The sequence below is a fragment of the Martes martes genome (assembly GCF_963455335.1).
Source record: "Martes martes genome assembly, chromosome: 16".
NCBI lineage: Eukaryota > Metazoa > Chordata > Mammalia > Carnivora > Mustelidae > Martes > Martes martes.
In genome coordinates this window covers 47,559,160-47,668,164 of record NC_137904.1, presented here as the reverse complement: position 1 = coordinate 47,668,164, position 109,005 = coordinate 47,559,160, and the positions used below count along the sequence as shown (strand labels likewise).

General features: G+C 53.7%; 4 protein-coding genes across 4 annotated transcripts; 3 read left to right on the top strand and 1 right to left on the bottom strand.

Annotated features, from left to right (window-relative positions):
* Window positions 1–4,802: 4,802 nt before the first annotated feature.
* MAP3K14 (mitogen-activated protein kinase kinase kinase 14) lies at window positions 4,803–47,821 on the top strand. Its single transcript, XM_080826544.1, has 16 exons — window positions 4,803–4,869; window positions 27,346–27,621; window positions 28,733–28,802; window positions 30,613–30,823; window positions 30,930–31,544; window positions 32,723–32,860; window positions 39,005–39,134; window positions 39,360–39,491; window positions 39,957–40,061; window positions 41,495–41,658; window positions 42,055–42,205; window positions 43,693–44,076; window positions 44,244–44,350; window positions 44,767–44,911; window positions 45,756–45,856; window positions 46,172–47,821. The coding sequence occupies exons 2-16, from the start codon at window positions 27,366–27,368 to the stop codon at window positions 46,334–46,336; spliced, it is 2,874 nt and encodes a 957-aa protein (XP_080682670.1). The 5' UTR covers window positions 4,803–4,869; window positions 27,346–27,365; the 3' UTR covers window positions 46,337–47,821.
* A 294-nt stretch (window positions 47,822–48,115) lies between these two features.
* Window positions 48,116–59,726, top strand: SPATA32 (spermatogenesis associated 32; the record flags this gene model as incomplete). Its single annotated transcript, XM_080826665.1, is given in 9 exon segments — window positions 48,116–48,133; window positions 48,709–48,741; window positions 48,743–48,775; window positions 48,777–48,862; window positions 56,813–56,899; window positions 57,743–57,797; window positions 58,081–58,208; window positions 58,353–59,021; window positions 59,642–59,726. Coding segments are annotated over 9 exon segments (1,194 nt in total).
* Window positions 59,727–60,990: 1,264 nt separating this feature from the next.
* On the top strand, window positions 60,991–64,734 carry LOC308357196 (EF-hand calcium-binding domain-containing protein 3-like; the record flags this gene model as incomplete). Its single annotated transcript, XM_080826664.1, has 9 exons — window positions 60,991–61,067; window positions 61,753–61,971; window positions 62,095–62,141; window positions 62,873–63,016; window positions 63,390–63,461; window positions 63,552–63,672; window positions 63,875–64,053; window positions 64,162–64,320; window positions 64,607–64,734. The coding sequence occupies 9 exons, from the start codon at window positions 60,991–60,993 to the stop codon at window positions 64,732–64,734; spliced, it is 1,146 nt and encodes a 381-aa protein (XP_080682790.1).
* A 63-nt stretch (window positions 64,735–64,797) lies between these two features.
* Window positions 64,798–89,785, bottom strand: FMNL1 (formin like 1). Its single transcript, XM_080826943.1, has 26 exons — window positions 89,320–89,785; window positions 81,021–81,104; window positions 79,445–79,528; window positions 78,686–78,759; window positions 78,432–78,515; window positions 77,910–78,047; window positions 75,935–76,043; window positions 75,255–75,331; window positions 74,946–75,039; window positions 73,957–74,031; window positions 73,580–73,690; window positions 72,348–72,497; window positions 71,756–71,857; window positions 71,325–71,580; window positions 70,745–71,053; window positions 70,434–70,558; window positions 69,180–69,382; window positions 68,434–68,668; window positions 68,086–68,154; window positions 67,178–67,258; window positions 66,959–67,088; window positions 66,638–66,801; window positions 66,347–66,448; window positions 66,112–66,207; window positions 65,765–65,873; window positions 64,798–65,253 (listed from the first exon to the last, which is right to left on the bottom strand). Exons 1-26 carry the CDS (start codon window positions 89,446–89,448, stop codon window positions 65,150–65,152), a joined length of 3,294 nt encoding a protein of 1,097 aa, XP_080683069.1. The 5' UTR covers window positions 89,449–89,785; the 3' UTR covers window positions 64,798–65,149.
* Between the last annotated feature and the right edge of the window lie 19,220 nt (window positions 89,786–109,005).

Genomic DNA, 109,005 nt, shown 5'->3' with positions numbered 1-109,005 from the left:
GAGACAAGGGGTGGTGGGCCAGAAACCAGATAGCAAGGGGTACAGGCAAGGGGGAGCTGAAGCAGACACCCAGAGTGCCAAGAAGTTTGGGAGTTAGGAGGGGGAAGAAGACCGGGCCAACAGTGTAGGGGAAAGCCAGGACAGAAGGGTTTTTCAGTTATAATTTGTCTGGTTTTTGGCTGGGGAGACTTGATCGCATTTGGAGTTTGAGAGGAAGAAGCTAAAGCAGGGAGATCAAGGGCAGGAGAAGCTGGGACGCAGTGGGGTGGAACACATGACCACAGTGGTCTCCTAGGAGGATTAAAGCCACCAGAAGGGTTGAGGGTGGTACAGAGGGGAGACTAGAGGCAGGGACGGGAGTTAAGAGGGGATAACCAATTAGGAAGTAAGAAGAATTTGTGTCAAGCCTTAACCCAGGGCTCCCTAAGAGGGCTCCCAAGTTGAGAGGGATATCAGAAAGGATGTCTGGGACCTACTCTTGGTAAGGTCATTTTTGTCCAGTGCCCCACAGAGAGCCCCCTAACCTTCCTTCCATCCTTTGTGGAGATGGGCACCTCTTCTTACCCACATCATCATGGCTCCTCCTCTTCCCCAATAACTCCATGGTCCGCCATGCCCTCTTCTAGCTCCCATGTGTGGCAGAATTGGTGGGAGGCAGCCAGGGTCCAGGATTTGCATGCAATGGTGTGCGGATAAGTATTTAACAACAGGCTTGGGGGTGGGTAACACTGGCTTAAACCGTTTGCCAATTCCCACAGGGTAAATACTCTTCTCATCCAGTGTTCAGCTACCAACATGAGGTCACTGAAGGCAGAGTAGGAACAGAGCTCTAGCACACCACTGTCTGCATCCATTCCCTCTCCTGCTTCCCTAGCCCCACACACACCTCTAGACCGGGTGGCCGCAATGGTATGTCCAAGCAAGGGAGGGCTGCGACAGCACCACGCTTGTGGCCCTGGGCAGGCTCTGATCAGGAAGATACAACTGCCCCTCCTCCAGGAACATCCATCCCTGGCCCCCAATCATCTCTGATCTCAGCCTCACATCTGAGTTCTTCTCAAGTATAGCTCCAGGATCTCACAGGAATTTGGGGCCTGACACCCACAGATACTCAGATGATTCACTAGCCACTTTCTCACCGGACATGGCTGGACACCACGAACCGTGCTGACTAAGACAATAAAACCCATAATATAATTTCCTTTTTTCCAAAGCAAACAGAAGAGTAGAAATGATCAAAGGAATTCCAAGCATTGTCTCTTTGAGGCACGAAAGGCAGTCTTCATGGACAAATGGCTGCTTGAAGCCCAAAGGCTCCTTGCAGAGACCTACACACAGAAGGGCAGGGCTCTGGGGCTGCACAGGTTTGAATCCCAGCTCTCTCTCTCTCTCTTTTTTTTTTTTTTTTAAGATTTTATTTATTTGACAGATAGAGATCACAAGTAGGCAGAGAGAGGCAGAGAGAGGAAGGGGAGCAGGCTCCCTGCCTAGCAGAGAGCCCGATGTGGGGCTCGATCCCAGGACCCTGGGATCATGACCTGAGCCGAAGGAAGAGGCTTTAACCCACTGAGCCACCCAGGTGCTCCTCTCTCTCTTTTTTTAAAAAGATGTATTTATTTATTTTAGGGAGAGAGAGAGCATGCACACGAGCAGGGAGGAGGGGGGAGGAGCAGAGGGAAAAAAAATCTCAAGCAGACTCCCTGCTGAGCACAGAGCCCCCAAACAGGGCTCCATCTCCCAACCCCAAGATCACAAACTGAGCTGAAAACCAAGAGTCAGGTGCTTAACCAACTGAGGCACCCAGGCGCCCCCCAGCTCATCTGTTACAGCAAAGTGACCTTGTGAAAGTCACAACTTTCTGAGCCTCAATTTGCTCATCTATGAAATGGGGGTGCTAATAGTACGTACTCTATGGGGTTTGACTGTAAGTGTTCTCAACTCGGAAGGGGGCAATTTTGCTTCCTTGGTGACACTTGGCAATGTCTGGAGACATCTTTTGTTGTCCCAACTGGGTGTAGGGGGTGGTGTTACTGGCAGCTAGTGAGCAGAGGTGTTCTTTAACATCCTACAACGCGGATGACAGCCCTCCACAACAAACAATTACCCAGCCCCAAACATCCACAGTGCCAGGCTGAGGAGGCCCATACTAGAGTGAATATTCAGGGAGGTCACACACACATAAAGCACTCAGAAGGGTCTGCTAACACTTATGCAAGGTCTCAAAAGACAGACGCTGCAGTTTACCCCTTTTCTAAACCTGAACCATTGGGGCGGGATGTGGAAATCCTTGAACGCTGAGAACCTGGCTCACTGCTCCAGGTGTGAGTCACTCCGCAAATGTCAATTTCTTTTATTTAAAACAGAGCCGGGGCTGTGCAAGTGACTCAAGGCTAGAAGCCTTTCCAGGTTATCGTGACTTAACTAGCTAGACTGGGAGGAAGTAATTTTGCCCCGGAGCTCTCCTTCCAGGAGTGCAGCCATCTCAAGGCTCAGAAATTCCGCAGTGCTCACCGGGGAGTGGGAATCGTATTTTACTTCACCCCACACACATCGGGGCTTGGAAAGGCCTGAGAAAGGTAGCTGAAACCACGAAGCACCCCCTTGTCCCAAATGCCTTCCTCACCCGTCAGGATTTGTCCCTTTGCTGCAACCTGATTCGAAATTCCTTCTTGGGAGTTGCAGCTCTGGGCCAACAAGTAATTCTCTCCCACTAATACACATGAGTGTATTTAAAGATTTAACGTCAGATCATCTACCTGTACCCTTGGGGCTAATAATACATTATATGTTAATTTTAAAAATTTTAAAATTTTTTAAAAAATAAGTTCAGATCATCTGGATGGGGTGCTGGATGCATGCAGGGAACCCGGACCCAAAGAAGTGTCAGGGGAATCTGGGTAAAGTACATGGGCGTTGAGTGTCTTAAAGGAATGATGGCAAGCCAGGGAGCGTCTGCAGACTCTGGCTTGTGCCCACGTCTTTCCTGAGAAGTGTTGTGCCCAGAGGCGAACAGGTGGTGGGAGAGGCGAGCAGAGGATCCAGGCTTACTGATACCGACCTGTAAATCACCATCTGCCCAAGCTCCGCCTCTCCCGGAGTGACTGATATCGACAACCCTGGGGCTGGAAGGAGTTTTAGGGACCCCCCAGCTTCCTTCTTGCCCACCCCCTCCAGGTCAGAGACAGAGCCGGTCAGGCACCAGACACTATCCAGCTCCAAAGCCCAGGCATTTTGAGGACCACAACCTCAAATGCTTCAGGGGCCAGAAGGATGACATAAGCTAAGTGGTTGGGTATAAGATAACACAGGCAGAGGCTGGAACTGCAGGCTGTGCTCTAAGGCATTCAAATTAAACACACACACACAGATACAGAAAAAACACAAAAACCAACATTCAGCCAGCCAAACAAAACATATCTGTGGCCTGAGTGTGTGGGTGAGGCCCTTAGGCTGTGAGTTTTCCACCCCTGATTAAATAAATGGTCTTCCCTACCCCCCAATAACTTAGTTCTCCAAAAATAAGCTTTGAGCTACTACCGACTGTCTGAAAATGAGAACTCCTAAGCAGGTCTTCGCTCTAAAACTTCCAGGAATGGGATGATCCTTACTTCCCAAGACCACCTGGGAATGGGCCCTGCCTACCCCTACCCCTAGAGCCAGTTACCAGACCTGCCTGCCATGGACCGCTGAAGGGGACGGGGTGCCCAGGTCCCTACAAACTGTTTTTTAAAAGTTTGTAATTGTTTATTACAAATAAAACAGAAGCTCACCGTGGTACAGAGACGCAAAAGTTAGAAAAGAAAAACTACCCACAGCTCCCTAACCACTCCCCCACACTACCCCCCTCCCCCGCCCCCGTCAGAAGGAACCCCAGGTGACACCCTGGAGCATACTCGAAGTCCAAGCCCCTTTTCTCGCATAGATTAAGTTCCAGTCTACTCTCTGGCCCTGTGACAAGTAAACCCAGCTGGCAGATGCTTCGTGCAGCGCTCCCACCACGTTGCTCCTCCAGCTGTAGGAAGAGGTTGCACCAAGCCATCCGCAAGCTCTCTCATCAGACCTGGGTTTCAACATACAGGTCTGACCCATCAGGCCCTAGGCTCCCCAGGCTTTTCAAGGAAAGGCACTTGAACCTGTCTTACTCGTCCTCGGGAATTCTACAGAGCCAGGCACACAGTAAGTGCTCAATAAAAGTGTTTCTAACCTTCTAACCACCCCCCACCCCAGTACCCACCCCCCGCCTCTGCAACGCCACACCTTCCTCAGCAGCCCAGGCTAAGTGCAGAGAGGAAGCAGAACCAGACCCAGGAGAGAGCGCCTCGCCGTCTCCAAGGTAACCTGAGTCCCTAGCTTGGGGTGCCCACGCATGCGCACACTCGCCCTTCCTTCCCGTAACCTCCAGAAGCACGCAACCCGTAAGACTGCCAGAAGCCCAATGCGCATGTGTGGTTCCACCAACACCCCGGCCGCCTCCGCCTCTGTCAATCCGTCCGCCTAGCAATCTCTGCTCTATAAACACTGTCCGGAAATAATGCCCATTTCTGGAAACGAGGCCTTCCTAGCCAATCTTTGCTAGGGGCCGTACGACGGGACAAGCCGGGACGCGCCGGCTCATTGGTCAGACTGGAGGAGTGGGCGGGGCCAAGGGTCGAGGTGCGGCCAGAGCAAGGAGGCGCGAAGAGAGGCAAATCTGCAGCCGCCGGGGGAGGCGTGGCCCCGAGGGCGGCCGGGAAGGCGGTGAGGGGGCGGGGCTCGAGGCCGGGGCGGGGCGACCGTAGTCCCGGAGCCCAGCGGTCGGCGGCCGGCGGCGGGAGAAGGCGCGAGGGGAGCGCGAGACACTCGCTGGTTGGGGAGATCGGCGCTCAGCCGGTAGGTGACTGGGTGGGACCCCGGGGTCCGGAGCGGGGCGTCGAGGGAGCGGCTGGGATGAGTCGCCCCTTAGCTTGGGGCCAGGCCGCGGCCTGGCCCGCCGCCCGGAGTGGTGGGGGTCGGCGGCGCGGCCGGTCAGATCCACTGGCTCGGGGGGCCCTCGGCGGCGGGCCGCGAGCGCTCGCTTGACACCACGCTGCCAGGGCCAAGGTCGCACGCCGTGCTCGCCTCGCACCCCCGCAGGCCGCACACGCGCCCAGAGCGCGCCAAGGGGCGCCCTGCTTCCCCTTCCCCAGAACCCCCTTTCCCCCTGCGCTCTTCTGCCCCGTCGCGAAGCCCGCCCCTCCTGCTCCTCTCCCTCGATGCCTCCAGGGTGGGAACTCGCCTCGGCCGGGGACGGAAGGTGGCCGATGCACAAGCGCTCCGGTCCTGCGCCCTCCCACCTGCCCTGGCAGTGAAACCCTCGGCCTTCCCTTGGGAAGTTCTCTGTCACACCCCGAGGCGGGGAGAAGGAGCAGAGCCTGCGCTTGGCACCAGCGGGCCGGTGCTGGCCACTCTCAGCATCCTCTTTCTTACCGTGACCCTCTGTAATCCTTGTCTCCGCTCCACTCAGGACTTCATCCGTGGGCTCCCGTATAATATTCCAATCTTGGAAGCCCGTGGGGCACCAGGCAGAAAGAGGCCTCTTAGCCAGTGCAGAGTCCCACCTGCCCAGAAGCCTCCCTGGTACTGGGTAACTTGGAAAAAAGCGCTTCCTTCCTAATTGGAGTTTTAAATGTTGCGTCCGATCTTAAAAGGTGGATGGGGGAAGTACTGTGGAGAGAAGAGGATGAATGGAGAAAATGTGCAGAAATCCATGGTGTAAATGGCAGAATTATTTTTGTCCACTGGAGACAGTGAACACCAGTGACTTGATTAAGGAATCTAAAAGCAAGTGAAATTAAATGATGAGAAGTGGGGCCCAGTACAAAATAGCAGTCTGAAGTTCATTCCAGGAAAAATGTTGAAAACCCCTTGACTAGAAACATGGTCTGTCTGAACGATTAGAGGGAGATAATATCTTAACATTAGTGATGTGTTAGTGATGTGTTTTTTTTTTTACTCTGTATCTTCCTACCTGTAACCTCCTTTTTCCTTGAGACGTCTGGGTGAAAACATAGACAGTATTGTCCTGTTTTATAGGTGAGGTACCTGAGGCAGGTTGGGGGGGGGGTGCTTGGTATACATCATAGCTAGGACTCAGGGTGAAGAGCCTGGGCCACTGGAGTCTTACCCAGATTCCTCTCCCTGGACCAGGACCACGTGATGGGACTTAGTTGCAAGAAGAGGGGAGACGTTTGGTGTGGTGTTTTTGCCCTCACCATGAGAGGACAGCTGCTTGTCATGTCACAATGTGTTTGGATTTACTCTTGGTGTTTTTTAAGTGATGTCAAAATCGGTTCCTGGGGTGCAGTGATGCCAGACCTCTGACACCTTGAGGACATCCTCATTTATTTTGAAGGGTGTGGTGAACTTCTCAGAAGGTCTCAAAATAAAAGTTAGAGTCTCTGACTTTAATTTTAGAGATACGTACCCAGGTGTGTGTTCCAGCACTTTTGTAAAATCAGGCAGCAATCCGCTGCTAAGCTTTAGGTCACCTTCTGCCTGTTTCCAGATTATAAGGAGCAGTTCTGAAGGGGGTTTTTTTTGGCCCCTGGTATTGTCTGTTAGGGTTTGTGGGAGCGGCACCACAGACGGAGACCCTGCCAAATGAGCCTTTATCTATTAAACAAAAATGTCTGGTTGGCTGTTTCGCCTCAACAGATGGAGGTTTGGTTCCTCATTTTGGTTCTCCTGTTGAACACTGACTCCTTTGTGATCTGCTTGGAGTGTTTGTATATCATTTAATGTTGAGAAGCAGGCTTGCCCTGATTGGTTGCCCAACTCCAGGCAACTGTTGTGATTTTTTTTTTTTTTTTTTTTTTTTTTTTTTTGGTTTATGGTAACAGTTCATCGCAGCCAAGGCCTGGTGAGAGATCTGTAGAGATGGGAAAGGCAAAGCCTCATCCAGGGCTGTTTTCTTCGTTGTTGGCACCCTCTTAAGAGCCCTCTATCACTTTGGCCCATGAAATCACTTTGAATTTCCTATTTTTTTTCCTGTCTCAGTGGACAGTACATGAGCTTTCCTAGCAGGTCTGCCTGCCTTGATGAAGAGCTGACAGATTCATATTGGTTGGCCTGACAGATGCTCTTTCTGGGAGAATAGTTAAGAAAATGATAGAGCCAAACTCAGTCCTAAATTAAAGTATAAGTCAGCCTGATACTCGTCTAGGCAGCGTATTTGTACCGATGGCTTCCATCACCTCAAAGCTGTTTTTTTTTTTTCCTGGCAAAAGGTTAAAATGCAACTAAAATTCTGCTTTCGTGATTAATAAGTCACTACCGCAGTTGTGTCTGATGCTTCCTGTTTGCCCCATTTTAGTATTTCAGTTAAACTGGAAACATCTGAGCCTTATGGGCACTTTTGATGGCACCGGTGTGAAATTGGCGGGAAGGGAGACCATTCCATGTCAGTGGATTTGGGGAACTGTACGGATAAGCCAGGCCCTCTGGCCTCTGTGCACGACGACGGGAGGAAGGGAAAGGAGTGGGGGACTGAGCATCTGAAGTGAGCCTTTGAAGTGTTGCACGTGTGAAGGCTTTGCATGCACTTGGTGATGCTGACTGAAATGTTGAAAGCAGTAGATTAGAAATAGAAGGCTAAACTTAGGGCAATTTGGTTAGTAGAGCATTTCAGTTAAGCTGAGTGAGACGTTCCAGTAGGTTGGGTATGGAGCCTTTAGTTCTGGGCTTGTCTTATTTACCTGAGTGACACTACAGAGAAAAGACATTTTTCCTCAGTGGCCTGTGTGCCCTTCTTAGTCTTAAAAGATCCTCTTCCTGGCTTGCTGGTTTATGTCCTTTAACCCCTTATCATCCTGATAGAAATCCCTTAAGATTACATGGCATCAAGAGTCATGGTACTCTGTAGCCATTTTTGGGGGGTACTTTCTTATAGCATTAGTGTAAAGGAAGGCAGGACCAAAGATCAGGAGAGGGAACCCTCATTAGGAGGAATAAAGTGGATGAGATTATTCAGGACATCACTATCATGCCCAGAATCTAAGCCCACATTTCTGGACCTCTAGTTTACTGCTTTGTCTACTAACCCACTCATGAAAGGATAAATTGTTTTGTTTTGTTTTGTTTTTCCTGCAAAACATGTCAATTGTGAATGTAACTAAACCAGGGTGGCCGCCTTATTTATCTATTTATGCTAACAAGTATTAATATTCATAAGTATTGCTGACGATTATTATTGGCCTTTGGTTATTCATAATTACTTATGAATAAAAGGCTGAAAGGTGAAGAACACATCCCCTGGACAAGTCTGCTTCTCTTCATTTGACAGATGCAGAAATTAACACGGAGGGGTCAGGTGATCGGACCAAATTGATAGAGCAAGTCCGCAGTGTCTCCAATTTCAGATGCGGGGGTTTCGGCTGTCAAGTCAGACAGACCTGGGTCAGGTCCAGGTCTGCCACTGTCTGCCTGTGTGACTCAGGCAAATCACTTCACTTCCCTTGGCACCGGGTGCCGCATCTGTAAATGGGATCAGAAATTTTTCATGGGATTGTTTTGAGTAGAAAATGAGAGAACAGATGTCAAGTGCTGAGCTCAGTGCCTGGCACCTAATAAGCCCCAGAACATGACGCCTACAAATGGTGGTGGTGGTCGTGGTGGTAATAGCAGTGGTCCTCGTTGCCTTTCCTCTGTAAGATGATGTCAGGAAGGGTCAGACCGCCTGACAGGGGAGAGTCATTCTCTCAGGAGGACCTCCGGAGGACGTTTCTTCTGGGCCGGGGTTTCGCTGTCTCGTTCTCCCTGTCGTGTACTAAACACTGCCCTCACCACCCTCCAAAGGAGCCAACATAGGCCCGGGCTGTGCCCAATCAGAGCTGGTGAACCTACACCCAGGGCACCCTAAGTGTTCCCAGGACTCTGAGCCAGAAGCTGGGCTGGGCCTTCCTAGGACTCCCTTCCGCCCACCTCCCACCCTCATGCAGGGAAGCAGGTCCCAGAGCTAAAGCTCTGGAGATGAAAAAAATGGGAAAATACTGTATAGAATATAAGTCAGCAAGGACTTGTTCTTTGTTTGAGGGACTTGGGAAGATTTTGGTTCCGTGGGGCGAGGTTCTCACCACTGCGTGGCACCCCCAGCTCACCGCCCTTTCCCCCTTATAAATACAGCTTTGTCAGCTTGTTTCTACTCCCGTATCTGGGGGTCCTGGATCTGTAGTCAGGGGCTTGCAGATCTTCCTTTAAATCACCCAAGGAATTGGTGACTTTTTTTTTCCCAAGGGGAAAAAAAAAGTCTCACACTACATTTTAAATTCCTTTTTCCTCTTCTTAATACAAAACAAAAATACCGGCTCCCACCAGGCTGACGTTCCCTTTAAATAACATTTTGTTTTCTCTTGGGGAAGCTGTCTTCATGGCCAGAGAGTCATTTCTAAAGTGAACCTAGTTTTTAGAAAAAATAGATCACCGGATGTCAAGCCTCATGTGGAGCTCGGTTCAGATGAAAATGAAACCAGCAGGCCTGGAGTGGCAGCCCCACACTTGACTTCAGGCTGGAGGTGAGAGGCAGAGCGTCTGGGCCCGGCTCACTAACTGCTTGGCCTCACGGAGTGCATTTGATAGGTGCCTTAGTCATTTTCCAGGCAGCTTTGCTTAGGTGAGCAGAGCACTTTCTCTAGAAGGTGAGTCACCCATGCAGGGGTGTAGGTGACAGGCGGCTTATTCCCCAGCACAACTGCAGAGGAAGTCTTAAGCAGACCTTGTCAAGAAGCCCTCTGCCACGGGGCGCCTGGCTGACTCAGTTGGAAGAGCATGCAACTCTCGAGCTGGGGGGCATGAGTTCGAGCCCCGTGGTAGGGTTAGAAATTACTGACAAAATAATAATAAATAAACTTTAAAAAAAAAAAAAAAGGCCTCTACCAAAGATCACTTTCATTTCAGCGGAAGGGCTTTGGAGGCAGGGATAAGGAAACAAATGGGAGGCTCCCAAGGCTTGCCAACCAACAGAGAGATGGATCCCCTGGCTGGGGGAGGGGGTCATGTGGACGAGGCACAGAGCCCAGGTCAGCAGTGTCACTGCGCTCCTGAGTCCAGCCACCTTGAGGGTGGAAAATGGCCCCATTCCAGTGACAGTCAGCAAAGAAGCAGGAGGGGAGCTTTGGCTCCGGGGAGCTGGGAAACCCCTTGGCAAAGAGCAGAGAGAGCAAACCATGCTTTGGTGTGAAAGACCTTTTGGGGAGCCCTTTTCTATCTGCTGCCTTTCTTTTTGCCACCTGAGTTGGAAGGCTCTGAAGAGCTCCAAAGATTGAAAACGCTAGATGAAACCCTGGACTTCAAGAAACTGTCATTTTACTGTCATTCCAAGCCTGCCACCACTTCAGTTGTCTATGCATCCAGTGCTGGTGTTTGGACTCAGAAAGAAGCAACAGAGGAAAGTCCTGAGCCATTCCTGCCCCCCTAGTTTCTGGTTGCTATGGCTTCTGCTCACCCTCTTCCCACTAAGGCCATGACCAGGCATCCACCAAGACAAAGAGTCTGTTCAAAACTCTCTGTTCTGGACCCATGGAATTGGTGTTGAATTTGACAGCTAATGGTCAGGGACATCTGTAGGCAATGTCCAGGGTTACCCACAAAGTGGGCTTGACTTTATTGAAGCCTCAGGGGAAGAATTAGTATTACTAGACCCTCTGCTCAGCCCCAGAGCCACAGCCCGTCAATCTGAGCTAGCCAGCCATCATTTCCAGGCAAGCATGGCTAAGCGACCTTTAGGCCCTAACCACTCTGTCAAGAAAAAGCTGTTAGAATTACAGCCTGGAAATGACCATTACCATTCACATTCTCCACTACTTTACAGAAGAGAAAATGATGGCCCAAGAAGCTGAGTGGGTTGCCCAAGGTCACATGGCTAGTTCGTGGCAGAATCTGAACTAAAGTCCAGGCTCTTTTCACCGTGCTGTGCTGCCACTGAACAAAGGAACTACTCGCGGAGTAGGAATTGGATTTTTTAACTAGTTCCTCCTTTATTCCCCTCCCTTGACCCCATCACTGTCAGTCTTGCTGCAAGCTCTGCCAGACCTGGGAAGGGTGGAGCCAGAGCAGCTGCTCTAAGCCTAAGAAAAAGTCGACAGAAAGCTATTCACTTGACACTCTCTTGTACCATGAGTTTGTGTAACCAAAAGGAGGTCAAGGTTGATAAGAAAAAACAATTCTGGGCAGGGTTACCCGGAAGTCTCAAAGGTTGCCTGCACCTTTAGGGCACCATCCTACCTCCCCAAGCAGTGTCTTACCCAGAGTGGGCATTCAGATCCTATTAATGATTGACCGTGATGGTGCAAACCCACTGGGCACCAAGAAGCTCTTCTGCATCTTTCCACTGTGAAGAAGGGACATGTTGCCCATGGGATGCAGCTGACCAGAAAAGCCAGAGTAGTCAGGGGTCATTCCAACTGGATTCAGCCAGCAACTCTCAGTGAAGAAGCTCTTCCCTGTAGGCAAAGCATGATGTCCCATCTGGATGATGGCCCCTGTACATGCAAAGAGCTGTTGTATCTGAGATTCACCACCCACTGTCTGCCTTCATTGACAGTTCCTTTCACTGGGCCAGAATTAGTCAATACTGGTCTCCTGGTCAATACTAGGGATGACTGGGAGGTTTAGGAGGAAAGGGGGCCTTAGCCAAACTCAGATGAAGATGCTCTTACAAGTTAAGATTAGAAATACTTTGGCCCAAGAAGTTAGTTGGATGAACCGGGCTCCTTGAGCCTGTGCCTGGTAGTCCCAGCCTACTGTTGGGACTGTACTGTTGGCAGATGTACTTTGAGAGGCAGGAATAGCTTTCTAGAGATAAATAGATAAATGTAAAAGCTGGAGATTCGTGTACCACCTCCTGTCAAGGATATATGTGCACATTGGAGCCCAGATGGATGTTGTCTGGCACAGGATGGTCATCTTCTCAAAGAATTGGAAGTAATTGGGTCTCAAGGTCAGCATTTAAGAAAGGGGACAAGGGCAGCTCAGTAGCCAGCTTGAGTGACACCTTCTTGCTGGGGTGCAGTCAGAATACAGCCACCCCTGGTCACCAGGCTCTGCCTATTTCTGCTCACCAGGTGTATGGGACTGTCTGGACACTCGGATGCCAGACCAGACAGGCTCTTAGAGCTGGGACACTAGTGTGTTCTTTAGGAGTATATCAGTCATCCTTTCAGTGAGCCTTTGCCAGGAATGTCACATATGGCAGGCTCTGACAGGTGCTAGAATATGAAAACAAGGAGAACGGAGATGCTACCCTCAGGGAGCTTGCTGGGGCAGCGGGACGGGAGGAGGGGATAGACATTGAAGGTGCTAAATCGTGAACCACGACTCTGGGGGCTGGAGAGGAGCCAGGAAGGCATCGCGGCCCGGTGGTCCTCCTTGTCCAGCTTGACCCAACTCTGTTACGCACAGAGTTCCTTAGAGGGCAGGAGCCCCACCTCCCATTCTGTGGGGACCTGGGTGGGATCTGTCAGCTTGGAAAAGGACCTTGAGAACAATCAGGAAACTTCGGCAGTCTGGGAGGAAGGGAACGTATTTGCAGAGGTGAAGCCCCTGTCAGGAGAAATATGTGCTCACACATAGTTCAGAGCAGAAGCAGACAACAGGTTGGCAGCTGTTGAAGATAGGGCTGACTTAGCCCACCCTTCCCGGCTGCAGTAGAGAAGGCGGTGACAGGATCCCGTGTGCTTGGCGCCGCTCTGACACAGGTTCACAGGCAAATGATTCAAAGCCTGACCCATGACTGTGCTTCTTCGTAACTAAGTTCAGCGTTCCAAAAAAGCCTTTCCAGGGTTATGATGGTGACAGCCTCGTGAGGGCAAGGTCTTGTCTGTCCCGGTCACCATGGCATCTGGCATCTGTCGGCCAGCACGGCACCTGGAGCGTGGGATCCACCAGCCAAGGATTTGTGGTCCAGGGAAAGTACAAGACTAACATCCACATTCCTCCTGCTGGGCCCTCCTGGCCCAAAAGAGGCTGAAGGAGCCACAGTCTGTTCATGGTTTCCCCTCCTTGACCAAGGAATACTCTGAGAGCCTCTGAATGCTCCCTGTTATACCACAGGCCCCAGGCCTTTCTTCCCTTCCTAAAGGAGGACAAGAGTGTGACCCTGTATTATAAAGGGACATGTCAAAGTCACCTTTGTTGCTCACGTCCTCAAGTTGTCACTCAGGCCAATTCTGTCAAAGGTTGTGTAGGGCAGCGTCTGAAATGAGGCCACGGTCAGGGTTCCACTGCCAAAAAGCAGAGCTGGACCGTGTGCTTCCTTCCATTTACCCCTGTGCGTTGGAAGTCTTCTGTGGAAAACCGAGTTGTTTGGGTTTCTTGTTTATTCTGAAGTTCCTCAAACTAGTTCCTCAATTTCAAAACCAGTCACCAGTGACTACAATGAACTTGAAGTCTCCTCCCTCACAGGGAGGCTGAACCTGTCTTTCTCCATCTGCTCTGAGTACAGGTAGACCCTGCTTGAAGTTCCACCTGGGAAAACAGAGTTCCTTACCAAGCGAGAGAGGAGGGCAGTGGTTGTATTTCAGTGAGATTAACCTTAGCCCAGGGAACTGCTCCCTTGCTCAGAATCCAGTTCAGAAGGTTAAATAAGAACTGTTTTTCACAACCAAATGATACTTGTAATAACCTCAAGGCTTGACAAGATCGAGAAGTACATTTTGACTCATCAAAAGAAAGCTGATTGTGTTTGGCATGATTTTAGTGTCTGGGGCAGTTTATGGCGCTGTAATCTTTGGAAATTGATCATTACCAAATGGTAATTACTGCAGCCCCGCTTAATCAAGATGCGTAATGACACAAAATACCCCACAGAACACACTTGCAATTTTTTTTTTACTTAACATACATTAAAAATTCCCTGCTGCTTATTGTGTAAAATGAGACACACATATGATTGTTTGGGTTTTTTGTTTTGTTTTCTTTTCCTCACTACCCCCCCCACCCACCATTCTCCTGCGTACCAATTCCATAATCGCCTGCGTGGATCAGTGACACCCCAGTGGCATGTTCTGTACGCTGTTGGATTCAAAAGTTAAATTGCAAAGGATTCAAATTGAAATTGAATTGAATTGAAAATGCTTTTGTAACACTTTTCTTTTAGAGCTTACGCCATGCCCTTTATCAGGGCTCTGGAGACAAAGTACCGACCCTATTTGAGAAGATACTAGCTGACTGACGCTCAAGGCTTTGCTATTAAACAAACAAACAGCAACAAAAATCACAGAAGGCCTGGAGCCAGACCTTCTAAAATGCAGGGCACATTTGAACTTTGTCGTAGAATTGGTCCTTGCAATGGGCCTGAGCGTGCCCGACCTGATGCCCACGCCGGGCATGGGGAGACTAAGGAACATGGGGCTGCCCCGTGTCCAGCTTGAAGTCTTTGCTTCCCATTGCCATTTTAAAGTTGCTTTGCTGCAGAACATAGGCTGGCTGCGTTTATACTCCCTAATGGAGATGCTCCCTCCTGGGTCAGTCCCTGGGTTTCTCACTAACAAACCTTTGACTTGTGGCAGCTTCTGCGTTTGGGTCTCAATTTTTTAAAGCTTTAGATCATGTGAAAACAGAGTGTTAACCTTAAGAATCTGTACTTTGACAAAAGAGCCCCTGGGCATAAATCTGGCTTCTGCCACTTCCTTGTAGAGTACCGTCAGACTTATTTATTTATTTATTTATTAGCATCAGACTAATTTACTTGAGCTCCTGAGCCTCAGTTTCTTCCTCTGTATAAAGGGAACAATATTAGTGCCCCGCTCACGGAGTTCTTAAGAGGGTCCAAGAGACAATGCATGCATAACCTAATATGTAGCAAACAGTAAAGCTACCGTTATTTCTATTATTATTGACACTGGCATGTAATTAGCATGTATACACATAGTAGCAGACTGTTGCTGTCCACAGGCCAAAGATGTCCACGGAACAGCTAATTTCAACTTGAGCTCTCAAGGAATTCTGGGTCCTGGTTCCTCATGCACCAGCAGCTCGTTCCTCAGTCCATTGGGAGCTGGGCACTGCCAACAGAGGGAGAGGCTGGACGGCACGCGCAGAATGCACCTCAAAGAACATCCCCCTCGTAGGCTGACCTTGCCTTGCTGACTGCTTCTACCCTTCTGATTTTGGGACTCCCCTCCTCCTTTGACGGCATCTATTCCAGACCTTCCTCCTGACGCTAGGGCTGCTGGCTAGAGGCTTTGCAAGGCAGATTTCAGCTCTGTAGAAGCAAAGACTTTCAAACAATTGGTACTTCCAGTCCCGGAAAGGACCGCTCGTCTTGTATCAGCTTCCTTCTCGTTGGAGGTTTTGCTAACGTTTACCAAAGCACCCACTATATTCCAGGCACAGTACGCGGCGTTTAAAGACTGCTTCTTGCATTCAGCTGTCCTGTAAAATCCTGTTGTTTCCATTCGAGCATCCCTGTTTTACAAATGAGACAGTTGAATCTCCAGAGTAAGTGATCTTTACCTGTCACCCCCCAGAGTGTGAGAGACTGTAGCTCCAGCTCAGACCTTTGGACTCCAAGGCCATCCTGCTATGTAGCTGGGTGGCCATCCGTGGGATTATTAAGTGATATGTTGGAATAGATGACTTCCAAAGGCCCTTCTGATCCCAAGATCATTTTGTGATTCCTTTATTCAGCCAGCCAGCCACTCTCCCCTGCTAGATTATAGGCATCTTGAAGGCAAGGATAGCATCTTTCTAGCAAATGACGTATAATGTTTGGGAACCACCTATCCTGGACTGATCAATGCTCCCCACTTTCCTAACACCTAGAAATGAGAGAAGAGTGACCATGCGAAGGGTCACCCAGAAATTCCGGCTCTAGGTGTTTACCACCTAGAATTTACCTATAAAAGTACACAAAGAAGTGAATAAAGAGCTTTTGGGTTTTGTTTTGTTTTTGCAGTAATACTTGTAAGACTGGAAAATTGGGAACAATTTGCAAGAACATCCATAGGAGAATAGGAGGAGAAATGATTGGACATTTATACCGTGGAATCCTTTTCATTTTTTTTTTAAGATTTATTTATTTATTTGAGAGAGAAAAAAAAGAGAGAAAGAGCAAGTCGGGGGAGGGGTAGAGAAAGACAAGCAGACTCCACATGGAGCACAAAGCCCACATAGGGCTTGATCCCAGGATCCTGAGGTCATGACCCGAGCCAAAGGCAGATGCTTAACTGACTCAGCCACCCAGGCACCCCTCTACCATGGAATCTTACAGAGCCATTAAAAAAAAGTGAAAGAAAAAAAATGAAAGAGCTCTCCATACATTGAAGTAGGACAGCGTCCATAATCTACTGTGGGTTTTTTGTTGTTTTTTAGGGTTTTTTTTATTTTGTTTCTAGAGAGGGAATGGAGGAGTGGGGCAGAAGGAGAGGGAAAGAGAGAATCTTTAGCAGACTCCAGTGCCCAGCATGGAGGCCGAGTCGGGGCTCGATCTCACAACCACGAAATGACCACCTGAACTGAAATCAACAGCTGGATGCTTAACTGACTGAGCCACCCAGATGCTCTCCATAATCTATTGTTAAGTCAAAGATATAATTTGTAGAATATTAGCTATCTGTAAACCAATGTTTCTTTTAAAAATAGTCCCAAATATTTTATTTATATATATATATGTATGTATGTATATATATATATATATATATATATATATATATATATGCGCTAATGAAACTAGAAGGATTTACACCAAATTTACATTGTAGGGAGGAGGGAATGAGGCCAAGTTCTCTTTTTTTTTTTTCCCTTTAAGTACTTTGTATGGTTGAAATTTTTACAGTGAACAAATACTACTTTTGTAGTTGAAAACAAAATACAAATCAAAAAAAGAAACGGGGTTCCAGGGTGGCTCAGTCATTAAGCATCTGCCTTCAACTCAAGTCATGATCCCAGGGTCCTGGGATCGAGCCCCGCATCGGGCTCCCTGCTCAGCGGGAAGCCTGCTTCTCCCTCTCCCACTCCCCCTGCTTGTGTTCCTTCTCTCGCTGTCTCTCTCTCTCTCTGTCAAATAAATAAGCAAAATCTTTTTTTTTTTTTTTAATTCTCTCATTTAAAGGAAAAAAGAAACAGGGTCAGATATTATATAAAGAAGGTAGGAGAGATTCGCCAGCACAGCTTGCCTTCTTCGGGTTTCCCAGATTCAGACCAACCCTCGGGTCCCACCCTCGACATCAGCAGGGAAGGAGGGGCTGGTGGCTTTGTCTCGGGGCCAGTTCTGCTGTGTGTCCCGCTCTTTATGGAGCCTCTTGTGCCCACGGGCGTTTCTTACATTTAGCACTAGCGCAGGCCTTCACCGCTGTACACACTTGGCCTCGGTGACTATACATAAAAGCAAGGAAGCCATGGCCTTCAGAGTTGAGGACGGCTGACAGGGCCACCTTGAGCACCTTCCTACTTCTTGAGTCATAACAGCCCCCAGTGGGAAGCAAGAAAGAGACAGAAATGAAAACCAAAACCAGGAGGGACGGGCTTGCCCATCTCCAGCCCTCTCTTTCGGTAGCGCTGCCGCCCGAACTCGATGACCAGCTGTAGCGATTCTGAGGAGTCCTCCGTGGGGGCTGTGGGTTGGGAATATTTAGTATCACGTGTTTATTAAGCCCCACTCACACTGTGAACCAGATGCCTCTTCAATTCCCATACCACGAGACCCTTTTTTGAGTGATCGCTTGTTTTCATTATAAAAGTAATACTCCCCCGAAGACATCTCTGGGGGGACATACAAGAAACCGGTAACTGAGATCCCCTCAGAGGGATGGGGCAAGGATGAGAAGGCCATACACTTTTCACTGTATAGCCTTTCTGTATTTTTTTAAACACTCGGAAACATTATCTGTTACAAAGTGAAAACTGGGAAAAATAATACATGCTGTCTGGAAAAAACATGGAAAAATTAGAAAAGTATAAAAAAATTAAAACACCAAGAGTGAGCTTGTCTGTGCTAGGTATCTGCATTTTTATTTATTTTTATTTCTTAAAATATTTTGAGATTTTATTTATTTGAGAGAGAGAGAGCGAGAGAGAATGAACAGGGAGAGGGGAGGGACAGAGGAGGAGAGAGACAGACTCCCCACTGAGCAGGGAGCCCAATGTGGGGCTCGATCCCAGAACCCTAAGATCATGACCTGAGCTGAAGGCGGATGCTTAACCAGCTGAGCCATGCTAGCACCCCTTTTAAAATATTTCATTTATTTATTAATTTTGGATAGAGAGCATGCACACAGGGTGGGGGCGGACAGAGGAGAAGGGAGAGGGACAAGCAGACTCGTGCTAATCGCTGAGCCTGATGTGGGCTCGCTCCCAGGACCCTGAGATCATGACTCCACCCAAAACCAAGAGTCAGAAGCTCAACAGACTGAGCCACCCAGGTGCCCTGGGTACATTTTTATAAAGGTTGATGTAGTAAACAGACACAGGCTAGGTGGAATCATACTCTAGATATACTTCTGAATCTTTTCTTTATTAATACTGTGTCCCATCAGCATTTTTCCATATAGTTAAAAATTATTTGTAAGCATCATTAATGGATGTACCATGATTTAATTAATAATTATCCTCCCCCTGTAATCAGACATTTTTATTCCAGCTTTTAGTATTATAAAATATACTAAGCATCTCTGATGATGCATCTTTTCCCATAATTCTGTTTGCTCCATTATCTAGACACAGTTCTCTGAGCTGTGCACACAAGGCTATCTCCTCTTGGTGTAATGCGTCTTGTTTCCAGAGTTCTTTCATCTGCGTTATTTCATTTGAGGAGTAAGGGAGGGTGACAGTGTGGGGGCCACGGTGAGGCTAAGGAGAGTGAGGAGAGCCAGTGCCATAGGCAGTCAGAAAAGGAGGCACCAGTTCGGTGAAGCCATTGGGAGGGACTTCCTGGAGACTTAAGTCCAGCTTGGGGGTGAAGGACAGGCTGGATGTGTAGGGTGGCCCCCACAAGACACGGGACACACAGAGACCTATAGATTTGAGTAGCGAGCGAGTCGGGCGTGGAGAGACCGGAGTGGCCACAGCCAGACCCTGTGTTTTTAGGGAAATAGTGGTCAGACAGATTATGGACCACAGAGTTGATACTGGGCCTATAAATAGTGCAGAGCTACCAGATGTCTTTGAACTTGAAGTTATCTTAAAGACACGATATTTTCAGATTAGCTTGGGATGGGAGGGGGTCAGGGAGAAGCTGGAAGTGGGTGAAGCCTGTGCTAATGGAATAGACAGACGTGATTGCCGGGAACATTTGAAGGGGCCTGTAGACACCAGGGTCTCTGCGCGCGTGTGGGGCTAGCCAGCGTGGACGGGTGTGTGGCGGCAGCCGGAGGACAGTCAGAAATTTTGTTCTGTACATTTCATTTACCTAGCAGTTTGACCTGTGGAATTGGCGAGACTGAGTTTCTGTGGGCGTGACAGGTCTTTATTTTAAAATTGATCGGCAAGATTTTAACGATTGAGGTGCATTCTCGTTTCCTATCCTCAATGATCCTTAATGCGAAACACTAAGCCAGAAATTGCTCTCCTGGGATGCAGGCCTCAAGCTGGCGTGCAAGGCCGGTTTGGAGATGCCTCCAGCCTCACTCGGCCTCTCCACCTGGGGGGAAAAATTCAGCAAGGCTCCCAGAGCTGGGAGTATTGTTAGTGCAGGCAGGAGAGGTGGGGTGAGAGTTCTGTCCCAAGGGCACAGTTTACATGTCAGTACCCATATCCACCATCTGCCCCTACCCTGTAGGTTCCTCCCTCTGGAACTCTGCCTCCGAATTCTACCCCTCTTCCTAAGAATTTAACCCCCGCATGACCTGAGCTTTGCCCACCAGCAACTTGGAGCTGTTTGCGACTCTTCTAGACTCACCTCTGTGCCTTAACTTTTGCCTTTCCGTCCACCTAGAATACCTTCTCCTTTTTCTTGGGTAGTTTTTGCTCACCCCTTGAGACTTATTAGCCTGAGGACTTTAGGAAGCCTTTCCTGACACCCACCAGGCTGAGCTAGGTGTCCCTCCAAGTGTCCCCATTGCGTCTGCTCTGTGTCTGTGTCTGTTGCTGTGTGACCATACTGTATTGTAATTTTCTAACGTGTCTCTCCCTTGGTAGACTATGAGCGCCTTAAGGGACTGGGTCTCCTTCCTCAGTGTACACCCAGTACTCAGCACAGAGCCCAACCTCCCGCAGACCCAACCCATGCTTGAAGAAGGCTGTGTTATTAAGATCCTGCAGCTCTGGGCGCCTGGGTGGCTCAGTTGGTTAAGCGGCTGCCTTCAGCTCAGGTCCCGGGATCAAGTCCCGCATTGGGCTTCCAGCTCCACGGGGAGTCTGCTTCTCCCTCTGACCTTCTCCTCGCTCATGCTCTCTCTCACTGTCTCTCTCTCAAATAAATAAATAAAATTAAAAAAAAAAAAGATCCTGCAGCTCTCTTTGACAGGACACTCAAAGCAGAGACCTCACTCATCCATAAAGCCTCAACTTGCCACCAGCCTTTGGATTTTGAGGCTCTTTATTGGTTGCATATAAGTTATAACCTTTCATCTTAAATATTTTGTCTGATATGAATATTACATGTCTTTGGTGAGTATTGGTCTGGCATATCTCTTTTCATCCTTTATTTTCAGTCTTTCTATATAATTTTATTTTGTTTCTTTTAGTAAGCATCTAGCTGGATCTTTTAAAATCTTATCTGATTGTCTTTTAATAGCTGGGCTTATTAATCTCTTTGTGATTAATCCTGCCTTAATACTTCGACTTTTGCCACCTTCATTTCTGTTCTCATTTTATACTTAGTGTCCTTTTCCTTTGCTACTTTTTTCCTTCTTTCCTTGCCTTTTGTTAGAGTGATCAAGGATTCTGGTTTTCTTTTTTTGCCCTCTGGTTTAGAAACCCTGCATGAGTGCCTTCTATGTGCTGGGGGAGGGGAGGTTTGTTGTTGTTTTAAGAAAATGGAATGACCTGTGAAAACTAATCAAGTCAAACATTCTAACATCTCAGGAACATGTGGTGGTGTAACCCATCTAGAAGTCTGACCAGTTTATCACTGATTCGGCTTTTACGGGAGACCCCTCATTTTCAGTTCTTGTGTTTCCTGCCTACACAGGCCAAGCCATTAAATACGAACAGTGGACAGACCCTGTGGGCAAAATGGGAGCAGTAATAGCCACATGGTAGTAATACTGCTCAGGCTCTTGATGTTCCAGGGGCCTCTGCCAACAAGCTTTTCTTCTAGAATGGAACTGGGAATCCTTGGGTCCCCGAGGAAAGGGCCAGGAAGCTTTAGCTCTAATCCCATGGTAGTTGCTCTAGTTGTATAAATTGGCACTCATTTTTTTCTGCAGGAAGTTCATCTCCTAGAGCCTTAATTTCTTCATCTGTAAAATGGGAATAATATCACCCACCCTGCAAGGTTTCTGTGAGTTATCGAAATGGATAAAGCACATTGCGCATGCCCAACGCACAGATGACATCGAATGAATGATCCCGGTTAGTACAGGCCCTGGCACTTAGGGGACCCTCCCTGAACACTTGTGCAGTGGATGCAAGAGCTTCGTTGAGGGGCTAGGTTATAAAGGATGGATATTAATAAAGGAAGAAGGCATTCTCTACCAGAGCAAGAAGGTGACCAAAGGAAAAGAATTCGAGGCTTACCCATTGCTGCTGTGCTCAGGCAAGTGAGAGGAGCAGACTGGCCAGAACAGAGGCCAGAGGTGGGGGAGTCTGGGGAGAGCAGGCAAGGCAGAAAGGGGAGCCAGCGCTGAGCGTGTACGAGGATCTCTGGGTCTGCCGGGCCGGATGGCTGTGTTTGCCAGGCCAGCTCACTCTGCCTGGCACTTGACCTTGGTTCACCTCCTGCACAGCCCCTCATTCTTGATAGGCAGAAGCCAGCCCAGTGTGGCCTAGTAGCCAGGCAAGCCGACGGCTTAAAAGAGGAAGCATCAGAATAAGATTGGTTTTCAACTAATATCTTATTAAGGAAGTTGAGTCATTCTACTTCTGCTATTTGTCCCCTCTGGGCATTCAGAGGAGGACAAGTTTTTACTTCCAGATGAAATAGTCATGAGAGGGATTTGCCCTGGTCCGCCCTTGTCCCTCGTTGGACATTTCCAAGATGAGCCTATAAAACAGAGATTTTTATTTGCCTTTTATATACAGAGACCTGAGGCTCAGTGTGTTGAATTCTTTAGCTACAGCTGAGCACCTTGACTCTGTCGCACCCACACTGCGAAGCCCCATTGTCTCAATGATGGCATTTATGAGGCAGATGAAGGGCAAGAGAATGAATTTTCATTCAATGTCTTCTGCGGGCCAGGCAGACCGACTGGCATTTCACGGAATCTGCCTCTTCCAGTCCTCAAAACAAGTCGGAAGCAGCTGAGAGAGGAATTCTCAGCGGCCTGCTCAAGGTTGAGTGTGCGGGCTTGGAGACAGCCACATAGGTCCAGCCCCACCTCTGCAAATTGTAACCGTATGGCTGGTCTGGCAGGCCCCTGGCCTTCTCCGAGCCTCAGTCTTCACATCTGAAAATGAGGTCAATAATGGTAGGGGCTTAGTGAATATCAAGAGTGATCGTTCTGAATTGGTCATCCTGCCCTCAAATGATCCTGACAAATCGTTTATATTTGGGGAACTAGAAGAGACCTCAGAAGGTTTCCTAGGCCACCGGTTTTCAAACTCTCTTCCTCGGAAGAGGACCTAGCGTTCCACAGAAATCCTTGGTGGATGAAGGGAAGCTGAGGATGTGAGGCTCCTGCCCACCTTCTCTGGCAGAGCAGCTGGTTCTCATGTGAGTTACATGTCATTTGCGTGCTTCTAGCTCTTTTATATATTGGGCGTTGAGCTATGATTTCATTTGACAGAAATGGTCCCACTGCTTTTTTTTTTTTTTTAAGTTGCCAGGGCTAGAACCCAGATCTTCTGGTTCCTAGTCTGGTGTTTTTGCTGCACTTACTAAAAAAGGGAACTGAAATATGAAGGTTATCATCACTGAAGATCAAAATAAAACATATTTTTGTAGCTTCCAGTTAATCGGCAATTCATTTAGCCTAAATTCCAGTCCTGTCACAGAATCCTAGGAACAGAAATTTCGCTGTCAGAGAAAACATTACTATCATAGTCTTAAACAAGAACTGTCTCATCGAACTTCTTACAGTGATGGAAACGTTCTCTATCTGCACTAATATGGTAACTAGTGTAATGGAGGAACTGATTTTTAAGTTTTATTTAATTTTAATCAACTTTTTAAAAGATTTTATTTATTTATCTGACAGAGATCACAAGTAGGCAGAGAGGCGGGGGCGGGGGGGTGGGGGGTTGGGAAGCAGGCTCCCTGCTGAGCAGACAGCCCAATGCAGGGCTCGATCCCAGGACCCTGAGATCATGACCTGAGCCAAAGGCAGAAGCTTTAACCCACTAAGCCACCCAGGTGCCCCTAATTTTAATCGATTTAAATGTAAATAGTCACATGTGGCTAATGGCTGCCGTATTGGACAGCATGGCCTTACAGTATAGACCAGGGATCAGATGGTAGTCTCTGACCCCTTGGCACAGCATCACCCAGAGAACCTGTCAAAAGTACAGATTCTGGGCCTACTGCCCAGCAACTGTTTCAGGAGGTCTAGGGCAAGTGCATTTTAGAACCATCTGGTTATTTTGACTTGCGGTCAGGTGGGAAACTGCTACATTATTGAGCTCTTCTTTGTCATGGAAGAGCAGTGCCAGAATCATGGCCTTGATCTTCTAAAGAGACTGTAGCAACTTTCCGGGGAATGTCAGACCCTTGGAAAATGTGATGGAAGCTGTGGACCTCTTCCCTGTAAAAATACAAACCGTATATAGTTTCTGCGAGTCACAGACCATCCTGAAGCTGTCCTTGAACCCACACGAAGAACTCCCCAACTTGGTGGTGCCCAGATGGCTCAGTTGGTTAAGCATCTGACTCTGGATCTCGGCTCAGGTCTTGAGCTCAGGGTTGTGAGTTCAAGCCTTACACTGGGCTCCACACTGGGCATGGAGCCTACTTTAAAAAAAAAAAAAAAAAGTCCCAACACAGACAACAGAGCTTTACTAGCTGGTGAGGGAGCCAAGTTTGTCTCAAGGCCCAGGAGCCTTGCCCACAGCAGGCATGTCATACAGATATGCCCAAAGATCACAGATATGCCCAGACTTCTCCAGGGGATCATCGAGGCCCCAGAGAAGACAGACGAGCAGTGTACGTGCCCTAAAAGAATACTGAACCAGTAACACGCCTTGCCTTTCCCCTTTGGTATCCATGGCCTTGTAGGTGAACTCAGTGGGCTTGGCTGTTACCAGTGCCCACATCTGCAGCTCTGACAGTGAGCAAAGGAGCAGGATGCATTTGAGGCCAGAATGGAGCCGGGACGAGCGTCCGGACTGAGTAATGGATTGGGATTTGGACTTACCTTCAAAGGCAGAGACACAACTGGCTCAGTCTTCACACCCCACAGGCTATAGGAGAACGAAGGGGCAGAGCTTCAGGGAAGTGGTCTGGGGCAATAAGCCCCAGAAAACAAGCCAGGGGCAAAGACCAGGCCTAGGAAGTCCGCCTGGCCAGCAGTCCCAGGCTCAGTGCAGAACCCTATTTTTTGTAGGCCAGCACCCTTGTAGAAGTGGGGAAGGAGGGAGGGAGCAAACGTGTGAATGTGTAGGAGAGCTGCTGTCAGGCCAGAGTATCCTTAGAATAGCTTCTTGAACTTGGAGGCTATCAGGGAGGGTCTGAGTCATGGTCATGTGGCACTGGAGAAGCCGTACAGCTCCCAGGCTGTGATTTTGTGCCCCTGGGAGGTGAGGATCAGCCTGTTTTCCCGTGCCCTTCACAGGTTCAGCTGCCAGCTGCTGGGTTAGCCTCTCAGCGGCCTGCCTGTTCCTCTGTCTGCCTGCCAGCCTCTTGGGTGAGTCATCCAGGCACTGCAGAGGGGGCCTGGGGAGCCCGGCATGCTCTTGGAGACAAGGATCAGGGCCCCTGGCCAGCAGCCCAGCTCACTGCCGAAGCAACATGATGGCTCCTATGGGGTGAGGGGCAGCCCCGCAGCCTCTCCGGAGGGCCATAGCTCAGGCTGAGCCCTGTCCACCCGAGACAGGCCGTGTGAACCGCACAACAGCTGGACCTCAGACAGCTGGGGGCCCTCGAAGCAAGCCCTGACGGCTTGGCCTCATTTCTCTCACTCCTCACTTGGGACTTTCTCTTCATCCCTGGTGCTCAGGGTCATCCTGTCCCTGAAGGTCATCCTCGGATACCCCCATCCAGCCAACATTGATCATCTCATCTGTGCCCTGCTATGAGGGCACCACCCCCGCCCTCAGGAGCCTTCTGACCAAACAAGGCCATGAGTTTCCCCCTGGGGTTTGCCTGGAGCCCAGGAGACTCGGGGAGTCTGTTCTACGTCCTGCGCCTGCAGTGCCACACAAGGCTGGCTGACCTTGGGCAAGTTTCTGCCTAATCAGCTTCAGTTTGTTCGAGTGAAAATGAAATCAAAGCACTCTTGAGGTCCTTCTCGGCCCATCTTTAATAGTGTTAGGTTCTGAGGGCTTGGGGTTTTTTCTTAAGACTCATTTTCCCCTGGCAAAGAGGCTGAGACAGGGCACCCGGGTGGCACGATTGGTTATGAGGCCGAGTGTTGATTTCGGTCAGATCCTGATCTCAGTGTTCTGGGATTGAGCCTCATGTCTGGTTCCACACCCAGCCTGGGGTCTGCTTGAAGATTCTCTCTCCCTCTGCCCCACCACCTCTCTCTTTCTCTCTCTTAAATAAATAAATAAATAAATCTTTAAAAAGGAAAAAAATAAGAGGCTTGAGACAGCTGGGCACTCGGAAGCCAGGGCACCCCTTAGACTTCTCAAGGTCATCAGGTGACAATGAGGTCGCCCATGCCCCTCCCCAGCATCCAGCGTTCAGGGCCAAGCCTGGGCATCTGTGCTGAAAGCTGGCGCTGCTCTGAGTTCCGAATCGGCAGACCCTTGAAGGCAGAGCTGGAAGGATCAAATTAGTAGTGACCAACCAGCCCATCCCACCCTCTCCTACCTCCCTACCCACAGCCCCGCAGTCGGGCTGGTTCAGTGCCTCGTGGCTGTTGCAGGGCCGCGGACTCGGTAGGAAGAGGGCTTCAGCCTAGCGATGCCCAGCCCCCCACCGTCCCAGGTCAGCTCCTAGCCTCACAGGGCAAAGGGCCAGCGGCGGAGAGGTTTGCCTTCATGCGGCCTGCCTTTCTGTCCTGAGAGCGACTAGAGCTGTGTTCTGGGCTGAGTGCCCTGCCAGCAGGGGACACTCCATCTGTTAGCCACAGCTTTAGCCCAGCCTGCCAGCAGAGAGCACTTATTAAAAACCTCTCCGAATGTGGTGCCTTCTCAGGCTTGGCGGAAAGCAAGTCCCGACCTGGAGGGACTTGAGCTTCGGGAGCATGCAGGCCCGGCCTTTCAAAAGGTTCCCACGTGGTAGCGATCCCAGATTGGTGCAGATCTCTTTCATGACAGCTCGAGTCTGCGTGCTGTTTGCACAAGGTTGTCTCAGCCCTGGGCTCACTCTCCCCCGGGGCTTCTGGGGAACGCACAGGACTGTTGGAGATAGAACCCAGGGAGACGGGAAGCCCTGTGCTTTGTCTTCAGAGTCCTAGAGGTGTAGGTTGGCATTGGGTGCAGTAATGTAAGCTCCACTACCAATGTGATACTTGGGAGGGGTTTTCAGCAAACAAGTGCGGACATTACAGAAGGAAGCCTGTCAGTTCCTTCTGGAAGGCCACAGACAGAAGTGTCCTGGGAGAGGAGCCGAGTGCCGGCACTGCCATTTGCATGATAATTTGTAGACCTCTTAATATGTCATATATATGAAATGTATAAAATGTATATATCCACACGTAAATCTCTATACACACACATATACGTGTATCTACCTCCTGCTCCACAACAAAAACTTGATTTTCCCCATTTGGAGAAAAGCCACCATGGCCAGTGTAGACATGTCCTCTAGGAAGCCAAGGTCTGTGCAGAGTCTGTGAGGTCACTGGCAGTCTTGGAGTATGGAATCTACCATACTCCAGGGGAACAAAACACAGCATTAAAAAACAACAGAAAGAGATTCGGCTGTTATTTATAAAAACAAGAAAGAACAAACCCAGATGTCCACGCCGTGGCCGTCCTGGAGGAAGTGGGATGGAACCCGCCTCGCTGGGCGGCGCAGAGGAGTCTGCTTGTGGCAGTGTGGCTAGTAGGAAGAGGAGCCGGGGTGCAGGCTCATGCCAAGGGTTGACTCCTTGGCCACCTGGGGTGTTTGGAAGATCAGTATATGAGGCAGAAAGAGGCCAAAAACCTCTCCCCTGCTTTTCTCCTCCAACCCAGTCTGTTCTGGTCCCTCAGGGTGAGCGTGAGCCTGGGAGATGGCAGTGATGGAAATGGCCTGCCCGGGCGCCCCTGGTTCGGCTGCCGGGCAGCAGAAGGAGCTCGCCAAAGCCAAGGAGAAGACACAGGCAATGGGGAAGAAGCAAGGCCCCGTCACCAAGCTCGAGGCTGTGGAGAAGAGCCCCGTGTTCTGCGGGAAGTGGGACATCCTGAACGACGTGATCACCAAAGGCACCGCCAAGGAAGGCTCTGAGGGAGGACTGGCCGCCATCTCCATCATTGCCCAGGCCGAATGTAAGGGCCAGGGCTGGTGACAGAGGGCAGGCAGGCAGGCCTACGGGGGGAGTTGGGGGGATGCGCAGTCCTTGTGCCAAGGTGGCAGGGCACAGGGGCGGGAGGTCAGGGTGACCGCTATCAGAGATTTTCACAAGACACAGCTGGGGCGGGGGGTAAGCTAAGAATGAGTCGAAGTGGGAGCTGTCACCTTACGTTCCCAGAAACCGTGCTGGGGACTGGAACACAGAAGGGAGGTGTGGTGCGTGGAAGCTTTTGTCCATCATGACCATAGCAGGGAAGGAGAGCCGGGAGACTTCACCGGTCCCGGAGCTCTTGGCAGGATCGTCAAGCAGGCCATCGGCCTTGTGCTGTGACCTTGGACAGCCTGAGCATCTCTGGAGAAGCCCCAGACAGGAAAGGCCAGGTCTCCTGGAAAGCCCCTCTGGGGCCTCTAGGCCCTTCACCACCTTCCACGTTGAGGTGGCCCCGCCCCAGAGAATGAACACCTGCTCTTCGGCCTGCAGGGCCCGCATGGGGACATAGGCCGGTGTGGGGTGGGGCCTGTCGGGTCGTCTCTGCTTCCACTCCCAGTACTTCTACATGACTCGGCACTCCCAGGTGCGTGGCTGAGGCCGGAAGTGCTCCTCGCTACCCCTTGCCCTCCAAGGAGCTTTCTTGGGGACAGCCTGGGGAGACAGTGGCATTTTCCCACATATCCACATCCTTCCCCTGTCTCCCACTCCCGTCTGGCTGTCTTTTGGGGAGAGATGAGAGAATACAAGTTAAAACCGTGGGGGACATGATGGTCCTATTACACACATACACATACGTAGATGGACACGACCGCTGATGTTTATTGAGCTGTTACTATGTGCCGGCCACCGCGTTGGGTGTGTTCCATGGATCTCACGTAAGCAGCATGGATAGTGAAGCAAGGAGGGCACCCCTCAGCACCCCCTCTGCTCCTGTTCAGTGGGAAGGTGGGGCGAGAGAAGCTGGCGCTGACAGGGGGCAGGCCGGCAGGCAGGTGGTCCGAGAAGGTATCCGTGAGACGCGTCTCTCCTCAGTGCCTGGTTCCTATTCTTCCTCTCCTTCCTGCTCATCTAACCTCTTGTCCTTCACTCACAAGGTGAGAACAGCCAAGAGTTCAGCCCCACCTTTTCAGAGCGGATCTTCATCGCCGGGTCCAAACAGTACAGGTGAGGAGGCCAGCCCGCGTGGGACCCAGGGAACCGAAACCGCGTCCTCCCTCCCCCGGCTGCTCACCCAGGCCGCTCCCCAGTGACCCCTGGCTCCCTTCTCCAGCACCTGTGGTTCAGCTCTTGGAACCTGCCCAGGTTTTCCTGGCTGAACTGCTCTGTCAGCCAAAGGAGCTTTCCAAAAGCTTTTCACGGCGTGTGGATGACTGCCTCTGGGTCCTATCAGCTTGACATTTTATTTTTATTTTCCTCAGAGTCCTTGCTGCTCCCCCTTGTTTCCCATCAGCAGGGAGGGTGCTGGGAACAGGAGTGACTTTCCCGCTAGTGCGTGACTGCGAATGCAGGCGCCTGGGCGCCGCTCCAGCTGTGGGAGAAACCTGCTGGGGTCTTCTCTCCTGTGAGACACATCCAAGGAGGGATGAGGGTTTGGAAACAGGAGGGGGGACCGACAGATTCGCAGCTGGGTGGCCCCACAGAAAGGAAGCCAGAGTGAGGCTCAGTCTGTTCCCAGGCTCCCCATCCCCAAAGATGATTTTTTTTGGCCAACTGCAGGTTGAACTCAGCAACAGTTCCCGCCTCTACCAACAGGCAGACTTTTTTATCATTGGGATTTGGAAAGTGCTAGTAATGGGAAAAGGGAAGGCTGCTGCCCTTGAACCAAGAATTGCTCAGTGTTTGATGAGAAGCCTTGCACTGTCCCCAATGCCTTTTGGCCCAGGGTCAGGGGTTTCTGAGGGGCCTGAGCCAAAAGACCAGCTGCCTGAGAGCCCCTAGGCCTTTAGCAGCCCCTAAGACTGGTGTGACTCTGCCTCCTTTGTCGGGGGCAGCAGTGAGGCCACGGGAGGGCAGCTGAGGCTGTGGTCTGCTGCATGGCCGTTCAGCAGCGGCTTTTTCAGACACTCATCTGTGGCTGGTGCCTTAATACCAAGAGCCAGCTTGCGTCCATGGTGGTAGGCAGTCTCTAGGCCATCCGAGGAGGGAAGGCTCCCCGGTACCGGACATCAGCCCAGACTTGTTTTTTGAGTTGTTTTTTTTTTTAAGATTTTATTTATTTCAGAGAGAGGGAGAGAGAGGGAGCACAAGCATGAGGGGGGCATGAGGGCAGAGAGAGAAGCAGCCTCCCCACTGAGCAGGGACCCTGGGATCCTGACCTGAGCCGAAGGCAGACGCTTAACCGACTGAGCCACCCAGGTACCCCCATAGTGTCTGTGTTTATGCAACAACACATTCCCAGAAACCGGGTGTCTCCAGGAGCCAATGGGGGTGGAGATGCCCAAACTCCCTGTCCCCCACCCAGAGGCCATGGAAACAAGCCCTTGTCAGAGCTGAGAATGCCCGCTGTGGAGTGCGGCCCTCCAAGTCCTATGTGCGCCCAGCCCCCCGGGACCTCTCCAGGGACAGCCCACCCTGGAGAGCAGTGAGGGAACCTTATATCTATGCATTCCCGCTGAAGAGCGGCGTGCGCCCCATCACGGCCGTGCGCCCCATCTCGGCCATGCGCCCCATTACGGTGGTAATAACTGTTGTGTATTGGAAGCTTGCTTAGGGATTAGGCGCTGAGGTAGGCTTTTTAAATGAGCACTTTCCTTTAAACCCCAGCTTCGTCTGCATGGCAGGAAATCCTATGTCCATTTTACAAATAAGAAAACTGAGGTTCTTTGGGCTTTAGGCACCTTCCCACATTCACACAAGCACTCGCCAAGCAGGGATCTGACCTCTGGGTCTCGAGGACTCTAACCGCAGTTACCTGAGCCGTCCCATCCCCCTGCCTCCTCACGCACTCGACATGCGTACCTGTCCCTTCTGACAGCCAGTCCGAGAGCCTTGATCAGATCCCCAACAATGTGGCCCATGCGACGGAGGGCAAAATGGCCCGTGTGTGTTGGAAGGGGAAGCGCCGCAGCAAAGCCCAGAAGAAACGGAGGAAGAAGAGCTCCAAGTCCCTGGCTCAGGCCGGAGTGGCCTTGGCCAAACCGCTTCCCAGAACCCCGGAGCAAGAGAGCTGCACAGTCCCCGTACAGGTGAGAGCCACCGCCACAGCCCAGATGCCAGGCTCACAGGGCCTTCGGCTTGGCGCCTGGGCCTCGGCTCTGTCCCTGTGTCCTAACACCTGTGTTTTCCCCACAGGAGGATGAATCCCCACTAGGCCCTCTGTATGTTAGAAACGCCCTCCAGTTCACCAAGCCTCTGAAGGAGCCCGGCCTCGGCCAACTATGCTTTAAGAAACTCGAGGAGGGCCTACGGCCAGCCCTGCCTCGCTCAGAACTCCACAAACTCATCAGCCCCTTGCAATGTCTGAATCATGTGTGGAAACTCCACCACCCCCAGGATCTCGGCCCCCTGCCCCAGCCCGCTCACCCCTTCCCCTACAGCAAACTGCCCCATCCCTTCCCATTCCACCCTCTCCAGCCCTGGAAACCTCACCCCTTAGAGTCCTTCCTAGACAAACTGACCTGTGTAGATAACCAGCAGCCCCTGTCTGGCCCTCACCTGGGCAAACTGGCCCGTGCGGACAGTCAGAAGCCAGTGCCCGGCCCCCGCCTGGAGCCCAGCTGCCCAGCCCGCACCCCGCGGGAGAAGTTTTCCGTGGAGGAGTACCTCGTGCACGCTCTGCAGGGCAGCGTGAGCTCCGGCCAGGCCCACAGCCTGGCCAGCCTGGCTAAGACCTGGTCAGCAGGGGGTTCCAAGCCCCAGAAGCCCAGCCCCGAGACGGAAGACAGCGAGGGGGTCCTGCTGACGGAGGTAAGGGAGCCCCCACACACCTGCCCTGGGGACCACCCACTCTGGGGCCGAGAGCAGCGGCTGGCAGTCAGGTGGGATCCGCTTGGAGGAAGGAGCCTCGCTGGAAACCTGCCAGATCCACTCGCCTTGGTGGGGGGAGGGTCTTCACTCTCGATGGAAGTCACTCGTGCGTGTGACAACACGTCCGATAGTAGGAAAGTGCGAGGCTTTGGCAAGAGGCGGTATCCCCTACACCACCTCCAGGTCGCTCTCAGGCCTTCTAGATGTTTCTATCTTGAGTTCTTCCGGTTGGTTAGCTCATTGTTGCTATCGCTCTCGTGTATGTGTCTATGCACACACGTGTGCGTGTGTGTGTTTTATCAGTGATGCGTATTCTGAGAAACAGGAATTAGATCTATCAACCACAGACGTTCGCTCCCCACCCCTGCTATGAAAGACAAGGATTTTGCGCATCCACACTACCCCCGACCTGCCTTCTCCCCCCACCCCAGTTCTCTGCTGGAGAGCTTTGTTAATCTTTTTTGTTTTGTTTTTTAAAAGATTTTATTTATTTATTTGACAGAGAGAAATCACGAGTAGGCAGAGAGGCAGGCAGAGAGAGAGGGAAGCAGACTCCCCGCTGAGCAGAGATCCCGATGCCGGGCTCGATCCCAGGACCCTGAGATCACAACCTGAGCCGAAGGCAGAGGCTTTAACCCACTGAGCCACCCAGGCGCCCTAGAGCTTTGTTAATCTTAAGTCATTTCAGCAGACTTAAATTTGGGGGCCTTCTTCCCTCCGTCTGTGACATGATCATTTGCTCCCCTACCTCTCTTCGCAGTCCTCGTCTTTCCTTTACCTTATAACTCCTGAGCTATATTTTTTCAATGGCAAGGTTGTTGACAGTTCCGTTTCTGTTCCGCAACCACAAAGCCTGGGGAGAAGGATCTTTCATCACAAGGATCAGCTAGACTTGGGCCACCCATGAAGCTCTCCTTTGCCTTCACCTTATGCCTGTGACCCCCTCTGGTCCTGCCCTTCCAGAGCCCTGCCTCAGACCTGGTGATGTTTTTGGTTATGAGGGCCCCACCCCTGCAGCCTAGGAAGGACTGCCGCCCAGAGAGCCTTCCTCACTGTAACCCTTCGTCCCTCTGCTGCCCTGGCCACTGACACGGGCCTGTCTCTCCTGCCAACCCCAGAAACTCAAGCCGGTGGATTATGAGTACCGAGAGGAGGTCCACTGGGCTACGCGCCAGCCCTGCCTGGGCAGAGGCTCCTTCGGAGAAGTGCACAGGATGGAGGACAAGCAGACTGGCTTCCAGTGTGCCGTCAAAAAGGTACGCCAAGAAGCAAAAGCTATGGCCAGGCTCTGGGAGCTGCAGAGCAGCCTTTCTTGCGAGAGCAATCCCGGGGCAGCCATGGTCTGACTTGTTACTGGAGGCTGGCTATCGCCGGGCACCCTGTGGTCAGCTGGTCCCGGAAGGGAGCAGTGTCAGCCACGTGTCCCGGCCTGGGAGCTGCATTTGGTATGCGTGCGTGTCGGAGTCTGCAAGTGCACCCACGTCCTGGGCCGCTCCTCTTGCCAGGGCCTTAAGGGACAAGTCCAAACCTGGAAGGCAGTTGGTATCATGGGATTCATGTTGAGCTGAAACCCCAAAACTGCACAGTGGGGGTGCTCGCACCTGGGCCAGAAGGTAATGACCAGACCAGTAGCCTGTACCTAACAGGTGCCTCTTGCATGAAGCTGAGCACTGCGGAGTCAGATCTGATTTGGGTCCGGGCTCTGCCTCCCATTGGCAAGAATAAGAGGTCTTGGGAGGTGGACATTATGAGGAAATGTGACTTACATCGGGAGACCCAGGCTTGTCTGTCTCCAGAGTTCGGCTATGAACCAGTCTTTAGGAAGGGACTGGGGGAGAAGGCTCGTGGTTCTAGGATTCGAGGCGAGCAGAGGTATGAATCACCTCTCCGGCTCCCTCATTTCCCCAGTGATAGACCTAGAGACCAGAGAGGGTCGTGTGCCTTGCTTCAAGCCACACAGCGAGGCCTAGCACTGAGGCCTCCTTTGGTCAGGGGGCCCTGTCCGGGCCCTGCAACAGATGCAGACCTTGGTGTCGGGCCTACTCTCCTTTAGATGTCCTTTCTCCTACCCTGGCTCTCAGCTCCCTTGACCTTGTTCCCAGCCCAAACTCAGCCTCAGAGCTAGTGCCCAGGGCCGCAGGAGGCAGAAATGAGAAACCTTTCCCTGGGACACGTTCTTGGCTCACAAGAAAGGGACATAAGCTAGTTTAGTGATGGATCTTGTTTTCAAGTGGGTTTTGTCAGGGACACTCTGCTCTCCAAGAGGAAAGAAGACCAAGTAGCCAGACCAGGCTGGGCCCGCCCGCTCAGGCCCCATGCACAGGGGACACCACTGCTGTGGCTCTCGGTGCCAAGGACACACGGGACGTGAATCACCTGCCTTCCTTGGCTTGTGTGTGGGCCAGGATGTTCAAGTCTGGGGGTTTGGGTTGCCGGGTAACAGGCCGGGAGGGGACTATCCGTAGGTATTACCCCAAACTTCAGACATACCCTGTCAAACAAGCAGGCTCCGCCCCGGGCCAGAGCACAGTCTGGCAGTGCACGGGTCAGCCTCCTCCCCTGGAAGCCAGGGCTCCGTGCCTGACCTCCTCAGCCACAGTCCCACCCCACACACAGGCCATCGGAGAAGGCTCAGCTGTCCCTCCTGAGGGGCGGGTGGCGGAGAGTGAGAGTGTGAAGCGTCCTGGAAACCCAGGCCCAATGCTGGGGAGAGCTTAGTCACTGCGCTGCTCAGCTGTTGCCCTGCTGAGGTTCTCGGAGTCCAGGCAACAAGGTAAACAGCCCTGATATAGTAGAAGAGGATAGATACTCCGTTTCTCACCTCCCCAAGGCAGGCGGAAAAGCTCCAGCCACACCAAGTGGGCTCCCAAGGCTGGACTGCCGCCCAGGCCCGCTCGAGCTGGCCGCTCTCAGAATCTGCCCACCGCCCCCTGTCCCCTACCCTGTCCCAAGACCTCAAGTGTGATGGCTCTTTGACGGCCTGCACAGCTGCCAACAAGGCGGTCAGCGGGGGCTTTGGGGGAGCAGTGGGGCAGGCACAGGCGTCCTTTAGCATTTTCAGCTGGAAGATCTGAAAAACAGTTCCCGGCAAAGAGGGTAGGGTTGGGGGAGGGGGCAGGGATCGGAGGTCGAGGGGCACATCGGGTCAGAACAAGTCTGCGCACCCTCCTCCGGTGTTCCCTGAGGAGGACCCAGCACGTGGTACAACAGCACTTCCTTGGTCCTCCTTCTAGAACATTGGTGGCCTTGGGTCGGATGCCAGTTGGCCCTGAGTCCAGGGTTGAATGTAGGGGGTTTTGTTTTTTAAGGTTTTGTTTGATCTTTTAATCGCAAATAAACATAGGCCCATTATAAAATAATCCAGAGGATACCCCAAAACACAAGTCTCCCTGTTCCCCAATCCATTTGCAGAGGTACCTGCCCTTTGACTTTTTAGACTTGATTTTATATATGTGTATATATTTATATTTATATGAACATATAATTTATTTTTAAAAGATTTTATTTGAGAGAGAGCAGGGGGAGGGGGAGACACAGATGGAGAGAGAGAAGCGGACTTCCCACTGAGCAGGGAGCCCAATGCAGGGCTCGATCCCAGGACCCTGAGACCGTGACCTCAGCTGAAGGCAGACGCCCAACCGACTGAGCCACCCAGGCACCCCATAAACATGTAGTTTCTTTTATTAAAATGAGATTGTACTCTGGAGGCCATGCCATGTTTTTCATGTAATAGTAGATCATGGTCACATTTCCTTTTTTGGTACATAGACAGCTCTCTAATGCTTTTCCTCAGCCAGTGCAGAAGTCAGTGGGTGAAGTTACAGAACGCGTGAGCTTCTGGAACTCTATTCTGTAGTGTACTTGTATGTGGTGTGTGTGTACACATACATTTTGGGTGGGGAGGTCTGTATCATGTATCAGATTTTCAGAGGGTTCCGTGGCCCAGAGAGGGGTAAGAACCATTCATTGAAGAACATCTGGCTCGAGCGTGGAGTTCTGGGAGCTTCCCTTTGGCTCTGCCACTGATCTGGGTTAGTGTGGCCTTGGCCAAATCCAGCCAGCTGTTACCAAGCCCACCATGCCAGGGGCTGGACACAGAAGGGCAGAATCCACGCACCTGCCCCAAAGGAGCTGGGGGTGTAATGGGGGATGGACATTTCCATGGCCTAAAGGTGGTAGAAGCCACCATCAGCAGAGTATATGAGTGAGGGCAGCCTGGACACATGTTGAGGAAGCAGACCCAGGACTAAGGGGAGAATAACTCCATGGTAAAGAGGAATAAGGAGGGAGCCCTCTGTTCATTGGACTCCTATGGGCCCAGTACTGTGTTTTCACCTATTTTATGTTCCTGAGATCTTTAAAAAGAATATACAGAATCGTGATTATCCCTTTTTTTATGGATGCAATAAAATGGATACAAATACTAAACAGGGGAGAGTCTCAAGAAGGAGAAATCAGGTGCCTGGGTGGCTCAGTGGGTTGAGCCTCTGCCTTCAGCTCGGGTCATGATCTCAGGGTCCTGGGATCGAGTCCCGCATCGGGCTCTCTGCTAGGCGGGGAGCCTGCTTCCTCCCCTCTCTCTCTCTCTGCCTGCCTCTCTGCCTACTTGTGTTCTCTGTCAAATAAATAAATAAAATCTTTAAAAAAAAAAAAAAAGGAGAAATCAGTGCCCAGGGTCAGCAGCATGCAGGCCGCTAAGCCGAGAGAGGTGGCTTGTGGATTTGGCAGCTAGGTAATGGCTGACCACACTTCCCCCCCCCCACCCCCCGCCGGAGTATGCTTGCTCCTGAATGGATGTGGGGGAGGGGAAAAAAAAAAACCAGTCTGGATATAAAAGCTCAGACTCCTGGAAAGGGCTTCAGTGAAGCAGGGTAGCTGGCAGGTCTGGAGTCAGGCTTCCCTAACCAAAAATCCCACCTCTGAGACTGCCAGTGACCTTGGGCAAGTCACTTGTCTGGACTTCAGCTTCCTTGCCCCACAGGCTGCTGTAAGATGCAAACACTGATGCTTATAAAGCGCTTAGAACTGGACCGGCATGTGTGAAGTGGGCAGTAAATACTAGTTTGTGGGGAGGGGTATTGATTGATTTATTTTAGGGAGAGCACATGCGCGTGCCCGTACACACACACACACACACACACACAGGCATGCGCGCACACACACCACGCAGGGGTGGGGGGTGGGGCAGAAGGAGAGGGAGAGAGAATCCCAAGCAGACTTCCCACTGAATGCGGGCTCCATCCCAGGACCCTGATGAGGGCACTGAAGTCCAAGGATGAGCAGGAAGGCCAGGTGCATTCTCCCCACCCCCTCAGGGCTGTCCCTTCTGCCTGCTCTCCCTAATGCACATTATATTTTGAAGTGTCCCCTCTGACCCCCTTGTATCTGGGTTTGTTTGTTTGTTTTCAAGGATTTCTATATTTAAGTAATCTCTACGCCCCACATTGGGACTTGAACTTACAACCCTGAGATTAAGGGTCGCACACTCTACCCACTGAACCAGCCAAGCTCCCCTGGGTGAGAATGTTTTTAACATTGTTTTAACATTACTGGGACACTGCCAAGGACTTAGGGATGTCTTCCTAGTTAAAGCAGAAGTTCTCAAATGTTCTTTGCAACCCTTAGTGTCAGTCATTTTTCATGGCATCCCAGGTCAAAACCAGTACCTCAAAGTTCCGTTTACTGAGTAATTAGGTCGCACACTAGTGTTTAGCCTGACAACTTGGCGGTCATTTGAATAACAATGCACGTAAGTGGAAAGAAAATTTTTCTTCTGTTCATAACCATATTTACTTATGGGATGTATGCCTCGGTCGGCACTGCACAATTCTCAAGTTTTGAAATCTGATTAGACACCCTCACCTTCCTTTCCTGCTCCACGTTATCCCCCGCGAAGTACTTAGATCGCAGCAGCCTCCAGAAACCCAGCTCCCTAAAGTCTAGAGCGCAAGCTGATGCTGAAACCGAACCGTCTGGAGCTAGTAGTTTGCGTGATGCCCCCCAGACAGCCATCACCACTGTTTCCCTCCAATGCCAAACACTGCAGTGCCGGGCGGAGTCCTCTGGGATGCCCCAGACTGCCCCCGCTCGCGCTGCGGGAGCCAGAGAGTTAAAGACATCGCCTAATCCAAGTCCTGTAGGGCGAATTCTTTCCAGCTCAGGTTCAGAGCTGGAAACACTGACAGAGAGTCAAAGTTTATGCGAGTTGATGAACCAAACCAGATACTCTGTAACCAGAAGACATTTTCCACTGATAGGCGAAAGTCCAAAAGCCCAAAAGCCCCACCTCGGCAGATCTCCTGCCAAGTCAGCAGGTTTCCCAGCCAAGCCCGGCCAGGTCCTGACTGATTTCTTCCAGGCTGGTTTGGTGGCCACCGGCGCCCCCTGGTGGTGCCTCTCAAGGCTAACACGAGAACCAGCGCCAGCCAGAGAGGAGGACACGGCTCTGTTAGGAATACTAAGTGTTTAATAAGCTGCTCTTATCTGAGCTGGAGGAAGGGGGCGCCTTACATTTCCTGAGCACCCACGGGTCGTCAGGCCTGGTGCTGAATATCATCCTTCCAAATCCTCACTCTATGCAGGAGCGGATACCACTGTCACCACCGTTTGCCTATGGAAAGAGAGTTTAGGGGAAGTGATCTACCTTTGGAAACGGCCAAGCCAGAGTCTCTCGTCTAGGATGTTTGTATCCCAGGCCTATTTCTTCCTGCCATACTATGCTGGCCCCTGCACAGAGGAGTGTGTGGTGCCTGCAGGAGGGGCCTTGGCCAAGCCCCTCCCCCTGAGAAGCCTCATCTTAGGCCCAGATCCTGGGGAAACAGCTGCAAACAGAATAAACAAGGATTGCTCCGTCTACATGGACATTTTCGTCCTCAGGGGAAAAGACAAATAATTCCAAGCTGAGAAAAGCGCTGAGAAGGGTGCTGACAAGAGCCAGGATCTTGGCTACATCGGCTCTGGCTGCAGATACGATGGAAACCCGGCCTCTGGGGAAATAGATGTGGATGTTGATAAACAAAAGGTCCCACGTCCTAGAAATGGCCCAGCCATTTGGGCTGGTGGGGGGGGGGGGTAAAAGTTCTGTGTTTGGCAGATTTGAGCGTGGGCAGCATGCCAGGGGCCTGGATAAGGGTTGTAGTTTTTTGTATGATTCTAAGTGTTTCCACACACATCCGCAGTACAGAACTTTAACCAAGTACTAGAAGTTGAACATGACCCCCAGGGTGCACAGTTTAGTCTCTGAGGGTCCAGTGGACCCCCCCAGGGCCCTGCCTGGCCTCAGAATCGACACGGGGTTGGGGGGGGATTGGGAGTCTCCCTACGGAGAGGGTCCTGCCAGGATGCTAGGGAAACAGCCTGGGCACACACCCTGACTCACAGCTACCTCTGGGCCCTGCCAGGTGCGCATCGAAGTGTTTCGGGCAGAGGAGTTGATGGCATGTGCAGGATTGACTTCCCCCAGAATCGTCCCTTTGTATGGAGCTGTGAAGGAAGGTCCTTGGGTCAACATCTTCATGGAACTGCTGGAAGGTAGGGAGCCAGGCGCCACTCTTTCCCCCTCACAGCTCAGAGCCAAGACTTGGGGTTTTCCTGGGTTGACCTTGGTCCCCAGTTACTCCATTTTTAACCTCTTGACCCTGTGACGTGGGCAGAAAAGGCCTACTTTCCAACCACCTGCCCTTGGAAGCCCTTTGTCCTTGGCCTGCCTACAGGCCTGGAAATGCCCCATGTAGAGACTGGCCATTGGTCTCCTAGGTGGCTCGCTGGGCCAGCTCATAAAGCAGAAAGGCTGTCTGCCGGAGGACCGGGCCCTTTACTACCTGGGCCAGGCTCTGGAAGGGCTAGAATACCTCCACACCCGAAGAATTCTGCACGGAGATATCAAAGGTGAGGCTCACACCCCAACCGCTCTTGTCCCCAGTGGGCTCCTTCATTACCTCACCCTTCCCGATCCTTCTGGGCCTGCCTGGCCATCCCCCGTGGCAGGGCCCGAGTCAGGCTGGGGAGGGCAAGTATGTTTCCCAAGCCCTCAGCCTGACACCGTAGTCGCCAGTGGGCAGCGCTGCCCACACAGCTCCTCCGTCCTGGTGACCACTAGGGGAGGGTGGGGACAGCAGAGCTGAGTGGCAGCGTCCCAGGAGTAAACTCTGTCCCTGTACCCCAGACACCCGCCTGCTGCCTGCCTCTAGCCGGAACCGATAACACTCTTGCCTTCCTCATGAGTAAGGACACTCAGCAGAAACAGCAGCTGCCACTTGGGGTCAGCCAGCAGTGGCCTCGCTGGAGGTCCTGATTGGGCTGGGGCCGGAAGTGACTCACCTGTTGCTCTTCTTCTCTGGGGTGGCCTGGCAGCTGACAACGTGCTCCTGTCTAGCGACGGGAGCCGTGCCGCCCTCTGCGACTTCGGCCATGCTGTGTGCCTTCAACCTGATGGCCTGGGGAAGTCACTGGTCACGGGTAAGCCCCACCCCCCACCACCCTCCCCGGGCTGGTCATCCCCAGTCTTGACTCAGCATTGGCCCCGTATCCTCTCCCGTGCTTCCCATAAGAACAGTCAGAGACAGGAGCACGTTTTGTCCTCCATTGTGTTTCAGCCCCTCGACAACAGGTCTTCTCCGTGGAGCCCCCATGGCTCCAACCATCTTGTACCGCCTTTCTGGGGAGCTGTGCTCCCAGCCTGTGGCCTCAGCCCTCCTGGGCCTCTGAGGCCCAATGGGATGGCTGACCGAGGGGCCTAGGCTCTGTAGCTGGAGAAATGCTTGTTTTTAACTCACAGTTTTCTGATATTTTTTTTTAAGATTTTATTTATTTATTTGACAGACAGGGATCACAAATAGGCAGAGAGGCAGGCAGAGAGAAAGGAAGGGAAGCAGGCTCCCCACTGAGCAGAGAGCCCGATTCGGGGCTCGATCCCAGGACTCTGGGATCATGACCTGAGCCGAAGGCAGAGGCTTTAACCCACTGAGCCACCCAGGCGCCCACAGTTTTCTGATTATTAAAATAATCCACATCCACTGTAAAATTTTTGGCAATTACAGAGTTACGTGCTGTAGAAGAGGAGGAGAAAAGGAGCCTCCACACTCCTCTTGCCCAGAGAGACAATCTTGAACATTTTAAGTAATTCCTTCCAGGTCAACTTTTTTCTTTTTTAACCCTGTACTTAGTTAAAGTCGATATAACCCAGTTTTGTGCCCTGCTTTTTTCATTTATAGCATTAAGCATAAAATTATTTCCTCTTGACCAAAATAAAAAGTCTTTTAGAAGTGATTCGGTTATTAAAGATTATGTTGGTAATTCTGAAGAAACAGACTGAAGACGGACCCCTGCCTGTCACTTTAAAATAACTAGTGGGTTTTTTTTTATATTTCTATTTTAGAAATTATTACAAGAATAATTTCTATTCTAAAATCTTTTACAGAAAGTAGAACTAAGCAAAAATAAAAAATACAAATCACCAGAGGGGGAAAGAAAATCTTCACATCTGGTATTGATCCTTCTAGTTTTCTATGCATTAAAGTTTTCTTTTTTTTTTTCTCTTCACTCAATAAAACTTCAGAAACATCAAACCATTAATTAGTCTCCTACAACGTAATTTTCAGTGCCCAGGGCCCTCCCAATTTTTAAAAAATGTATTCTAAGGATGGGGTCCATAGGGTCGAGCCCCTGTTTTGAGTGATACAGCCTTTGTACCAGTTCCCAGCGGGGCCCCTGACTTAGCTTATCCCCTGGCAAGTTTGGTCTAGAAGCTTCCTCTCTATTCAAGGTACTTGAGCAGAGACAAATTCCAGGTATTTCAGGAGTGGGCTGGGGGCTGGGGTTGGGGGTCACTGCTGAGGCTCTTGCCCGTCTGAGTTCACAGTTGGCTTTCCGGTCTCCCGCCACCTTCCCAGGGGACTACATCCCCGGCACGGAGACCCACATGGCCCCAGAGGTGGTGATGGGCCAACCCTGTGACGCCAAGGTGGACGTCTGGAGCAGCTGTTGCATGATGCTGCACATGCTCAACGGCTACCATCCATGGACCCAGTACTTCAGGGGGCCGCTTTGCCTCAAGGTCAGTGCCAGCGCCTGGGAGGGTGAAGACGGAGACCCAGCCTCGGGCTTGCGGTGGCCTCGGTCTGGGCCGCTCTTTGGCGGCAGATGGGAACAGGAAGAGGCCTCATCCTAAATGTGGGGCCCTGACTCAAATACTTGCCACCCAAGTCTGCGGGCTCCAGGGGAGAGCCTAAGGGAGGGATCCCCTCAAGTTCATGGCAGGTCGGGCCTTGCCGCCTGACCCTGTCCCCCTGGCCCCCTTCTTCCCTTTCCTTGGCAAAGTCCCAGCCCTTTCCAGTCTTTGTGACCAACTCCAACACCACAGGGTAGGGGAGAGTGGAGAAGAGCCAGAACAGGAAGCTGGGTGCTGGGAGTGAGGGGAGACAGGCCACACATGTCACCTTCTGACCCACAGATCGCCAGCGAGCCCCCGCCTGTGAGGGAGATCCCGCCCTCCTGCACCCCACTCACTGCCCAGGTCATCCAGGAGGGGCTGAGGAAAGAGCCTGGCCGCCGGGCCTCTGCAGTGGAGCTGGGGGGAAAGGTCAGCCAGGCGCTGCACCATGGTAAGAGTCCCCCACTGGCTGCAGGGGCGGGAGAGGCGACAGTGTGGTGTTGTGGTCAGGGGCAAGGTACTTGACCTCTGAGCACCTTGGTGGCCTGGGTGTCTCCATCTAAAGCATGGGAATGACACCCACCATGGGCTTGTTGGAAGACCAGTGGTGAAGAGAAGTGCTCTGTGCGGTGCCTCGATGCTGGGCTGATGGGGGCCAGGGACTACAACATGGAAAGGGGTGCCTGAGCTGATGAGGAATCAGTGACTGTGAGATAAAGCCAGGTGGCACTTGCCAGCCAGTCAGTGAGAAAAGGCAGAAAGTCAGGAGCACCCAGTGGCAGGGAGAGTGTGGGGCAGGGACCCTTAGCTTTGCTGGAGGGCACCTCGAAGCACGTGGGCTGACATCTGCACACGTGTGACCTGTGAGTTGTTTATGGGAGGGGAGGAGGGTACAGGGGCACATCCCTTCCCAGGAGCTTGGAGGAGCCAAGGGCAAGGGGTGGTGCACGGGGTGTGTCCCATGGAATTCCACAGGGCAGTGAAAGCAAGACAGTGTTCTCAGAGCAGCCTGGCGGGATTTTCAAACTGTGGTGCCGGGAAAATGGTCAGAACGAGGCCTAGAACACAATCCCTTTTTCGTAAACTAAATATTGATAAATAAAAACAACATACACTTCGCAGAAACATAATTGGACCCTAAGGGACACATCAAACATAATAGAATGTCACTGGGAGGCGGGCAAGGGAAAAGCAGTGGTTATGGGGATCGCGGGAATAAACACAGGAGAGACACCTCACACACACCCCCCAAACACAGATGAACTGCCCCCCCCCGCACTCTAGAGCAATAGTCCCCCAGGAAAGACTGACTGTGAGGGGGCGTGGGGTTAAGAGAGATAAGGGGGGGCAGGAGGTCAAGGAGGCCAGTTTACACGGGAACTTGAAGTCGCTGTGACCTCAGGGCTGTTTTTTATTTTATTTTATTTTTTAAAGATCTTATTTATTTAATTTCACAGAGAGAGGTCACAAGTAGGCAGAGAGGCAGGCAGAGAGAGAGGGGGGAAACAGGCTCCCCGCTGAGCAGAGAGCCCGACACGGGGCTCGATCCCAGGACCCTGGGATCATGACCTGAGCCGAAGCCAGAGGCTTAACCCACTGAGCCATCCAGGCGCCCTAGGGCTGTTTTTTAAATCTTCTCTTTGCTAGTGACAGAGTCCTTTCCTGCAGCCATTGCTGTCATTTTTAAATTTGTGATTGCTACCTAGAAGGAAGATGGAATAGATAGAAATATTGTTGTATTCCCATTGTGGAAGGCCATCCTATGGAAGAGGCCTCCTCCAAGACCACACAGCGCCCTCCTAAATTGTGTCCCTTAGTGGGACCAGAGTCCTCCCTCACTGCTTGCTCCCAGCCCTCACCTCAGGAAGGGCCACCTGGTCCGGCCCGGAGTCTGGGCTGGCCTGTTTTCCACCTCACTGAGCGTGCTCTGTTTTGCAGTGGGAGGTCTGAGGAGCCCTTGGAGGGGAGAGTGCAAAGAGCCGAGACATCCGCCGCCACACGCAGCCCAGGCACTGCCCAGCCAAGGCCACTCTCCCCAGACCCCGGAGACCCCGCACGCCCAGCCGAGGGAGCTCTCCCCTGGGGCTCCGGGGCCCCAGCCAACTGAGGACGCGACAGGCGGGGCCCCTCAGCTCCAACCTCCACTACCCCCAGAGCCCCCGGAGCGGAACAAGTCTCCGAGCCTGAACTGGGGCAAGGAGGAGTCTGGGACCTGGGAGCCATTGCCTCTGTCCTCCCTGGACCCGGCCCCTGTGAAAAACCCCAGCTCGGTGGAGCGGAAGGCAACGCTCCCTGAGCAGGAGCTGCAGCAGCTGGAAATGGGTACGGGCAGCCACGGCTGCAGCCCCCGGGTCCCCGGGCATGGGCATGGACCTCCCCCAGGGCCTGTGCACCTGTCCCTGGAGGTCCGCTCCTGCAGTCCAAGCGGCCAGACACACAGACAGGCCATCCGCTCCCGGTTGACAGCCATCCTCTACATCTCTCTGCAGAACTATTTCTGAACAGCCTGTCCCAGCCCTTTTCACTGGAGGAGCAGGAGCAAATTCTCTCGTGCCTCAGCATCGACAGCCTCTCTCTGTCCGACGACAGTGAGAAGGTAAGCTGGCCGCGGACCCTTTGTGTCCCGCTGGTAAGTGGGCTGTGTGCAAGCACTGGTAAAGGGAGGCTGAAGGGAATCACTCCTTCCTTTCGGAAGGGCTCCCCACCCGGGCAGGGGGTCATGGTTTCTCAGAAGGAGACAGTCCGTCTTCAGCACACCTGGGAATTGGGGAATGGTTTGGCCAGTAAGGCTAGTGGGAAGAATATTTGGGCTTGGGTTCTTCTAGAAATACTCCTCAGCTCAGCCCCCTGCTTAGCCCCAAAAGTGCCCAGTAGAGCCACACTCCAGCCCAGGACTTGAGCAGTTCCTCACCCCCAGGGGAGGGCCCACAACCCCTGTGCCCCCAATCCAACCAAAGGCCGGAGACAGCCCCCTGAGCCCAGGGGCCTGAGTCGCACCCGCTGTCATTTCAGAACCCATCAAAGGCCTCCCAGAGCTCGCGGGACACCCTGAGTTCCGGCGTGCACTCGTGGAACAGCCAGGCCGAGGCTCGCAGCTCCAGCTGGAACATGGTGCTGGCCCGGGGGCGGCCCACCGACACGCCGAGCTATTTCAACGGTATGGCCCAGCTCTCGCCCGCTCAGCCGCTCCACGGAACCTGAGCCACCTGGGGTTGGGGAGTCCAAGGGAGTTTAGGTCTCCCTTCCCCTGGTGGGCGAGGGGGGAGCAAGGCCCCTGGTGCCCAGACTGGAGTGGCCATTGGGTCGGTTTAGAGCAAAGGCCCTCTCTGATTGGCCAAGAGCCTTTCCTGGTCAGGCAGCGAAGGCCCATTGCCTCCATGGGCTGCTGATGGAGTTCCAGAAGGCCCCTCGCTTGGGGCACAAAGCAGTCTCTCCTGGCCTGGAGTCAAGAAATAATGTCTTCGGAAGGGAAACAAGGAGCAAGATAAGAATCAGCAGCAAGCCAGTTTGCTGGGATCCTCCTCTGGGATTTCAAGTCCTAAGACGAGATATTTTCCAGCGTGGCTGCGTAGGTTGTGCTGTGATTTGGACGGAATGAGGGTTTCAGCGGCTCCCCGTTCCCCGGCTCTTCCCAGCACCGGTGTGACACGTAGCCTCAGGCCCCCATGGCCTTGCTGATGGCCTCTCCAACTCAGAGAACGTTACAGCCTGAGTTGACCGCAAGCTAATTTAAGAGTCTGCGTTTCCACTTCCGTTCTGCTTTGTGTGCAAGTTGGAATACTAGTTCCCCAAAAGAGCCAACCTTAGCTCTTTGTGTTGTGCAAGCCTAGTTCTAGGGTTGACAGAAAATTACCAGGAGGAGCCAGCAGGTGTGTGACATTAGGGCCACTCCAGCCTAAATGTTCCATCAGCTTCCTCATGGCTGTCCTGTGTCCCTCTGCCTCGGGCTTCATAGGGAGCCACTGGCCACTCTGCTGACTGTCACCTTGCCTGCCTTCTAGGTGTGAAAATCCAGATACAGTCTCTCAATGGCGAACACCTGCACATCCGGGAGTTTCACCGGGTCAAGGTGGGGGACATCGCAACTGGCATCAGCAGCCAGGTAAGGGGGCAGGTACGCGCTGACTTAGAGGCAGCCCATGTACCTGGCCAAGCCCTCTGGGAGGAAGGCTTTTGAATAAGGAGAACTGGCACGTAGGGAGTGGCTGGCTTCAGATCTCCCCCTCGGTCCCAGGGCAGGCCGGACAGTGGCAATGGAAGGTCCTCAGGACCTACCCTTGGGCCGGATGAACCTCTCGGAGTCCTCTAGGCCTTCAGGACTGCCTGCTTAGCTGGCGGGAGACCTCAGCAGGCACCTCTAGGCAGCCTCTGAGCTCCGTGCCACGGTCTCAGACCCACTGGTCTGCTCTGCCCCCAGATCCCGGCCGCAGCCTTCAGCTTGGTGACCAAGGACGGGCAGCCTGTGCGCTATGACATGGAGGTGCCGGATTCGGGCATTGACCTGCACTGCACCCTGGCCCCTGACGGCAGCTTTGCCTGGAGCTGGAGGGTGAAGCACGGCCAGCTGGAGAACAGGCCCTGAGCTAGCCTCCCACCAATGACTCCACCGCGGGAGGCAGCCTGCCTCATCGGTGCTCGGCTCTGCCCCTGGCACCGGGGCTCAGCCTGCTCCCAGGGACTTGCCACCCCCTGGCTCAGCGGGGGGACAAGGGTGTCCCGTGCCCCGCCTGACCCCACCAGGAGAGCACCCTGTGCCCACATGGGGAGGAGGAGGGCAGCAGGAGACCACTTCCCGTAAGTGGGGAATGAAAAGAGTCTGCTCTGCCCTGGTCCCCGTGAGCTGGCCTGACCTATTTGGATCAGTGGCCCCTTGCTAGCCATCAGGGGAGCGTAGCTTCTGGCCTGGGTTGGGAAGGGGTGGGCAAGTCCCTCGGCCTCTGAGCAGGTGGGAGGGTGTCGAGTGTCTGAGGACCCACACCCAGGTCTGGCATAGGAACGGGCCAGCATCTGTACCTACCGTGGGGAGAACGGGGAGCCCTCTGACCCCCTTGTGTGGCCATCGAAGCCCCTTTTTGATCTAGGAACTTTCCCGACAGAGTCAGGGACGCCTGACGCTGGGAAGTCTTCCTGGGAGACCACGGCACAGCATCAGGGCGTAGCAACACAGGTCCGGAGCTGGACTCCGCTTCCGCCAGGACCACAGGTGTCTAAGTGAAATGGTTCTCAGTCCCCAAGCATGTGTCCCGTCGCTGCTAGCCACCAGTCTCTCCCAGAGCAGCAGGCCCTGAGCTGTGGCTACAGACCCGGCATGGCGCATGGCTCACTGGCCCTCTGCCCTCTCGGTCTGTCCAAGTGAAGGGTGGCAGAAGCCCAGCCCGCTAGGAGCTGGGCGTACAGACGGGCCTACAAGTGGGCTGTGATCCATGTGCAAGAAAGTGGCAGGCGCTGGTGCTCTTGTCCCCACCCAGCAGTGGCTTTAGACATCATGCACCCCAGTTTCCTGAGACACAGCCCGGGCCTCACACTCACTCTGGCCCTGCCGTGCCCCTCTCTTCGGGGGGCATTGCCAACTGCACTTTGCACTCTGATGACCTCAAAGCACTTTCACGGCTGCCCTCCAGGAGGGCAGGTCGGTGGCTCTGCACACACATCAGCAGGCTGGGAGATGGGGTGAAGGGATTCGAATCTTGACCTGTCTCCATGCACATGACCCCTCAAACCTCCAGATTTCTTTAAGATGAGCCCCCCACACCATACCCCATTACCCCAGCCCAGTCTCTTTGTCGCTGATCAGGACTCATGTAGCATTAATCAACTGTGAATCCTTGTGTGGGGGCTGGCTAGCATCTGCTCCTGGAGGTGAGGGGTGTCCCCTGGGAATTCTCCTCGGGAGAAGCTCATCCCGGTGTCTTGCCAAAGTGGCCTCTGTCCAGCTATCCACATCAAGCCATTCTGCTCCCCAGGGAGAGACCCCCCCCCAACCCCCAACACGTGAAGAGCTGCAGCCTTTCCGTACTGCAGAGTTTGGGTGGTACTCTTTGTAAGCAATAAAGTTTGGGGTGATGACAAATGTGTTAGGCCATGGCTGTCCCCACTCTTGCCTGCCTCAGATCCTAACAGTCGCCTCCCTTTGCCTTCTTGGTGGCATCTTCTCACTTCTGCCATTTATTTTGGGCAAGGACTGTTTCCAATCCTTGAATGAGGTCACTTTTCTCACCACCCCTCCCAGTGGGCGCTTCCAATCCCACTTTTGGCCTATCCATTCAGACCAGTTAAGCAAGATATCCCACCCAGTGGCAGTAGGGAAGTCCCTGGCCAAACACTGCCAGGCTGAGGAGGAAAGGTCGCCAAGACCTGGACAATGGCGGGCCGTGGAGAGGTCGGGGCGTACCAGGAGCCTGGAATGAATACCACCTTATCCTCTCCTGTCCCTGAGGCCTGGCTTCCAAGGAGCAGAACTGGGAGCCGGCTGAGACTCCCACCCCTGAGCTAGCAGAGATGCCTTTCCAGGACAGGCGCCCTTCTGAGGATGGAGGCTACTTGGGGGGCGCGGGGAGGGGGGGGGGACTTGTCACGTGTGGCTCCACACCCCCTGAAGCCTTGCTCAGTTTGCTCTGTGTGTGTGTGTGTGTGTGTGTGTGTGTGCACGTGGGCACATGCAGACCTTGGGGTGCAGGCTGCAGGTTCCAGGTTCAGCGGCTTCCTGGAGGGGTCCTGCCCCCCCAGGAAGGGGCAGGTGCTAAGGCCATCCAAGCTTATGGGTGGCCGCTCCCTCTGGGCCTGCGGGGAAGAAGAGCAGAGCAGCCCAGCGTCTGGAGAGTGCTCGGAGTGGCTCAGCCTGCTCTGGACACCCCACAGCGGCCGCCCCGCCCACACGCCCGAATCCTGAGCGGGTTTGGCTTTTGTTTTTGTTTTTGTTTTTTTTTACCTCTCCGTCCCTGGGGTCGGGGGCAGGGACGTCACAGAGGCGGCGACATCACAGGCGCAGGCGCCCACAGCATCTCCAGCGCCCCCCACAGCCCCCAACCAAAGAGCGCACTGGAGGCGGAGGGGCAGCAGCCACCAGCCCGCTCCCCGCCTCCCCGACAGAGCCTCGATCAGCATGGGGGTGACAGGTGGGAGCGGGCTGGCGCGTGCCCCGAGGGGCGGGGGCGGGCGGAGCGGGGATAGTGAAAGTCAGGGGCGGGGCGGGGCGGGGCGGGGCGGGGAATCGGCCCGGGGCCCCTCCCCCTGCTCCCAAAGCCCCGGGCGCCCATGCCCTCTTCCCCAGACTACCGCGCCCAGCCTGGGCCCTGCGCGGTGCACAGGCGCGTGCCCTGCACACGGAGTATACTTTGGAGTAAAGGCTGCAGATTCAGCCCACTCTTGTAGGGGTTCTCGGCACACGGAAAGAATCGTGGCCTTACGCCCAGGAAACGACTCATAAATTGTCCCAAATGGCTGATAACCCCAAAATCACGTTCAGTTGTTCTTGGTTGATTGGAGCCTTTGCAGAAGGAAGCAGTTGGCTTCCACAAATACTGAGCGCCTCCCTCGTCCCTTGCACTCTGCTCCGTAACGATGGAGCAGAGCTCTTTGCCCCTTAGATTTCCACTGAAGTGGGAGTTTTCTTCTCAAGACCATCTCTCCCAGGAGGCCGTGGGCCAGCATTTAAATTTTTCCAAGAACCAACAACCGGAGAGCAGCTTTTTCCTTTCCCAAACCCGTGGGGTGACCCACTGATGCAGACACCTTAAATCACCCCTATGACATTTCAGCTTTTACTCTTGTGCTGGGCCCTGAGTTTGATGAGTTGACAAAAATTAAAATGTGGCTAGGACAGCTAGCTGTGTTACACAGATGATGACATTGGAGAGGTGGGTTGGCCTGTCAGGGATGAGTAGGGTTTTGCCAGAGGAAAGACTTCCTGAGTAACTGAAGTGTAGCAGGTGCAAAGGCACTGAGGCACAAAAGGATCTGCTGTGCTCTGGGGGAGCTTGGGCTTGGAGCAAGGAGGGAGCTGGATACCAGGGACTGCAACAAGAGGGCAGAGGTCAGACCATACAGGATCTCTGAAGCCACTCTACAGTCTGGATGTGACCAAAGGCAGGTCACTCTGGGATCATTAAGTAGCCCAAGTTGGAGGGAAGTATGGTTGCAGTGGTCCAGCTAGAAGCCTAAAGAGATTTCAAACAACAGAGTGGTTAACATCATGGGTTTCAGAGCCAGTCAGTCCTGGGTCCCAGTCATGGCACTGCTCTTAGTCCCTGTGTGTCCTGGGCAGTTTCCCCATCTGTGAGAGCAGAGTCATGACTGTTTGGACATAAAGTGGTGAAGAGGATAGGATGTATGGGAACCACTCAGCATGGAGTGCCGGCAGGTGATCAGTCCTAGGTTTGTGTTGACTTTGGTGTTAGGAGATGAGTAGGAGTGGGGGTGGAGAAAGGGACCTACACAAGGTCAACATCAGAGGTAGGGAGGTCAGAAGCTGGGGAAGTGAGAGGGTTCACAAATAACCAGGTTTCTAATTTGGGTGATAGAATGAAGGATTATCGGGGAGGGGGAGATTACCAGGGGCGAGGGGGTAATCACGATACTAGTGATTAGGAAGGACGATGGATGAGGCATGCAGGCAAGTTGGCCACACTCGAGTCTAGGCACAGAGGGTATGAACTTGACGTTAAAAATGGAGAACAAGCCACATGGCTTGGCAGGGTGAGAGGGATGAAGAGTTCATTTCTTTGCACAGACTTTTGCTGAGAATCCACCTTGCAGACTCTTATTTGCCGGGAATCAGAGATTCGAAGTGGGCAGCCCATTGGGGATGCCTGGGTGGCTCAGTCGGTTAAGCCGCTGCCTTCAGCTCAGTTCATGATCCCAGGGTCCTGGGATCAAGTCCTGCAATGGGCTCCTTGCTCAGCGGGGGAGCCTGCTTCTCTCTCTGCCTCTGCCTGCCACTCTGCCTGCTTGTGTGCTCTCTCTCTCTCTGACAAATAAATAAAATCCTTAAAAAAAAAAAAAAAAAGTGGGCAGCCCACACAGTCTGCCCACCTCTGATTAAGGAATCAACAAGAGTCCTGTGCTCAAAGGTCTGCAGGGACCAGGTCTGGGCGGGGGCAACTGGAGGAGATGCCATGGGGTAGAGTCCTGAAGGTCTTTGGGAAGAAGTGAGCGCTGAGCATCTTCCCAATAGAAAGCAAGGGACATTTCAGGAATAGGAGACATTCAAGGCTCTGACAAGGGAGAGATCCCCGCCCCCTTAAGGAGAAATGTGCAATCAGTGACTGGAGTTCGATCTAGAGCTCCGGAGAAGTGGGAATAAGAAATAGAGATTGGAGGGGGCGCCTGGGTGGCTCAGTGGGTTCAACCTCTGCCTTCGGCTCAGGTCATGATCCCGGGGTTCTGGTATCTAGCCCTGAATCAGGCTCTCTGCTCAGCAGGGAGCCTGCTTCCCCCTCTCTCTCTGCCTGCCTCTCTGCCTACTTGTGATCGATCTCTCTCTGTCAAATAAATAAATAAAATTAAAAAAAAAAAAGAATAAGAAATAGAGATTGGAGAATCTTCTATGGTCCCAGCCACAGGCTTGGAAGTCCCAAGAGGGCACAAACTGTGTGTGTTCATCACTGTGTCCCCTCGCACAGTGTCTGGCCCTTAGTCAGGGGTTCAATATTTAATTTTATCAAAGAAATAGATGCATATGATTAAAGAGCCTGAAGAGCTTATTCAGTGATGAAAAGCAAGTATCCCCTATAACACACCCCCAATCTCACTCCTCAGAGCAGCCACGATTGTTTCATTAGAACCATTTTCTGCCTAATTACCTTCTTCTCCTTCTGCAAGCTCATGGACTCTTTCTTGGTTTATCAGTTTTAGACATTATCACCTTCCTGCTCTAATGGATCCACCCTCCCCCATTCTCCCAACATCATTTTTAGATCTGCTGGTGCCTTTGTAAGTTTAATATACTTACGTCTTTTATTTTTCGTCACTTTAGATAACCTCTTTTCATACCACACAGAGTAAGATGAAGTTTTCAGTGCTCTTGACCCTTCCCTCCAGCTTTCCTCCCTCCCACCTCCCAATGATGCTAACCTGTATTTTTATTTTTTAAATATCAAGGTTGGTAACATTTACAATGTCCTAAAGCCACAAATGTGTTTTCCAACTGATAATTTATATGTTGATTCTGAAAGTTGAAAACTGGACTTAACACTCTTGTGACTCCTAACTACTGTTCATGTACCGGGAATGGTACCACAGTTACCTTTTCTTTCTCATACAGCTTTTCGTTTTTCCTGGAGTTTCTCCTTGCCTTTTTCTTATGTTCTTTGGTTTTATCACAGTCTTAGTTTTCACCACCCTCTACATCTAATCAACTATTCTGTCAGGTTTTGTTTCAGAAATCTACTGTCCAGAACCCTTCATCTTCTTGCCTCTATACAGTTAAAATCCCGGAACTTGGTTGATTTCCTGGGGTGGACCCCTATTTCCTTCCTGGCTCTCTTGTTTTATACCTTTATTTTGTTTTAGCACATCTTCAAATAACTTCCTTTAAAAAAGAGGAAGTAAATTTCCTGAGTCCCTCCATGTCTGAAATGATAGTTTGGCTGGATATAAACCTATAGGTTAAAAAACATTTTCCTCAGAATTTTAAAGGCAGCCATTGTTGCTAACACTGCTGCCAGTATAATTGACCCCCCTCCCCTCATAGGTGACTGGTTTTTCCACTTTAGAAACATTTAAGAATTCTTTGTTCCTGGTGCAATGAACTTTGATGGAAGGATCTTTTGACATCTATCGTGCAGGGCTTTCGGTGAACCCTCTTAAGCCAGTGACATCATCATTCAGCTCATGAAAATTTTTCTCTTTCCTTTTCCATGTTCTCTATTCTTTCTAGATCCCCTTTCTCTAACTCAGAACTGACTGCCTCTTGATCATTTTCTCTCACATTGTCTTGATATTTTGGTTCTACTTCCTGAGAAAATTTTCTGCTATATTTTCCAAGTCTTTTTGCCAAAAGTTCTTTCTTTTCCTAATTTTTTAAAGAGCATCCTATTCTTGCTTTTTGGATGTAATACATATTGCTGAATATCTACATCTCGGAATCTCAAGATTCTAGAGTATATTTAAAGCTCCTTTCTGTTTCCCAAATAACCTCTGGTATTATAGTCATCTTTTCTCTTGGTCTGTCAATTGCATGTGGGCAGTTTCCTCAAATGTGTGGTCATGCGTAGCTGTTCATATTTAAGAGTGAAATCATAAAAAGCTGATTTGGGGGGCGCCCGGGTGGCTCAGTGAGTTAGGCCTCTGCCTTCGGCTCAGGTCATGATCTCAGGGTCCTGGGATCGAGCCCCGCATGGGGCTCTCTGCTCAGCAGGGAGCCTGCCTCCCCACCACCCTCTGCCTACCTATCTGCCTACTTGTGATTTCTGTCAATAAATAAATAAAATCTTAAAAAAAAAAAAAAAAGCTGATCTGGAACCTGTAACTGCAGGACTGATTCCCTGGCAGATGTCACTTTGCGATGATCAGGCAAGAAACAGACATATCTCTGTCTGGTTCAAGAAGATCAACAAAATTGACAAATCTCCAGCCAAACTGAACAGGACAAAAAGAAAGAAGACAGAAATTACCAATATGAGAAATGAAAAAGGAGGCATCATTACAGAATCCACAGATATGAAAAGGATAACAAAGAATATTATAAACACCTTATGCCAATAAATTCGCCAACTTAGATGTCATAGATAAGGAAACTCCAGGCCCAGGTTCACAAGCTTCACCTGTGAATTCTGCCAAACATAAGGAAGAAATTGTACCAATTTTATGCAAACTCTTTCAGAAAACTGAAGAGAGAATACTTCCCAACTCATTCTATGAAACCAACGTTATTCTGGTATCAAAACCTGATGAAGACAATGTAAGAAAATTATGCACCAATATACTTCATGAACCTCATGTGAGATTTCTTTCAAAAAAGTTAGCAAATCAGGGGCATCCAGGAGGCTCAGTTGTTAAGCATCTGCCTTAGGCCCAGGTCATGATCCCAGGTTCCTGGGATCAAGCCCCACATCAGGCTCCCTGCTCTGTGGGAAGCCTGCTTCTCCCTCTCCCACTCCCTCTGCTTGTGTTCCAGCTCTCTGTTCCCTCTCTCCAGTTCCCTCTGTCAAATAAATAAAATCTTTTTAAAGATTTTATTTTTATTTATTTATTTGAGGGAGAGAGAGCATGAGAGGGGAAAGGTCAGAGGGAGAAGCAGGATCCCCACTGAGCAGGGACCCCAATGCGGGACTCGATCCCGGGACTCCAGGATCATGGCCTGAGCGGAGTGCAGTCGTTTAACCAACTGAGTCACCCAGGCACCCCAAATAAATAAAGTCTTTAAAAAAATTAGTTAGCAAATCAAATTCAACAGTACATAAAATGATAATACATTATGACCAGATGAAATTTATCTCAGGGATGTAAGATTGATTTTAACATTCAAAAATTAATTTATTTCATCATAAACAGAATATAAGAGAATTGTTAACAGAATAATATATAACATTGTTTGTGTTATAGCATGATATATCTATATATATAGATATATAGATATATCATATATTAACAGAACATAAAAGAAAAACAGGGGCACCTGCCTGGCTCAGTTGGGAGAGCATGCGACTCTTACTCTGAAGGTCATGAGTTCGAGCCCCACAATGGATGAAGAGATACTAAAAAACAAAAGAAAAATAAAAGAATATAAAAGAAAAAACATATAATCATCTCAATAAATGCAGAAAAATCATCAGACAAAACCTAACATCTCTTCCTAACTAAAAACTAAGTGAACTAAGGGGCACCTGGGTGGCTCAGTTGATTAAGTGTCCAACTCGATTTCAGGTCAGGTCATGATCTCAGGGTCTTGGGATCAAGCACCATGTTGGGTTCCACGCTGAACGTGCAGTCTGCTTAGGATTCTCTCCTTCCTCTATCCCTCCCCTGCCTTGTTTGCATACACACGCTCTCTCTTTCTCTCCAAAAAAGAAATCTGTAAAAACTAAGTGAACTAGGAATAGAAGGGAACTTTCCTCAACGTGATAAAGGGCACCTTTGAGGGAAAACTACAGCTAACATCACGCTTAATGGTGAAATACTGAATGCTTCCTCCCTAAGGTCAGGAACAAAACAACATGTCCACTGTCAATTCTATTCAGCATTGTACTGAACACTGTTCTCAGTACACTAAAGCAGAATAAGGAAATAAGAGACATCCAATTTGGAAAGGAAGAAGTAAAACTGTCTCTTGAGTCACACACAGACTTTATTTTTAAGTTGTTTAAGTAATCTCTACACCCAACACGGGGCTTGGACCTACAACCCTGAGATCAACAGTCACGTGCTCTAGCGACTGATTCAGCCAGGCGCCCTGAGTCACACACATTATTGTTTTTGTAGAGAACTTTATGGGATCTACAAAACTAAACCAAAACAAAAAACTAGCACCGATAGGATTTTAGGATGGTTACAGGATATACATTTCTACGCACTAGCATCCAGGGGTTGGAAACTGAAATCATTTCACATGCTATAGAATGTCACCTGAGTCACATGCTATAGAATGTCACCTGAGTCCCTGACAGAACATTCCCAAGTTGGGCACAGAGGTCCCAAGCTGAGTCAACCTCAGACTTTTGCTTCCACCCCTCCAGTGCCATGATGAGGCTCGCACCTAATATTTTCTCTTCCTATCCACACCCCGTTCTGTTCATGGAAGGGTTTAGGCAATGGGTATTGATTAGATTGTCGAAGGAAATTTTGTAAGCAAGCAAAGGAAGGCTCTGACGCAAGAGGCCTGGAGAAAAGCAGCACTGGGGGCAGGTGGAGCTAGAAATGAAGAGAGACATGAAGGAAGCCAATGGAACATGGCAGTCAAGTTGGTGGAGGGTCCAGAGACCACTGAGCTAGCTCTTAGGAGCCTGACCGTGGTAGTACTCTCCTAGCCCGGCCATGCGGCTGATCCAAGAGGCCCAGGCCCAGGAGGAACATGGATGTCGCAAATCCCAGACACAGAAACAGCCTCTACATCTCTAGGAGGAGGCCAGGGCACACTGATCCTTTGGATATAATCCTGGGAGCGATTCTTCTCAGCCAGCGCCAAGGCCATCATTTCCTGCCACACTCCAAGCTCAGGGGGATCCGGCTTTCCCACTGCCATGACCAATCCACCATCGATCCCCATCTACCACCCTGGGGAGCTTGGGAGAATGGGACAGCCTAGTGCCCCACCCCCCACCCCCCAGATGATGAAAAAGAAGCATCTTCAGTAAAAGATACAAGCTCCAGGGAGGCGACTGTGGTGCAGAAACCTTCCCCAAGGCTATGCTCAACCTCTTCTCCAGCGGGTGATGGGAACACTGCAGTCAGCATCCCCACAGATCAAATGCCTGGGGCGAAAATTCCCCGGGTGGGTGACCCCAGGATGAGAAAAGCCTGGAGGAGAGGAAGGACTTCAGGGCAGGAGGGGCCAGGATTAGGGGGAGTGCCAGATCTGAAGCCTGGCCAGAGAGAGGAAAGGGGGCCGAGGAGCAGGAATGGACGGGTTCTTAGAGGTCCCCACGCAGTTACAGATGCCTCATAGGATAGCACGTGGGGCAGGGGAGTGAAGAGTTTTTCTTCGGTCCAATCTGCATCCAGCTCCTGATGTTGGCAACCCTCAGCTGAGGGACCTTGGGCAAATGAACTTCTTGTCATTTTTTGTGTTGAATCGATGAGAGAGAGCACAGAAGGTGCCCAACCCGTTGCCTGGGCTAGCAGCCCTCAAGAAACAGCAGTGAAGCCTGTTAGCATCCGTCCTCGGGGAGCAGGATGATGGATTGGGGAGAGTGGAAGGAAAGGCAAATTCTAGCGCGGGGAGGGGGGAGCAGATGCGGAGGGCAGGGCTGCTGACGCTGGAGAGAGGAGGGAGCAAGGGGCAGGATGGGAGAGGCGGTGGTGAATGGGCTGAGACTAAGGACAGGGAGGGACGGAGGGGGTAACTGGAGCAGTACCACCTGCCCAGGGTTCCAGAACGCCCCAGGTTCGTCTCCCCCTGCAGCTCCCCGGCCCTCACCTCCTTCTCCCTGCCAGGTGCCAGTGGATTCCCCTGCTGTGGCAAGGAGTCAGTGGACATTGTGGAGACGCAGTGAGAGCCAGTCCCCCACCCTCCAGGACCACCAACCCTTACCCCCTGCCACCACTGCCAAGCTTTCATATACCAACCCCCCCCAACCCAAGATCTCCCTCCATCTTGCTTCTTTCCAATATCTCCTCAAGGGCAGTGTTGGGGGGGAGGGGAGTCCTACCACCCCCCCGTTCTGCTTCTGCGTCCAGGCTCTGACGTTAATGAAGGACTGAGGGGCGGTGGGGTATACACTCGGGGACATGGAGGGGAACTAGGACCTTCTGGTTGCTTTGCTCTGAGTACAGAGCGACCCGGGGTGAGGGGGGACCCGAAGCCTAAGGAAGGAGAGGGAGTCACAGGGGCTGAGCACTGAGGGGAAGGGCTGCGCTAGCAGCACATGGCCAGCAAGAGCTGAGGGGAGCCTCCACACACACCCCTGCCTTTGAGATCTGCCAGGCTGGGGTTGGGCAGCTCAGGAGGAGGGCGTCACCCTGGGCTTCTCCCTCTGTTGGGGGCCTCCTTCTGGGCACCAGTCCTCCTGGGGAGCTCACTGGCTCATGGGAATACTTGATCAGAAGGGAGAATTCTGGGCCTCACCTCCAGCTGCCTGGATCCCTCTTTGGGGTAGGGGGCAACTTGGCAAGCTCTCCAGGCACCTCCCAAACTCACTAAAGAAAGAGAATGTTGCTCCAAAATTCTTGGTGGGTGCAGGGACCGTGAGGGGAGTGGATGAGCTTCTGGGGGTCTTGCCAGCCTCTGTGCAGGGGAGGGAATCTCGAGGGCCCCAGAGACCTCCATTGCCCCTAAAACCACCCCACCCACCCCCCGGAAGCCTGTCATCCATTCTGTCCCCTTCTGTCGTAGCAGTGACCTAAACCAACAGCAGCCGTTTGAAGAGGAAGAGGAGATTGAGGTAACGGTGGGCAGGAGGGCCTCTTGGGGGGAGGTGGGAGGTAAGGGGCCGGACTCCTTAGGGCCCGTCTTCTCGAAATCCTTGCCAATCCCGGGAACCTGCACCGGGCCGTGCTGGCGCCCTCGTGCCCACCTACCCTCGCCAGTGCCCCACACCGTCTCCCTGCCCCAGGTGGGTCTCTGCAAGAGGGACCAGGAGGGGAGGAAGGCTGAGGAGAGGGGGACAGAGACTTGGTCCCAGAAGGACCTCAGGGCCAGGGGCCTCCTCAGCTTCAGTTGAAACTTTTCAGCTGGAGAAAGAATTGCTGGCACTGGAGCGCACTCACAAAGTGGACCTGGACATAGAGCAGGAACTAGAGCAGGAACTAGAGCGGGAACTAGAGCTGGAGATGGAGCCTGAGCCGGAGCCGGAGCCGGAGCCGGAGCCGGAGCCGGAGCTGGAGCCGGAGCCGGAGCCAGAGCCGGAGCCCAAGGACCCCGAGCAGCCGGAGTCTAAGCCAGAGTCCCTCCAGCCCCACACGCCGCAGCACACCAGCCTCCAGACTGTGAGGCCGCATTCTAGCTACGTGAGTTTGCCAGAGGAGGACCAGGCGTCCACCAACCGTCGCTCTATCCGCGTGCAGACCTCTAACCACCTCTTCTGGGCAGACAAACACATCCAGGCCTCAGAACGCAGCCTGCGGCGGGCGATCAGCAATAACACAGGTAAGACCACTAGCTGTCAGGACCAGGAGTCTGACCTCGAGGATGCCTGTGTGTGCTGCACGAAGCAAATCGAAAACCCCAGTGCCCAGCCAGCGCCGCCCGCCGCCGACTCCCAGCAGCCATCAAACCCCCCACCGCCCTCCTCCAGTCCCTCACCGGGCATCGGCCTGGCCGATCTGGTCAACTTTGCCTCTTCCTTGGCTGTGGCCTCCTCCAGCAAGATGGATTTGCCCAACTTGGAGCATATGATCAAAGCTCCACCTCAGAAGGCCGAGGCACCTTCTACAGCTCCCGCCCCTCAGCTGGCCACGGATCAGCCAGAGAAGGAAAAGCTCACTAAGGACCTGCTGGAGAAATCTCTGGAAACTGAGGAGTCACAGAAAGCTTGGAAGCAGGAAGACAAGAACTTCTTCCGCCCTTACCTGGATTTCAGCAAGCCGGGGATCAAGAGGGCCACCATAAAAGGAGAAGTGCAGCTTCTCAAGCAGCCGGCCAGGTCCCCTCCTCCTAAAGGAGCCGTAAAGGGGTGAGTCTGGCCCCCAGCTTTCCGCAGAGGGAGTGTGCTGGGATGTGTGGGTGGGCCCACTCCTCATGCAGCTGGGTAGGGGTGGAGAAATGGAATGAGTGGTTGGGGAGGGGACGGAGATGGGGTGGGCTGTGATGTCTCAAACTCAGTGACCTCATAAAGGCTGCTGGAAACAAGGTTCCGGTGGACTGAGAGGCAGAGCCAAGGCCAGGGCTGGAGGAGGCCCGGGGACCATGGAGGGTGAGCAATTCTGGGCCCAGGCAAGGACCTGGGTTCAGCCTGGGAAGGGCCATTCTAGCATTAGGAAGCTCGGTCCCCCAGAAGGCAGGTGGCCTCACCTTCATGGGCCATGCTCAGGCTAGCATCTGCCCCGCTGAGGACTCGATGGCCCAGGGCCCAGGATGCCTCCTTATGCAGAATGTGAGGGGCACAGAGCTCTCCAGCACCCCTTGCTTCCTGGTGATGAATGGACACAACAGAGGACCAGCTGCCCAACCGCGTGCGGCAGGAAGAGGCTCTCTTACCCCCACCCCGGGCCCTCCTCGCAGAGGGTCTGGGTTCACCCCCCTCCCCGACCCTGCCACTGGGGCCCAAGTGACACTCTCTCTTTTGCGTTGCAGCTCGGTGCCGGGAACCAGGAAAGGGAGTCCATTATTGCTGAAAATCCATTTTAAGGTGTCGTCCCCCACTTCCCCAGTGAAATGACTAGACAAAACCAGTAAAAGCCTCCAGTGCTGGCCCCCGGCTCAGACTTTTTGTGCAAGTGCTCCCGGACTAGTGAGCTCACGTGGCTGTGGCGTCCTGATCTCGATTTCTTAGGGATACCGCCCCCCATGGGTTTTTTTCTTTCAAGACTTTACTTAAATTCTAGTTAGTTAACCCATCCTGTATTTGTTTCAACCCACCCCTATTTTTTAGCTGCCCCAGCCCACCTGCCCACCCTGTCCCTGAGGGCTCTGCCAGCCCTATTTGGCCCCTCCTCACTCCTTTCCAGAACTCTCAGCCAGTGGCAGAGACTCATGACCGTGTCTGAGGCTTCAGGTGTCTTTTCTCTTTTTCAAAGATTTTCTTTTTTTATTTGACAGACAGAGATCACAAGTAGGCAGAGAGGCAGGCGGGGGGAGGGGTGGGAGCAGGTTCCCTGCTGAGCAGAGAGCCCAATGCTGGGCTCGATCCCAGGACCCCGAGACCATGACCTGAGCCAAAGGCAGAGGCTTAACCCACTGAGGCTCCCAGGTGCCCCAAGTTTTCCGGTGTCTTAGGTCGTGAAGTGGGTCTTCCTCTTGGCCTGAAACCAGGGACATGTTGGGATCACCTTTGGAGAGGGCCTCTGCGGGGGTGGGCTGGCCAGGTGAGGAGGCAAGTCTGAAAGGAATTCTTCCCGCTTCTGTCCACAGTGAGGGCCTAGTGTGGGGAATGGACAGTGCCCAGGGCCTCAAAGGAGGGGAAGAGAGAAGCCAAAGGACTGCCCCTCCAGGGCCCACACAGCCTTGAGCTACAAGTATCTCAAAATGTAGGGGCGAGCCTGAATGTAATGGTGTACTTCCCCGTGCAACCCAGACACACTTACACATGCGCACACCTACCCTCCGCTGACTCGTGCACCACGCGGGCACACACACACACACATTCACTCACAAGGCAGTTCCACACTGGCCATGTGCACAAGCACACATCAACACACGTGCCTGTGTGCCAGACACGTGTGCTAAACATGCACACGAATGCACAAGCCTTCCCACGCTGAGGGAGGACAGGCAATGTGGGAGAGCTGGCAGCAAAGGGGGGAAGGGAATTCAGAATGTGGGGAGGGACGCGGGTGTGAAAAGGGAAGAAGGGAAAGGAGAGCCTCGCTCCGGCCCTGTCGGCCTCTGGACCCGCCAGCACTAAGGCCCCAGGTGAACACCCAGCCTTGCTGATCCTCGGGAGCCTGCCCAGCCAGGCCCTAAGAGGGTGGGATTAGGAAGGGATGAACAGCTGGGAATGGGCCAGGGCCAATGTGGGGGAGGGGGGGACTGGAAAGAGGAAGGAGGAGGCGATACGGAGGTGAGTATCTGGGGGGCGGCTGGGCTGTTGGAAGCATCTTCTTGGAGTATGTTGGGAACTGTGGTTTGTAAATTTGCATGGTTTGGAAGAGGAGACCCTTCCCCGCCAGGAGACCTGGGGTAAGGAGGGAGTGGGCCACAGCCGGCTGCACCCCTCCTTCCCATGCCCTCGCTTCCGGACTCTAAGGCCTGCTTCTCCCTGGGCCTCTGCCAGCCCATGTTAGCGTCAGGAGTGCAGTCGCAAATTCAGATGCCTTAAGGGGAGCAGAAACTCAAGTGTAAGGCAGCAGGTCCCCACCCCCTGCCAGAAGAATCGGGCCTGTGGCGAGGGACAGAGCGCCCTGCTGCCAACAGCTGCTAAAACCAACCTAGGGGCTGCAGGCCCGGGGCACTGGACCAGCCTCGAGTCTGCGACTCCGCCTTTCAGGCAGCCGAAGGCAGAAGACCAAGAGATCCCCGACGTTGGCACAGGGAACGTACAGGTAACCGGGCTGGCAAAGGGTCTGCTGGGACAAGCTACTGTCTCCAGAATCCCCCTGTGGGTACAGGCTGGTGTGGGGGTCCTGGGAGAAGGTAGAGCTGAGCCTGAGCCCCCACACGCCTTGTCCCCGGGCCCTCCTCCTCCCCTCCTAGTCCGAGCACTCAGGCAGGCCGGCCCCTGACCCCTGTCTTCTTCTGCCTCCAAGGTCCCCACAGCAGCCTCGAAGACTGCCCACACAGGACCCAGGAGGGGAGCAGGGCTACAGGACACAGAAGGGGAGGCCTCAGCAGCCCGCTCTCCCGCTGAGCCCCAGGGAGCCAGCATCCATCAAAGGCCTAGGGGCCGAGCAGTGCTCCCAAAGGCCCAGGGAGTTCAAGCACCTTGCAGCTGCCAGTTCAGTGCGGTCAGGCTCCGGGTCTCAGCGGTAAGGGCAGGGACCAGAGACCAGGTCCAAAGTGCGGGGTTTGGGGTAAGGCCTGCCAGGCAGGCCCCAGCATCCTTCTGCAGCAGGTGCAAAGTCCTTTCCACCCTCTTCCTCCTGAATCAGCTCTGCAGAGGAGAGCCTGCTGCCCCTGACAGCCCGGCTGCTGGCAGGTGAGGCCCAGGGCCGGGAGCAGAGGAGAAGGGGGTGGTGCTCCCGGCAGAATGGCAAGGGGTGACCTCCCCAGAGACTGGGGTTGTTGTGAGAAGTTGGTGATCATGTAACTGTCCCTCAATGCCAGTCTAACTGGCTAATCTTTACAATTCCAGGGCTCACTGGTGTGTGTGTGTGTGTGTGTGTGTGTGTGTGTGTGTGATGGGTGGATGGACTGCACAAATGAAAGATGAAAGAGGGAGGAAGGAAATTGGGAGAGAGGGTGGGGGAAAATAATCTGAGTTCCCTGCTCCCCCCCAGAGTCTGGAGCTGTGGGATCTACGTTTGGGGGCCCCAAAGCCACGGTACCGCTGGCGGGGGCCCCTCGAAGCAGTCATTTCACCCGCCACCAGTAATCTTCAGCTCCTGCTCCCTGCCAGGCGCCAGCCGGGCTCCGTGAGCCTCGGAGCACTGAGCCCCAGAGCTGGATTCCGAAGCCCAGCACTGCCCAGTCTACTGGTGGTGTGATCTTGGGCATAAGTGTTGAATGTTCAGGCATGAATCTTGGACCTGAGACTTGAATGGGGACTTGACAAGGGCCAACACAGCAGCCACTGCTGTTCTTAAATGCTCTCATGCCTCCATGGTGGGAATGACCCAAGTCCTTAGTCCCGTTGTGAGCTGGGGTGGGCGGACGTCCCGGCCCCTGCGTGCCGTTCTCCTTGCTGCCTGCCTCCCTCCCTGCCCGCAGCGTTCCAGGAGATCTTCAAACTGTTCAGCTCCGGCCCGACAGGCTCTGTGGACATGCGCAGCATGAAAGCCACCCTACGCAATGTGGGCATCCAGCTGAGCCCACAGGAGATGTGCGAGGCCCTGCAGCAGGCAGACTTGGATGGTGGGTGCCCCCCATCCCTGGCCTTTGGTCCTCCCTCACTTCTAGCCCTGGACAAGGTCTCCTTTGCCCACAGAATCCCCAGCCCAGTCCTGTTTTAGAGTTCCCTCTTCCAGGAAGCCTGCTCTGATCAACACACCTATCCCGTAGCGCTAAACCTTTCTGCTGTGTTAATCCTTGTGACTGGGGGATCCCCCAGGGCAAGAGCTATTTCTCCCCCATTCCACCTGGGTTGACATTTGGCTGGAGGTGGGACTGGATTCTCTAGTGTCTGGAAGGAGCTGCAGACACACCCCTAAAGCACATGCAGAGTGAGCCTTCTGTGGGGGGGCGGGGAAGACACCGCCAGCGCCCCTTCCTCTCTCTCTCTTCCCAGGTGATGGAACCGTAAGCTTCAAAGACTTCCTGGGTGTCCTCACTGACAGCTACCGCCTGGCTCAGTGCTTGGGTGAGGGGCTAGGCTGGTGGGGGTGGGAAGGGCCTGGACCGGGGGAGGTTCCTCCTCACAAGCCCCCCCAACCCCAATCTCTGCCCCCAGGCCAGGTGAGGAACAGCCAGTTCTGGGATCCCCAGGGCTTGCAATCCCTGTTCTTAGAGATGCTGTTCAAGCTGATGAACCAGGGCTTCCTGCCTCACAGGGTGGTGCAGGAAGTGATGAGGTAGGCCCATGTCCCCAGCTTCAGGGCCCAGGATGGGGGAGCACTTGCTGCCCCCTGCAGGGGTCCCCTGAGGGAGTTGGGAGCCCTGAATGCCGGGTCAGTTTCCTGTGGCCTCCTGTCCTGAGGGTGGTTTCCCCACCTGTGAGATGAAGACTGGGGGAGGCGGTATCTGACGAGGCTGCCCCCCACTTGTCCCCTCAAGCTACTACACCAAGAAGCAGCGGGCTCTGCGGCTGAACCCTGGCTGGAAGGGCCGGTCCCGGGGGCGCAGCAGCACCGGGCACCCTCACGTGGGCCTCACCTTCTTCTGCCAGGCCACGCGTCTCAGCGGCCTCTCCAGCGCCGAGCTGGAGCGCTCCCTGCACAGACTGCACAAAGCGGGTGCGCCCTGGGTTGGGCGGGGACCCGACAGAGGGGGAGACCCTCCCTCGGGAAACTGCTGTCAGGAATAAGCCCCTCCTTTTCCTCCCACCGGCTTCCCCGGGCCAGGTGCGCACAGCCCCTACTCTCAGATACCTAACTTGGCCGTGTGGACACCCCCAGAAGACGGGATGTGGCACCGAGCCCCACGCCCCAATGTCCGACTTCCCAAGTCCTGCCACTCCAGCCGCCACAAGCTCGTGCCCACCCAGAGGTCGCTCAGCCGGGGTGAGAGCAGAGGGAGGGGGTGGGGCGGGGCAGACAGGGGAGGGGCAGGCGATCAGTGCGAGCCGACTCCAGGAAACCAGGAGGAGGCCAGCGAAGTAACCTGGGATCAATGCAGGGGCTTGACCAAGGCTGGGACCGAGTCTCAGAAAAAGGGGCAGGGTACCCAAATAGGAGGTGGAGATGGGGCGGGGCGTGTAGACAGGAGGACTGAGGTGGGGCTAATCCCGAGTCTCAGAAGGGGAGCTGCCGGCTTGATCCTCCCCACCACCCCTCTGCCCTCCCACAGAGTTCATGGGCCAGCCACTAGACCATCGGCGCCCCTCGAAGATGACTCCCTCCCCCCCAACTCTAGTGCAGAAGCAGCCCTACTCCCTGTCGCCAGCCTGTTTGCAGAAACCTGCTATGAAAAAGTAAAGCGTTTGCGGAGCAGAACAGGCTGTGTGTGGTGGGGCGGGCACAGAGCGGACGCGGATCTTTTGCAAACATCTTTATTAATCTTGTATAAAAATAAGGTCCGTGGAGAGTTTCCGGAGCTGGGGATGGAGCGCGAGATTGCACTTTATAAGTTACAGGCCAGGCTCCGGCTGAGGCTAAGTATGGCTATTAGGGGGAGAGGAGTGCTGCAAGCAGCATTTGGGGGAGGGGCTGGCGATGCTGTCCCCCCATGCCCCTGCACCCGACCACTTGAGGTGGGACCATCGCGGAGAATGGCAGCAGCGGCAGAGGGGGCTGCCCGGCCCAGCCGAGCTGAGGACCACCTTCCTTGGCCCCCCCCCAACCCCGCTTGCCATCCCCCATTCCCCACTGAGTCCTTGTGCAGAAACAGCAGTTACAGCGAAAGGTCCGAGGTGACCTGCAGGGGGGGTCCCGGGGGGCGCCGGCGAGCACTTCTGCGTCCTGTGTCTGAGCGGATGTAGGGCTGGTTCCGCAGATCTGGCAGCCAAGAAGAGAGACACTCACCCTTCCGAAGTCTGCCCCGGGGTTAGGACCCTAACTCCAGGCCACAGGCCTCACCCTTGTAGGGACCCCGGTTGTGTGCATGTGGGAAGGGACCTGTTCATGTTTACCAGACCCCGCTCAAGCACACCCCAGACACGCGTGGCCCCAGGGAGGGCAGCATGACCCAGTCTCCCGAGGGCCCCCAGGGTTGTCGGCAGCTTCTGGGCTCAGAGGCCAGGCTACCCAGGTACCTGGGGGCTAGAGAGGGATCTCTTCTCCCAGGCTGGCCTCACAGAGGAGCCTGGACGTCCGCTTGCCGGTGCGGGCCGTGAAGGGCACCGTCTTGAGCACTGAGGGTTGGGTGGGAGGAGGGAGGAGAGAAAGGAAAAAAGACAGGAAAAGTAGCAAGAAGCAGTGAGGCAGCCAGACCCCTAGGATTGGGGTGGGGGGAGAACAGCATTAGAAGGACAGACAGAGGACAGAACAGGCCCAGCCAAAGCCTCACCTGTGATGATATCTTCAATGGCCCCATCGCGGTCACTCTCGTAGATGAGTGGCTCCTTCTGCTGCTTCCGCTTCAGCTCAGAGATGAGGTCCATCTGCTGCCGCCGGGCCTTGGGTGGTGATGAGGGAGTGGGGGTGGTCATGCAAGGTGTATAGCTCCAGCTCCAGGATCCCCTCTCCCCAGGCCACCAAACCCTAGAACATCCGCCGGCCTGGTCCCCCACAGCAGGCTGGAGCAACAGAAAGCCATTCCCGCCCCAGGCTGCCCAGAAATGAGGGTACAGGAGAGGCCTGGGTCTTTGGGATGGGTATCCCTGCAAAGCGCCGAGCTCAGGCGCAGCTGCCTACCTTCGGTGCTGGGGCTTCCTCTTTGCTGGGGGCGTCAGCGCCTGCCTCCTGGGCTACTGCTTCCTTCTTCCACTGTTCCACCTCCTGCTCGGCTTTCTGAGGGGCCGAGGTAGGTCTCCGTGAGGGGAGTCTTATCCCGCCACCGGACAGAAGCATCCCCCACCCTTCACACTGGCCAGGTGGAGAGGCCGGAAGGCCCCACCGGGGTCCCAGCCTGCCCGCCAGACACACATACCTTGTAGGCCTTGATGAAGCGGCTAAAGAGGGAGAAGAACATGGAGGGGGACGTGGTCTTGGGGTTCTCTCCGAAGTACTCCACCACAGACTCGTAGGCCTCCTGTGGGCATAGCCCGTCAGCCCCACCAGCCCCGACCCCTAGGAGCTCCGCGTGCCTTTAGGACACTGGCCGCTTCATCTCTGCTCCCCCAGGCAGGTGGGCCCCCTGCCACCTCCCCCCACTGTGTCCCTGACCCAGGCCTTCATCCCCCGCCTCCCCACCTCCAGGGCCCATCCAGCCCTGGCCCACCTGAGCGGTCTTGCTGTCTGCCAGCAGCTTGTCCATGGTGGGCGAGTTGGCCCTCAGGAATTCCTTGAGCACCGTGCAGTCGTCCTGCCGCACAAACTCTCGCTGGGTCAACTCCAGGCCTCGCTGCAGGGAGCGCACATCCCCCAGGACGCTGTCCAAGGACACTGGGTGGAGGATGGGGCAGCACAGAGGTAGGGAATCAGAGAGGTGGCATTCCTGTCCAATGACACCCTGTGGGCCCCTCACTTCTCCTCAAACCCCTATCAGTTCCCGGGGCTGAGCCCCTCCCCCCTCCTGAGGAGGGGGGACTGGCACCCATACCTGAGCCGGCCTTGTCCAAGAAGTGCAGGTCGCTGTGGAAGCCCGTGAGCTGTGGGTACTTCTCGGCAATGACCTTCACCAGGTAGTGCAGCAGCGTCTGCTTGCGGTCAGTCGACTTCATCTCCAGCAGCTGCGTGCAGGTCTGTCGTCAGCCACAGGCCACCAGCTGTTCCCCATTCCCATCCCCCAGGCCAGGGAACCCCTCCTCGTGCCCCTCACCACATCCAGACTTTGGAGCCGGAAGCCATAGGCTGCCCCACGCTTGCTGCTGTTCATATAGTTGCCAAAGGCCAGGACAATCTGGAGAGGGGGGGAAAGAGAGGATGTTCAGCAGGGCGCCGGGGCTGAGGAAACCCCCTCACGTATACACTGCACAAGAAGACGTGGCAAAAAGCCAACCCCACACACTCAGCCCACACTGCACTCGTGCATGCACCCCTCAGGTTCATGACCCACGTACAAGCCGGTGCACTTGTCTGTCCTATGTGCCTGGCATACCCAATGTTGTTTTTTAAGATCTGATTTTTAAGTAATCTCTACACCGAACATGGGGCTCAAACTCACAACCCGACATCAAGAGTCACATGCTTGGGGCATCTGGCTGGCTCGGTTGGAGGAGTATGTCCCTCTTGATCTTGGGGACATGAGTTCAAGCCCCACATTCAGTGTAGAAATTTCTTCAATAAATAATTATAAATAAACTTTGAAAGAAAATGTCACATAATACTTAACCGACTGAGCCAGCCAGGTGCCCCTCAGCGTACCCAATTTTGTCCTCTGCTACTCCTACCCGGAACTGCACTGCTCACATTCCCTCAATGTGTCACCATCTAACAGCCATTTCTACTGGCTCCCAGAGACTCTGCTAGACTCCACTGAGCAGGTGCGGGTGCTCTGCTAATCACACAGTGATCCCCAGAGGGGACTTGGCCCTCAGGAGGAGTCTAAGGTATGCTTCTGTAGACAAGACCACCACCCGCTTTAGCTCTTTCTACATGAAATCAGGAACATAACTGTTGCATACTAGGAGTGCAGGGCAAGGCCAGGGTCTCCCTCTCGCAGCACCCGAAACAGGCAAGGAGTCATGGGTGGGCCCCACTTCCCAGGCCCTCACGCTGGGCGCTCACCTCCAGGATCTGGCGGAGTTTGTCAGAGGACTTGATGGACATTGAGGCCGCGATTATGGCATTCAGTTGCTGCGGGTGCAATGGGAGAGGCGAGATAAGTTGGGGCAGGGTGGGGGGCAAGGCCATGGCAAGTTCAAGTACTCCTAAATGCCCTCTCGGGGAGCGGAGGGTGCCAGCTACCTCGCGTCCACCCAGAACACACCAGCCACCCAGAACACACCATCCACCCAGAACACATGCCCTGCCGGCCCTGCCCACACCGCTCTGTCCGCCCCGCCCACACCGCTCTGCCTGCCCCGCCCATACCACCCTGCCCCGCCCACACCGCTCTGCCTGCCCCGCCCACACCGGCATGAGCAGCTGGACAGTGTCCGGAAAGTTGCCCAGGAAGGTGAGCGTGGCCATGCGCTCCGGCAGGCGCGGGATGCGGCTGAAGCGTAGCATGAAGCGGTCCTCCTCTGACAGCTCCTCCATGGGTCGCTGCTCCTGCTCAAAGCGGGCGATCAGGCTCCGCTCGTACTCCGTGGGCAGAAAGCGGGTCAGCAGCTCCAGGAAGTCCAGGCCAAGGGCCTGTAGGTCGTACCTGGTGGAAGATGGGGTAGTTATGGCTCTATACCCACCAGTCCTTGAGGACAGGACTAACCACCCCCCACTTCCTCTACTGAATAAATGAACTTCGGTATTTGCTATTTGCCAATAACTTCAGGGCCCAAGAGGTAGCAGTCAGGTTAGCTGGGAGCTGGGAAGCCACAGGTCCCTATCATACAGTAGGGACAGATGCCCAGCTGTAAATGCCAGGGCCTGAGTGCCCACAGCTGGGCAAGGAGGCAGAGAGGAAACAGGAATGTCTCGGTCTGGGTGTGGACTCACATTGGACTGTCGGCCAGACTGTCTGCCCCGCCCAGTGGACTCAGTTTTCTCAGTTTGCTCTACCTGAAAATAGGAACAAGGTTCCCAGCCCTACTTCCTGACCAGGGTTAGCATGAAGCTTGATGGGCTCTGCCCCATGGTTGGGACTCTTTTACTGGAAGCCTGATGGCCCCTGCCTAATAGAGGGGCTGGGTTACTCACAAGAACAGGACAGAGGTACTCACGTCTCGATGGCCTGGCAGATGCGGTCAGCCCCCAGGTTGCCCTTGCGCAAGGTGATCGCCAGGTTCTTGGCCCGGTTGGCCTCAATGAGGGTGGCCTTGCTGGGGGCCTTCTGGGCTGCCTTACCCTTGAGAGCACTGAGGTCTAGGCTGGGACCTTGGGACTTAGTCTTGAACTGCTCCTCAAAGTCACTCATGTCTAGCTCCTGAGGGCACAGGGAGAGGAGGTGAGGCTGGGCCGGCTGGGGTCTGCTACATTCCTGGCTGAACCAGCTATCCAGCCCTGACCACACCACCAGCAGAGAAACAAACCAGTAACCCAGCTCGACCTTGATGGGGGAGACAGGGGGAGAACAAACAGCATCGAGGAGGAAGAGCAGCACCCAACCCTGGGGACCCACACTCCAAGCCCTTATAGCTGAAGGAAGAGCTGAGCTGGCCAGGGGTAAAAAGGGGAAAGGGAAGGGCATTCCAGGCAGAAGGAACAGCATGAGCAATGGCCTGGAAGCAAGAGAACACAACCCTTTTGGAAAACTAAAAGTAGAATTAGAAGGGCTAGAGGTGCCTGGGTGGCTCCGTTGGTTAAGCATCTGACTCTTGATTTTGGCTCAGGTCATGATCTCAGGGCTGTGAGACTGAGCCCCATGTTGAGCTCCTCACTGAGCCTGGAGCCTTGCTTGGAACCCACTCTCTCTCCCCCTCTGCCCCACTCCTGCACTCCACCCTGCTCTCTCTCTTAAAAAAAAAAAACAAAACGTTGAAACCCTGGTTGCCTGTGGGGGTGGCGGGAAAGAAGCTTAAAAGGAGAACAGAGAGGGACACCTGAGTCATTAAGCGTCTGCCTTCATCTCAGGCCATGATCCCAGGGTCCTAGGATTAAGCCCCAAGTCAGGTTTCATGCTTGTGGGGAAGCCTGCTTCTCCCTCTTCCCACTCCCCCGCTTGTGTTCCCTCTCTCACTGTGTCTCTCGCTGTCAAATAAATAAAATCTTTAAAAAAATAAAATTTTAAAAAGGAGGAAAGAGGCCAGACTGTGGAGGCCAGATGTGTCCTCTGTAGTGAAGGAGGGGAAAGCCTCCAGGGGAGTCAGAACACACTGCCTATCAGATGCATTAACCCTGTTTAGCTTAACCCCCATCCCCGGGGCCTCCACGCCCTCATCTGTACAATGGGGTGCTGGAGATGACTGAGCACAGTCCAGGCGGAGTCCCCTCCTCCCCCGCTGCCCACACTGGAAGCTAGGCAGGGTCATACTTACCTGTAGCACCTTCTCATCATTGAGCTCAGTGAACACAGTGCCCGTGATCTGGTTGGGTTTCAGTGCGACCCAGTTCAAGAGTGGCATTCTGAACTTGGTCTGTATGGGTTTCTTGGTCTTCACTCCTGGGATGGGGAGAGAGTGGTTGAGCACCAGGGAGGTGAGGTGGGGTGGCTGGTGGGACAGAGGGTCCAGAATGACCTGACAGGACAGGCAGAAGGCAATAGGAGGCCCCCCATACAGCAGGTCCTGGAGGACACTGAGGTCCAGGCACCTCCATATCTCCCCCCAGCCCCTGGTGGTCCACTCACCTGAGGCCATCTCAGGACCGGACTCTCCAGAGGGACCTCCTGGAGGCGGGGGAGGTGGCGGAGGCACTGGTCCATCTGTGCCAGGAGGCAGCGGTGGCGGCGGGGGTGGGGGTGGCAAGTCTCCCGGCAGCGGTGGCGGGGGTGGGGGCTCGGAGCCGCCAGGGAGGGGTGAGACCAGTGGGGGTGCCGAAGGCGGGACTTCCTGCTGGTGGGGGAGGCCGGGAAGTGGGGGAGGTGGCGGTGGCGGTGGAGGTGGCGGTGGGGGTGCTCCTCCGGGAACCGGCTCTGCCGCAGGTGGGAGATCTGAGCCTGGAGAGAACCGAGAACCCAAAATGCCGGGGGGGGGGGGTGGTATGGGGGAAGCAGAATCAAGTTCTGGGCCTAGGTGGTCTCGCCTCCGCCTCCCCTGCTTACGCAGGCGCACTGGCTCCAGGTCTACCATCCCCGCATCCACCTGAGCCACGCCCACAACCCTGAACCTACCTCTCCTACTCTCCCGGCGGGAGATGTCCCCAGGCTCCCCGCTCCAGACCCGGGTTCCCCCCACGCCGACCCCACCCTGCTGGAAGCTCCTGCTTACCTGGGCTGGGCGAGCGGGTGGGCACTCCCGGAGGAGTCGGGCCATCACTGTCGCTGGGAGTTGCCACAGCGACCGGAAGGATCTCGATGGAGACAGCATCCCCGGGCCCCCGCACGATACGGATTAACCCCTTCTCCTCCAGCTCCTCCACCTTCAGCTCTAGGGCCGAGGGCCGCGCCGGGATGGAGGTAGGCACTTTCTCAGGCTCAGGGGGACGCCTGGAGGCGCCCATGGAGGTCGCCTGGCTGAAGCGCTCCTGTGAGCCCCCGGGGGGCGGGGGGGGGAGGGGGGAGGGTCAGTGCCTCCGAGCTGGCACACAGCCCCCACCCTCTTGCCCCGGGAGAGGAAGTGTCAAGCCTAGAAGCCCCAACCGGTGAGTTCTTGGGAGCCCGGCCCGCCCCTGGCCCGGCCCCCTCTGCCCCCAGCCTCACCCGCAGGGTCTCCAACTCCTTTCGAGCCTGGCTTAGCTGCTTTTCCAGCTCGGCAATCTTGGCCATGGATTCGTTCTCTGCGTCCCGAAGCTTCTCCGTCAGCTGTGGCACAGCACATGGTGAGCTCCCACCCGCCGCTGGGCACTGGCACCGCCGGTGAGGGGGCGGCAGCAGGCACGCCTGCCTGCAGGGCTGGGGGAGGCTTCCGGATGTGCTTAGAACCCGGTGCCTGGCGGGTGGGCCGAGCCTGGCACTTGAACCCAAGTAGGTAAGATCCTGAGGGCACTGACGTTCTCTCAGGAGGAGGAACCCAGGCACCAATGAGGAGGGAGGTGGGTGGAGAGGAAACTGGGCTAGGACCACCGACAGGCACCTAGTTCCACCCAAGCCTGGGTGCGGGCTCTGAGCGCCGGAAGAGAGGGGGCCTGCGTACCTCAGAGGTCGCGCAGGGTAGGAACCCAGCGAAGGCTCATTGAGAAAGACACCACAGGATTCAAGATTTGGGTTCAGGTCAAAGTCCGGGGCCAGGCAGCCAGCCAGCCACCCCCTACTCACACCTAAAACCAAGGCCAAGTTCAGGAGCAGCTCTCACCAGGGCCACCTGCTCCTGCAGCTCCTCCATGTGTTCCAGCACAGCATTCTTGGTCTCCGTGTCCTCCAGCAGCGCACCCACATCAAAAACATTGTCCAAGTACGCTTGGATCTGCACCTGCAGCTTGTCACTCTCCGTAAGCCGCAGCCTCTGTCCCCGAGACAGAAAGAGCGGGGTGAGGCCCGAGGTGAGAGGTCTTCCCCCCATCAGCCCGGGAGCCTGGAGGAAAGGGGCTGAGCCTCAGCCGGCTTTTTTTTTAATTTCTTATTGAAATATAATTCACATTCCATAAAATTCAGTATTTTAAAGCACGCAATTCAGTGGTTTTTTTGTATATTCCCAGGGTTGTGCCATCATCACCACTGTCTCATTCCAGAACATTTTCATCACCCCAGAAGAACCCCTGCTGTTAGTCCCTACTCTCCCCTCCCCCAACCGTTAGCGACTGCCAGCAGGCCTTCTGCCTCTTCTGGACATTCACATAAAGGAATCCAGTACTTGGGCTTTTGTGTCTGGCTGCTTTCACTTAGCATAATGCTTTTAAGGTTCATCCATGCGGTGGCATGTATCAGAACTTCATCCCCTTACACGGCTGAATAATATTCCCTTGTATGGTTAGATCATCCCCTCCAGCTTTTCACCTTTTGGCTTTTAGAAAAATCCAAATCCCAATCCAATCCCAAAGGCCCTGCTCCTCCAAGAAGCCTCCCAAAGGAATCAGGGTACCTGCCGCTTCTCTGCACAGGCCGGACCAGCAAGCACCAAGGCCCTCTGCCCACCTTCTCCAGGGCAAGGAACTCCTCTAGGCCCTGGGCCCGTCCGACATGAGCCTGCTCCCACTTCCGCCCAGTATCTCCGTGCTCCCCATTATGCTCTTGAGGCAGAACCTGTCTGAGGCTGATCCTCCCAAAGCCAGACAGGCCCAGGGCCACCCAGAGCCTGTTCCGGTGCCTGAGATAACAGCTCCACGGACTGCGTGGCTAGAAGGTGGCAGAAAATGTTCTACCTCATTTCTATTTAGAGTCATCGTTACCTTTATGATTCTCTCCTTGTACGGACGGGAAAAGTGAGACTCCGAGAGAAGAGACCTGTCCCAAGTCACATGGGCTTGGAAGTGGCAGACTCGGGATTTGAACCAGATCTGCCAACCTCAGTACCTATGCCGCTGAGCCCAGAGCCACACTCCGCAGCTGCCTAGTGGTTAAGTCCCAGCAGGGGGATGCAGGGCTCACCTCCAAGTACAAGTCCAGGCCCAGGTGGGTGAACTCATATTGCAAGAAGACACGGAAGTTCATGTTCTCCACTGAGTGTACCACGATGTTGATGAACTGCATGCAGGCCACCTGGGGAGCAGGCCCACAAGCAGGTCTGTGACCCTCCGGGTGGGGGTGCTCCGAGCCTTCTGGTCCCCATTTACTCCCAAGTCTCTCCTTTTCCCCATTTCTCATTCCACTAACCCAGCTTTGCCCCTACCCACATTTCTTTTCCAGGTCCTTTCCCTCCAGCTTCCCTCTCCCACCAGTCACTCAGGAGCAGAGCCCAGAAGCTGGAGACCCGGGCCCCCTGGCTCCTCCTTACACTGAGGATAGCCAGACCCTCTTGAGCTCACCATGAAGTCGATGTTGCTGTCCTCTTTCTGGAAATATTCCATCAGCTTTTCAAAGCGGTGCTGCTCTCCACACACCTGCATGGGGAGAATGGCTGTCATGAGAGCCCCAGCAACACACCTCCCAAACCATTTCCAGCCACCACCTTGAGCTTCTATAGGCACCTCCCAACTAAATCAAAGTCAGGCCACATCGCTCTTCTGCTCAAAACCTCCCCTCCCTCTCCATCCCCCCAAACCTCCCTTCACTTACTGCATTGGCCACACTGCTATCCTGGCACCTTCCCACCTCAGGGCCTTTGCACCTGCTGTTCCATCTGCCTGGTGTGCTCTTACTTGAGATTGCCACCACACTAAGCCTCTCACTTCCCTCACAGCTTTGCTCAAACTTCACCATCTCCACAAGGCCCCCCTGCCCACCCTGTGACCCGTTCTTCCTGCCCCTCCAGCAACCTGGACTTATTCCTCAGAGCGTCCACCATTCTCAGACACATTATGTAATCTGCTCATTTAGTGTATTGTTCATTATCTGTCCTCCCCTGCCTTCTTTGTTTCTTTTGCTCACTGATGCAACCCAAGGGCCCACTCTGTGCCTGACACATAGTAGGCACTCAACAAATATTATTAAGGGAATGAATGACCATATCCCACCTTATGCATCATATTCTCATGCATCTACTTAACCAGAGTCAGCAGAGGTGTATTCAAGGAACTCTGAGATGAATGGGCCAAGTCCAGTCTGGATCTGGCCAGGCTGAGGGTCAGAGGTTCAGCCGATCCCCATAGTTGTCCCTGTCACCGCAGGCAGTGCCCCTACGTGACCTGGTACCTGCCCTTGAAAGCTTCCCCATTCCAGCTTATCCCCACCCTGCGTTCCCCAAATGCCCACCCAGCACTCCCAGCTGCCCCCAGCAAAGGCCACAACTGCCAGCCACAGGACTCCAAGGGGCCCCAGAAAGCAAGCACCCTTTGGGGGTGGGGGGCCTCAGTACCTCCTTGAAGTTGTCAAAGGCTGCCAGGATGATGTCATGCCCTCCTCGCACCAGGCACACGGCCGCCAGCAGCTCCAACACCAGAGCCTTGGTCCTGGGGACAGGAGGGCCAGTTTATCCCTTGAAAGTGGGCCCCACAGCAAGGGGAGGGGGTGGGCCAGGCTGGGGGAGGACAGTGAGGGCAGCTGATGGGGAGTAGGGCTGGAATGAGCCTGGCCAGTAGGCCTGAGAACTGGGGAACAGAGTAGGCAAGGGGTCAAGTGGCAGGAGACCCTAGATGTGGAGAAAGATGAGGGGCCCAGGCCTCACCTGGGGTTCTTGTTGTTGAGGCTCAGAGCAATCTCATTGACACAGGCCGGGTGGGTCATGACGAGGCTGAAGCCAGACTGGGGAGAGAGGAAAGGTCAGCTCCTCCAGGCAGACCCCCAGGACGGCCAGCACTGTCACACCCAGCACCTCAGGCACTGGCAGGGCTCCTGCCTTCTGGTCTCACTGCCCTCAGGCCTGGGAAGTTCTTTATAGCCTTTTCTGTGGCTGCCAAAGCCTGGTCCCTCTTTTTAAATAACTTTGTTCAAAAGCCACTGTCGGGATTCAGCACCCCAGAAACAGGGAGCCCTCAAAGGCCTGCTAAGTGAAGGAGGGCAGGCCGCACCAGCCACTCCTCCAGACAAAATCACCCAGAGCAGCTGTCCCTGAGTTCGCTGTGCTCAGCCTTCTCTGGTGGCTGTGCCCAGGTCCCTGCCAGAGGCATGTCCATGACCCCAGTCATGTCCAGGGCACTCCAGAGGGCCCGACCAGGAGGGGGCAGAAATCTGGGCTTCCCCTCAAGCCTCAAGACACTCAACAGCCCCCATCCCCAGGGCTCTCCAGTGGGGAACAGGGTCGGGGGGGTGGGACAGTGGGTCTCTGAACCTTGGCGGCTATGGCAGCCCCAGGTGAGGACAGACCCAGCTCCCAGGTACCCAGTTGCCTCACGCCCACTGACCAACCTGGTAGTTCATGATGGCGCGCAAACACATGATACACACGTGGACGTCATCCTTCTGACTAACGATGCGAGAATTCCGCAGGGCCTTCCTGCTGTGGGCAGGGGTCAGCCTGGGTGGGGTGGGGGGAGGCAGCAGGGGTCAGAGTCCTACACCAGGCTTCCCACAACCGCCCCCCCCACCCCAGGCACATCTGGAACATTAGGCAACTGATTCCCATCCACCCAACCAAAGAAGCCACTGGAAGGCAGGAAGGTTCCCTCGGTCCCTAGGACTCAGGACTGGCATGCTGCAAGGGGGGACGGAGGGAGTGAGGAAGGCAAAGACCCTTAACAGCAACTTGGCATCAATAAGGGTTGCTATGGGGCACCTGGGTGGCTCGGTGGGTTAAGCCTCTGCCTTTGGCTCAGGTCATGATCCCAGGGTCCTAGGATCGAGCCCCACATCGTGCTCTCTGCTCAGCGGGGAGCCTGCTTCCCGCCTCTCTGCCTGCCTCTCTGCCTACTTGTGATCTCTGTCTGTCAAATAAATAGATAACATCTTAAAAAAAAAAAAAAAGTACAAAAAGTGTTGCTGTGTTGTTGGGGTAGACAGCCTAGAGAGGGAAGACAGCCAACGCTTGGAAATCACCATGGAAGTGCTCTCCACAAGGTGGCGCTCCCAGCGTTCTGGGCTTATCTGCCATCTGGAAAGGCCAACTCTGAATTCAGATGGTCTGGGTTCCAATGGCAGGTCACCACTTATACCAGGTGAGTTTACTTGATCACCCTGTGCCTCCATTTCTTCATTTGTAAAATAGGAATTGTAATAATAGTAACTTCCTGATAGGGTTTTTGGGAATATGAAATGAGCATGGAACAGTGCCTGATACATAGTAAGTGCTATGAGTGTCCTCGATTATTCTTTACTAAAAAATATGTGATTCTTAAAAATAAAAAAATAAAAAATAAAAAATATGTGATTCTTTTTCATTGTTGCAGAACTGCCAATCATGACTTTCACATCAGTGTGTCTTGACAATTCTATCATGTTTCCAACAACACCAGGAAGCCCCACCTCCTCCCTCCATCTGCCACATCGTCCTTCTCCCGTCATTACTCAGATAGGCCTGAGTCTTTGCTTATGCTGTTCCTTCCACCAGGAATGCCCTTCCCTGTCCCCATCACTGCCCATAGAGCCCGTATCCATCTGCGAGACATTATTCCAGAGCTATCTCTCCCAGTAGCCACCTCCCCTCTCAGAACTCCTGCTCACACCTCCATGAGAGCCTCTCAAACCCTGTCCCCTTCTAGACCAAGGGCTCCCAAGGGCAGGGTGATCTGTTTTCTGAGCACCTGCCACCATGCCTAATACATAGGAAAGGCCAAAAAATATTTGTTGAATGAATGAATGAATGAATGAGCAAACAAAGAAACATATTGTGAGGGTTTAGGGCTTAATGTGAAGTTGAGCCCGTAGACCAATGTTGGAAGGATAGAAGCTGGGGGTCCACATGAGGCTCCTGGGCTGTCTCCTTCCCTCTCCCTGCCTCCCAGCAGGATGTCCTGCGTTAGGGTGGGGAGGCTAGCCAGAGCAGGTGAACCCAGGGGTGTCAGCTGAACACCCTACCCCACCCCCACCCAGGGAGCCAACCAGGCATGCACCTGCCCCCAGGTGGCTACGTACCGGGGAGAGGGGGGGCACCTGGAGGCCACACAGGAAAGAAGAGGGGGTTAGAAGGGTACAAGGCAGGTCTCACCAACCCAGAAACACCTTCCTTATCCCAGACCCACCCAGATTCCAGTTTCTAGGTGCCCACCCGTGGAAGGCTTCATAACACGGCCATCTCTCAAGCCCTGCTTGAGGCCGTTACTGGGACCCCCAATGCCAGGCTGCTGCTCCCACCACCCCCAAGGGCCTCGGGTGGGGCTGGCAGAGTGCAGCAGTCTAGGGGTGAATCCTCTCTTCCCCCCACCATCCTGCAAGGGGCCCCACATACTTGATGGTCAGGTGGCGGCTCTTGGACTGGGGAGGCAAGGCCGAGGGCGGCCCCTTGCTGAGATCTTCCACAGACTGCTCCAGGGGCTTGCTCCTCTCCGAGGCGGGGACCCCGTTGTCTGCACTCTCCATGTCATACCTGCAGGGGTTGGATGGGGTTGGGTGGCCCGCGCAGCTCAGGGGCCCTTGAGAGCAGGGCCAGGGATGCTGAGGGGAGAGACGGACATGCAGGGGAGATCAGGGGCTGTTCTCGGCGCTGTGCTGGGCAGAAGAGGGGGCCGAGGAAGGCGAGAACAGAAGAGTAAGCCGCCACGGTCCCAGCTGGCCATGCCAGGCCATGTCCCTCCTATCCACGCAGGCCCTGAGGAAGTGGCATCACCCACCATGTGGGTGTGGTACGCGTGAGCCCAGGGTAGGCTCGAGGGCGGCACTGCTTGGATGCGGCCAGAGGCATGGACGAGGGACAGGAAGGCACAGACCCGGGCTCTGAGGAGTGGTGTGAGGGCAGGTGTGGGGGGCTTACGTGACGGAGCACTGGGCAAAGGCCAGGTACTCGAGGAGCACGTCCAGGCCGCGGTTCTCCTCGTTGAGGAACTCCTCCACCCACCTGCAGGGCACAGGGCTCCCTGAGCTCCAGCCAGGAGAGAGGTCCTGCCCAGGCAGGGCATGGAACAGGCACGGCCAGGGCCCATCCCCCGTAGCAAGGGGAAGCCCCAGGAGCCGCCTGGGGGCAGCGCCGTCCCAGGCACCGAAGAGGAAATCTGAGCCCTTGCTCACCCGATATGGTTTGTCCTCAGGGAGATCTCCAGCTCCCGCAGAACCTGTGTGGACTCCTGAACTCGCCTCTTAAACTGGGGACCAAGAACAGGGGAGTCTGGTGGGTGAAGCCCAGGGCCACCCACAGGCCCGCTGAGCATGGAGGCAGCAGCCAGCAGCCCCTGCCCGCCCCCCACGACTGGCCTTTCACGCTCAGCCTCCCCCACCACCTCCACACACCTGCCTGGCAGATCGAGCATCTCGGGCTACACATGGCCCCGTACATGGACGAGCATGGTGCACACACAGACCGCCACACACACAGACATACGGCATGCACGCGCACACGCACACACGCACATCCATACACAAGCACCGTGGGTACAGATATGACACCAGTGCATCCACACATGGACACATGGGGTGCACACACCTCTATACGTGGACCCAAGGGTACACACTCACAACCATATGTGGACACAAAAGCACGCACATAGTACACACACACCCACGCACGGCCACATGGTGCGCACACATGCTGGAGCGCACACACGAGTGGACCCACGTAAGCGTCCGCAGCTGGGCCAAGCAGACTGCCCCGGGCCCCCTCCGGCCCCTAAAAATAAACACCCACACTCACACACATACCCACAAAGTCCACCAAAAAGCTGATTCACACAGTTACTCCAGCTGCCCAGAGCTTGGCAGGTGCAAGGGGAAAGGGACAGAGAAAAAGGGGGAGACATATACCCCCAGGTTAGACATCCAGTCCGTCGCTACCTTGCGGCTGACCCCACCAGTTTCCAGGTAGCTCTTCAGCTTCTGGATATAGGCGGTGGGAGGGTTCTTGACTTGAAACCGCTCCTGGGGAGATGGAGTGGAGTGAACAGGAAACCAGCCACAGCTACCCCAGCCCTTGCCCCAGAATCCCATCCTCAGCTCTGACCCCAGGCCCCAGGCTCTCCGGAGACCCCTCTGAAATACCAACGGTCTAACCAAACCACCCACCAGGGCACGTTAGAAGACCCCAGTCCTGGGCCTTCGCTCCCCACAATGGCCTCACAAGCCGCAGCCCTAGTGCAGTCCTGGGGGGGGGGGGCGGGGTTTGGAGGTGTCCCTAGTGCCACACACCCAACCCTGGTGACCAGGGTGGGGGCAGGGAGGGGACAGAGACCGGCCAGTAGGTGGTACCTTCCCAGCCCCCTGCCCTCCCCAGGCCACATACCCGTCCAGAGCTGGGAGTCTGGGGAGGAAGAACACACCCAGCTGTCCCGCTCACCTGTGCTGGGGGGAAACTGCGTGTGCCTACCTTCCGTGCTCAAAAAAGCAACTCCTACCTTCCCTGCCCCACCCAGGGCTCCGAGAGCCACTCACACAAAGAAGCAGGGGCCACAGCAGAGGGCCCCCCAGCAGAGGAGCTCCCATCCTTCCCCACCTAGATCCCCCAGATACACCCAGCCACCCCCCTCAGCATCCCACTTCTCCCAGGCCTCTGAGTCCCCAGCCTGAGATGCCAGGCCAAGTGGCAGGGACCCCAAACACAGCCCCCTCTGGAACCAGCTCCCTGCCCTCCCTCCTGTGGCCCAGCCCTTACCCCCCAGACTCCATCATGGCCTGCTCATCCCATTCCGGTCCATTAGCAGGAGCCGAAGGCCCAGCCCTCGCTCCCAGGGGAGGCTCCTTGCTCCCCAGCTCCCCACCCCCTGCCTCCCTTCCTCCCTCCCTCCCTGAAGGACTGCAGCAGCCAGGCCCCACCCTGGCCCAGCCAAGGGAGAGGGGCCTTCCCTGCTACCAAGGACGGCAGCCCTAGAAGCCAGAGAGGCAAGGGCAGCCAGGGAGCCATGGAGGTGGCAAAGCCCGGTGCCTGTCCAAGCACCAGGAGACCGAGCGTCTAGTTCTCACTCTGCCACTTGGGAACGGTTACCTTTGGCTTGTTGCTTGGTTGACAGTAGCTCCTCTGGCCCCCAGAAAAGGAGGGACAGGGATCCTGCCTCTTCCTCCTCACCTCCCATGGGGTCAAAGAGGCCCAGCCCCGGGGTTGCCCCCTCTCCTCCCCAGCCCTGAGCTGGAGGGTCAACAGAGCTGCTCCAAGAAGCTCCGCAAGGAGGACGGTGACATGGCCAGGCTGGACGGACCAGCGGCCCGCACTAGCCCCTGCCAGCTCTTCAGAGGGCAGACCCAGCCCTGCTAGGGACTCATAAGGTCCCTGGAGAGACCCATGTCCGAGGGAAAGAGACCCTAGAGTCTTGAAGACACCCCCAGTACACTCTGCAGACGCTACGCAGGCCTCTGGGCAGGCCAGCCCCAGCCTGGCCAGGGCAGGGTACCCCGCTGCCAGAAGGGGCCTGGGACCCACCTGGTCACAAATGAGCTCCCACTTCTTCTCGTTGTCATACTGGCTCAGCAGCTGCACCTTGTCCGGGGGCAAGTTCATGCAGTTCTGGGGTGGGGGGGAGAAGGGAATGACCTTGAGCCTGGGCCCCCAGTGGGAGGGGCAATGAGGGGTCAGGTCCCTAGGACATCTGTCATCCACGTGAATCCCCATCACCCTCTCTCCCTGGGACATAAGCAGCATTAGTCAATGAGAAAACCGAGGTGCAAAGGCAGAGTACCTTCCCCTTGGCCCAAAGCTAGAAAGTGACACTGGAATTTGGCCCTGAGTCTGCCTGATCCCAGAGCCTGGGCTCTGTCATCCATACACCACCTCCCGGGGGCGTCTGCCGTGACACTCGGAGCATGGGTTCTCAGCCTAACTTCTGGGACCTCCAGCACCCCTGGACTCACTTCCCCATGTGCCATAAGGGGGTACCATCTCTTCTCCCACTTGGGCAGGCTCCGTCTCCAGCCACAGGAGCTGTGGCCCACTCCTGCATGCCACCAGAAACCATGGGGACTGCGTGCGGCCCCGGCCCAGGGCACCAGTGTCTCACATGCACCGGGAAATCTCTTGCCAGGATGGCAACAGACGTCTCCTCCTCAACCCTCTCCAGCCCCCTCCGTCCTCATCGCTTCTGGAAGGAGGAGACTGAGACAAGCCAAGGGAGCTAGTCAGACAGGCAGGGAATTCCAAGCAGGCCCATCACAGGGGGACGGGCAGGGGGATTCCTGGGAGGAAGGACACCCGGCCATAGGTACTGGGGCCAGCAGCCAACACGCTGGGTCCGTGGGGCTGGTGGCCCAGGCTGGGACTCCCCTCAGGAGCTACGAAAGGTCAGCCTTGCTCTGCCTGGTCCTCCTCCCCCAGCCACAGACATGCCTGGCCAGCTTCTCCCTCCTAGGGCAGACGCAGGGTCCTGTCCCGTGCCACCAGCTCCAGGGGGTCCCTGGCCCCCTTGAACTTGGTATGTCTTCCCAATAGACACAGAAGATGGCGCTGGTCGACCCCAATTCCGTAAACCCCAGGCTAAAAGACAGTCTCCTGTGAGTCAGGCCCTAAAAGACAGTTCTTGCCCTCAAGGAGTTCTGTCCCACTGGGGATGTGGGAGTCCCCAGGAATCCCCAGCCCAGAGTCAAGGGGCCCCTGTCACCAGCTCTGGTGGCTCACAACACATCCTCAGTCACGTGGGCCTGAGAGGAGGCCCAGCTGGAGCACAGAGGGGGCCACACCCACCCGAGGCTCCGTAGCCAGCTTCCTCTCTGGGGTGCCGGGCCCAGTTCTGGGGCTCTGGCCAGACCTCACCCCCCAAAAAAATCACTGCCTTGGGTCAGTCCCAGACAACAGGAAGCTGGGTGCTCTCAGCCCCCATTGCCCAAGCTTTCCGGCTGGGGCCCCACTTGAGAGGTGAAACTGCCTACCCACCGGGCCCCCCAGGCCAGCTGGGGATGGGGATACGTCATTCTTCTCCCCATTGCGAAAGTGAGCCCCTGGATTAGGGAAACCGCTGCTGTCTCATCTGCTGCCCTCCCCCAAGCCGCTAGTGGCCAGAACGGCTCCTGCCACCACAGCGCCGACTGCCTAGGAAGGGCCTTTGGAGCCTGGGGAAGGCCTCCCTTGGACCACTCTCCATCCCTGTCTCTCTCTCTCCTTGGTCTCTCCTGATCCAACCCCACCCGACGGAGATCCACGGTGGGGAGGGCAGAGCAGGGCAAGGCTCAGGGGGAAGGAGGCAGCCGGGAGGCCACCAATGCCAGGGAAAATGGACCGGTGGCCGACTTGGAGAGAGGAGGTGTGGATAAGCTCCAGCAACGGAGCCTTACAGGGACAGCTGCTTCCCAACAGGGGTCTTTCCGAGCCATCACCCACCCCAGGGATCTGTCTGGTTCCTGGAATGGCCCCAGTGGCCCTTCTAGAGGCCACAACTAATGCTAATAATGTCCCCAATAAATGTGGTAGCCAGCTCTGCCTGGACGCTTACCATGCCTGGCATTGCTCTGAGCCCCCCCACGCAGGGGACACCCTCGCCACCATCGGCACCATCGGTCCCATCTTACAAGTACAAGGACAGATTAGTTTAGTGACCTGCTCAAGGTTACAAAGCCAGGAAGCGGGCAGCCAGGCCAGCTTTGAGCCCAGAGCTGACTGTGAACCAGTGCCCTGGCCCTCTTCCCCGGGGTCCGCCCCGGGGTTATTACTGGGGAGGGGGAGGCCTCTGCAGCGAGGTCCACCTGTCCCTGACCATGGTGGCGGGCAGGCCACTCCTTTGCCCCTTCCCCACCTGGGCATGCTCAAGCCCCTGAGGCTACTTGCCCGCCTGCCAGACGGGCTAAATTTAGGCTCGGAAATCAGAAATAGCCATGACAGCGCGGAGCGCTAATGAGCAGCTGTTCCTCACTGAGCCCACCGAGGAGACGGGGACCCTGAGGAGCGTGACAGGAACCAGAGGGTGCCACTCGCTCAGGGGGGAGCGAAACCCTCCTGGAAAATCAGGCCCTAGACCCCAGACCCAGGGCCCTCTGCAAGGAGGTGGTCCCATGGGGTGGGGGGCTGGGAGAGAAGCCGAGGGTTGGCTGACGCGCTCACATGGGACAGGAAAGGACAGGGAAAGCCAGGTATGGTGGGGGGACACTTGTCTCCTGTGAGGGGTCAGTGGGTGGAGGAAGAACCTGGGCTGGATTCAGAAGATCCAGCTTCTGGGCCCACCTAGCCTGCCAACTTCTCTGTCTCCTTGAGCCTCAGCTTTCCCCTCCGGAAAATAGGCACACTTCCCTCCTGCCTCATGGCGCCCAGAGCTCCTGGAAATACTCAGGGAGAAGCTGTGTTTTGGTGTAATAATACTCTCCAGTGACGCACACTGTGAAGAGGCATCTCCCAGACTGGGGGGTGGGGGGGGCCCCACTGAAGACCCCGAGGGAGGGCCGGCGTGATGAGCATAAAAGTCTGTGAACACGTCCACACCCAACAGACCTGCCTCCGAGGCTTGGCTTGAACTGACCCTTCAGCCCCCCTTTCCCTGCTGCCCTTGAGGCTTTGGGTCAGAGGAAGAGGCAGAAAAGACCCATCTCTGAGGGCGTGGCCAAGAAAAGGAGCTGATTCCCCAACCTTTCTGTTACAATGTGTGGGGCCCGTCCTCCCTCCCCGCCCCTCCGTCCTGAGGGGCAAGAGGGGCCTCCAGCCTCGCTCCCCCAAGACCAGCCCCTGGCAAGCTCTGCCTCGACCCACTGTCCCCCAAGTGCTGACATCTGGAGGGGTCTCCCTGGAGACTGAGCGGCTCTGTCCGCCTCGGGACACAGCCACACCCTCCGGTTTCACTTTCAGCTTGGGGCTCAGACTCTGTCCCGGCCCACCTGCCCACCCTCTCCTCATGACGCCTGGCCCTTTGAGTCCCAGAATGCCCTTGACCTTGGCTACCAAGCCCAGTCTCAGACAGCCCTCCAGGGCCTCCACAGCCTGATGGGCCCAGAAGCCAGGAAGTGCCCCCCAGCCCCCACTTCCCCATGTACCTCCCCTCCGCCCACCTCTCCATGGCCTCAATCTTGGTTTTTAGAGCTCTCAGTGCATCTCCAACAATCCATTTTGTCCAAGTTTTAAAATTCCAGTATATAGATTTTCTGGGGCAGTTAGAGGCAATCCCAGACTTAGAGGAGGGCTCTGGGCCGACTGGCCCCAGGAGTAGGTGCCAAGAACCCCCAAATGCTCACAACTTCTCCCATCAGGGTTGAAGGGTCCCCATGGCGGGGACAAGGGCAAACCAGGTGGGAGCCAGGATGGCAGGTACTGCCCAGACGATCCAGGCCCTGGGGGGAGAATTACAGCAACGACAGTAAATATTCCCCAAACATCCACGCTGGGCTAAGTGCCATTCCAAGTGCTTGCTCTCTACCTATCACTTACACCTCAAAAAGAAGCTTACACAGCAAATACTCTGATGATCCCCATTTCACAAAGGGGAAACTGAGGCACAGAGCTATTAAGTCGCTTGCCCAAGCTGACCTGGTTGGCAAGCTGGTTCAAGAAGATTCAGTTTCCTTCTCACTGGGGACAGCAAGAAATGTGAGTCCCAAGCCCCCAGGGTCTCCTGCAGACAGCCTGGCCCCGGTCCCCCCGTCTGAGGAACCAGGAACAGCCAGCCCCACTTCCTGCCACCCAGCACCCTACGCTTCCTGTTGTTGCCCACACTGAGCTCTTACTCACTGGGGAACCCCCCCCAACAAGCACACCGTCTCTCAGAGGGAAGTGGAGGCCTCCCCACCCCCTCCCCATGTGCACAGAGCTACCGTTAGCGCCACCACTGCCCCACCCTTCAGGAGAGGTGGGCCCTCCCTCTCGTGGTTTCCGGCCGCCAGGCAGTTTTCGGTCTAGGCCCCACTGTTGCGGACCTGCATGATGGCAGCGAGGGTAGCCTGGCCTGTGATGGCTGAAGTTGGCAGCCTTGGTGGGTGTCGGTCATGGAGGTGGGAAGAGGGGAAAGGCACAGTCTAGAAGGGCCTAGAAGGCCTCCAGTATGGAGAGGGCCCTATCCTCTCCGGTGTCATCCCCTTCCTCACCGTCAGGGAGAGTTTCTGGAGCACCTGCTCTGTGTCAGGCAAACTCCACTTAATCTTTCAACGGTCCACAGAGGCCAGCCTCTCTCTACCCATGGGGATAATTGAAGTTCAGAGAGGTCAAGTAACTTGCTCAAGGTCACCCAGGTAGTAAGTGGCAAAGAGAAAACCCAACCCCCCCAGCGTAATAACTCAAAGCTCAGGAAGTTACTCTGCCTTTCCCACGAGTGACCCTTGGCCTTCTCAGGGGCGGGGAGGCCTGAGCCACCTTCCAGGGCCCCGTGCGCCTGGGAAAAATGAAGAGGTAGCCCCCAGAGCAGCCCCACCTGCTCCTGCCCGTCTCACCCAGCTCTTTGCCAACTGGACCCAGATGTCCCCATGAATCATGCCTACCACATCCCTGGGTTTCCAGGGTCAGCGTGTGCCAGCCTGGCCCGCTAAGAATGTCACCCACCAGCGCCTGCCCAGCCCAGCATGTGCCCACTTGCCCACAGCCCCACTGGGGTTCTCCGTGTAAGACACCCCAGAGATGAGAGGTCCAGGGCCTGATCACCCCTATCTACAGCTACATGTCCCCAAACTTCATCTGCCTCGCCCCAGAGAAGGGCACTGGCCAACACAATGTAGGCAAGGGAGTTCAGGGAAGGGGTCCCGCTGAAAGCAGGACTTCCAGGATCCACACCCTGCGTGGGGCCATCCTGACCTCCCCACACAGCCTCCCCAAATGTCTATACCCCTGGGCACATGCTAAGGGCAGGTCAGGGGGCTAAGCCCCAGCAGGAAAACTCATCTCTGAATGGTTCGGCCTCCAGGTCAGTCAGCATCACCCTCGGCCTCCAGCCCAGCATCCGGGGCACCTTCCCTTGGTCCCTTGGCCCCAAGGTCACAGGCTCCTCCCTGACCAGACAGATCAGGAGTATCCTATGCCTGGCCAGAAGCATGAACTTCTGGAAGGCCTGGAAAGAGTGCCTTGTCATCCCAAACCCCGACCCTTACAGGGGAAGGTGTGCAAGGAAGACACGAGCCTTGCGCACAGCGTAGGAGAGGCGAGAGCCTGGAGTCTGGCGGGCTGGTTTTCCCACCATTACAGCAGGCCCATGTCTCTGGGCAGCCATCGCTCCTCCACTGTTGCTAAGGCAGCAGCCGGAAAACCCTGGCTCAACCTGCTCTTTCTCCCCACCCCCTTTTTAAGCAGGGGCACCCCTCTCTCTCACAGCCTCCTTAGAAAATTAGCCCGCCCCCTTGCATGGGAGAAAGGCCACGGCAGGGAAGGGGAGAGAGAGCTCCATCTCCTGTCTGGCGTAGGCCTTGGTAGGGGCACCCGTCACCCACAGCCAGGAGCCAAGGCATGGTTTGGAGTCTCAGGATCCTACTCTCCACCAGGGACCAAAGGGCTGCCATTAAGCTAAAGGAAGAGCTCCCCTGGGGCCATGTGACAATATGCAAAGGGGCTATGCTTTTGCTGTCAAGACTCGGGGATTCCTGGCGGGCAGTGGGCCCATCACTCAGCTGTCTGAGGCTCTCCTCCTCTCAGACAGTCAGTAAGGACAGGACTCCTCTCTGGCCACGGAGGCAGAGCTCTGATGGAGACGCGCCCTGCAATACTGCTTGCCAGGCTCGTGGTTTTAGCCAAATACTTAGCCCAGGCAGCTGCAGGCAGGGGCCAAGGCTGTCACCCCAGGGCGGGGCTCATGCCCCTGTCGGTGGGGAGTGAGGGGAGCCAGGTTCTTAGCCAAGTGACCTTGGGTGGGGTGTGTTCTGCTCACACAGGACAAGGGACAGACTGATCCCTCCCCAGAAAGAAGGCCAAGTGTAAACACACTGGGGTTCCTGCGGGCTGGGGTGGAAAGCTGAGCCCCAATGGGTGCTGCTGCCCTAGATTTCTACCCAGCCACCGCTGCTTTCTCCACCAAGACACCCTCTCAGACCCAGCTCTGGGCCTCTGCCCTCCACGCCCTGGTACTCAGGGACTCCCAAAGGCGGTTAGCATCAGACTCAGCCAATCAGAGCTAAGGCCAAAACACGAGCAGGGCAATCAAGAACTACACATGCATCAGAAACTCACCATTTGACTTTTGGATTTCCCACTGGTCTGAATTATTCACACCGCTCCTGCCCACTAGTGTGTGGACAGAGAGTGGACGAGGGCCGGAACCTCACTCTGACAGCCTGGCCCACCCCTGTCCACAGACACATACTTAGGGGGGAAGGACAGACCTACATCCCCCCCCATCAGGCTGGCAGGGGTCCAGGGATCCACCACCAACTCAGGCTCCCCAGATGGTCCCCCAGAGACTGTCTCTCCTCATTCTCCCCCCTCCCCCATCTGCTCAGCTCAGCTCAGCTTTGCCAGGCCATGGGTTTGGGGAAAGGAAAGCGGCTGGAGAGATGGGGTAATCAGGGCCTGACCCGGTGTGAGGTGTCCCTCCGGGTCCCACCCTCTCCCCAATCAAGCAAGGTGCCTTCACAAGGATGGACCCACGGCACCCGATAGCTCCTCCAAACCCCTCCTAGCCTTCCTTCTGGGAAGTGGGCAGCCAAGATTTCTAGAAACTCTGATGAGGGGCCACGCGGAGAATCTGGCAAGTACTCCCCAGTGACTGGCCAAGGGAGGGGAAATGATGTCAAGGAGGTGGAAGGGACAAAGGACTGAGTGCTGCCACATACCAGCTTTGCTCTACTGCCTAAGTCTCCCTTGGGCTCCCCCGCTCAGACCTGCAATGCCAGCCTGCTTAGGCTGCACAGTGCCCCTGGGAAAAAGCACGGCCTCATTCGCCTGTCACCCAGAGTCCAGCAAGGGAGCTGACAGCAGACAGGCCACCAGGCAATTAGTTAGAGAAGGGAGCCTGGGCCAGGGCTGAGGTAGGGAGAGGGAAGTGAGAATGAGTGGCCCTTCCCCCTCCCTACTTCTGCCTCCCACCAGGTCTTAGGGAGCCCTGATTTTGCTCTGAAGCCCCTCCCCAAACACATCCAAACTGCTTCCAGGCTCAGCCCCAGCTGATGGCTCTCTCCCCAGGAGCTTAGTCTCCGAGCCCCCCAATTCCTCCAGCAGGCAATAGTGGGGAAGGTGAGTCGCCTGGGGTTTCCAGAATTCTGCACCACCCCAAACCAGAGTGGCCAACCCATCTTGACCCCACCCCTCCTGACCTTAATCCCTTCAGTGGGCTGGAGAAAATGCCCAAGATAAGGACCCACAGGCAATCTCTCCTGCACAGGTCGAGGGTGAGAAACACAGACGCTCCCTCTGCATGATCTGAGGACCCAGCTCCCAGCTGCCCAGGCACGAACGAATCAGGACCGAACACCTGAACTCGGTCTCCAGCTCCCAGCACGTTAAGATGTGACCCGTCCATCTTTAGCCCTGAGACACCAGCAGATGCTCCAGACCTGCGCCCCGTGGCCGGGCCTGCGTGCAGTGCGGAAGGGGATCCCCCGGGGACCCCCTTGTGTGCTGGGCTCCCAACTTCCTCGCAGAACATTTTTGTTTAGACCTTTAGACCCAGGAGCGCCAGGAAAGGGGGCGTCTTGGGGAGGCAGACTGGGCGACTGCAGAAGAAAGTTTTGGGGGGGAGAGTGCTAAGTCACTCTGAAAGCACCCACGGTCACTCCCACCCCCTGTAGGGGCAGCCACTGGGCCAGGGATCTCCAAGCGGTACCTGAGCCCCCGGCGGCGGGGACGCGTGCCGAGCCCCCTCCGCCCCCCGCCCGCGCCCAGCGCGGCGGGTCACACTCACCAGAACCCGGTTAAACCTTTCCTCCAGCTCTCGCGCCGCGGGCATCGGCTGCTTGGGCGCCGCGGGCTGCTTGGGGGACGGCGCGGCGGGGCCCGCTGGCTGCTCCGCGCTGCCTGCCGCGTTGCCCATGGTGGTCCCCACCCAGTCGGCCAGGCGCCTCCAGCCTCGAAAATCCAGCTTTCCGGGGGACCGGGGACGCAGCTGAGGGCCTAGGGGTGAGGGGGGGCGAGCAGGGCAGCGGCGAGCGGCTGCGGCGCGGGCTCGGCTCGGCGGCGCTCGGCTCAGCGGCGCGCTAGGGCCGGGGCGCGGCGTCCCATCGGGGCGGCCCCGTCCGAGGAGCCGGGCGGCGAGCTGCGGGGTGGGGGGAGGAAGTCAGGCTGCAGGCCGCCGGGGCCAGAGGGCTGGGCCGGGGGCAGGAAGCTGCGGCGCGGGCTCCCCCCTCGGCGATTTTCTAACTTCTGCTGTCGCTCCCCGAGCGCGCAAACCGCATTTCGCCGCCGCCGCCGCTACGCACCCGGCCCCCGGGGGGCGGGCTGGAGGGAGGGGGCGGGCGCGGGGCGCTGGCCCGGGGTCCGCCGCAGCCATGGCGCGGCGGGGAGGGGGCGGCCGACCCGCTTCACCTGCCGCAGAGGGGGCGGCGGGCGCCGCTTCACCTGCCGGAGCGGGAGGCGGCCGAGGCCAGGCAGAGGCGGCGGCGCGCGCGGCGGCGCCTCCGGGTCCTAGAACCGCATGCTCCCGCTCGCTCGGAGCCGGGGATCGGCGGGGTCTGGGTGAGGGGAGGGGGGGGTCACGGCCCGGGGGTCAGGCGGGGCAAACCTCCTGGTCGAGGATTGCCAGCAGCTGCGAGCGCGGCTTGGAGACCCATGATGGTGCGGCGTTGGGGCGCAAGGGATGGATCCCCCTCTCGGTTCCCGACTGCGAAGGTGGGAACCCCCTTTCGGGCCCCCCACCCCTTGTTTCTGTCCTCCTCTCTTTAGTCCGGAGAGGAGCTGAGGACCGGAGGGAACCATCTGCAAATGAGAACCCCAAAGCAGGGCGGGGGCGCGGATTCAGGCCAGCGGAGACCCCCACAACCTGTCTCACCCTGGACCAACTCTGCGCGCATGCCCTCACGCCCAGGATCGTAGAATGGGGGGCGCCTATGGAAAAAGGCAAGGTGCGAGAGAATCTGGAGACCACCAAGGCGGTCTCAAGGAGAAGCGCGGGGGCTGGGGAACAGAGGATTAAAGCCAGCCAGCATCCAGGCTGAGAAAGGAGCAGGCACCGCAGAGGAGGGGAAAAAAAAAAAATCTCCTGACGCTGTCACCTCCAGGGACCTAAGGTGGCCTCTCACCTTGGCGAATAATAATCCCTAAAGTCTAACAATTACAGAAATGCTTCCAGAGGTCTCCTTTCATTCATCCCGACAATGACCAGGGAAGGTAGGTGTTGATATCTTCATTTGGAGTTGGGAAGACTGAGGCTTGTTGCGATTAAGTGACTTGCCCAAAGGCACACAACTACTAAGAGAGGAGGACTTTCTCTGCCCACCTTCAAAATCCGTACTGTCTTGGGGCTGCTGTGTCCTAGCCCCCACTGCCTCTCTCATCCAGGGTGGACCAGAAAGGTGAGGGGGTATTGGGGGGGCTGTAGAACCCCAGGTCTCAGACATAATCTCCAAGCTGTATTTGAGGTCCTTCTCTCTCAGTTGTTCTTTTGTTCCCCATTATCCCCAGTTGCCCCTCCCTGCACTTCCAAGATATTAAGGAGGGAGGGCCCACTAAAGGAGCCCTGAATTTCCTCCAGGCCAGGCCAGAGGCCATAAGTGTCCCTTCCCTTTAGAGCTTCCTCTTCCCTGCCCCCCCCACCCCATCCAGAACCACTGACAGGAGTTAAGCAGGACCTAGATAATTTATCTAATTTTAAGGAAGGCCCTGAGATGAAACAGCCCCTTCTACCAGACCGACCTGATTTAAGCGCTTCTTCTGCCAAGGTCATCGGCACCTCTAGTGGGTGAGAGAGATGTGGTTTCTGATTTCATGTCCCAGCCAGGGACCCAGAAGGTAAGACAAAGCAGGATTTTCCTTGGGCATGCCAAGAAGGTGACCCATTCTGTGCCTACGACCCTTATCTTCAGCCAAGGATGGTCCAGTCTTGTCATTGGCTTCTTGCCCTTGAGATTAACTAGGACCTCCTTTTTTTTTTTTTTTTTTTAAGAATTTAGTCTCTGGTCCCCTCAATGGTGTCTCTTTCCATTTAACAACAACAAACTTTTAATTTACACCAGCTGTATGCCCAGCACTGCAGTCACTCCTGGAGAATCTGGGGCAGATGAAAAGAGTCCCCATTGCTCACCCCTAGCAAGGGACAGACTCCAGACACATCTGGGGAAGTGACTGCCACTAGTCAGACTAGGTGCCCAGTGTTCATGCGTCTTCTCCTCAGAGAGCTACTTCTTTGAATGGGTAGGAGAAGGGTGGGAGTTGGGCCCCACCGCTGAAGATCCAAGCAGGGTGGGAAGCCTCTAATGAAGCAGTTACCGGCCTGAGTCCCCAGTCCCTGGGGATGCTCTGGCTAACCACCACCACCCAAGGCCCAGTGGGAACAAGGCTGGGCTAAGTAGAACCTCTTACAGGGAAAATGATGAGCTCAGCAAGGCTACACTCTGTCATGTGCGCCCTGACCAGAAATGTGGGGGACAAAAACAGAGAGAATTTAATCAGTTATTGCCCAATAAATTTGGTTGGTTTGGCAGGAAATATCTTTCCAATCAGGGTCCACAGAGGAGGAAATCCTAGAAGGGATGCTTGGTGAAGTTTGGAACCAATGCTTTGGTGGGTCTGTGCTTCCCCCTGCTGGGCTCAGGAAGTATGACAGCCAAAACAGGGCGAGGCCTCAGGAGGTGATGGAGATGGAGTCACAGCATGGGTGACATTTCTGGACCATCGTGCCCTTGTCACCTCGTATGGAGGAATTGTGCAGTCACTGGGGACACTCAAAGCTCAGGTGACTGATCAGGTCTCCCCAGGAATTTCCCTCCCTCTGCCTGCTCACCATTACTCAGTGGGTACCTCTTAAAATTTAAAAAAAAAATTTTTTTTAAGGTAACACATATATGTCCTCAGTTTATTTATTTTTTTAAAGATTTTATTTATTTATTTGATGGACAGAGGTCACAAGTAGGCAGAGAGGCAGGCAGAGAGAGGGGGGGAAGCAGGCTCCCCGCTGAGCAGAGAGCCTGATGCGGGGCTCGATCCCAGGACCCTGGGATCATGACCTGACCTGAAGGCAGAGGTTTTAACCTACTGAGCCACACGGGTGCTCCATGTCCTCAGTTTAAAAGAACAACAGTTTTACTGCATCTTTCCAGAGATGTTTCAGGCATATAGAAGCAGTGGGGGGGGGGGGAGTAACACAAATGGTACCAAACGCTCCACAATTTATCACCTTGCTATTTTCACTTAGTAACGTATCTGCCTCTACAAAATCTGCATAGTCCTCTGCCACAATCTATTTCACTATTCCCCTCCTAGTGGGTATTCAGGTTGTGTCTGTCTTTTCTTGCAACAGACAAAGGTGCCTGCAGGGAATATCTCAATACATATCCTTGTCTGTACTTATATGTGTATCCATAGAACAAATTTATAAAGATGACAGTGCTGTGTCAAAGGTTATGTACTTTGAGGTAGATTTTTGGTAATCTGGGTAGATTTGGAATTGCCCTCAAAAAGTTTCCACCATGGGGCATCTGGGTGGCTCAGTGGGTTAAGCCCCTGCCTTCGGCTCAGGTCATGATCTCGCGGTCCTGGGATCGAGCCCCACATCAGGCTCTCTGTTCAGCAGGGGGCCTGCTTCCCCCACTCTGCCTGCCTCTTTGCCCACTTGTGATCTCTCTCTCTGTCAAATAAATAAATAAAATCTTTAAAAAAAAAAAAGTTTGCACCAATTTGCAACCCCCGACAATGGATGCCTGTTTTCCCATACCCTCACTCTGCTATATTATAGGTATTACAAAGCCTCCTGATGTTTGGTGAGGCCTAGTTGAAAGTGTCACAAGGAGGGTGCCTGGGTGGCTCAGTGGGTTAAGGCCTCTGCCTTCAGCTCAGGTCATGATCCCAAAGTCCTGGGATTGAGCCCTGCATTGGGCTCTCTGCTCAGCAGGGAGCCTTCTTCCCGCCTGCCTCCCTGCCTACTTGTGATCTCTCTCTCTTTCTGTCAAACAAATAAATAAAATATTTAAAAAAAAAAAAGAAAGTGTCACAAGTCAGGTGCGTCTGTCTCTTTCTCCAGGGAAGAAGCTGTGTCTCTTCTCTTCCTGTATCTGCAGTGCAGGACTTAAACTGTGAATGAAAGGAAACAGGCTTGCCTTTTGGCCGGGATGGAGGGAGGAGGTGGAGGGTTAGAGCTAAGCAGGAAGCCTGTCCTTAGGGCTACTCTCTTTTCCAGGCCCTGGTCAAGACCCTGTCTCAAACCTAATAGCCCTTCTCTTGTTTTTTCCTAAGATTTTATTTATTTATTTATTTATTTACAGAGAAATAGCACAAGCAGGCAGAGCAGCAGGCAGAGGCAGAAGGAGAAGCAAACTCCCCACTGAGCAAGGAGCCCAATGCAGGGCACGATCCCAGGACCCTGGGACCATGAACTGAGCTGAAGGCAGATGCTTAAGCAACTGAGCCACCCATGCGCCTCCCCCTCCGCCCCCCCACACAGCCCCTCTCTTGCAGGAGCCTCCCAGATTTTGAAATCTGAGGTTGAAGGCCCAGCACTCCCAAAGCAGCTCTCACTCAGCTCTCCTGCATCCCAGGGATGGTTGGCATCACCACTGAACACCACTGAACCGCCTGAAGAATGGAAATGAGCCAGGTGTCCCGCTACGGGGGATCCGTGAAACCAGGAATCCACTAGAACTTTCTGCAACGATGGGTATGCTCCATTCTCTCTGTGCTGTGCAACATGACAGCCCCTGGCCGCAGGTAGCTATACTGAGCTCTTGAGATGTCGCTAGGGCCGCCAAGGAAATGAATTTCAAATTTGACTTAATTGTAAATAAGTTTAATGTAAATAGCCATATGTGGCTACTCTACTGGACAACGAAGGGTTAAATAAACTATAGTTGGTCTCCACAATGAAAAAATAGGCAGCTGGAAAAAAAAAAAAAGAACCTGTCAGTATTGATATAGAAAGATTTCCAGGATATATTTGGAAGCAAAAATGCTGCACAAAACAGTATATATGCTATGTTATCTTTTGTGTAAGAAAGGGAGGTGGATATAAGAATAAATGTATTTGCTTAAATATATGTCAGCAAAGGAACAAAAGTAGTCACCGATAAGGAGCGGGGAAACAGGGTAGACAAGGCAGAAGTGGGAGCAAGTCTTCTCCATGCATTTCTTTCTAAACTTCTCAGATTTTGAACCATATATATTTATTCCCTATTCAGATAGTGAAGGTAACATAAAGGCTAGTTGCTTGCTAACCAAGGAGAGCTGTCTGTCCCTCTTGCTGGCAACCTGTGGCAGCTAAGGGAAGTAAGCCCACTGTCCTGTCTATGTGACCTACCAGAGAACAGCCCAGGGGAAGGGGAGGGGCAAGCCCTCGTGAGCCATAACCCGTGGGACACATGTGCCCACACCCAGGAGTGCATCCAAATCAGAATCTCCACGTATGTGCCTTCTATGGTCCACCAGGAAACTCTCCAGCAAGTGCTGAATTATCCTTATCCACATCTCCCAGTGAAGAGAGAACAAGCCCCTAGACCAGACACCTGTCCCTGCCCTATGGACAGCCAGGCCTACAGACTGGAAAGAAGCCAGGGGATCACAGGTTAAATGGTCACAGATGTCTTCCGAGCATCGGTGCTATAGTGGGGACTTTCCACATGTCATTCGGAGATGGACAGCCGCCCTGCAGTCAGGCCCGATCGCTGTGCTCTCTGAGCTCGATATCCTCTGAAATGACTGATTTATCCAAAGCCACCCAGCTGGTAAATGTCAGAGCTAGGATCTGAACGCAATCCAAAAACCACTGAGCCTCAGTTTTCTCATTACAAAAAAATGGTGATAGGATTTCATAGAATTTTTTTTATAGATTTGATTTATTTATTTGACAGAGAGAGAGAAATCACACAAGCAGGGGGAGCGAGAGGCAGAGGGAGAGGGAAAAGTGAGCTCCACACAGAGCAGGAAGCCTGATGGGAGGCTAGATCCCAGGACCCTGGGATCATGACCTGAGCCAAGGGCAAACACTTCGCCAACTGAGCCACTCAGGTGCCCCTCATAGAACTGATTTAAATAGTAAATAAAATTTCAAGTTAAGAGCTAGCAGAGACTTTTATTTCCAGCAATAAGGTTGATTATAGGTCCAGAGAAACCCTTCTGGTACCAAACAACTAGAAACGCTAGATAAAGTGTGTATGTGCGTGTGTGTGTGTGTCTGTCTGTCTGTCTGTCTGTCTGTGCACACGCATGCACATGATATTTTCAATACAAAGCCAAGCTTGCAAGAAAAGAAAATCCCCAAAGTGACAAATCCAAAATGGAACAAGACAAAATCTGAGGCCTGGTAAGGCAGGAGGTGGGAGCAGACACAAATCTGCTCCTCTCCAAAGTCAAGGGACCCAAAAGGTAACATCCTTGGGTAAACATGAAAGAAAAAAACCCACCTTGCTGAGAGAGAGAATGGGATACTTGCCTGCCTCAATTTATCAAGAATGTATAACCACGGTACAGTTATATGCACCTAATAACATAGCTTCAAAATCATAAAGAGAAATAGTGGGAAACACAGACAAGTCCACCAATATGAAAGAAGATTTAAATCACTCCCCTCTGGAATTGGTAGTTTACGCAGGCAAACAAACAAACAAACAAACAAAAATCAGTGTGTGTAGAAGATTTGAACAATACAACTGACAGGCTTAATTTGATTGACTACTTGGATTTCTCCAGTCAACAACTGGCAAACACACTTTTGTTTTCAGGCACACACTTACCAGAGTGACCACATATTAGATCACAAGGCAAGTCCTGACCAATTCAAAACAATCCAGCAGACCTCATTATCTGACAGCAATATAATTAAATTAGAAATCAATAATCAAGGGGCGCCTGGCTGGCTCAGTCGGAAGAGTATGCGACTCTTTTTTTTTTTAATTTTTTTTTTTTTTTAGATTTTATTTATTTGACAGAGAGAGAGAGATCACAAGTAGGCAGAGAGGCAGGCAGAGAGAGAGAGGAAGGGAAGCAGGCTTCCTGCTGAGCAGAGGGCCCAATGTGGGGCTCGATCCCAGGACGCCAGGATCATGACCTGAGCTGAAGGCAGAGGCTTAACTGACTGAGCCAGCCAGGCGCCCAAAGCATGCGACTCTTAATCTTGAGAGCTGTGAGTTTGAGCCCCATGTTGGGTGCAGAGATTACTTAAAAATAAAATCTATTTTTTTTTAATTTTTTTTTATTTATTTGACAGAGAGAAATCAGAGCTAGGCAGAGAGGCAGACAGAGAGAGGGGGAAGCAGGCTCCCGCCGAGCAGAGAGCCCGATGCGGGGCTCGATCCCAGGACCCTGAGATCATGACCTGAGCCGAAGGCAGAGGCTTAAACCACTGAGCCACCCAGGCGCCCCAAAATAAAATCTATTTTTAAGGGGATGCCTGAGTGGCTCAGTCAATTAAGCGGCTGCTTTCAGGTCATGATCCCAGGGTCCTGGAATCGAGTCCCACAAAGGGCTCCCTGATCAGCAGGGAGTCTGCTTCTTCCTCTCCTTCTGCCTGAGGCCTGCTGCTCCCTCTGCTTGTGGTCTCTCTTCCTCTCTGTCAAATAAATAAACAAATAAATAAAATCTTTTAAAAATAAAAAATTTTTTAAAGATTTTGTTTATTTATTTGAGAAAGAGTGATCCAGAGAGAGAGCGCACAAGCAGGGGGAGTGGCAGGAAGAGAGAAAGGGAAAAGCAGACTCCCTCCTGAGCAGGCAGCCCCATGAGGGGCTCATCCCAGGACCCTGGGATCATCACCTGAGCCGAAGGCAGACAAAAGACTGAGCCACCCGGGTGTCCCTAAAAATAAAATCTTAAAAAGAACTCAATAATCAAAAGGCAGCATAAAAAGAGAAGACAACCCCATGCATTTCAAAATGTCAAAATGCACTTCGGAATAATTCATGAGTTGAAGAACTCCTAACAGAAATTAGAAAATAAAAAAAAAATAAAAATAAAAGAAATTAGAAAATATTTGGAATAGAATATCAAAAGTCTTATGTAGGGGGCGCCTCAGTGGCTCAGTGGGTTAAGCCTCTGCCTTCGGCTCAGGTCACGATCTCAGGGTCCTGGGATTGAGACCCACATCAGGCTCTCTGCTCAGCAGGGAACCTGCTTCCCCCTCTCTCTCTGCCTGCCTCCCTGCCTACTAATCTCTCTCTCCCTGTCAAATAAATAAATAAAATCTTTAAAAAAAAAAAACATTATGTAGAAAGCTCTTGGCAGACAGGGCCCTAAAAATGGCAGGATGATGTTACCATCATCATAGGGCACAATTGCAGTTTGTGGAGGGAGAGGTGTGTGTAAGAAAAACTTGACAGTAGTTAGTTCTAAGGTCAAAGGAGGTGTGAAAACCAAAGGACTGAGTCTGGAGGTAACAAATGAGTCTGGGAAGAGGGGACCCAAAGGACGAGTTACAAACAGCAGCCCTATGAGCAATATTATTCCGGTCCTGTTTTCCTAATGAGGCTCCTAAGGCTGTTACCAGTGGGACAACTCAAGCTACCCAGTTAGAAAATGGCACAGCCAGGATTCAAACCCACGTTGGCCGGCTCACTCTTCCTGCTGCCCCTGAGGGAGGGAGGTGGGGACAAGCTTTTTGGCTAACACCAAATAGTCCGCCAAGAAGGTATTGGGTCCCCTGTCAAGCTTTGGAGTGTGTCTGATCTGAGAGGCCACAAACCACAGCTGTCACCTTCATTGGTCTGTCTGTCTGTCTGTCTGTCCCAGCCAGGTCTGCTAGCCCCCCCAAAGTAAAAAATGTGGTTTTGGGGGAAATTTCGTTTTTGAAGCCATGCAAACTAGGTCAGATGAGGCCCCAGCCAGCCAGCGGCCACGTGAAAGGTGGCGCCTGGTGCTCAGAGTTGCTGAGCTAAGACGGAGGGTGGGCTGAGGGAGCTACTGGGAGCACCCAGGCCCATCAGAGCTAGGGGGCACCTACAATGGGCCTGTACCTGGCATACAGTAATTGCTGACTAAGGGCGCATTTATGGGAGACATGTTGAAATACCAGGCATTGGGTCTGTGAGAGGGTCTCATTTATTTTGATCCTCTTTGTAACGCACTGTAATTGGTGTTATTAGACCCTTTTTTTTTTTTTTAACGGAAGGGGAGACTGGGGCTCAGAGAGTGACTTGTCCAAGGTCAAGAAAATGGCAGAACAAAGACAGGTCTGGGGGCATAGTGCCCCTGGCCGCTTTCCCTGGAGCAGGGACAGCCAGCTCTGTAAGACCCCCACTCCAGCCCCCACCGCCAACCAGCCAGCTGACCCGCCAGCCAGCCAGCTGACCCCCTGGCCACTGTTATGAAAGCCAAGGCCTTGGGCCAGCAGCTGAGACTCTATACTCATTATCCAATGATGATTTATGGTGGGTCCACAGCGTACCAGGCCCCAGAATTAGTAGAATAGAATTCTCTAATTCTATTAGATTGGAATTAGACCCAGGCCTGCCTGGGAAGAGCTGACAGCCTACAACAGGGTGCATGAGGGGAGGTTCTGTGTGCCAGAGAGTTAGTTAGTGAAGAAACTAAGCTTAAACCCATTTCTGAGGGGCATCTGGGTGGCTCAGTCGTTAAGCATCTGCCTTCAGCTCAGGTCATCATCCCAGGGTCCAGGGATGGAGCCCCGCATCAAGCCCCACGTTGAGACCCGCATCAGGCTCCCTGCTCAGCAGGAGGCCTGCTTCTCCCTCTCCCACTCCCCCTGTTTATGTTCCCTCTCTCCCTGTCTCTTTACCAAATAAATAAAATATTTTTTAAAAAGAAACTAACCTTAGGGGCGCCTGGGTGGTTCAATGGGTTCAGCCTCTGCCTTTGGCTCAGGTCATGATCTCAGGGTCCTGGGATTGAGCCCTACATCCGCTCTCTGCTTAGTGGGGAGCCTGCTTCCTCCTCTCTCTCTGCCTGCCTCTCTGCCTACTTGTGATCTCTCTCTCTGTCAAATAAATAAATAAAATCTTTAAAAAAAAAAAAAGAAAGAAAGAAAGAAACTAACCTTAAACCCACTTCTGAACGGCATCTGGGTGGCTCAGTCGGTTAAGCCACTGACTCTTGATTTCAGCTCTGGTCATGATCTCAGGGTCATGAGAGCCCTCCTCGCCTCCCCCCACCCACCCACCCTCTGGCTCAGCAGGGAGTCTGCTTGTCCCTCTCACTCTGCCCCTCCCACCCAGCCCCAGGCACATGCTTTCTCTCTCTAAAATAAATAAATAAATCGTTTCTAAAATAAATCTTTTTTAAAAAAAGAGTTATTGGGGGACGCCTGGGCGGCTCAGTTGGTTAAGCCGCTGCCTTCGGCTCAGGCCATGATCCTGGGGTCCTGGGATCCTGGGGTCCAAGGGTCCCGCATCGGGCTCCTTGCTCGGCAGGGAGCCTGCTTCCTCCTCTCTCTCTACCTGCCTCTCTGCCTGCTTGTGTGTACTCTCTCTCTCTCTGACAAATAAATAAAATCTTTTAAAAAAAAAAAAAGAGTTATTGGGGCGACTGGGGGCTCAGTGGGTTAAAGTCTCTGCCTTCGGCTCAGGTCATGATCCCAGGGTCCTGGGACCGAGTCCCACATCAGGCTCTCTGCTCAGCGGTGAGCCTGCTGCCTCCTCTCTCTCTGCCTGCCTCTCTGCCTGTGATCTCTGTCTGTCAAATAAATAAATAAAATCTTTAAAAAACAAACAAACAAACAAACAAACAAAAAAAACACTCCTGAAATTTGTGGGTCAAGGGCCAGAAGTTCACTAGAGCCCACTTATAATTCATCTAAATATTTTAAAGTTATAAACCAGGCCAACACAAATAAATAAGTTTTATCTTCTTACTCTGATAAGAAGAATATACCAGAGCACCCAAAAACCCAAATTCAAATAAAAAATTCTAGGACTGGGGCATCTGGCTGTTTCAGTCAGTGGAGCCTCTGACTCCTGATCTGGGGGTCATGAGTTCAAGTCCCATGGTGGGCATGGGGACTACTTTAAAAAAAAATTCTGTGGTGCCTGGGTGGCTCAGATGGTTAAGCATCTGCCTTCGGCTCAGGTCATGATCCTAGGGTCCTGGGATCAAGTCCCTTATTGAGCTCCCTGCTCAGTGGGGAGCCTGCTTCTCCCTCTGCCTCTCTCTCTCTCTCTCTCTCTCTGTCTCTCAGGAATAAATAAATAAAATCTTTAAAAAAGAAAAATAGGGGTGCCTGGGTGGTTCAATGGGTTAAAGCCTCTGCCTTCAGCTCACGTCATGGTCCCGGGGTCCTGGGATCAGGCCCTGCATCGGGCTCTCTGCTCCCAGCCTGCTTCCTCCTCTCTCTCTGCCTGCCTCTCTGCCTACTTGTGATCTCTCTCTGTCAGATAAATAAATGAAATCTTTAAAAAAAAAAAAAGAAAAATAATAAAATTTAATAAAAAAATTAAAAAGCATTCTAGGACTATGCACTGGAACATGACAGTTCCCTTCCCACCCCAGGCTCTGTCCTGCATGAAGAGGAGCCACAATCACACACACACACACACACACACACCAGACCACATATCCAAGCCCCACCCACACCCCCTTAAACAGCACTCTTACCCACATATACACACCAACTCTACAGTCTGTCCTTGGAAGAATAAACCCGGGACATAGTCTGTGCAAGCCCTGGAAACAGGGCTAGGGGCCCTCTGGGCAGGGAACCCCAAGAACCCAGGTACCTAAGGCATGGTCAAGTTCTGTGCTCTCCCAAAACGGTAGCCTCTAGCCACATATGACTACTTAAATTTTGACTTAAATTATTTTCAATGAAATAAAATTTAAAAAGTCAGTTCCGAGGTGCCTGGGTGGCTCAGTGGGTTGGGCCTCTGCCTTCGGCTAGGGTCACGATCTCAGTGTCCTGGGGTCGAGCCCCGCATCGGGCGCTCTGCTTGGTGGGGAGCCTGCTACCCTTCCTCTCTCTGCCTGCCTCTCTGCCTACTTGTGATCTCTCTCTCTCTGTGTGAAATAAATAAATAGAGTCTTTAAAAAAATAAAATAAAAAATAAAAATAAATTTAAAGTCAGTTCCCAAGTCACAGTGAGCCACATTCCAAGTGCTTATAGCCACATGTGGCTAGTGGCTACCATACTGCACAGTGCAGACAGAGAACAATTACATCATCACAGAAAATGCCATTGGACAGTACTCCCAGTGGGCTCCTCCCCTCCTGCGGAGGGATAGAGCTGGAGGAGGCCAGAGCTGGACCCCTCTTTCCCAGATACAAGTGTAGAACTACCAGAGGATGTCAGGAAGTCAGAAGTCTTCACAGAGAGAGTGACAGTAGAGCATTTGACCAAATTAGTGGGAGGGGGTAGAAAAGCGTGGTGAATGGCCCTTCAAATAGAGAAACCCTGTGCAAAAGTCCAGTGGCAATGATAGGTTGGGAGAAACACAACAGACTGGGTATGACTGGAATGCAGGGCGTGGACCTAGAAGGGGGAGGATGGGAGTCTGGAAGGATCCACTGCCAAGCCTCTCAAGGTGTGGGAGCCATGCTAACATGATGAGACTGAAGCCTCGTCATTGGTGGGATCAGGTGTAGCTGGAGGGACGGGACCAGCTGGGCACATCAGAAAGAGATGGTAAAACTGAAGACCAGTTACAGACTTAAAAACAAAACAAGAGACCAGGAGAGAAGCAGAGGGGAGGGAAGGGAGGTATCTTTTAGAGGAAAGATAATGGCTTTGATGTAAGGGTGAAACCTCATGCTTGAAGCTTCAAGCTCGTGCTTGAAGAGCAGGTGACAGAGAGCGAGTGAGTTACAACAGGTACAAGGGCGACGCTATGGATTGGAAGAGAAGTAAACAGTTCCATGTGGGATTCTTAGAAGCTGAAAGGCATCCACAGGGCCAGTCCAGACAGGAGAGTGGAGATTCAGGGCTGCACTACTAAGTGGGTGAAGAAGAAAGGGATGTGGAAGCCACTAGAAGCCTGAGCTCTGGGGCACCTGAGTGGTTTAGTGGGTTAGGCGTCTGACTCTCGATTTCAGCTCAGGTCTTGATCTCAGGGTCGTGAGTTCAAGCCCCTCCACGCTGGGTGTGGAGTCTACTCTAAAAAAAAAAAAAAAAAGAAGGCTGAGCTCTCCCACGGAGGTAAACAAGCCCCGAGACCCAGCTGTTGATTAAAACTGGGAGGATGCCTCCACTGAGGTTTCAGGAGGCCACAAAAAAAAACCAGGACCTGCAGATTTCCCCCAGATAAACTGCCTCCTGCAGGACTGACTCCCAGAGCACCCAGTGGCCGAGAGCTAGCATTCTGTCATTTGCTGGTGAGGGAAGATGGGTGGAGGCTGAGGAAGTTCAGTTCCGGGAGGTTTCAGGGAGGAAGAAGTGTGAGTCCCAGGCACTGCGAGGCAGTCAAGAGGGTAAGGACTATGAAGACATTGGACAGGGGCGCCTGGGTGGCTCAGCCGGTTAAGTGCCTTCCTTCCGGTCAGGTCATGATCCCAGGGTCTTGGAATTGAGCCAAGCATCCGGCTCTCTGCTCAGCAGGAGGCCTGCTTCTCCCTCTCCCACTCCACTGCTTGTGTTCCCTCTCTCCCTTTATTTAAGATAAATAAAATATCTTTAAAAAAAAAAAAGACATTGGACAAGTAGGGTGTACCTAATGGCCTTCAAAAAGAATAATGCTTTCAACAGGAGCTGCTGAATTTCAAAGGCAGTTTGGAGGCAGAAGGGAGAAAAGGGGAGAAAAAGGGGGGGGGGGCAGAGCCCGAGCCTAAGCCTATCATCAACAGAAAGAAAACACACATATAATTAATAGTGTCATTCTTAACCTGTGTTGAAAATCTGATTGGAGTTTCTACAGATAACTCCGGGGGTTAGTCCTTAGAAATTCAGGACTCAGGGGCGCCTGGGTGGCTCAGTGGGTTAAAGCCTCTGCCTTCGGCTCAGGTCATGGTCTCGGCGTCCCAGGATCGAGCCTGGCATCATCAAGCTCTCTGCTCGGCGGGGAGCCTGCTTCCCCCTCTCTTTCTCTGCCTGCCTCTCTGCCTACTTGTGATCTCTCTCTCTCTCTGTCAAATAAATAAATAAATAAATAAAAGAAATTCAGGATTCAGCGGTTCCAAAAACCTCTTAAGGTGGAGATCCCCATCCCCAAGAACATAATATTGCTTACGCAGTATTTCCAACAAGAGTGTGGGGTCTGACCAGACAAACCCAAACTGAGGAGCACTCAATTAAAAGAAAGTGGGGGAGGGGTGGGGGGAGCTCTACTCTGAAAAATTGTGAAAGACGGAAAAAGATAAGGAATTTCTCCCAATTGAAGAGGCTTCAAGAAATGTAATGTGTGATCCTAGTCTGGATCCTATGGGAAATGCTCTAAGGGACCTTTACTCCATCAATTGATAACACTGGAATATGCACGGTCGATTAGTTACAAGCATTGGATCAAGTTTAGATTTCCACAAAGTTGAAAAGTCTACTGTGGTTATGCAAGGGAATGCCCTCGTTCTTAGGAAATAGCCCCTGAAGTATTTTTGAGCAAAGGACAGTAATGGTGGCCACTCTCAGTTTGGGAGGGAAAAATACACACACACACACACACACACACGCACGCACGCACGCACACACACACACACACAGTGAGAGCTGAAGCAAATAGGACAAAATTTTAACAACTGGTGATAGCATACGGGTATTTTGGTATGTGGTATATTTTAGCGACTGGATAAGTGGTATGTGGAGGATTTTTGTATAGTTCTTGCAACTCTCCTGTAAGCTTGAAATTTTTCCAGATAAGAAGTTAAAAAAAAAAAAGGTTAAAAAACAAAACCCTTCTACCCAAACCGGAGGCTCTGAAGTTAGGGACTTTTATCCCGCTCCTCTCCAGCACTGTCCCTGGATCGGCCCCGTGGCAGACCCTCGGTCGGGGTGCTGAGTCTATCGGGCAGAATCAGGGGCACAGGTGGTGACTGGAAGGGCCGAGGCCGCCGCTTGGGGACATTCCTCGCCCCCGACATTTTCTGACCTGACAGCTGACGCCGCCGAGGACCTGAGCCCGAGTGACTCACCCGCGGGGCTCCCTGGGCGGAGGGGGAGCCCCGCCCCGCAGGGAGGGCCCCGGCCAGCAGGTGCCGCTGTTGAGCCAGCTCTCGCCGACCCTGGCGGAGGCACAGCCGGGACCCGGAGGTGGTGAGCCCACGGGGTGTCTTCCAGATCTCCGCGCACGGGGTCTGGAAGCCGGCTCGCTCACCCTTGCCGGGGTCTAAATTCACACTCCCAAGCCCTCAGCTTCCCTGCACCCCTTCCCCCACCGTGGATGCCCCCAAACAACTCCCTAGGATGACGCCTGGTGGAGGAAGGGAGGGGATAAGCAGGAAGAGGCTTCAGCCCTTGGCCCTAGGGTCTGAGTAGCAAATTAATCCTCTCTTTTCTCTGCCCATCTTTTCTTCTTCCACCCCTCCCCCGTTCACTCCGTCCTCCTTCTCTTCTCCCTCCTCTTCCCCTCCTCCTCCCCGGACTCCCGAGCAGCACCAGGCTTTCAAAACAAACACACCCCTCCTCAACCCGTCCCCAGCCAGCCAGGGCCTTTCGCAAGAAGTTGTTGCTCCTAGACTCCGGTTCCTTCTGCTGGTCTGGGAATCCGGATGGAGCTGGGGAGGGGGTATCAGGGTGCCGAGGAGGGCCGGGAGAGGCCCTGTGGTGTTTTTTCTTCCTGGGTAGAAAGGAGTTGCTCTCCCACTGCCTGGCTGGCTCACTTGATCTCAGGTCTTGAGTTGGAGCCCCACATGGGGCATAGAGATTACTAACATAAATTTAAGAAAAACAAGGAAGAGAGAGGGGAGGGAAGAAGGAAGGAAGGAAGGACGAAGGAAGGAAGGGAGGGAGGGGGGAAGGGAAGGAAGGAAGGAAGGAGGAAGGGAGGGGAGAGGAAGGAAGGAGAGAGTTGCTCTCACACAGCCCCTCCTACAGTAGAGTGGGCTGGGCTGGGGAGGTGGGGTTGTGGGAGTCCTTCCTGCCTGGCATCTTGGAGTGGCCATCTACTCCCGCTCTCTCCTGGCTTTCCCAGACTCAGGATGAAAGGGGCCTACGCGGTTGTTTTGTCCATCCCCCTGCTTCCAGGAAGGACCATAACCTTGTGAAACTCTCCCAGTCCTCCATGTTCACTGGTTCTTCAACAACCCTCCACTGAACACCAGCTTTGTACAAGGTCCTAGGAGCCTTCCCTGATGCCAGCGCGTAAACCTCAACTAGGACCCCTGGAGGTGGGCGCTGTACAGCTGCGCTAACTTGTCCAAAGATCCAGTTCAATGCAGGGCTCTGCTGTGGCTCCTTCTGACTCACCCAGTAGGACCGACCTCCTTTAGCTTTGGGGTCACCACGGTACCTCGCACAATGTACTTCCAGCACGTGTCTCATTGCCTCCCAGGGATGTGTTTTTGTGGGTCCCCCACCTCTACAAGACAGGGCTCCAGACCACAGCGGCTGGAGACAGCGAAGCCTGGGGGCCCTGCTCTAGTCCTCACTGGGCAGCCTTGAAGTTTCTTAAGACCTTCAAGATCAGTTTTCTGATCTGTAAAACAGAGATAACGGCCATACCCTCCTCATGGTTTGGATGTGATGGGAAAATAAGAAGAGGCCCTATAAAGTGCCTAGTAGAGTTTAACTTTAAAAAGAGAAGCCCTGGGGTGCCAGGGCAGCTCAGTGGGTTGAGCATCTGGCTCTTTTTTTTTTTTTCTTTAAAGATTTTATTTATTTATTTAACAGAGAGAGAGATCACAATTGGGGGGGGGGGGGGAGCAGGCTCCCCGCTGAGCAGAGAGCAGGATGCGGGGCTTGATCCCAAGACCCTGGGATCATGACCTGACCCTAAGGCAAAGGCTTAACCCACTGAGGCACCCAGGCTCCTGGAGCATCTGGCTCTTGATTTCAGCTCAGGTCATGATCTCAGGGTCATGGGATCAAGCCCCACATCAGGCTCTGTGCTCAGCAGGGAGTCCGCTTGCAATTCTCTCCCCTCCTCCCTCTGCCCCCCACTGCACTCTCTCTCTCCCTGTCAAATAATAAATAAATCTTTTATAAATAAATAAATAAGCCCATCCCCACCATGGATGTGGAGCAAAGGAATTCTCACAGTCAAAAAAAAAAAAAAAAAGTATTTTTTTTACACTGATGTAAAAAAAGACAAATAAATTGAGCGACTTGTATCACATAAATCTTCAAGTGTTTTTGACAGAAGAGCAAGTGATTAAAGTATTTGGGTTGTATGATTCACGGGAATTTTATTTATTTATTTTTAAAATATTTTTAAGGAGGTGTCCGGGTGCCTCAGTCAGTTAAGCGTCTGCCTTCAGCTCAGGTCGTGATCTTAGGGTCCTGGGATCGAGGCCGGAGCTGGGATCCCTGCTCAGTGACGGCTCTGCCTCTCCCTCTCCCTCTGCCCCTTCCCCCTACTGCTCATGCTCTCTCTCTCATTCTCTCTCTCTCTTGCAAATAAACAAGTAAAATCTTTTTTAAAGAATAAATAAATGTTTTTAGGTAATCTTTATACCCAACATGGGGGGGGAGTTCAAATTCATGACCCCAAGATCAAGAGTCATATACTCCACCAGCTGAGCCAGCTAGGTGCCCCCACAGGAATTTTAAAGTGCCTACCACTCCAGGGGCTCCTGGCTGGCTCAGTCTGTAGAGCGTGCAACTCTTGATTTCAAGGTTGTGAGTTCAAGCCCCACACTGGATATAGAGATTACTAAAAAAAAAAAAAAATTAATGAACTTACCATACAAAACTACTTAACCACTACATATTATTTACACATACATCCCCTAGGGAGTACAAATAGTAGACATACAGGGGGAGATGATAAATACCAAATGCAGAACAGAGGTACCATTTTAGTGGGAGAGAGGGGACTGAGATAGGCATGAGGGATTTCATATGTTTTTCTAGTTTTCTTAAACCAGGTGGTTCTTATCATAGTTCTTCATTTTATTATTTTTATTACTTTATACTTTTCTGATTGCCCGATGTATTTCATAGTTAAAAATACTTCTTGGGGGGCGCCTGGGTGGTTCAGTGGGTGAAGCCTCTGCCTTCAGCTGAGGTCATGATCCCAGGGTCCTGGGATCGAGCCCCGCATCGGGCTCTCTGCTCAGCGGGGAGCCTGTTTCCCCCTCTCTCTCTGCCTGCCTCTCTGCCTACTTGTGATCTCTATCTGTCAAATAAATAAATAAAATCTTAAAAAAAAAATACTTCTCAGGGCGTCTGGATGGCTGAGTGAGTTAAGCGTTCAAATCTTGGTTTCAGCTCAGGTCATGATCTCAGGGTCATGACATTGAGCCCCACATTGTGCTCCACGCAGAGCGTGGACCTGCTTTGGATTCTCTCTCTCTCTCTCTCTGCCCCTCCCCACCCGTCTCTCTCTTTCTTTCTCTCTCTCTAAAAATAAATAAATAATAACAAAACATAAAAATACTCCTCAGTGTTAAACAAAAAGAGGGAGGGGCAGGAGAGGGAAGAAATTGTGTCTGATTCATTTTTGTCTTTCCAGTGCCAGCCTAGTGCTAGGTAGTCCATAAATGTTTGGTGAATGAGGACCACTGGGCTAGTAAAAGCCTCAGAGCCAGGGTTCATGTCCAGTCTTTCCACGCCAAATCCCAAGTCCAGGGCATGTCCCACCACACCCCTCCCCCACCCTGCCACAAGTTGGGGGGCACCTGTGGAGGGACTGCAACAAAGGAGCCCCCAGCCCTACTCAGCACTGGGCATATCTAAACTGAATTACAGGAAACAGAGAAGCAAGGCACAAAACGACTTCACTAATCCGCATTCTGCAAATTCAGAATCCCGTCGCCTGAATTTCTGCGGATCACACTGCCCAAGTCCTTTCATAACCTGCTCTTTATCCGAAACCTTTTAAGACTTATCTGTATGACAGCTTGATGCTTTTGTCTTTTTTCATCTTTTTTCGTCTTTTTCATATTCGTCCCTTCCGTGGGACAGAAAAGGGGGCTTTCTAAGCCAAGGTTTGGTTAAAACAGGATAGGATGGTGGTGCACACATCCGGCTGGGAAGAGAGAACAAACAGCCAGCCCCCAGCTCGTGAATTCTTTGCGCACAAAGAGATGCCATTAATTGCAGACGCATTCTATCTGTTTGTTAGGCCCTGTGTGGAATGCAGCCTCTGAGAACAGCACTTCTCACCACTCAAAACCCACCCAAGCATGCCCAGCCCCGAGAGGGGCTTCTAGGAATGCAAACGATGGTCTGCCAGGGTACCAGTAAGCAGACTTAACAGCATAGCAAGCACACACACGGGCGGGGACTCAAAGGCTTGGAGGGTTGTTTTTAAGGAAAAGAAATAGGTCCAATCCTGTGGGAGACTGATTATCTGCTTCCCTCCAACCAGAGCTAAGAGTCTAAAGGGTTTCAAATGACACCGGTGTGGCTGAAGCTGCTGGAAGCCTGTCCATGCGGTTGTCCACATCATCGAACATCGGTCTACACAGCGAATCTTCACCCTT

Excerpts from the sequence above, each read along its gene's own strand:
- MAP3K14 (XM_080826544.1), top strand. The coding sequence starts at position 27,366 with ATGGCAGTGATGGAAATGGCCTGCCCGGGCGCCCCTGGTTCGGCTGCC. Across the intron at positions 41,659-42,054 it reads GGGGGCCGCTTTGCCTCAAG|ATCGCCAGCGAGCCCCCGCC; the intron begins GTCAGTGCCAGC and ends TCTGACCCACAG. Across the intron at positions 44,912-45,755 it reads CACGCCGAGCTATTTCAACG|GTGTGAAAATCCAGATACAG; the intron begins GTATGGCCCAGC and ends CCTGCCTTCTAG.
- FMNL1 (XM_080826943.1), bottom strand. The coding sequence starts at position 89,448 with ATGGGCAACGCGGCAGGCAGCGCGGAGCAGCCAGCGGGCCCCGCCGCG. Across the intron at positions 78,048-78,431 it reads TTTGCCCAGTGCTCCGTCAC|GTATGACATGGAGAGTGCAG; the intron begins GTAAGCCCCCCA and ends CAACCCCTGCAG. Across the intron at positions 71,054-71,324 it reads CACCCGCTCGCCCAGCCCAG|GCTCAGATCTCCCACCTGCG; the intron begins GTAAGCAGGAGC and ends GGTTCTCTCCAG.